The sequence below is a fragment of the Spea bombifrons genome, chromosome 4 (genome assembly GCF_027358695.1).
Source record: "Spea bombifrons isolate aSpeBom1 chromosome 4, aSpeBom1.2.pri, whole genome shotgun sequence".
Taxonomy (NCBI): Eukaryota; Metazoa; Chordata; class Amphibia; order Anura; family Pelobatidae; genus Spea; species Spea bombifrons.
Genome location: NC_071090.1, coordinates 60,502,414 through 60,646,592, shown reverse-complemented (window position 1 = coordinate 60,646,592; position 144,179 = coordinate 60,502,414). Strand labels below are relative to the sequence as shown.

General features: G+C 37.8%; 4 protein-coding genes across 4 annotated transcripts; 1 reads left to right on the top strand and 3 right to left on the bottom strand.

Annotated features, from left to right (window-relative positions):
* Positions 1-29,802: 29,802 nt before the first annotated feature.
* On the bottom strand, positions 29,803-48,750 carry LOC128490305 (chloride anion exchanger-like). The gene is made up of 21 exons (XM_053462136.1): positions 48,677-48,750; positions 48,239-48,440; positions 46,783-46,922; positions 46,269-46,379; positions 44,483-44,676; positions 44,032-44,196; positions 42,252-42,404; positions 41,782-41,864; positions 40,767-40,914; positions 40,124-40,237; positions 39,570-39,647; positions 38,774-38,869; positions 37,962-38,068; positions 36,146-36,215; positions 35,972-36,064; positions 35,794-35,889; positions 34,896-35,129; positions 31,697-31,751; positions 31,053-31,195; positions 30,889-30,954; positions 29,803-30,035 (listed from the first exon to the last, which is right to left on the bottom strand). The coding sequence occupies exons 2-21, from the start codon at positions 48,367-48,369 to the stop codon at positions 30,012-30,014; spliced, it is 2,301 nt and encodes a 766-aa protein (XP_053318111.1). The 5' UTR covers positions 48,370-48,440; positions 48,677-48,750; the 3' UTR covers positions 29,803-30,011.
* Positions 48,751-58,904: 10,154 nt separating this feature from the next.
* On the bottom strand, positions 58,905-84,763 carry LOC128490306 (chloride anion exchanger-like). The gene is made up of 21 exons (XM_053462137.1): positions 84,744-84,763; positions 83,348-83,493; positions 77,861-78,000; positions 75,948-76,058; positions 75,433-75,605; positions 75,001-75,165; positions 73,676-73,828; positions 71,843-71,925; positions 71,579-71,726; positions 71,211-71,324; positions 70,840-70,917; positions 70,194-70,289; positions 69,190-69,296; positions 67,646-67,715; positions 67,461-67,553; positions 66,289-66,384; positions 65,755-65,991; positions 65,189-65,243; positions 63,301-63,446; positions 62,109-62,174; positions 58,905-59,475 (listed from the first exon to the last, which is right to left on the bottom strand). Exons 2-21 carry the CDS (start codon positions 83,476-83,478, stop codon positions 59,452-59,454), a joined length of 2,286 nt encoding a protein of 761 aa, XP_053318112.1. The 5' UTR covers positions 83,479-83,493; positions 84,744-84,763; the 3' UTR covers positions 58,905-59,451.
* An 11,975-nt stretch (positions 84,764-96,738) lies between these two features.
* On the top strand, positions 96,739-107,168 carry DLD (dihydrolipoamide dehydrogenase). Its single transcript, XM_053462311.1, has 14 exons — positions 96,739-96,875; positions 98,116-98,194; positions 98,312-98,391; positions 98,507-98,575; positions 98,839-98,908; positions 100,720-100,820; positions 101,043-101,186; positions 102,203-102,304; positions 103,232-103,422; positions 103,807-103,977; positions 104,259-104,448; positions 104,729-104,866; positions 104,992-105,081; positions 105,169-107,168. Exons 1-14 carry the CDS (start codon positions 96,837-96,839, stop codon positions 105,232-105,234), a joined length of 1,530 nt encoding a protein of 509 aa, XP_053318286.1. The 5' UTR covers positions 96,739-96,836; the 3' UTR covers positions 105,235-107,168.
* Positions 107,169-109,206: 2,038 nt separating this feature from the next.
* On the bottom strand, positions 109,207-141,532 carry LAMB1 (laminin subunit beta 1). Its single transcript, XM_053465464.1, has 34 exons — positions 141,471-141,532; positions 141,297-141,386; positions 136,843-137,018; positions 133,962-134,097; positions 132,172-132,245; positions 131,530-131,718; positions 131,367-131,430; positions 130,912-131,114; positions 130,074-130,194; positions 129,481-129,669; positions 128,618-128,797; positions 128,396-128,508; positions 127,705-127,784; positions 127,228-127,363; positions 126,984-127,142; positions 126,435-126,562; positions 126,130-126,250; positions 125,613-125,817; positions 124,564-124,707; positions 124,082-124,313; positions 123,452-123,615; positions 122,773-122,997; positions 120,703-120,920; positions 120,506-120,602; positions 117,209-117,578; positions 116,610-116,785; positions 115,479-115,720; positions 114,794-114,997; positions 113,902-114,046; positions 113,299-113,506; positions 112,884-113,025; positions 112,079-112,255; positions 110,765-110,924; positions 109,207-110,088 (listed from the first exon to the last, which is right to left on the bottom strand). The coding sequence occupies exons 2-34, from the start codon at positions 141,328-141,330 to the stop codon at positions 109,952-109,954; spliced, it is 5,349 nt and encodes a 1,782-aa protein (XP_053321439.1). The 5' UTR covers positions 141,331-141,386; positions 141,471-141,532; the 3' UTR covers positions 109,207-109,951.
* Positions 141,533-144,179: the final 2,647 nt, after the last annotated feature.

The window sequence follows — 144,179 nt, the reverse complement described above, 5'->3', positions numbered from 1 at the left end:
TCGTGTTCTTAAAGGGCCAGGGCTGCTTACTCATTCATCCATTGCATTACATTCATGCAAAACCAATAAAATTCCTACTACTTAGTTTACAAGTTTGAGCCTGTTGAGCAAAAGAGATTTTTAACACTTAGCTGGAGTCCATAATCTGGAAATGATATGTAAGGGGGTATGTGCAAGACACTTGATTGTGTTGATTTTTTCCACCAACTGATTTCTTACCATTTTAGATTCTAATAGAATCTCTCATAATATGCTAATATTGGTCTCTCCAATTGCCTCTATTCTTCAAACTCTTACAAGAAGGCAAAAAATAAGTCCAACCTACAGATTCACTGATGCAAACTCACATATGCAAAAAAAAAAAACCCAAAAACAAAATCTCATAGCTTCCATGGCATGTACATATATTCCTGTGAACCAGCGACCCCAAGTGTTTGGAAGCTGCATTGCATGATCCAGAGATAAACTGGCTCCATAGTCATGGACAAAGGTTTTGAGAATGGCACAAGTATTGGTCTTCACAAAGTTTGCTGCTTCAGTGTTCTTAGATATTTTTGTCAGATGTTACTATGGTATACTGAAGTATAATTACAAGCATTTCATAACTGTCAAAGGTGTTCAGTGACAGTTACATTAAGTTTATGCAAAGAGTCAATAATTGAAGTGTTGACCCCTCTTTTTCAAGACCTCTGCAATCCACCCTTGAATGCTGTCAATTAACTTCTGGGCCACATCCTGACTGATGCAGTCCATTCTTGCATAATCAATGCTTGAAGTTTGTCAGAATTTTGGGGTTTTTGTTTGTCCACCCACCTCTTGAGGATTGACCAAAAGTTCTCAATGGAATTAAGGTCTGGGAGTTTCCTGGCCACTTAGTTATCACCCACATATGGTCTCAGGATGCTTTACTGTTGGCATGACACAGGATTGATGGTAGCGCTCCGGATAAGATTTTTTTCCCGGATGCCCCGAACCATCAGAAAAGGGATTCATCACAGAAAACGACTTTACCCCAGTCCTCAGCAGTCCAACCCATGTACGTTTTGTCTGTCTGTCCCTGGTGTTTTTCCTGAAGAGAAGTGGCTTCTTTGCTGCTCTTCTTGACACCAGGCCATCCTCCAAAAGTCTTTGTCTCACTGTGCGTGCAGATGCCCTTAAACCTGCCCGCTACCATACCTGAGCAATCTCTGCACTGGTGGAGCCCTGATCCGAGAGCTGAATCAACTTTAGGAGACAGTCCTAGCACTTAATGGACTTTCTTGGGTACCCTGATGCATTCTTCACAACAAATTAACCTCTCTCCTTGAAGTTCTTGATGATCCGATAAATGTTTGATTTAGGTGCAATATTACTGAAGCCCTTTTTGTGCAAAGCAATGATGACAGCATATGTTTCCTTGCAGGTAACCATGGTTAACAGAGGAAGAACAATGATGTCAAACACAACCCTCCTTTTAAAGCTTCCAGTCTGATATTCTAACTCAATCAGCATAACAGAGGTAGGAAGCCCACTTGGAAGGGCACAAGGTAGGAAGTCCACTTGGAAGGGCTGAAGTCAGGAACAATACAGGATCAGGTACAGGGCCAGAGCAAAATGGTCCTATAACTTCAATGCAAAGGTACCTAACAAACAGGGCAGATATAGGCCTGGTCATTAGGTTAGGTATGAATGACATAGGCTTTAGGTGAGGGAGGCAGGGTAATAAAGCCTGTTGTTTAGGTCTGCTGTCAGGACTCGGGTAATCAGGTCGGGTAGGAGCCCATGAGCAGGGGATACTTGGAGTTCGGTCTGTAACCCACGATGCATGATTATACAAATAAAGACACCACAAGCAGAAATCTAGGTAATGCAATGTATTGTATGTATATGACAGGACAAGCAAATAAGGGTTATACAGTCTGTAAGCAAGAACCCGGATGTATGGCAGGATGAATAAATCCCAGTAATAAGTCTTTTGGCAGGGAGCCCGCTTGGAAGGACGCGAAAGGCAGAGAGCCCACTTGGAAGGGCACAAAAGGCACGGAGCCCACTTGGAAGGGCCCAAAAGGCAGAGAGCCCACTTGGAAGGGCACGATAGGCAGAGAGCCCACTTGGAAGGGCACGATAGGCAGAGAGCCCACTTGGAAGGGCACGAAAGGCAGAGAGCCTACTTGGAAGGGCACAAAAGGCAGAGAGCCCACTTGGAAGGGCATGAAAGCCACGGAGCCCACTTGGAAGGGTACGAAAGGCACGGAGCCCACTTGGAAGGACACAAAGCAGGGAATCCACTTGATCAGGACACAAAGCAGGTGACCAGGAACGGTACAGGTGTAGAGCCACAACAGAAAGGTCCACAGACTTCAATACAAAGGCCCTGACTGAAGGGCAGAGCTGGATGAAGTAGCCAGGATTCAATCCTGGAAACCAGGCACAGCTGGATAGAATCATTAGGGCTCACCTCAGGTAATAAGGTACACCTCATCCTGGTAATTGAGTTCTGAGTGCTCCAGAGGGCGGAGGGTGGCCACTAGTGGTAGCAGATTTATATACCTATATACCTATATATTTATATATAAGTATGAAAAAGCCATGGTTCAGGCAGCAAAAAAGTGGACCCTGACATTTGCTGTGGTAATGGCATAGGCTTCATAGTATAGGCTGACATGATCACTCTCCATAACATTCTGGAGAATATGCAAATTGCCATCATCTAAACTGAGGCAGCAGACTTTGTGAAAATTAATATTTGTGCCGGTGATGGAACCCTCCATTACATACCTCCCAACATTTCAAAATGTGAAAGAGGGACACTTTTTTAAAAAAAAAATCTCACAGAACTCACCAATACAAGCAATTGCACTTCGATTGCAGTCATGTATATTAAAAATAACCAACACATTGAATTGAGTTCCCATGAGGCTCAGCCAGACATACTACTTCCATGATGCTGGATGAGCGTCATGGGAAGTATAGCGACAGCAAAGCTGCAGATGCTAGCTGTGAACTAAAATTCCCATGGTTCTCAGCCAGCCAGGTGTCCACCATAATGCTGGCTGAGCATCATTGGAAGAGATTTTTTAAAATTAAAAAAGGCTAATGTTAGCCTCCCTCCCAGGACCCTTACACACTGCCTTTATACACACATATATACACTGCCCTTACACACTCACCTGCCCATAAACACACATATACACGTACACTGCCCTTACACACACACACATACACTGCCTTTACACTCACGCACACACATATACACGTACACTGCCCTTACATATCGGCCCATACACACACAAGCTTACAAACACATACATACACATACTCTGCCCGTATACCACTTTCTCCCCGTCTCTTACCTCTTCCACCATCCTTCATCCTTCTTCCTTCTGCCTCCATCCTGTATCCTCCATCCTGTGGTGGGAGAGCGAGGCCTGTCACTTCAGACCTCGCTTTACTGCTCCCTCATCACTACGTGCCAGCTATTGCTGCAGAGCGCACGGATGACGTCATCCCTGCGCTCGGCATTATTTGGCCACGGGTAGTGATGAGGGAGAGTACGGATCTCGCCTCAGCCTTCCTCTGCCCCTGCAAAGCGGGACAGGGGAAGGGATAGGTGGGACAGCGGAACAGAGAAAATTAATTTATGTCTGTATTAAAAACCCTGTGCGTCACTCTGAATAAACAGTTCCTGTACTTCACCATGCATTAAGCTTCGGCTAGTGATTTGGGTGACTGGAGGGTCGGTGCTTTGGAGTGTGCTCGTATAAAGTTCTTGGAAGCTAGGAAGCAGCTATTGATGGAGGTTCCCAGTCAGGGTACAGGGTGTCCCGTCACAGTGTTATCTTGTGACAGCATACAACCTCAGGCGAGTGTGATCAATCAAATTAACTCTTAACTTGATTGACCACTTCACGGTTCAGTGAATAGACCAATATATTCAATATATTGTTGCCTTTATATGATGCATTATTCTCTGCACTCTATTGCAGCAATCCAAACAACAGAGATAATCAACACAAACCAGGAGAGAAGTATCTGTATAGTTTTGCTCATATGATCAAAGAAAAGAAAGAATGGAATAAAATGTGTTATATAATAATACGTATCCTCAACAGAGAAACAATTCTGTGAGACAGGTGTATGGTGAACACAACCAGCGCCAAACCATGACAAAAGCAGCACAAACAACCTCCAAAGTCCTCAGTATGATACAGTGGTGTGCTGTAGAAGAGCTAAGATGTCAACTGGACTGGAAAATGAAGTGTCTCAAGATGAATCTTCTCAAGGTGAAGATTGATTATAGACCTCTGCTAATAACTCGAGATATTCAAGGGATTGGACGTTTTATATATTGCCCTTGCACTGATTTGCACAATAGGTGGACATTAGCTAACGGGCGGCTTTTTTATTTACTTTTTACACGTATGTGAATATTTATTCTAATTTTAATGGAATACTGTTATTTATAGAGACACCTATTTTTGGGTCATATTATCTGCCTTTCCCATATTTTCTGAGGTACATTTGTTATCCATATCATACCCCTTCTACTTGTGTGACCATTTTGCCCTATAATTTTATTAGGCAGTGACACAGCCCATATCAATGAAAGAACATTATGTTGTCTGTGAATAAACAAGTACATGGTAATGATAAGACTAAACTTGTTTGAACTGTTAATTTATTATTATTCACTAACAGTAATTAAAGAAAAATATTCAGAACATAAAAGCAAGATGCTTTACAATGTTTACCAGGGGCTACAAACTATTATCTAGATCACGCAACTGGACAGGGAGCTAAGGTATGACACCACATTGTGAAATTCTGAACTCTCCAAGTACTTTTACGTCAGTGGGCGTACTTTAGGATCAATCTAAAATCATTAACAGGTAGTGCAATGTGGCAACAACATTATTTCCAAAGTAAATAAACAGTGTTTTACTAGTCATTATCTATGATTCAATTCAACAACTTGTATTTATCAACCTCTACTCAGTTCCTAACTTGCCTGTATGCTTGCAACTATATTTTGTCTACTTTAGATTTCATTTAGGTGCTTTATTTGCCTTTTTCATCTAGTGTATTCAGTGCTGAATCATATAAATGTCTGGTAAACTCTTATGGGAACCCGTTTCGCAGTCTCATGCCTTCTTTTGTTCTTCCTGTTGTGCACTTCGAATGTCTTGAATTAGGGAACTTGTTTCTGACAGACAAGAACTGACAATCTTCAAAGCCCATTATCTAGTAATATAATGGCCTAGAAAAAGGTTATGTAGTTCATGCTGATTAACTAGTCTTGTTCAATACACATTTGCCATGACAGAAAACAGAAAAAAAATGAAATTAGATCAGAATGGAAACTGTCTAAATGGTACCTGGAGTTCTCTTAACTGTCCTTGTGTAAAACAAATTAAAGATAGAAACAAGCCTGTGGCAGTTGCCAAAAATCCTCAAATCAGAGGAATCCTGGAGTGGATTGCCCATCTGCCCTTTAGCCCTCCCCTGTTGGTATGCCACCAAAAGCTATTTTGTGTCAAACTGTAATTGGTGGCTGCATTATAGTGAACTTCCTGTCACGGAGCTGGATAGTCCGACCGGCTACCTCCGCTGACTTGTGCTACCTTATCCTGGGGCAACACATTCTTTCCCAGGTTTCCCAGTCACTATCCGAGACTCAGTGTAGGGTATAAACAAAATGAAGACTACTTAATTTTTCTCACACATGGCTGAATATAGCCAAAAAAGCACACATTAACATAAATCAAGATATTGGGATACAATAAGTACACAACCGCCCCCTTAATCTGCCTCGCAGAGACAACAGGGTCAGTAAAGGGAGTGACAATACAATAAGGTCCCAACCTCCACTATCTATTACTGGCCGAAATCAATTCCAAGGTTTGGCCGGGGTAAATGTCTATAGTGGTGGAACTGGGGGGGGGATCTGACATTAAACTGAAACAATGGCGCTCACTCCCTGTTTGTATATCTTGGCTGTTTGCCAGAGATAATCCCCTCAGCAAGTAATGAGATGATACTTCTGGGGGTAGACATAGAAGTCTCTACAAAGCTAGGGCCCATAGTCAATAGGGAGGAGGCTGGCTCTCAGGCCTCTCCAGTGGCCCCAGTGATGGAGGGTTCCGTCACACTTCCTTCTAAAATAATTATGCACAATAATTCATTCCTTTTTAAAATAGACTGGATTTAAACCTACCTCAGACTCAGAACAGGTTCTTAGTGTGACTTGTTCTTCCTACTTGGAGTTCAAGTTCTTTATCTCCAGTTAATGATCTTAGCTTATATAATACACTTTCCCATATTGTCGTATTACAAATTTAAATTAAATTGCTTACAGGAAAAAAAAATTTGTTTTAAATGGTTACGCAAGTCAAATTTTATTAGTTTACTGCCTTGGTTTCATAACAGTTTTAAGTTAATGGAACATTTATGATGCTCTGGCTCTCTTTTTACTTTTATCTCGGTGTAAGGATAACACTTTGAAATACCAATATTCCACTTGATGATCTAATGGTGATCTAATGGAAATGGGATACGCTTTAAGATTAGACCAAATGTCTTTGTAGAAGATCTATGATATCCCATACAATCTGTATTTATCATAACCTGAAGAGTGACACATACAGCGAACATCAAATTATTTATTCCACAGAAAGGGTCCCTAGCATTGTGTGATATTTTTTAAACAAATGCCAGATCTATTTAAAGACACAACCTAAATAAATAGTTACAGAATTGATATGGGATCTTAATTTTGGGTAGGTTGTTAGCAACTGTATAGATACAACTTTATTCTTACATTGCATTTTGTTATGTATAGAAAATAAATAACATTAAGATGTGGTAGCAGAGACTTTTGGCTCAATTAGGTAATCTTATAATCTTTAAGTTTTTATAGTCAATATTGTCAACATTTTTAGCAGCTTCCACAATGCTTAAGTATTTTGTTTGGTTGTTTCTTATTTGGTCATTACTTTATAGTTTAGTGGGTAAAGAAAAGTTTTTTACCCAACTTTTTTATATAACTTAAGGCAATTTAGTTGCAAATGGGTCTCAAATCTGGGGCTGAATGAAACTAGCTCTATTCCCTCATGAAGCCATTCCCAACAGAAGAGGGAGAGCTCCAGGTAGCCTACTTTGGGAAGTTCACAAGTATATGTGTGTGTATATACATATAATATATACACAACTGTTTGTTGTTTTACCTACTTTGGTTTTACTTTCCCTTATCTTTTTATTGTCTTTCTGATTTATTTTATTTCATTTTTATAGCTGATAAAGAAGTAGGATGTTCATTTCATTACCTTTATCCTTTCCCACTTAGTGTTGTAGGTGTTAATGTAGATAAGTATTATCAAAATCAATTCTAATTTTCCGTTCAAAACAAATGTCACAATTGATTCAGTAATACTTGAAACCGAAATACATTTTCCATTACCTCAACATATTCAATTAAGAAATCTGTCTGACATTTATCTGTGAGCACATGCTAACAGCAATGGCTCCAGATCTTAGATACTGGTAGCAGAGCTGGCCTTAGGTGTTCTGGCGCCCTGTGCGGACTACTCCTCTGTCGCCCCCATCCCCCAAAAAAGAAAGGAAAAAAATCTTGTAACAAATAGCTTTCATTAAACAAAACAGGTAATCTGCTGTAACAAAAACGTTTTTTTAAATATTGAAAAAATTTGACCCCAGAAAGCATTTCCTTGTACCCTGCTCCACGCTCCCTAGCATGCAATCACCCCCTCTGCTACCACACCAATAAAAAAATTGCCACACTGACTGCAGATTAGGGGAAGACTGAGAATCACATGTTAACTCTGCATTAAAGGTATAGATCAAATAAACAGAATCAAACATACAAACCCTCTATTTGTAGGTATACTCAAATAATGTATGGAAACAGAGCGTACCAGATACAGATCGACAGAATAACACACACCCAGCTTTGCAGGTATAAATTAATTGAAATTCACATATAAACTCAGCATTAAAGGTATAGATAACCCCCTAAATGACAGGCATAGATCACAGGTTGCACTCCCCAAAGCCAGCCCTGGTGTCCACATTGCCCACATAGAACCTGACCAGCACACAGATTACACACATATTACAGCCCAACCTGAGCCAACTTTGTCCCCAAACAGCCCAGCATAAGACATCTTTGTCAGCAAACTATGTACCCCCACTTCTCACTATCTACCCCCTCTCCACATCTACTCCCCTCTTATCTGCCCCTTCTCACTATGTAGACCCTTCTCACAATGTACTCCCACTGCTCCTTCTCACTGCCTTCCCCCCTTTCTCACTATGTTCCCCCTTCCCCACTTCTCAATATGTACCCCCTCTACCTCTTCTCACTATCTACCCCTCCCCTACTTCTCATTATCTATCCCCTCTCACTATGTACCCCCTCTCCCCCTTCTCACTATGTAGCCCCTCTCCCCCTTTATCACTATCTATCCCCTCTGCCCCTTCTCACTGTCTCCCCCTCTGCCCCTTCTCGCTGTCTCCCCCTCTGCCCCTTCTCACTGTCTTCCCCCTCAGCCCATCTCACTGCCTTCCCCCTCTGCCCCTTCTCACTGCCTTCCCCCCTCTGCCCCTTCTCACTGCCTCCCCCCTCTGCCCCTACTCACTGCCTTCCCCCTCTGCTCCTTCTTACTGCCTCCCCCTCTGCCCCTTCTCACTAGGAGAGTGAGGGGCACTGAGCGGTTGCTGAAAACTTCATGAGCGACTGCTCGGCGCCCCTGTTTCTCCTCCGCATTAAATAAAGTTTAAAAAAAAGACTCCCAGGCAGGTGCCCCTGCTACCATGGCGCCCTGTGCAGCGTAGACTGAAGCTTTCAGGGTGTTTACTAGCCATCACTAGTTCACAGCAAATGTTGCATCATTGAACAGTGTCCCAGACTAAAAGGCTGCCAGACTGGCTTATTGAGCTCTAGACTCCACTAAGTGTGCACTTGGGGCATCGCTAGTTTCTTCTTGTCTAGTATCAACTTAGCGTTTGGAGGATGCACCTCAGTGATTACCCTCATGTATTATGAGTGACAGGAAAAGAGAAAAGGGTTGTAGGATTGATGAGTTTCATGAGAATTCCCCAATATGATTTTGCATAATGCAGGGCCAGCTCAGCCCTTCTTACCTAAGAAGCTCACTGGGATTGTTCTTTCGACATTCTAGATATAGGGAATACACCCACTGTGATGGAACCCTCCATCACTGGGGCCACTTGGGGTTTACATAGTACATTATGGGACTTTTAATCAGGGGAGGGCTGATAGCCTAAGGCCTGGGGGGGCAAGTCTAGTCAAGTGGCCTGTTGCGCCACCGAATCAGCCCACCATCCCATCTTTTCCTGATTTTCTAACGCATATTGATGTAATGTGATGGGATTGGGAGTAATCAGTACACTAAAAAAAGTCATCAAACACAGGACGCCTGAAGCCACAATTTACTGCCACTAATCCTTTTTAATAAGATACAGAGATTGAAATAGAGTGAATAACACAAAACCTTAACTTTTCCTCCCACTGATTTCTGGGCCTTGAAGGTTTTGTCTTCTGAAGTGACTACAAATTCAGGAGGGTGTTTTATCTCTGGGTAATTAAAAATTAAATTTGTTCAATGTATTCCTATAATTGACCAAATATACACCAGGATAGGCTCTGCCACACAGATGCCCAAACACACACACCAGGACAGGCTCTGCCACACTGACACCCAAACACACACATCAGTACAGGCTCTGCCACACTAACACCCAAACACACATACCAGGACAGGCTCTGCCACACAGACACCCAAACACACACACCAGGACAGGCTCTGCCACACAGACACCCAAACACACACACCAGGACAGGCTCCGCCACACCGACACACACACACACCAGGACAGGCTCTGCCACACCGACACCCAAACACACACACACCAGGACAGGCTCTGCCATACCGACACCCAAACACACACCAGGACAGGCTCTGTCACACCTACAGCCAAACACAAACACAAGGGTAGGCTCTGCAACACCGACACACCAAACACACACACCAGTAAGGCTCTGCCACACCGACACACACACCAGGACAGGCTCTGCAACACTGAGACCCAAACCCACACCAGGACAGGCTCTGCCACACTGACACCCAAACACACACACCAGGACAGGCTCTGCCACACCGACACCCAAACACACACCAAGATAGGTTCTGCAACACTGACACCCAAACACACACCAGGACAGGCTCTGCCACACCGACACACCAAACACACACCAGGACAGGCAATTCCACACCGACAGCCAAACACACACACCAAGGTAGGCTCTGCTACACCGAAACCCAAACACACACACCAGTACAGGCTCTGCCATGCTGACACCCAAACACACAAACCAGGACAGGCTCTGCCACAGCAACACCCAAACACACATGCCAGGACAGGCTCTGACACCCATACATCAGTACCAGGTAATCTACACAAAGCATAAAAAATGCTTTTCACACTGGTTTGTTTTTTGTTCGCTTCCCCCCTTGTGTATTGATGCCCCAGCCAGGACCCCCCTTTGGTTTTAAGATATTCCTCCCTCACACTTGTGTATTGCCCCATGTGCATTTGTGCCCCCAGCCAGCCCCCTTTGTGCAGTTATTCCTCAACACCCTTGTGTATAGATTTATGTGATGTCCCCAGCCAGCCCCCCCCCCTCCCTTTGTGTGTTATGTGATGCCCCAACCACCCTGTTATGTACTTATACTGCCCAGCCACCCCCTTTTTGTATTTAATTGTTGTCCCAAGGCAGCCCCCCCCTTTGAATATGGGTCTCCTTCCACCAATCACCCCAACTATTTTTTTAATACTTACTTTTTTGCTGCCTTCCCTGCAAACTGCTCTCCTCCAACGTGCTCTTCCAGACGTCACGAGGAGCTGTTCCATTTGAGCCCTTCCCCTGTAGCGGCACGTCGCGTCTTCAAAGGGGCAGGATGAAGAGCCTCACTGAGGCACTGAGAGGCATGGTGCAGGCACACTGGCCGCTTTAAAACTTGCAGCCGCATCAGCCACAATGGGATCTCGGTGTGCACCACGGGTGCTGTGGGCTTTTGCCCCGCATTAAAGACGGCTGGGCGGCCGTTTAACTTAGATTCAGAGCGGCCTGGGGGGTCACCCCTGCCCCCCAGCCCACCCTTGGTTTTAATTGAATTTGCAGGCCTTGACTTGAAGCTCACTGACTTTAAAGTAGCAGGCACAGGAAAGCAACTTGCATATTAGTGAATCAGGCATGTGTCTGAAGTAGAGATCAACCATTTAAGGACTGGATCTAAAGACAAGGGATGCCATTTAAAAAAAAATTTGAAATGTAAGGCTATTTCACCCTTAAAATGTGGCTTGTGAATTCCTGTAGAAAAATAGCTTTTCATTGGCATAGTCATAGTCATAATATTTAATAATAGAAACAATGAAAATGGTTGAAGGAAGCTCACCACACTCAGACTCAATTGGAATGAAAAACATGTTGTATGTTATTTTTTGTAGATAATTGTTTAATGAGTTAAATATAGTGAGCTTGTGTGTTACCTTACCTATTTTAAATAGGAAAAAAGATGCTGCATAGGTGGTTCAATAGTAAAGCAGTTTTCCTGTGGACAAGTTCAATATCCTTACTACAAATAACCATGACGTTAAAAAGTTCCAAGCATTGTGGTATACCATTTTAAAGGCAGTAAAGGGATTTACTAATTTTATAACTTTGTCACAATGCAATGTTCGTGTAAAAAGCCTTTCCCTGCCTGGCTATGGGTGGTAATACAGTGATGTTGCATGTTTTTTGTCATGCAACCAAGATTTTATCTAGTCCTGGATAGGTTGTATATTGCCACTGTGATTTACATTGTGTACTTTGCATGGTTTTTTTTTGGTAAGTCTGGTGTATTCTGTTTTCTTCCTATGGCTGATCATCTTGTTTTCAACCTACCTTGCCCAGATGCTCTGTGCCTGCTACAGACAAGCTCCTTGTTTTCTTTGTTCAGGTGTCTTGTTAGTTTTATGTTTTCCGACTGTGTACTTATTTCAATAAAAAAATCAATAGAGTTCATACAATCTTCTCATTGCCATTGTTATACTAGGAAATGACTAACAAAAGCACACACACAATTTAATTTAAAATGTTAAGGACATGACCCTTGCACTGCCCATACCCAGGAGGTTCCCCATCTCTCAAACCCGAAATAAGAGACAGACACCAGCAGGATTGGATTTAGAAAAGGCCGAGACATTTACCGTATTTGCTCGATTATAAGACGAGGTTTTTTCCAGAGCAAATGCTCTGAAAAATACCCCTCGTCTTATAATCGGGGTCGTCTTCTCAGACCCCCCAAAAAATGTCTGCTGGGGCCATGCTGCTTACCGGTCGCGAGCAGCGTCTCTTCTGTTAGAAGCAGGAGGACAGGAAGCTTGCAGCGTCCTCACAGAGCTCTATCTCCCCCTCCCTCCTCTGGGGGCGGGGCCAGAGAAGTTGCTCTACAGCCGGTCCCCTGCAGAAGTCTTCGAGTGAGAGATCTGCAGTTCAGGTAAGGGGGTGGGGGAGGGTTTTTGGGTAAGTATGTGTGATTAATGTGTGTTTAATGTGTGAAGTATGTGTGATTAATGGAATGAATGAGTATTTAAATGTGTTTGTGTGTGATAGCATGGATGTGTAAGGGGGGTGGGGGTTGTAGCATGGCATAGGGAGGCTGTAATCCCACTACTATCATCCCCAGGTTCCAGCATGTACTGGCTGCCTTGGCTTGATAGGAGTGTGATTGCTGTTAGCAGTTTGATATATATATATATATATATATATATATATATCAAACTGCTAACAGCAATCACACTCCTATCAAGCCAAGGCAGCCAGTACATGCTGGGTTAAAAGGCATATCATGGGGCTGAGTGGCATATAGGGGGTTAAAATGCATTTCTGGACCTCCAGAAATGCATTTTAACCCCCTATATGCCACTCAGCCCCATGATATGCCTATATACCTCCAGAAATGCATTTTAACCCCCTATATGCCACTCAGCCCCATGATATGCCTTTTAACCCCCTATATGCCAGAGTGGCATATAGGGGTATAAGGCATATCATGGGGCAGAGTGGCAAATAGGGGGGTATAAAGCATTTCTGGGGGCAGAGTGGCATAACTGGGGGGGGGCAGGTTGGCAAATAAAAGGAAATTTAAAAAATATATTTTTCTCAATCATAGCTTTTATTGAACATGAAAAAATAATTTACATGAATTAATATTTACTGGTAAAACTTTTTTCCTATAGGGTCGTCTTATATTCAGGCTTTTTGTTTTTTTCCTAAATTAATATTTTGATTTTGGGGTGTCGTCTTATAATCGGGGTCGTCTTATAATCGAGCAAATACGGTATTTAACAAATGTCTCGACATAACTTTATTTAACATCTTATAAATTATTGTAAAAACACTTTAATAATAACTTCTGTATAAATACTATACAGTCTTCTGTACACCTGTGTACAAACAGCTGAGGGTTCCTAACCTAAACACAAAACAATGGCTTCACACTACCCCTTCCGCCGGATACCACAATCGCCCAAGCGACCGCGGGTGGGATAGGGGAGCTCCACCTTAACGCTTTGGTTAATCCTGTACAGGGAGGGCATTAACTCTAACCTCTAACCAAAACCATCAACTTGCCACTCCCATTATCATTCAAACTTCTCCAGGGAACTCCTCCGCCACGGCAAAGAAAACGGATCCTGCAAAAAGAAAGAGGGAAAGGGGGAAAGAAAAACACACAAAGCCAACACAGAAACACAAAACCAAAAGACAAAAAAGGGGGAGGGCGGGCAGGAAACTGCTCCTGTGGTGTTCAGTAATTGCCCCTTGCACGTGTGCTTAGAGGGGCTTTATAGCCCTGTCCCCTTCCCCCTACAGTCACGTTCCTTGTGACTTCCCCCTCGTTCCCTGTGCATTCTCACCTCGTGCTAACCCTTGCTGAGTTAACCCTTTCCTGCCCTAATACCATGTGCACCGTCCTGTAGTGCTGGCAGGGTCATGTTCCCCCTACGCCTATGACTCCAGGGTTTCTGTATTGTTGTCGTTATAACATTATATAGGGAAAACACATCTCCATTAGAATATCAAAGTAAAGCCGTTAACAAGTGCAGTCTAGAGCTGAAATACAGGACACAACGGAACCAACAACTTGACATGTGTTCCAATCTTTATGTGCCTCATCAATGGGATTTGGTTTGTATCCCTCTAGGCACAATAAGGAATGGAAACCCACATGGCTGACTCAGTGTTTCCTGGGGCAAGGGGATTCTTTCTCTCTTCTGGTGCTATCTGGGTGAAACAACTGCTAGTACTAGGCCATGTGGGAATCTCTGTGCAGGGTCAGGTGCCCTTTCAGCATAATTTGTGGGGCTGGTAGATTCTGAAGTCTCTGATAACAGATGACTGTCTGTTGCAGCCTTAGTCCTCTTTGGGTGCCAGACAAGGCCAGTAGCATACAGCAGACTGTGATGTAGGGGCCTGGCAGACTGCATGTAGCAGCAAGAACACCTAGTAAATTTTAAAAACAGACAATAGGTGGGATAACAGACAAAATCATGGTTGGCATAGGTGAGGTTATACTCCATTGAAGGCAAGACACAGAATACGCAAAAATAATAAAAGTCCCAGTCAAAAGTCTGATTCCATGTAATCCAAATTTATCCACATCAAAGCAAAGCCAATTTATAGTATGATTTAGAGATTAACTTTATCAGTATTATTTATTGTTTTATACAGCGCCATCAAATTCCGTAGCGCTGTACAATGGGTGGATAGGACACAACAAGTAGTATGTAATATAACAATTTGACTTACAGAGACAACAGGTGAGGAGGGCCCTACTCAAACGAGTTTACAATCTAGAGGGATTTAGGGTGTATTACACAATAGGTACAAGTGTCATTGTTAGGGATAGACCAGCCACACTAGTAAAAGGATTGCAGGAGAGGGAGTAGGAATATGGGAGGGCGTTAATGTGCTATGTTGTAAGCATCCTTAAAGTAGTGGGTCTTGAGGGATATTTTGAAGGAATAAAGGCACAGAGAAAGGCAGATAGGCAGCCCTTGAGTCAAGAGTGACCCCAAGACAGCGGGCAGGAGGAGATGGGGAAATTATAGCACCATTAACATTGAGGGAAACTGATGGGGGAATCTTAGCATTGGAGGGACGGAAGATGAGGGAAGTTCGGTTTTGGAGAGATTGAGTTTCAGGAAACATGCAGACATCCAGGTAGAGACAGAGGCGAGACAGTTAGTTACACGATCTAAGACAGAAGGAGGGAGATCAGGAGAGGATAGATAGATCTGGGTGTCATCAGCATACAGGTGGTATTGAAAGCCAAAGGATGCGATCAGTTTGCCAAGTGAGGAAGCGTAGAGAGAGAACAGAAGGGGTCCTAGAACTGAGCCTTGAGGTACCCTCGCTGAGAGGGGGGGGGAGGGGAGGGGAAGTGTTACTGGAGACAGAGATGCTGAAGGTACGATCAAAGAGGTAGGAAGTGAACCAGGAGAGAGCAGTGTTACGGAGACCAAGAGCATGAAGAGTTTGAAGGAGAAGAGGGTGGTCTACAGTGTCAAAAGCAGCAGAGAGGTCCAGTAGGATTAGCATGGAGTAGTCCCCTATGGATTTGCCAGTTAGTAGGTTATTTGTAACTTTAGTAAGGGCGGTTTCAGTAGAGTGCCGAAGGCGAAAATCAGATTGAAGAGGGTCAAGTAGGGAGTTGGAGTCAAGAAACCTAGTTAATTGGGTGTAAACAATTATTTAAAGAAGCTTAGAGGTGAGAGGAAGTAGAGAGATGGGACTGTAATTGGACAGATCAGTCGAGTCAAGGGTCAGGTCAAGATTGGAGTAATGGTAGCATGCTTGAAGGAGGATGGGACAGATCCAGTAGTGATGGAGAGGTTGAAGATGTGAGCTAGAGTAGGGACAAAAGTAGATGAAAGAGACTGGATGAGATGGGAAGGGATTGGGTCAAGGGGGCATGCTGTTGGACAAGAGGAAAGAAGAAGAGAAAGTACCTCCTCTTCAGTTACAGCAGAGAATTGATGTAATGTATTGGAAAGAGAAAAGGTCAGTGGGTAGGAGGGCGCGTAGTCAGAGGGAGGGTGAGGACAGGGCGGTGACTGTACAGATATGTCATATCTGATAGTAGCGATTTTAGTATTGAAGTATGTGGCAAAGTCAGAGGGATTAAGGTTAGTGGAAGGAGTAGTAGGGATAGGTTGAAGAAAGGAATTGAAAGTGCTAAAGATTCGTTTAGGGTTGTGAGACATGGAGGAGATGAGGGAGGTGCAGGGCCAGCCTTAGGGGTGTGTGACCTGTGCGGCCGCAAAGGGCGCCATGGCAGCAGGGGCGCCTGGCCGGAACTTAAATTAAAACATCGTGGTTATTCGTGAAGTTTTCGGCAACCGCTCGGCGCCCCTCACTCTCCGTGACTCCGTCGCGGTGCCGGCATTTCATGTCGAGCGCCGGAATATGACATCATATTCCGCCGCTCAACATGAAATGCCGGCATGGCAGCAGAGCGGGAAGACTGATGCCTCCCGCTCCCACCTCACTTAGGCAACAAGGTAAGTGAGGATAATGAGAAGTAGGGAGAGGGAGTAGATAGTTAGAAGGGGCGGGGGGGTAGTGAGAAGGGGCAGAGGGGGGGTAGTGATTAGGGGCGGGGGGGTAGTGAGAAGGGGCAGAGGGGGGTAGTGAGAAGGGGGCGCCAGAACACTTAAGGCCGGCTCTGGGGAGGTGAAGCAGGTTTCTTTAGCAAGGTTGAGAGCAGAGTAGTAGGAACGTAGCATTCATTTATAGTGCAGAAAGTCAGCCATGGAATGAGACTTTCGCCAACTACACACAGCAGTGCGGGAACAACGTTGTAGGTGTCGGGTTACAGTCGTGTGCCAGGGTTGGAAATGTGAGCACCGTGAAGAGCGAGTAGTAACTAGGGCTACATACTCAAGAGCAGATGTGAGAGTGGAGTTATAGAGAGAGGTAGCGTTGTTAGGGCTCGGCATGTTAGAGATAGGAGAGGGAGCCAATTGGTTGCAAACTTCTGAAGGTTAATAGTGCTGAGGTGTCTGGTTAGGCAAGGGTTGGGTGCAGGGGAGTGAGTAGGAGGCAAGGTCAGACAGCAGGAAAGTAAGTGGTGGTCAGAGAGGGGGAAAGGAGAATTGAAGAAGTTATTGAGAGACCATATGCTAGAGAAAATAAGGTCCAAGGTGTGACCATCATAATGAGTAGAGGAGTTAATATGTTGTGTGAGATCAAAAGAGGAGGTAATAGGAAGAAATGTTGATTTCTTAATGGGGTATCAACTGGGATGTTAAAGTCCCCAAGGATAACAGAGAGATTATCAGAAGAGAGAAAGGGGGCAGCCATGAGGAGAAGTGGTCAAGAAAAATGTTAGCCGTTCCAGACGTGCAAATGGGCCAAAAATGATTTATTCTGTTTAGCAGAAAATTCTGGGGCAATTTTAATTTCAGAATGTAAGCTCTCACTCTCGTACACTCTCTCACACTCTAATTCACTCTCTCTCTCGCCTAAAGTGGTCAAAATTAAATGGGCCAAAAGCGACCCGGAAAAAATTTGTCTGAATTGGTTCTGGCCCATTTGCGCTTATTATGATAAATCAGCACTAGTGAACACAGTCAGTACAAGTGGAGAGAAGGCACAAAATTTTATGAATAACATGTGAACAGTGATTAGCCATAGGCATCATAATATTAATTATTGACATTAATTATACAATGCTATACTAATAGTTATGCACAATCATATCTCAAAAGGATTGATCCATTCAGTCACATTCCATTAGGCTGATTATAAAATAGAACTGTGTTAAGTTCAAGGTTTTCATGCCCTCATGACCTGTTTTAAATATATGCTCCTTGATCTGTATTATCTTCTTAAATTGATTGCTAGTTGCTCAGTACTTTTCCATTTAAGTGATATTTGCTAGCAAGATGGTTAACTTGAAGATTGATATTTCTCATTATTTAATAGTATCTTACAAATATACATTTAGCCATTAATGCAAAAATTTTAATGTGGCTAAAACTGGTACCAATTATGATTATTTTTCTTTAATATCATTATCAAAATTAACAATATTTGCCAGAACATGGTCCATGGAATTATAGTTGTCTGGTCATTCTCATTGGTAGGAAGATATCATACAAATGTACTTGTAGACACAAGGACATGATGTAAATATAGTTGATAAAACTGGTGATGGGAAAAAGGATCATTTCGCCTGCAAAAAATTCAGGATAATGGCATTATACTCGAAAAGGTCTAGTTACTAAATGCAAGGTGGCAGGAAATGCAATTTAGCAGTAACAACTTTTGTACACTGGCAGATTTACTAATGCCAACCCACATACTCTCGGGACAAACACCATCACCTCACAATAATGTAGGAGAATTACACTGAAAACAATTCTCCAGTTCATTATTCACAGAGCTGGGGATGGAGACATGTTAAGGCATACTGGTACAGTCAGAGAAGTGGGCAAGCTTACAATCATGCCCCCATGCAGTCATTGACAATTTTAAGATCTGTTCTCACTGGATTATTTTTTTCATCTCTATGCATACCCTCAAGGCGGCTTTTAACCTTTAGAGAAGCTGCCAATTGCTTTATGATATTTACTGCTTCCCAGGGGCGGACTGGCCTGGTGGGCGAGGAGGTAATTACTAGACTTGGGCGCCAGTCAACTCTTCGTGTTCGTCTTCATGGGGGGAAAAAATCACGTTCCTGTGTTCGGTTCGGGTGAATAGTCGTGTACATTGTTCGTGTTTGTTTTTTTATTGCCGTTTTTTGTAGAAGGGGTTATTACGGGGTTAACGTGGTACGCACTATGCAGCAGCTTTGGCGCCAGGATTTTAAATATCTGTATGAGCAACTCTACTGGTCACTGGCAGGGGCCTCCTCTGCCATCAACAAATGAAGTGCACATGGCAGACGAGCCCCCTGCTGGTGAGCAATAAAGTCGCTCGTATAGACTTTTAAAATCCTGGTGCCGCAACTTGGCTGGGAGGAGGCCCCTGTAGGAGACCATTTGTCAGGCTGCGGAGCTGCAGATCTCTGTTTTTCCCTGCCTTGCCTCAGTTCCCATGTTTTGCTCTGGTCCATTCCTGGATTTCCATATGCTCTGTTCTGTACCTCTGATTCCTGGATTCTAGTTCTGCTCTTTGCTTCACCTCCTGTTTCCTTTATAAGGTGTGCCCCACCCGTTTGGTATGTTTGTCTCAATCTGCAGTCTAAAGGTATGTCCTTGGTTTTGTGTTTCGATTCAGTGTTTGGTTTCAGCTTATTAATGATTCAGTAGGCAAGGTTTAACGTTAGGACCCACCAAATATTGGAGTACTTTGGTGTTATGGTGGGCTAAGCATACTATGGCCATATGATGTGACGGAATCTCCAATTGTTATCTTATAGTCCTAGGGTAGTCCTGTACCCATGTGTGTCTGTATTTTGTCTACCTTTGCCCTTCTACCCTGAATCATCTGAGGATTTTGGTTCCTCTCTCCTCTCCCCATGTCCCAGTTAAGTTGTCCTATCCTTGCTTAAAGGAGAAGCGTCCGAGGATTCCAACTCCTCACTCCTTCCCGTGTGTGCCTTGCCTTGTTCCCTGTCCTTTGTTGTACCCTGTATCATGTATGTCTTGTCTGGTTTTGTTCCTTGCTCGGTCCCCCTGTTCCTTGCTCTGTCCTCCTTGCTTGCTACGTTTCTGTTGATACTCTGCTTAGCTTCCGTACTCCCAGCCTGCAGCATCCTGCACATGATTCTAGTGTTATGTCTCATGCCTGCTCCAGGGTGCCTGCAGGATATCTCTAAGTTTTGTTCAGATTTCCACATCCAGCCAAGTTTAGTTTAGTTTTGTTCTGGACTGCTGCTATGTCAGGGTGCTGGTATGTGGCTGCACAACCCAAGATGCCCACCTGGGATAGTGCACTCGCCCTGCACCAGGCCCTGTCCCACTCCGCTACTGCACAATAACTCCTGAACACAATCTTTGGGCGTTCTGGGTCATTACAGTTGTCTGTATTCACCCAGTCCTTGACATATGGCTGCAGGCAAAAGGCCAGGAGTTTGCAGAGTGGAGTCTGCAGCGCTTTCAGCTTGTCTACTTCTGTGCTGTGCTGGTTCCGGTGTTTCTGGACCTGAGTCTGCAAGTGTCGGCCTCCTCATCCCTGTTCTGTTTCCCTGATTACAGTCCTGAGCCCCGGCCGAGGGGTGTCCTGTCTTGAGCCCCGGCCGAGGGGTGTCTTATCCATGTAACCTTTGTTCCTGATTCCTGTCTTGGAGGAGGTCAGTCTGCTAAGCACTGTTCCGGTCATCTGGTGGTCTCTTCTTCTGGTCTGCATGGGTTCCCCTACTATGAGAGTACCTTTGCTTGAACCTGAAAGTCCGCTAGAGACAGCATCCTCATTCCTGTCAGATATGCTGATTCCTGTTTTGGAGGAGGTTGGTCTTCTAAGCGGTAGTGCTGGTCGTCAAGTCTAGTAATTACCCTCCAGACTTGTCCAAAAGTCATGGAGGCAGGAACATGGCAAGGTCACAAGATGTTACGTGACTCCATGGTAATAATGTGTGTGTGGAAGTGTGTGTTAGCATGAGTGTGTGTTAATGTGAATATGCAAGTGTATGTTAGCATGAGTGTGTATGTTAGTGTTTATTTGTACTCATGTAATAGTATGAGTGTGTAAATGAATGTGCTAGTGTGTATGTATGATACTGTGGGGGGTGATTCAACTCTGCTTTCCTACCCTGGGTCTGATCCAGCCCTTCCCTGCTTCCACCTCAAAGGAAGGCACCATTTAAACATGAGTCTTCATCTTTAACAGAAGTCTTGCACACGTTGTTAAGCTTATGAGACTTTGTTTGGGACTCGGTAAGAGTTTGGCTGGCAGGTGGAGTCTCTATAGAAATGTTTGAGATATTAAAAAGAAACATGACCCCTGGAGTCCATTTTACCAGTCATGTACCACCTATGTGATTGGCATTAAAAAGGTTAAACATTTTACAGGGTGAGCTCTGTTCATTCCATAGGATCTTTCATTATCTTAGTGGAATAGTGATATTCATTCCGTCGATGAGGCCTGATGGGATACACCTATATTGTTAAAAGAGCTTAACGATGTATGAGAAAAAATATTAACTTATTTATTTAAACCCCTTAAGGAAAGATTTGTTTTTTTATTTTTTGTACCATTTGTTTTTTGTGGCTAAATGGACACATTTGGGAAGTGTGACATTTTCATCCTACCCCCATGTGTTATTTGGGACATCTTTAAAGCTAGCCAATTCAATTTACCCATGAACTCATATATTTTTGAAAACTAGGCACCTCAGTGTATTTCAGATTCTGGTACTTTTTCCATGCACATATTTTACCTTTGTCAAAAATTGCAGTAGTTCTGTGGGTTTTTTTGAACATACACACATTGGAATTCAGGTATGAATTTGCAGCCCCTGCAAATTCAAACAACACCCCAATATGTATTTAGCAACATCTTCTGGGTACAGGGATACCACCCATTCTTTTGTTTTGTTGGGTTGTTTAGGAGCTAAAAGACCACATTTGGGAGGTTTTTTTAAAAAATGTTGACATCTAGTCAGTCTGTGCCAATTTCTTTTTTTGGGAGAAGAAAGCGATTATAAATCACTTTCTACACCTGTTTAAACTCATGATCTGCCACGTCAAATGTCGCCAGCAAGATGTTTTTCGGAGATGTGCCTGGCATGTCAATTGTTGTTAAGGGGTTAACCAATCATTGTTAATGGGTGTAGTCCCAGAAAAGTGGAAATTAGCAGAAATGTTGTACCCATTCACAGGAAAGGTAGTAGAGAGAAATCTTACATCAGTACCGGGGAAATTAATGGAAACTATGTTAAAGGATAGAATTGTTTAAGATCTAAAATCACATGGATTTCAAGATCAGAAACAACATGGGTTTACTTCAGAGAGATCATGAAAAACGAATATTGTTGATTTTCTAATTGGGGGTGGCTAAAAAAATAGATGGAGGTGGTGCAGTAGACATTGCTTATCTAGGTTTCACTAAGGCTTTTGACACTGTCAGACATAGAAGCAGGGCCGTAGGAAGGGTGAGGCGAAAGAGGCACTCGCCTCAGGCGCAGCTGCGAGGAGGTGCACAGCCGGACTGGTTGGGGAAATTACGCATCTCCCTAACCAGCCCAACATTAAGGTAGCACAACATTAAGGTAGCATGTGTGCTCCCTATCACCGTGCGCCGGGTGCACTGCATTCACAGCGAGCAGCAAACTAGACCTCGCGTTCCAGTTCTACCTCAATAGATGAGTCACACTAACACGTCAAGATGAGGAAAGAAGGAAGGAGGAGGAGAAATCAGAAAGGAAGAAGAGAAAAGTAAGACTTGGGGAGAAAGGGGGATACAGGATAATTAGGAAATAAGTATCTGATGGGGAGAAAGCAGGGGGTATCTGATGGGGAGATGATGAGGAGGAGGAAAGGGGTGCTTTAAGTATTTAAGTATATGGATATGTTCCTGTGTGCATGGGTGTGTGTGGCCACATGTTTGACGTGTCAGGAGTCTTATATGGTTCCTTCAATACATCATAGTAGTTATTGTGGCCGTGGACAGTGGGGTCCATCATTGTTTGTAAGGTTTCTTTCTTTCTTTTTTTTTTTTTTGAGTTTCTGTGGGAATTCTCGCCCATTCATCCAGTAGAACATGTATGAGCTGAAGGGGGCATACCAAGCCATTTTGGACAATGCTATGCTTCCAAATTTGTTGGAACAGTTTGGGAAGGCCCTTTTCCACTCTAGCATGACTGTGCCCCAGTGCACAAAACAAGGTCTATAAAGACATGGTTGCAAAAATCCCCACAGGAACTGCCCAAAATCTTGTGGAAAGCCTTCCCAAAAGAGTGGAATCTGTTATAGCTGCAAATGGGAAGATCAGCTACCTATTAATGTCTATGTATTTAGAATGCAATGTCATCAAAGTCCCTGTTGGTGTAATGGTCAGGTGTCCTAGAACACTCATTGCTCACTTATAATGTGAGTGAAAGTTATCATTTTTCTTTTTTTCTCTAAGTATTCAAAAAATGGTTACATCTCTGGGGGATGAATTACCATGAAAAACACTTTAATTCTTATATTTAAAGATTGTATACAATCTTAAGAAATACAGATTAATACTTAGAGCACTTTTATTTTTGTGTACATTTGTATTTTACCTTACTTTATTTTGTATGCAAGTTGTGAAAATTGTAATTTGTCACATATAAGTTGCTCATGCTAAGTTAAATATCTTTATAAATCTGTTGTAATATTATTAATGTCTTTATGTATCTATTTTCCTCAAAACAACCTTTGTAAAAATAAGGGGGTGGCACAATTTTCTGTTCCTGCCTCAGGCGCAAAAAGAGCTAGCTATGGCTCTGCATAGAAGCCTTACCAATAAACTGCAGTCTTTGAGTTTGGAGTCTAGTATTGTTGAATGGACTAGGAAGAACAGAGGATTGCAATCAATGAAGTATATTGGGAGCAAGGTCTTGTTACCAGTTGGGTACTCAAGGGATCTGTAGTTGGACCCATTCTCTTGAATTTATTTTTAGTGATAGGTGAAGGTCTTGATGGTACGGTATGTCTCTTTGCTGGTGAGACAAAGATCCATGGGCAGAATATAGAATATTGGATACTGTCCTAACCTCAACCAAGCAAAGGGATTTAAGGGTTAATATGTCAAAGGACTTAAAGGTAGGTAGACAATGATAAACATAATAAAGCTGCAGGATATGCTAGCAGAATGCTCGGTTGTATAGGGAGAGGTATTTGCAGTAGAAAGAGAGAAGTGCTCGTGCCGTTGTACAGAGCACTGGTGAGACGTCAATTGGAGTATTGTGTACAGTACTGGAGACCGTATCTTCAGAAGGATATAGATATGTTGGAGAAAGTTCACAGAAGGGCTATTAAAATGGTTCATGCACTGCAGGATAAAATTTACCAGGAAAGGTTAAAGGGTCTTAACATTATTATCTTGGAAGAAAGACGAGGCACCGGGTATATGAAAGAAACATGTAAAAACATAAAGGGAATCACACAATAATGGAGAGTATATTTAAAGGAAGAAAAACTACCACAAGAGGAATTAAATTAGAGGGGCAAATGTTTAAAAGTATTCAGGAAATATTGCTTTACTGAGAGGGTCATGGATGCATGGAATAACCTTCCAGCAGAAGTGGTGGAGGTTAAACAGTGAAGGAGATTAAGCATGCATAGGATAGGCATAAGGTTATCCTAGATATAAAATAATGCCAGGGACTAACAAAAGTACTCAGAAATTGGGCAGACTAGATGGGCCTATTGGTTCTTATCTGGTGACATATTCTATGATATAGTTGAACTAGATCTACACCGCCACTGAGGTTGATTATTTGTACATCCATTGCACAGTGTTTATCATCATGTTTCTTATTTTCTTAAAATATTTACATAATATGTTGTTGGGTTTAACAGTTTTCAAGTTCTATGGGAGAACATGTACTTTTTATCCAACGTACACATCGTTGCGCGCAAATTAATTCTGGTCTGGTCTGTCATATTAACCCTTATTTAGTAAATACTCTTCTATTTTCCAATATGAAAAGTCATAAAACCTATATCATTTCTGCACCTTAACAACTGAGTAGGGAACCACAGTCTTAGTTTACACATTGCCATCTAGTGACAAAGATATATACTTAAGCAATTTGTATTTTATTTTGTTATTCTGTTGCTAGCTTTGTGAAATATATTAGGCTTTTCTTTTAAAAAAAAGTTATGCCATAATTTAAATTGAAACATTGAATTGGAGAAAACATGTATGCAGTTACAGAGCTGGATTTAGATTCCAGAAGTTCTCTACCCTTGGCATTGTATAAAGTAAAAAAATAAAAATATGCATTGGGCAGAGTCAACTCAGTTCTTAACGTTGTAGGGTTGATGAGTTTCATGAGAATTCCCCAATCTGCTTTTGCATAATGCAGGGCCAGCTCAGCCAGTCTTACCTAAGAAGCTCACTGGGGTTGTTCTTTCAACATTCTAGATATAGGGCATACACCCACTGTGACAGAACCCTCCATCACTGGGGCCACTGGAGAGGCCTGAGAGCCAGCCTCCTCCCTACCGCAGCAGGATATCATCTCATCACTTGCTGAGGGGATTATCTCTGGCAGACAGCCAGGATCTGCAACCAGGGAGTGACTGCCATTGTTTTAGTTTAATGTGAGACCCCCCCCACCCCATGGTGCATTAATATGTTGTATAAGTCAGGCTCCCCCCAGTTCCACCACTACAGACATTTACACTGGCCAATCCCTGGAACTGAGTTCAGCCAGTAATAGATAGTGCCCCTGTTGTTAAGGGGGCGGTTTGTATCCCAATATCTGGTTTTATGTTAATATTTGATTTGCTGGATATATCCAGCCCTGTGTGTGAAAAATAAATCAGTTTTCTTTTGGTTTCTACCCTACACTTTTCTCATTATTATCAACATGCTAGTCACCAGGTTTAATTTGCGAACCTAATTGTTTTAGGCTACAATTATTAGTCAGCATGTAATAGTGGTGGTAACATAATGTTCTGTTACACTCTAATTTGTTTTATCACCTTATAATAATTTAAATCCATGGCTGCACAGAGGCGGGTGCAAGGGGTGCACTACGTCCAGGAACCTTGAGGGCTGGTCCTGGGAGCACCTGCTGCCCAGTGAGCAGGACTGGCTAGGGAGGTCCCCGATCTAACTGGTCCAACGTTAAGGGAACTTCAAACCTCTGCTGTTGTGTTCCCTAGCACTATCCACTGGCAATGAGTGCCTTGATATGATGTCATGTCCTGGCGGTTTGTGTCTTGAAGATTCTTAATCAGATGGCTTATGATTCTCAGAGAACACTTTAAAACTTGCAATGACAACACTATTCAATCTTTTGTTGGTAGAAAAATAAGTGACTTGCGATAATGCATGATGGGAATAAAATAAATGAGCAATTAAGCTCACAAGTGCCATCTTGTGGAAATAAATATTATAGACACAGAAAACGTGAATGCAAACACAGACAGACCTCACACTTTAGGAGAAGAATAAAGAAGCATAGAAAGAAGTAGAGGAGAAAGATAAGGGGGTAGGTGATAGTTAGAAAGGGGGGATAGGTGATGGGGTGAAAGAGGAGTAGGTGATGAATATGATGGATGGGGAGTGTATATGTGTATGGACAGATGTATCTAAGGGGTGCCGTTTAATTTATTATTGAACTGTATATATTGAATGTATACAGCTAGTTATGCTTTGGCATTAATGTATTATCTAATTCTATATACTTTATATATATATATATATATATATATATAAATATATATATATATATATATATATATATATATATATATATATATATATATATATATATATATATATATATATATATATATATACGGCTAGTGACGCTTTGTATTAATTTATTATATAACTGTATATATTGGGCATATACAGCTAGTACACTTTGGTATTAATGTATTACATAATTGTATGTATTGAGTTTATATGGCTAGTAATGCTTTGACATTAATGTATATAATACATTAATGTATTATATAACTGTATAATACATTAATGTATCATATACATTAATGTATTAATGTGTATTATACATTAATGTACTATAGAGTTATATAATACATTCATGTATTATATAACTGTATATATTGAGTGTTGCACTGATATGCTGTTTGGGCACAAAGATGGCACTGTGGCAAGTGGGTAACATTTTACTTGGCGAAGACAAGGGGCCCAAAGAGGTAGAATAGTTGCCGTAGACAATGGATATGGATAAAAGAGTTATATTTGTTAAGGAGAGCGCCAAAAAAAAACTGTTAAAATCAACTTGCTGAAGGGCTTTCCAGGGTTACCTGGTAAGGTGCACGGAGCCACCCGATCTGAAGAAGCAGTCTGGAGGACGGTGAGAGAGATCGACAGGCAGCTCACCTGGGGCCCGGATCCATGGAGGAATGCGATGCGGGGGAGCTGATGACTATAAGTGGGAAGCTCGGTTATGGGACTTTGAGAGATTCCAGAAGAGGTACAGCTGGAATGGAGAGCCCTGATTCGGCTAGATCCTGCCCACCCCAGAACAGCGCTTCAGGGAGCTGGTTAAGCTTCAGCTTCGCTTGATGAGGTGGCAGCCCACCGAGGAGGAAGTAGCTGAACTGAAGCGGTTGGTGGCGAATGAACTTGAGCTCGGGGACCTATACCAAGCATTGTATTGGGCTGCAGGCCAGCAGGAATCAAAGTAAGAAAGTCACTATTCTCCGGAAGGTGGGGACTTTGGCATCCCTGGCTTAGATTGGGTGGCTTTTGTAGAAGAAGAAGACTTTGGTAGCTCAGAGAGCTATAGATTCTGGGACCTGTACAGAGACCGTGTGGAAATGCTGCCCCTTTTCCAGGATTTCACCCTGACAGCTGACCTAGAAGGACTAGTCTACAGGGAATGGTACATGGAGATGGACTACTTCTGTTTGCTGGAAGGCGGCGTCCCCATGACACTGGCTGAACCGCTGGCCTCTGCCCTGCACCTGCAACAGCCACAGGGATCCTGGGAGATGTGGCAGCCGGCCCATCTCCCCAGTGCCAGCTCACTATTTCGAGAGCAGAGTTACGGCCCCTCTCTACCAGCACTGGGGGACATGTATCCCATACAGGTGGATGAGACTGTGGGCGTCACCTGTAGTCCCCAGAAATGCTGGGCAGATGGCTCAGATCCTCAACCCTGAATTGAAGGGACCCCTGCCATCCTGTTATCTCCCCAGCGACTGAGAAGATTCAAGAGAGAAGGTGCAGTATTTTTCTGCAGAGGCAGAGGTTTGGCGGGTGAGTACTGTTCTTGGAAGGGCAGATTGTTTGGGGCACCAGTTTTGGGAGGGCATTGATGGGCCAAGTGACCTGACTATGGAGTCTACCCATTTGGGGTCTCCTCCTGGGTCAGTCCGATTCTGAAGGGGGAGAAATGTGACGGAACCTTCCGTCATTGGGGCTTTTGGAGGGGACTGACGGCTAGTCTCCTGCCTGCTGACAATGGGCCCTGACATTAGAATGGGTTCTGTTCTTGGGGAAGTGAGTACAGGGGGCCCCCCTTTTTACTGATTTCCCCTGTTACATGTTTTACCACATTTCCAACTCAGAGACTCAGAACTATAAATGCCAGCTGGACATCCTGGTGTAAGAAGAAGGCTGATTATCTGTGTTGTGAATAAATGTGTATTAATTTGTTAGGTGCTAGGTGTTAGTACTTTCCTGCCATTCACTATCTTTTGTAATGTCAGGATATATGTGTGTTTTGATTAACTTGTACCCCTTACTGCTGTGTATATAATTACCAAATACACAGCCGGCAGCTGTTAATCCCGTTCGTCATATAGGAAGGTATAGTCAAGGCCACTAGTGGGTTGAGGCACCTTCAGACATGAATGTGTGAAAGAACTCCAGAACTAGCTTGGCAATGAGTAGAACAGGGATTGAGTATAAATTATCTGTCTGTTTGGAGATTAAATTATGCGACAGAAGGCTTCTTAAGTCTCCAGGCCAAATTCAGAGAGATCCCAAGTATGCTCATACTGAATATTTGTTTCATTTTGAGTCTGTTTGATACTTTAGCTTTGTGTATATGTAATTATTTGTCGCATTGTCCATAGTTACATGTTCTGTGTAAAAATAGTAAATTGAAAACTTTCATAATTACATTGATGCATTTATGCATTGGCTACTGAGGCTTTCTTTTAAAACCATATTCTTACATGTATATTATGACCTCAGCATTAAGTGCCAATTTTACATGGATGTAATATTGTGTAAATGTGCAGTTTTTATTCTATTGGTAACTAGGATGTGCGATGACCTGCATAAGCAGAGGCCTTTGCCTAAGGCATTATTGGTGAAACATGTCTGAGTTCCTAAGCACAATTGATACAGACATAAACATTTGAAGTCACAAATATTTATTTTGCTCTAGTACAAATTTTGATAAATTAGCTTAAACAATAGCAACAACTAAATGGATTCCGCACCAGAATTACATCTTATGCAACTATGTACAGTATGTTTTCTTCATCCATCATTTAAAAGTACCTAATTAAATATGTGTGAAAATTCATAAAGAATCAAACACTATTGGTATAAAGTGGGTTTAGTATGCACCATTGCTTTTTTTTATAATATGTTAATAAACTTAAATATTCAAAGCTAGTATAGAAATTTAGATATGAATTCAGAGGCCTCCAGAGTTATAAACCTTTTCACAACAGAGGACATTTTGTGCCATCCAAAATAAATAAAAGAAACATAAATAAACCTGGGGCTCGCATTATATCACTATGATGACAATGTAAGAGGGGCAGCTACTTTCCTAGGGTCTACAAAGACTCAAATATGTATCCATGTTGTACTACTCTCTTAAATATTGTCTTTTGTGTATAAATATGGTTTCAAAATAAAAGCCTGGATTCTCTTGAAAACCCCAGTTTATAAATTTGTATGGGTATGCTAAACGAGGGAGGGTGAAATCCCAGTAGCAAAAAGGCAGAAAAATACATTGGTCTGTAAGTGTACTTAACAATAAAAAAGCCTTGATCCTTAAAGTTTTTTTTAAAAAGCAGAATAGCTGCTATATTGAGGATTGAAAACATTTGGTTGTTCATTGGCTCTCTTGCATATTATGGAAGTTCATTTATTAACTATATCTCAATCATTTGTAGTTTTCACTTAATTATTTTTTTGTTACTTTCTGAACAAAAAGCTATTGCCCATGTCCCTCCAAATAAAATAATTTTATATCTTGTCTTGTGAAAGATTTCTTGTATCACACAGGACCATAAAATTATGACCCGTAAGGTGGGGTTCGTAAGGCACATCTGGGAAATCAGTAAATTTTATAAATACATCAAAATTTTGTTTCACTTGGTATCTGAAAATAAGAGAAACATTGATTATTAGTCATCAAAACACAGCAATGTCATAAAAATGTATTCATTTTTGTTTGATTTCCTCAATAATATGAAAATCCAGAGTAGACTGGATATCTAAGTAGTATAGAAAATAGTAACTTCCATTTTGACAATATAAAAGAAATAAGAGGTGGCCTATAGAAAAAAGAGAAATATACACAATGCAGCAAGAGTATTAACAGGGCACAAAAATCAGTGAAAACAAAATACCAAAGTAACCCAGCGCAAAGTGACACTCCAAATACGTAAAAACACCCAAATGTGCTTAGGCTATAATAAAGTTTGCACTTACAGAAAATGTATCATATGGAGCTTATTTGTGAGTGAAACCATCACTATTTACTTTCTATAGTCTTTCCATACTGTTTTACACTATATACATTTTCTATGTTTTAGCATCTTCATAGGTTGATCGGAGAACGGTATTTTTTATTTTACTTTTGGAGCTAGGTCTGAACGCTTCAAATGGATGGGGCAAATGTGAGACTTTTACTGAGAACTCTTAATTCAAGATGGTTTAAATAGACATTGTTTTATTTGATCAAGTAATGCAAGGGTTAATATTTTTTGCATATTCAATTGGGGTGTGTATTGTAGAACAGTATTTTTTATTATTTTACTTCTTTCTTTAAGTGCAAAATGTATTATAATCTAAGCACATTTAGGTGTTTTTTTACATATTTAGAGTATTGCTTTGCACAGAGGTACTTAGGTATTTTACTTAAATTTGAACGCGGGTATAACTCTATTTATGTGGATCTATTTAAACTCAGACATTCCAAATCAACTAGCTATTTAAAAAAATCTACTCACAGTATGTTCCCTGCTCCTTAGGTTTCCATTTGTGCATCCATTATTATAAGTGTGACAGTTTTTTTCCTGTCATCAGAAACACTTGGTTAGACACATACATCAGGAAACAACAAATTTGTATTTAACACGCATGAAACACAAGCATTTACTGATAACACATTTACCTGTGCTGTGATTTGACCAGAATATTCACTGCCTTTTGCTGCTAGTGCAAAGAGCATAGCATCATGGACTGTGAGAAACAATATGGAGGTTTGAATTTCATCATCGAAAAATCCGCAGTTCTTCAGTTTATCCAGAAGGTCATCTGTGTATTGCAAATGCAGGAGATTTCATTATACTGTAGCTTCATATAGTGGTGTTTACATTTAGTATATATATATATATATATATATATATATATATATATATATATATATATATATATATATATATATAATATATATACTAAATATAATGTTCATGCATATAAAAAAAAAATACATGAAAAACAAAATCTCTCAAAAAATCTGTAAATAATAATGAAACCAACAATGTTAGATTTAGTAGTCTAAGTACTTTGTTTTTTGGAATATTTTAAAAACTATATTTAAATATTCAAACACTAGTAGCTATGCGCTGAATCCAGTAACAGGTTACACTAAACATCTTACTGCTTTAGCCTAATACCCTAGAGGTTAATTATAGTTGCTTTTATGGATCTTTGGAGAACAAAATGTATTATGCAACTGTATGATACATCATATTATTGACAAAACAAAAGCTAGTCATGACTATGATTTTAGATCATAAGTTAAAAGTGACTTACTGTCTATATTAGCAATGTAAACATCAACTTCAATCTTAATGAATTCCTTTAATATCTGGAAAAAAATGATTAGCAATTATTGTATTATAATTTATTAATGCTTGCAATTTCACATATTTTAAAAATGTTATCACAGTTTTTGTTTCTGGTCTGAAATCATTACTATCTCCACCAAACTCTACAGACTTAAAGTTACACAGGAGTCCAGGTTCAGTGAAAGACAATGTTTCTACATTAGGTCTTTTCTAACCTGTTGCCTGTTTTTAGGGTAGGGCCTGTAGGACCTTGCACCTGCTTCACCAAACAAATATATTTGCCGCCAAAAGCATTGAAAAATACTGCACACATATATTTACTTGTACTTCCCATTGTCACTGAATGAAAACTGCATTAGGATCCTACTGTTATCCCGAGAATAAAATTTTCACACCCTTTCTGTACCCTGTGTACATGTATTTCCTCTTCTAGTATCAGAGCCCGTCTAAATTCTAATGCTTTGTCTGTAAAGTTATTATAATAAATATCTAAGAATGCAGCAGCAAGATGGCACAGTTTTTATATAGCACAAAATAGAGCACAAATAAATAAATTGTAATTTACAATAGGATAGATATCCCTTCCCTTTATGCTACAACATTCTCAGGCGAGGGCTGGCGCCCTCTGGGGCATGTAAGGCCAAGTGCCTTTCAAACTCACACTTTAAACACAGGCAATCAATAACACACTTACATATGCTTACTCTAACACCCACACTCACTGTCACACAAAGTTACATATCTACTTCTCGAGGACCCTGAGCACCCTGAACATGGTGTGAGATACCACATTACTACCTCTTTCACTTAACATTGTATTTCATGACCCTCTTGAGCCTGTCCCCTGCCCCTGTATATTCCTACACTTTGATGAAAGCGGCGGGTGGGCAAAATGCACAAAACATTAATTGCTCTTTGTGGTATGTTAAGCAATGGAATCTCAACAGATCTTTCAGGTCGTTCTTTCTTTTCTTTCTTAGCAACAACCAGTGTCTGGTTTTGTGTATTCCTAGTTAAAAAAAAAAGAATCAATATTTTCTTGATTCAAAATTCTGCCTGGGAAGGGTTTGTATGTTCAACAGAACTAGCAGGGGCATACCTAGAGTATTTGGCACCTGGGGCGGACCCTGTATGTGGCACCCCACCCCCCCAACACTTTAAAACTGCATAGCTTCTATGGGTATATACTGGCGCAGACATTGAAGGTGGTTCAGCATTACTGTTATCGTTATATACTGAGGCAGACATTGACGGTGGTACAGCATTACACCTATCACTATATACTGAGGCCGACATTGACGGGGTACAGCATAACACCTAACACTATATACTGAGGCAGACATTGACGGTGGTACAGCATAATCCCTATCACTATACATTGAGCCAGACACTGATAATATGGCAGCATAACTCATATCACTATATACTAACCCAAACATTGATGTGGTGTAGGCCTACCACTTCATGCACTGAAATGAAAATTCTGGACTGAAACCGAAAATCCAGCATTTACCTGTCCGAAACCAAATATGACAGCCACCATAACAAAAATCTCACATGTTTATTTAAAGTAGGTAACACAGCAAAATAGCACAAAAACAATATTATAATATTATATATATATATATATATATATGATTGTTAACCGCAATCATACTCCTATCATGCCCAGGCATACCCAGATTCCAGCATGTACTAGCTGACTTGGCATGATAGGAGTGTGATTGCTGTTAGCAATGATAATATATATATATATATATATATATATATATTGTTATTATTATTGTTCACATGTGAACTCAGCACTGGAGGCATAGAATCAGACATACAAATCCCGTATTTGCAGGTATACAATAATAATGTATGGAAACATAGCAAGAGATAAAACTACAGGCATAGATCACAGGTTGCACAACGCACAGCCAGCACATACACATAGGATTTACCATCTTTGTCCCCAAACAGCCCAGCATGAGTCAACTTCGTCCCCAAACAGCCCGGCCTGTGCCATCTTTGTCCCATAAACACCCTGCCTGTGTCATCTTGGTCCCCAAGGCTCAAACATCCTACTTGTGCCATTTTTGCCTTTCCACAAATCAATTTTACATCTATCATACACACAAACACCTTAACAGTCACTCACTAATTCACACTTTCATTCACATAATTAATTCACACAATCATTTATTCTCTCTCATTCACACAAATTTACACATTCATTAATGCATTCTCACCACCTCATTAATTATCTCCCATATTCAGACAATTCAATATTATACCCCTCATCACTATCTCCCCCCTCCCCCTCACTATCTACCCTCCCTCCCTACTATCTACCCTCCCTCCCTCCCTACTATCTACCCTCCCTCCCTCCCTACTATCTACCCTCCCTCCATCCCTACTATCTACCCCCTCCCTACTATCTACCCCCTCCCTCCCTCCCTACTATCTACCCCTCCCTCCCTACTATCTACCCCCCTCTCCTCCCTCCCATCTACCCCCCTCTCCTCCCTCCCATCTACCCCCCCTCTCCTCCCTCCCTCCCCACTATCTACCCCCCTCTCCCCCTTTGTAGTTAAAGGTTTTTGTACTTACCTTCCTGCTCTGCCGCTGCTTCACTGCTGAGCGCGGCGCTCAGCATGACATGCCCGAACCGCGACAGAGTTAAAGGCCTCGCGAAGGAGACTGAGGGGCGCTGATCGGTTGCTAGGCGCCCCTCTCTCTCCTCCGTGTACAAAAAAAAGTGACGAGGCTGCCGGGGATCCGGGACATGTGTCATCTGGGGGGGGGATCCGTGGCACCCACCTGACGAGCGGCACCCGGGGCGGACCGCCCCCCCCGCCCCCTGCTAGGTACGCTACTGAGAACTAGGAATTGTGTTTCTAATGCTGCATTTTGCATGGCAGCTACAGTATAGGTACAAAACAGACTATGATGCCAAATGCATTAAAGTGCCAGGGCTGCCTCCTCATCCTGAAAAACACCTTTAAGGAGAAGGGTTGGCTTCTCTAAAAAAAAAAAAAAAAACTACCTTGCAACCAAATATCTACCAACACAAAAACGAATGCAAAGTAGAAGTAATGTTGCCAAATGAATGATATGATACCAAATGCTGTGTAGGTGTCAGTCTTTGTTTAGATATATGCCCCATAGTGTTTACTTACCGTTTTTAAACTTTTCATTCCAGTCACATCAATAAAAGAAACTGCTCCAAAATCAAGAATTAAACTGTGGATATCAACTTTGGGCACAACAATATCACTTGGCAGATCTGAGTTCCAGTCTATTTGAAATGGAAGATCGTCCTTTTTAATGGAGTTGTAAAGTTCATCTATTTTGTTATTATCCAATTCATCCTCAGACTCTACATATTCGTACGATGTACAAATAATGCCATTCTGTATGACAAAGTTTTGAAAAAAAAGATATTAGGATGAAATATTTTGAACATAAAACATGATGCATTTTCTCAGGTAGATATTTACAGATTAATGTTACCCTTTCTCTACAAGGAAAGAGAGTGGTGTCCGGAATGATACAACTACCTAAACTAAGAAAAATACATTTTGCATATTATCATACCTCCCAAGTTTTCCTCTTCAGAAGGACCAATACTTCTTTTTGTACCCAAATCCATCCAGACTATTATAGTCTATTATAATGCTTTACATTTCTAAAACTTACAATATTTTCTATATCAACTGAAAAGTTCAACCCTTCTAAGGCAATCAGATTTCTCCTTGGATCAAGAAGCTCTAAAATATTAATGTTATTCTATTTATAGCCCTAAAGTTTCTTGGTTACAATAGACTCAATGAAAAAAAAAACATGGTCCACGTGTATGACTTTATTCCCTTATCAAATAGTCTACTACTGGCACATAAGTCTGGTTCTCAGGACTCCCCCAGTAGCTATAACTAAACTATCTCACAACCTAATAGCACAGGATAGGCTCCCAGGTAGATAGTTCACCCTTGTGCTATTTTACCTGGTCTCTAAATCTAACATTAATGAATATTCATTGAGAAACTTCTCTGTCCATGGAAGCTTTTATTGACTTACCGCAGTGCCTTGAAGGACGCCTTTCTTCAATAACTTTTGGATTTTTTTCAGAGCCTTATTACGCTTACGCAACACTCTTAGTGGATTAAACCCAACCTTAAAAAAAGGTATATGCGTGAAATTAACTAGGGAAATCCATATCATACAGCTATTCAAATACTGGTAGGAGGATACTTACAGCAGCTGTTAGTTTATCTTTAAAGTACCCTGCATTAGCAAAGAATATAGGAGATGGACATCTAAATATTTTCACTCCCTTTGGTTCAAAAGCCTATCAACAGAAGAAAATTATTATACAAAATACACTATTCTTTTTATATATGATTTGTGTGGTTTTAGGACTAATACTTACATCCACATAGTCTTTTCTGTTTCTGTAAATATCAGTCCATCCAATATTAGCAATGAGAGTACATTTTGGGCTGAAAAATAAAGGATTACATTGCATCTGCAAGCGGTTTGTGAGAATACTTAGTTATATATAGATAATTATATAACATATTTTAATATGATTCGAAACCCAAACATTAACGGCAGGAGCAGAACATGGCATAATCTCTCTTTGAAATCAACACTGTATACAATATCTGGATGTAAGAAACTGGAACATGGATTGTGTGTAATTTTGTAAAATTGCTTAAAAGGCTGCCATTTTTCTACTTCATCCCTCCAAAGTGGAAAAAAATAAATAAATCAATAAAATCCAATGGGATTCGCAAATCTATTAAAAGAGCATGAGAGTTTGGTGCTAAATCCATTAACAAGCCAGGCAACAATGGCCACCTAGTGAAATGAGTAATGTGTGTCCAATCAGGAAATCTAGAGAATAAATACAGAGTATGAAGGAGATGCATACTATTTGAGAATCTGATGAATCATTGGCAAGATTTGAAACTAATCCCACAAAGGCCCCTGGCTACATTAGTTCAATGTAACAGCTTCACTTAACTAACATGGGAGGAGATATAGTAGCACTATCTGACATTTATTGAATGCATTTCTCAATGAGTTTCAACAGCCGAACAGTTTTTTTTTTTTTTTTTTTTTTTTTACAAGATTCTAGAATAAATAGAAAAGACATGGTCATCTGACATCCTATACTAGTCAGTTATCATAAAACCTGGGTGTAACAATACTTTATTATTTTGACATATAGGATCTAGTTTAAATCAGCAATCATCACTGTCATTAAATCAGTGTTCCTTGAACACTGCAAATGAACACAGTCCAAGTGAACACTTTATTGGGTGAAAGGCAAACAATTAAATGGGACTTGGGTTTATGCAGTTTACTGATGCACTTTTATGAGACTGTAAAATCATGTCCTACTGTAACAGGTTTGTTTCACTTATGCTGGAAAAATACAACATATTCATTGCCTTGTCAGTGTGCATTGTGTATTGCACATTGTGCATTGTGTAACAGAGACGTGACACCGCACATAATGTTGGCAGATCTAAATGCTAAACAGACATGAAGTAGCCAATTAGATTAAATATTCTCAGTGTCTTTTCTAAGTCATCCCTAACGGTGCACGTCTCCTCTTGAGAACATAAGTAGTTCTGTCATTAGGACTGCAGAATTATAAAAAAAATAGACTGATTGTACTGCTTATGAGGAGATATCATAAAAATACTGTTTTGTTGAAGGTACTAGACCAGTTCAAAGAAAAAATCTCATGGGATAGGGTAAGCAGATGTACACTACATTAGGGGCATTCCCTGGGTTGAGGCTTCTGCCTCCAGTTTCTATTTCTCCCCAGAATTGTACCCAAAAACTCTCTTAAATCAAAAGGTAGACATACTTCTTTAAATGGTATACAATATACCTTCCACTGTAAACATTATATGAACCATTACCAGATAAATTATGTAATAAAATATTACACTTAAATCATATATAAATGATACCGAAAAAACCAAATCTCTAAGATTTAATCCTAGATGCCCATTGTTTGGTTGAGTAATGTCAGCAGATCAAAATTATAGTAATTCCACATCTTTGAGATGGACAGAGGCAATTACATAACATAAAATTGCATTAAAATGTCTCTAGAGTTTGTTTTTTTTAATCTAGCCAGTATACGCTGGGCTATATAGAAAAACCAAACATGTTTATAATATTTGCTTTTGGCATCTTTCAGGCTTTAGATGACTCAGATTACTCACAACTGTGTACGAAACACCACAGTTAAAAGCTCAAATCCAACTCCAGCTGCCAGACCAAGATCCAGCCCAAGAATTACTGCAGAAGCAAAGGTCACCAGCCACACTAACTGCGAAAGACACATAAAGTATGTATTGCATAAAATCTACAAATATCATAGGTAATATGTATATGTAATAGCATAAATCTATTTTGGAGATTTGGAGATTTCTATACACCTTTTTTAGTCTGCAGTCTTGCAATTAAACATTTTGGAACACAAGATTGACAATTATTTTTAAATCTTGAAATGTTGTCACCTATTCTACATTATATATTTTTATCAAAATTGATACATGTGCTTCCCCTTTATAGGAGTTATGAAAGGAAACCTCTCAAGCAGACAGCATACTGACATACACTCCAGCTGCATGCACATTATGAGTTTGGAAACAAAGGAAGCTTGTTTTCATTTACTTTTCATTACGCCACGTTGGTCTCATAAATAGAACAATAAAATAATTGGCATGAGCAAAACCTGTGTTTTTATTGTGTGTATATTGTAGCTGGCATCTGAGGGGACTAAATGCCACATGAAACTTTGTTTCCATAAATTGTTTGTACAAAACAAAGCCTAGCGAAGGAAATTTCCAGTTACTCGTCCTTGGGCATAATTTGGCTGCTCTCCTGGATGCATAAGCGGAATGTGGTGATCGTGAATTTTGATTACTTCTTATGAAAACTTGGTGAACGATCTTTGACAATTTTTGTCTCTAAGACGGGCTACCTCTATATAAATAATTCATATATATATATATATATAAAATGTACTTACGCAATCATATTTATCCTTCCGCCACAAAATTGGTATTTCATTAAACTGCATGAGCATTCCTTTTAAATTAATGAGAACTAAAGCGCCAAGTACAGACTAAAGGAAAGAAGGAAAAAGGGAAAAATAGTTTTTAATCTGATTTTGTTCCCCAGCTAAATATATTAGACACATATATACAAAACTTTTCTCCTTGAGCATAAATATGTATTGAATAATGTAGCTTAACATAAACAAAAACCTGGTTTTATCTAATTTTGTTCCAATAAACTTTCTTTATCTGCAGACTTGGAGGCCGCTGTTGTCAGGCGTGATATTTCAGGTGATTTTTCCTGCTCAGGCACCACACTGAGATGATTCTTTATGACAGTGCTAATGAAGTCCACCCCTCTAGACTTTCATTAGTCAGCGTGCCAATGTCTGAGTGATTAAGACTGAGCCATTCTGTAACAGCTGACTAAAAACATTGTGCAGCTGTCTGAAAACATTATATTATGCAAAAACTAGAAATATGTTTTTTTAAAACACAGCATAACTATTTCAAACATATTTTTTCCGATAACAGAAAAAAAATTGGTATAAGTTCCACTTTATGTACTCGAAAACAGATTACATTTTAGCACCTATATAGCAGCTATAGATTGGTTCCCTTTATATTTTAATTTAGAAAAATTTAGGATGTTTTCAGACCATAATTATTTTATATGGAATAGCAGCTTATTGCAAAATATTAACATAATTCCTACTACATTAAGTAAAAATGGTAAACACAACCACATGCTGGATGTAAAATCAGTACCTTTGGTAAAGTTTTTAGAAGAAATCCAATGGCTAAGGTGACAATCATGACAATTAGAGCGGACAGCACCCCAGCAATCTGTAATAATAAAGGGCAGGAAAATAAAAGAATATTGTGATATCTGGTGATAAACAGAATACTATTACATCTGTAAACTTAACGTTTGTTCTAGCTTAGCAAAGCTCTTGGCACGCAATGTTCTTCTTAGAAACATAGAATTTGGTGGTAGATAACCATTCTGCCCATTAAGTCTGCCCAATTTTACCTCTGTAAGGGCTAAAACCTTAATCTATCCTTAGTGTCATCTTAAATTCAGGATAGTCGTATGTCTACCCCATGCATGTTTTTTGGCCATTTACTTTAAACTCAACTAAGAAGACTCATGTAAGTCTAAAGACCAAGATGGAGAAGAAGAAGATACCCCTGATCTACTGGGGCATGTAACTAGTAATTTCAGGTAGAAAGTGTCATTTATATCTAAAATGCAAAACAATGTAAAAAATCTCTGATATCCAAGAAATATAAAACGTTGCATTTTGATTTTGTCACACTACCTGAGATTTGCCTCCTGTACTTTCCTGAACAGCAGACCTAGATAGGGATGTGCTAACTGCAAATCCCCGAAAACAGCCACAGAATATGTTTCCAATTCCAAATGCTATCAGTTCCTGCAAGAGATAAAAACGAGCAGTTCTATGTGTTCAATCCATCTCTGCTGTGTAGCTATTTACTAATGATATCATTTAATAACGTATAAAGTAAAACTGGAGCATTTGGTTATAAAATCCAGTCTAGAATACTTGTACTTCATATAGCAGCAAATAAGACTCTAATCTTAAAACATGCAAACAAAGAGTAGGTTATGTTGACACTAAGAGGTGAAAAATAAAAGCTTCTTCATTCCGATTGGTCTATCTTACCCAGCCATCTGGCATACATCTGGTGTTTGTAGGTCATATCCCGTGCAAAGAATAGTACATAACCTCAGCCATATTTACAACGTTTACAACACATATTCTAAGATTAGCTTAATGTCAATCATATGAAGTGGCTATTTGTGCCCTTTCTTAACTGCAAAAAACTTCCCTGACTTTAGCCATTCATACAAATACACCTAGCAAGGAAAGGGCTACTGAACACCCTCTACCAGGTAATTTACAGCGAAACTATAACGTACAAGGATAGTATGTTATTTACCTGGTTTCCATTTATGAGATAATCATGCTTGATTGAGTATACTTTAGCAACAGAAAATCCAACTGCAAATGCAACAATTCCAATAGCAAATCCATCAGCTACACATTCTTGGAAAACTGAAACACTTGGTACTATAGGAGGCTGATATCTGAGAGTTGGAAAAGGTACATGAAACAGAAATAATCAAAGGCTGTGAAATTAACCTCTTGAGGGATTTTTTGACGGTAAGGAGAGTGTCCAATAAGCCAAGGAAGGGTATTCCAGAGAATGAGGGCATTCCTTGAGAAGTCTTGTTGTAAGAATGGATGAGGAGTATAAATCAGACCACAGGGCAAGGGAAGATCATCAGATGAGACAGACAGGGTAGGAGTGTATTTGGAGTTGTAAGTAAAAGAGGTGCTATGAAGAGCTTTCATAGTGGCTCCTAAAGCATACAGACAAATAGTAAAGAAATTGACAGTAGTATTAGAACAGCTAATAGATAAGGAAGATAAGTATAATAACAACATTTATGGCGGATTGTAATGGTGCAAGATGTGTATGAAGGAGAACTGATTGGACAGGATTACAGTATTCAAGAAACATTATACATAGTTTGTTTGTCCCTTCCCTATAATTTTTCTAGCAGGTCTTGACTTTACTTTCATATCTTCTGCACGTTACAATCCATATATATGGCTAATGATGAATTATGACCATACATAGGAACTTTCCAGCTTTGGCCTGGAAGCTCCAGGAATCAGAGATGATTGATGGGCAGCTTCTTTTCTCCGATTACTCCATGCTGCTTTTCAAGTATATTGAGACTAGCTAGCCCTACCTTCTCAATGCATCCCCACCAACTCCCACCATCTATAAGGAGCAGATGAGGTAGAGATCCCATAGAAATATTTACTATAAAACATGCAACAGTGTGGACTGCATCAACGAACCCTCATTTTTAACATTTAAAATGTTATACAAGAATTATATGAGCAATTCACAAACAAATAATTATCAAAAGCCATACACTTACCCGCTTTCTAGAACACCAATGATCTGTACATTATATCTTGAATTGAAATCAAATGCATATGATACCCCTGTTGCAATTATTGTCTGTGAAAAATGAACAGCGTTTACATGTTGTCAGATTAGTAGAATATATTATATTTTGGATTTAAAGCCCAAAATCTTATACACAGTGTATATGTGAACTGTAAGAACATATCTAAAGTGCAGATTGACATCTGTGTGTGTAGTTTTTTTTTAAATGGACCTGAATCAAAAGTGACAGAATTTTAAGTTAATGGCAGGCCTTTCCAAATATAGTCTATTGAGCCTTCAGACTTTTTTAGAAGATTATTTGCATTGTCTATGATTTTTAAACTGAAATGAAATATGTCTCATCAATAATATGCCTTAATTCACTGAGATGTTTTACATTTGCGGATGACGCATTGATCTGTGAATATACGTTCTCTTATTTGGTAGTAAATTCCTTACCATTATAAGTTCTATAGGGATCGGCACTGGTATTTTTGCCTTATATCTATCATTAACTTCTTTGACAATGAAAACCACAGCCATGATGATGATAGATGTAACAAGGTCAGCAATGTTTGTGCCGGTAATCTTTTTAAAGATGTCTTCTAAAGTCTGTTAAAAAGAAAAAACACAAACACATTCTTTTAACATTAAATATTGAATGAAATGTAGCTTGGTGAAATCAAAATGAATTTTTTATTCAGTCTTATGTTGCGGTGCCCATAGAAAGTGTACTTTGTAAGTCAAAGTACCATGCTCCAAAAAAGGGAATTTAGTTTCACAAACTAGAGGTATGTGTATCCCAGTGGATACATAACACAATGTTACTCTTATTACTTATTATTTGTTTTAGTGAAGCTACATGCACTTTATTACTTTCTAACCATTAGGTTACATTGAGAACTGTTTTGTTGGATTGAACTGTATTCACATGAAATGGCACAACACAACAGTAATGACCCTTAAAAAATGGGTATGTAAAATATCCTAATATTTTTACTATATATGTTCTAGTACTGAACAGTCCTCCTTAGCTCACCAAATTCAAAATTTCAAAATCTGCTGAATGCTTCCTGAAGGGTAGGAATTTTGCACCCAATCTACCGGAAGAGTAATTTATCAAATATCTCCAGTGTCTGGTTGTCTTCTTATTTTCTTCACATTTTCTAAACCCAGGCCTGGAATTAGGTCTGGGAACATGAGTGGCATTTTGGCTGGCCAGGCATGGATTAAGTTATGAGACATTGTGAGAGGGTAGGTTTATTCTACCTTATTTGAGGAGTTCCACAGGCTGGAGACAGAGTGTTACCTTCAATGTTTGCTGCCATCATAATCCTCCCACCCATAATTTGAGTTGGTAGATTGGGTTCTGAAGCTGGTATGCAGAAGTTAAGCAGGGGCTACCTGCCTTAGCTTGTTATATATATTTTTGTGTTGTTAGCATCTGAGTTATGTTCTCTATGGGTGTACAAAGATCAGATAGGTTGGCGGAGTTGCTGAGGGTGGGTACTGAAAGAAAGGCTTCAATAATACCCATCCACCTGGTGGTGAAGTGTTGCATCTGATGGGGCAATGCGGTATTGAGGTGTTTAAAGGTCCCCTTAGGTGGGTTTTCTGGAGTGGTTAAAGTGATTCAGACAAAAGAATAATGGGGTGTAACCTCTCGAAATTTGAGAGGCATCCTTTAAGTTGGTGAGGAGTGTTGGGTGCCATGGGAGTTACTACATTGTTTTATTGATCAGTGATTGAACTGCAGAAAAAGACAATATTGTCACAGTGTGTGTTAAATATTGGTAAATAAAGTGCAGCGGTCTTTTCACAATGTAAAGATTACTAATCTCCTGTGTTTTCACAGTGGGGACATATTTGCAGGATCTAAATTGCCTGGTCATGTAAGCATCTACCTTGATCAGATTTGTTGTATGATGGCATATATATAACAATAAATAATTCCTTCAAAATATTTTGTGGAACAGTTATAGCCTTCCTTCTTCATATTGAGGTTTGAGAATAAAGGTTGTGAACCAGCCAGCTGAATGAACCATCATATTATAATTGTAAAAAAAAGAAGGTTAGTGGTATTAGTAACTTCTAAAATTATAATTAATACAGACATATCTGTGTCAACAGTTCACATTTGGATTTTAATTAGCAGGATAGATTTTTAAACAAATCAGAAAATATTATCAAAAGCAGTAGTTATAACCACTAAAACAAAAAGATATATGTGTTTACTTACATAAAAAATTGCCAGTGGTCCACTGAAGTTCTTTATTTTAAGCCCAAGTATGAACTTTATTTGAGATACAAATACCTGAATGGCTGCAGCGGTAGTGAAGCCACTTATCAGAGGATCTGATAGATAAATCACTATAAAACCGACTTGCAGCAACCCTAAGGCCAGCTGAAAGAAACAAGATCTTTATTAGTACTTATAAGATACGTATAATTTCATTGTAATGCATGCACACATGCTTGTACCCATAGGACAATTTTAAAAAGTAAAAAACTATAGTGGTTGCTTTTGTAGTGTTGAGGATTGAACTGAAAATTCACATAAACAAGTTACACTACCATTAGACCAAATTTGCGTATTAAATTCTGTTTTATGGCTTCTGGGAAATTGGTATACGTTTCAATGCACACATAGAATTATCTTTCCCAGAATAACTATGAAGTCAAACACTAACCTGAAAAATTCCAGCCAGGACTGTAACAGAGGCGGCAACGATAACTCTTTGTTCAGCAATGGATAAACCATCTGTATGGTTTGCGTTGTTGTCCTGCGTATCACTGATAATTATTGTAGAATTGTTAGTAACAGGATCTGGTACTAATCTCAGCACAGCTGAGCCAATCATCAAACTCAGAACTGGAAAAGGGCCTGGAAAAATGGGTCAAGTTATAATAATTTTGATTGATGTAGGTAGGTAATAGTACAGTAAGTATGGCTAATTTTAAAATAGACAACTAATTGCAACAAATAAATCATCGATTTCTACCTTTCCATTGCATTGCTGAGCACAACATCTGTTTATTTTGCTCCTGCTATGACAGCACATAATCCCTGCTTACTAAATCACTGAATGTGCAGAATCCACCATACCCTTACTGCTACAGGTGAATGATTAAGGACAGTGGGTACCCCCCCAAAAAACTTCTGCTGGCAGATATGTACATGCCAAATCAGTACAGTTGACATTGCATTGGCTTTGATAAATAGGCACTATTGTTAAAAGTAGCTCACAAGTTTACTTTACACTGGTAACACTATGTGTTGCACATATGGGTATTAAATGATGTCCAGTACAAAGTACAAATTGACTGTTCCAGAACAGTTTTATTTTATTTATATTACCAAGCCATATAACATTGTTTTACATGTTTTATAGAAGGACAAAAGGGAAACAAAGACCAAAGCACAATATAGGACAAGAAAAATCATGTTTAAGATAGTTTTGGTTACAGCCAGGTATGGTTGGTAGCTCTTTACTCTATGCTACCGGCTTGTAGAGCTGTACTTCTAGAGCAGTGGTCCTAATCTTCCAAGTGGAATAGAATGTGATAATATTAAAATTACTAAAATTACTAAATCCTGCATTTTTGTATGCCTTGAAGACTGGGCTGGGAACTTCTGTTCTGGAAGCAGTGTGCTCAATCTAATAAGATTTAGTTTAAAAAAAAGCATACACAGAGATCAATAGGAAACAATGTCACATCATTTTTGCACACCTTAAATATATACATTGTAGTCATAATTGTTGTCATAATTTCTAAATGATCAAGTCTAAACTAATAAAACAAACATTAAGACAGTTTGGTATGAATAATGTACGTCACCATATTATTGCTGTATAGATATTATTGCCACATTTTACTTTTTTGAAAGGATCACCCTACCCTGCTATGGATAAAGGGATACTATCTATCAAATGTGCCATATTGACTGCCAGTCAGCACCAGTGAGGAATCTAGTGAGACCTCCATAATTGTTACATCCCTCTGTGTGTATATGTACAGTATCTGTGTAAGTGTATAGTGTTAGACTGGGAGTGTATATATATATATATATATATATATATATATAAATATATATATATATATAAATATATGTGTGTGTGTGTGTTTAAGTATATGGTGTGTATGTATGTGTAACTTTATGGTGTTAGTGCTACAGTACAGTAGGGTGTGCATGTTGGTGTATGGTGAGTGAGTTTGTGTGTTAGTATGTTCATGTATTTTAATGGGGTGAAGGAGTGCTGAAGAAAAACTACACTCACTGCCACTAACCCTAGGCTAACCCCTGAATGTTGACTTAAAATTACCATTCACTTTTGCTAAGTGTGTATGAACTTAAAGCATTTGTATGTTGTATTGAATACTGGTGAGTATGAATTTAGCATGCATCTGGTGTCTAGTTTTTGGACAGGTTGAAAAGCAATCTTCCGTTATGTTGCTATGGCTTTTATAACTTACCAACTGATATATGCTTTGATGTTCCAAGAAAAAAATACAATATTACAGGATAAAAAGCAGAATAGAGTCCATAAGCTGGAGAGACATTCACGAGTAAAGCAAATGCCAGGCCTAGAACATGAAATAAATAAATTAGTTTGACTTAGTATAGTCTAATATAATAGTTTAACACTTTGTCACTTTGTATCTAGAATATATATATATATATTTGCACACAATGTTTTATATACAACTTTTACAATTTAGACATAGTAAAAAAAAGAAGGTTTTAGAATAATCCTTGCAATAGTGGTAGCTTTTTGAAATTGTGGATTATGATATTTAATTAAAATAGTTAGTTTTGACATCTTTGACTTGCTTAACTTCTTTTTATTTGCTTTCCCCAGCTTTCCACCTAAGAATTTTATTTCAGACAGATCATGTGTTTTTTGCCTCTATTAAAACAAACAGTTTAGACAGGTCAATGAATCAAACCTTATATGCGTAAAATAATTAATACAGCTGAACCAATTACCTTGCAAAACAGCAACCATCCCAGTGCTGATTCCAGAAATCAAATCACTGAGAAGCCATTCCTTAAAGTTATACACAGGAAGCCATGATGCAATTGGTAGGAAAGAAAGGGCAATGCCCTTTGCCTTTTCAGTTGAGCACCTAAAAAGTGAATGGAAACTTTAATTTTTAAACACCACATTGTTCACATAGCACATTCAGATACTTTCAAAACAACATATTTGCTTTCTCCCCACTAACACCGCTTACATCAGCAATATCTCACCACAGCTGCCCAAGTCATCTTTTTTAAGTTTTAACAGACTTAGAGAACAAAGGGGAGCATATCAGGGCATTCAAACCACCTGCTATGGAGCAGAGTGGGGCAATTGCCCCAGGCGGCACTTTTGAAGAGGCGGTACTTTGCCGCCCCAAGAAATGCTTTTGGATGCCGCAGCCTGCACCAAGCTATTATTAGCTTGTCTGTGGACCTAATGCACGCTGTGCAGAGTGTCTTCTCCTTCGTGATTGGAGGTCAGCCAGGTTTATCCGTTTCCCCCCCTGCCTTCGTTCCTTAACCCCTTAATGGCCGATGATGGTTCAGGGCCGTCATGCAAAAACGATCTGTTAACGACCTTTGATGGTCCTGAACAGTCATTAAATTAAATAAGCTTAGAAGGTGATCAACCGACGTCAGTGTGCCGCGTCCCCCAAAGGAAGGCTCTGGGTAGCCGGAGCCCAGAAGTTCCCAGGTATGGGTTAAGGCAGCTTACAACATTGCACATTAACGCCCTCCCATATTCCTTTAGCTCACCTTTCCTAGTCCCTCTCCTGCATTACTTATAGTAGCCAGCTACTCCATCCCTACTAATGCCAATTTACTTTTGAACTATTGTGTAAAACAGCCTAACTCCCTCTGGATTGTAAGCTCATTTGAGCAGGGCCCTCCTCACCTGTTGTTTCTGTAAGTCAAATTGTTATGTTATATACTACTTGTTATGTCCTATCTACCCATTGTACAGTGCTCAGAATTTGATGGCGCTATATAAAACAATAAATAATAATAATAACAATGTCTGAAAAAAAGAAAGCATACCATGTATAAAACCATGTGGTCTGTTTTGCATACACCCCCCCCCCCTCCGATGTGATTCCCAGGAAAAATGTTAATGATCCACATGAAGACTGTTGTTTTAAAACAAGCAAATTAAATTAACCAGGCATTAAACAAGCAATCCAATCCATGCCAGATTTTAAAAAATTATCACATTTTAAATGTTCAATCACTTAAAGTGTGCAAAATATATAGTACAGTTATTTTACCAAAATCATTTTTTGTACCAGTATAAAATACAGTGTTAAAAATATACTTCTAAAAATGGATTGGCATACTCCTATAAATAAAGATTTCTTTCTATCTGTCTATCTATCTATCTATCTATCTATCTATCTATATTAAATAAAAAATGTTTACTTACCCAAAATACTGCTTGAGGTGATCCAAAGCGGTTTTATGATTTCTGGACACTTTTTCGTGATTTGCAGAAAATGCATTTTCTGAATATATAGGTCTGGCCACCATGTAATGAGTTCCTTTGTACTCAGTCATCGCTCTCAAATATTTGATGTGTGGAATTCTACTTGTTCTTCTTTAAGATATACTTTCAAGGTAGTAAGTGACTGAAATAAAGAAAACTTTATACTCATGATGGGAGGAAAATTAAATCAATGAAAGATGTATGACCATAATAGCTCCCAAAAGTCCAGGTTTTAAGGTATAATGTGTATTTTTTCCATTTGTATATTTAAAAATTACAGTTTTTCTAATTAATCTATTCATATTCTTACAATAACTATATATATTTAATTATTTATACTCGTTGAATATTTAGAGTTATATGTTTTCTGATCCTTACCTGTTTCTTGATAAACAGTTGGAGTGCAGCAAAACCCCTTGCCTTAAATGTTCTAAAAAAGAACATTGCCACCTTTTTAAGGAACATAGAATCATGTAAATATAGTTTATAATGCAGTGTAATGTAATAATTAACCTGTATTCACTTTACAAGAACATAAGGATTTGATATGTGACCTTGAACCATAAAAATCATAATCACCTGGAGTATTCATTCTTCTTTGACTTAATTGTGCAAAGAAAACAAAAAGAACTCTGACAAAAACCTATATAAAATAAAATCTATAGTATTTTAGAAGCTTATTTTCTTATACTTATGAAAATTATATTTAGATATACCGGTAATTGCGGATGCCCCATTGGTTATGTCAGTGGGAAAGCTACATTTTGCCTTATTGATAACTCAAAATATGAAGACAATATAGGATGGAAAGAGAAGTTCAAGAAAGGATGGATAATACAAAAAACTATGTACAAAAATAAAGTGAAAAATAGATATATAGAGTGAATATAAATAGCTGCCAGCACTTAACACTTAACCCCTATGTGACAGTAAAACAAACAAAAGATAAATAAAGTGCAGCGCTCCGTTTGTAATAACTCTAAATTAATAGTGTTATGCAGTTTTGTATTATGTACAATTGAACATGTCCGTCCTTACAAAATAACACCCATCGTGCATTAAAAAGAAAAAAAAAAAAAGAGAGAAAAACCACAGGTATACTTAGATTCAGATCACACATCACAGGTCATGTCTTCTATGAGACCCTCAGCAGGTTTACATGAAAAATAAAAGAAACATATCGATAATAGTATACAGAGCCGGCCTTAGGTGTTCCGGCGCCCTGTGCGAACTACTCCTCTGGCGCCCCCCCTCACTACCCCCCCTCTGCCCCTTCAAACTACCCCCCCTCTGCCCCTTCAAACTACCCCCCTGCCCCTTCAAACTATCCCCCTATGCCCCTTCAAACTACTCCCCTCTGCCCCTTCAAACTACCCCCCCTCTGCCCCTTCAAACTACTCCCCTCTCTGCCCCTTCAAACTACTCCCCTCTCTGCCCCTTCAAACTACCCCCCCTCTGCCCCTTCAAACTACCCCCCTCTGCCCCTTCAAACTACCGCCCCTCTGCCCCTTCAAACTACCCCCCCTCTGCCTCTTCCTTCAAACTATCCCCCCGCTCTCCCTACTTCTCCTTATCCTAACTTACCTTGAGGAGTCCTGCCGGCATTTCATGTTGAGCGCCGGCACCGCGACGGAGTCACAGAGAGTAAGGGGCGTCGAGCGGTTGCTGAGAACTTCACGAGCAACCGCTCGGCGCCCCTGCCCGGGACATAAATGAAAACATTGTTGGTTTTTTTTGTTGTTGGTTTTTTTAACTTTATTTAGCATCCTCCATGTTAAATAAAGTTAAAAAAAACTTTTATTAATAGTAAAAGTTAAAAAACGATATGCTTACGATAAAATGCTTACGATAAAAAACGATAAAAAACGATATGCTTGCAACAAGCAAACAGAGTTCCATGCTTTGCCTGCGTAGTTTGTGCTACTTCCAGGTGGGGAAATAAGGGGAAATAACAGTAAAGAGAGGGGGAGATCAGAAAGTAGGACAGATATAGAGATGGAGAAGGAACACCATAAATAATAATAAATGTAGTTTTTACTGCTGTAGTTTAAAACTAGGTAAGCTATATGGTCAGTACATATCAACACACTTTAGCAATAACAATTTCACAATACTACAAATTAAATACCAAAACAAACAAGATTCAGGTGTACAGCAGTCATTCCTATCCCCTTCGTGTTAGGATTGTGTTTTTTTTAATTTTTTTGTACCCTTCATGACAACAATGACTGCTTTAACATTTCTGTGGCTTTTGTGTTTAGCTATAATTTTCTACTTTCTCATTTAGTGTACCCACACAAATTACCATATTTGCTTGAATATAAGGCAAGCCTGGGGGCAGATGTGCATAACTGGGGTGCAGGCTGGCAAATCAAAGGAAATAAAAACAAGAAATGCATTTTTCTCAATACTAGTTTTTATTAAATATGGAAAAATAGTGACTAGGGAATTAATAATTAATTAAGAAAGACTTTTTCTTTTTTTCCCTAAATTAATATTCAAATTTGGGGGGTTGTGTTATAATCGAGCAACTACTGTATATATTGGTTTTTGAGAGCAACAAGGAACTTCCTTAGATATCATTATTTTGATCATATCATCTAATTTGCCATATGGGGGCAGTGACAAGAGCTGCAAATTCATACCTGAAGTACAATGTGTGTTGATCGCTTTCTAGGTTTGTTTAAAATTCCTGGCACATCAATTGTTGTCAAGGGGCTATATTGGTCTTTATACTGCTCCCTACAGATCTCTGGTCAGACCTTGTGCACAGTTCTGGAGACCCCATGTCCAGAAGTATACAGACATTCTAAAGCTCAAAGAAGACCTCATAAAACAGAGGGTAGTTTGCAGGAAAGAAATATCAGGAAAAACTAAGAGATTTCAATATGCATAGCTTGGAGGAGAGAAGAGAGGGTAAATATTATAGGAACATTTAACAACAAAATAGTACAGAAGGGAAGTTTATTTTGAAGGAGGAGACATGTCAGAGGTCATAATCTAAAATTAGATCATCAGAGGCTTAGTTGTAATGTAAGAAAGTTTTACTTTGCTGAGAAAGTGGTAGATACAGTATCTATATATATATATATATATATATATATATATATATATATATATATATATATATATATATATATATTTATATATATATATACCAGATTTATAATATATAACAGACACACATGTAGCTCACTTACCCCACCAGGCCTCAGCCTGTGTTTCATGCAGCTCGCCCGGGAAACTGCGAAGCTACCCTCTAACTTCCAGACTCCTCATGGAAGTTAGGGAGAACAGAGGTAAGTACAGTTGTCAAGTCCCCCTTTATCTGTACTCAGGGCCGGCCTTAGAGGTGTGCGGCCTGTGCAGCCGCACAGGGCGCCATGGCAGCAGGGGCGCCTGCCCGGGACATAAATGAAAACGTTTTTTTTTGTTTGTTTGTTTGTTTTTTAAACTTTATTTAACTTCCTTCATGTTAAATAAAGTTAAAAAAACCCCAATGCTTTAATTTAAGTCCCGGGCAGGGGCGCCGAGCGGTTGCTTGTGAAGTTTTCAGCAACCACTCTGTGCCCCTCACTCTCCTTGACTCCGTCGCGGTGTCCGCACCACGGCAGAGCAGGAAGACGGATACCTCCCGCTCCCACCGCAGTACGCCGGCAACAAGGTAAGTGAGGATAATGAGAAGTAGGGAGAGGGAGTAGATAGTGAGAAGGGGCAAAGGGGGGATAGTGAGAAGGGGCAAAGGGGGGATAGTGAGAAGGGGCAAAGGGGGGGATAGTGAGAAGGGGACGAGGGGGGGATAGTGAGAAGGGGCAGAGGGGGTAGTGAAAAGGGGCAGGGGGGTAGTTAGAAGGGGCAGAGGGGGTACTGAGAAGAGGCAGAGAGGGGAGGTAGTGAGAAGGGACAGAGGGGGGAGGTAGTGAGAAGGAGCGGGGGTTGTACTGAGAAGGGGGCACCAGAGGAGTAGTCCACACAGGGCGCCAGAACGCTTAAGGCCGGCTCTGTCTGTACTCCCGGAGCATGCCTCCATCTATCAGAGGAGGGGGCAATTTCCCCGATCTGCCAATTCTTCATAGTCCCCGAATCAACATCATCTGGATCCGGTTCCTTGTTATACAGTACCTCTGCGTCTATATTTAGCAAGTACCTTTCCCACAAAAAAATAATTGCATGATACATTAAGGAATGTTTTTATATATTAAATTAATGTCTCATGTTTGTCCTTGGTACACATTATTTTTGACAAATAAACACGATTAAATGTAATAAAACTTTACCTATCAATATAACTTTTATACTCATGAACTCAGGAGAATATTTGCAATATTATGTGACTTTATGTTAAAATATAGAACATTACATCTAACACTTTCTGTGTTGGCCCAATAAAAGGTATCACCTTTGACTAAAGACTTCTTTGTCGTTGTCCTTAGAGCAATATGGTTATATGCATTTTTAAACCCACAAGCAATAGTTAAAATATATTTTTTATTTCAAAACATAAAACTATACAATTACAAAACAAACGGGCAAACCTATGCATGGCTGGCATCATTGTACTCAGGAGAGGTTGCTGAACACATATTTGGGGTGTTGTTTGTCAGTGCCATATACAGGGGCTTTAAATTTAACCTATAGTACAATGTGTGTGAAAAAATACAAAATAATTACTTCCACAAACTTTGACAAAGGCTGGTGGTAGAATTAGTGCATGGAAAGTGTTAGAATACCACTATCTGAAATAAAAAATGTGTCCTTTGCGGTGAAGGAATTTTGGTTCTGGAATTTCAGCTCTAATTTAGGTATACCCGATGTGGTAAACAGGGATAGCATTAAAAATTCAAATGCAAGGAATAGCATAAAGATGCTGAATAACTACAATGCTACAACAACAACCATTTAATAATTAATCCCTGAAGGACAGATCTGTTTTTGATTTGTTTATACCCTTTGTGAAAATGTATGTTTTAACATTTCTACGCCGCTTCCGTTGAGCTGTAATTTTATTCTCTCTCATTTAGTGAACCCATATTTGTTTCCAAAAAGAGCTTTTTTAGATAATGTTATTTTAATCATATCATCTAATTTGCTATAAAACCATATAAAATATGGTGAAAAACTGAAAAAAAGCACCTTTTCTTACTTTTATTTGAAGAATCTTTTTCTCATCTACTAAATCCAAATCTGCTAAATAGAATGCACTATTTATCTTAAGTTTATAAATACCCAATGTTTTCATTCTATTTTTATCTTTTTGCAAGTTATAGTGTATTAAGTACAAGTAGGGTGTTGCTATTTCACAACCATTTTCTTCAAAACTGGTCATTCTGCCCCCATGTTCAACTTACCACCATCAAACCATATATTTTTGAAAACTAGACAACCCAGGGTATTTCAAATCCTAGTATTATAACTTTTTCCATGCAACTCTTTCCTTTCTATTTCTTCTACCAGCCTTTGTCAATCTTCGTTGTAGCGATTTGGTTTACACACAGATTGTGATTCAGATGGAAATATATAGTTCCTGCTATATGTCACTGATACCCCAGGGTATTTTAAATGCTGGCATTTTAACTCTTTCAATGCACATATTTTCCCAGCAGCCGTTATCAAACTTTGCAGTAGTACTTTAGGTATGAATTTACAACTCCTGGTATAAGTCACTGTGAAGCAACAACCCAATATGTGTTCAGCAACATCTCCTAAGTGCAATGACACCACCCAAGCATAGGCTTTTTTGGGAGCTAAAAGGTCACATTTGAAAGGTGCAAATTATAAAAAAAATTTTACATCTTGTCATTTTGTGCCTAAGCCCTGTTTGAAACATCTATGAAAGTCCAATCCTATGGTATTTGAAATGCTGGTATTTTAACTTCTGGTATTTTTGGACTTTTTTTTAATTACTTTTTGGACATATTTTCTTTGAACTGGATGATTGCACTAATGATGTCAAGGTGATATCACTGGGGTCTTTTTATTTTTACATTTTATATATATTTTTTAACTATTTGTACATTTTCATTTTCTTATATTTTTTTTATTTTTTTTTTCACTGATCACATATTGATAAGTGAGGTGGGCTCCATTGACCAGCATGGTTGGCTGCAGTACCTGTAGTCAAAGGGAGCTCAATGTTCTCAGGAGGGTCTGGAGAGAGGCACTTAAGCACTGGCTGAGCTTTCGAGGAGATCATTTATCACCTTCTAATTAGTTTTTTTAACCCACAATTGCCGACATCAACGAAAGGCAAAATAGCCTTTTAATAAGGTGAATAAGACTGCTCATAGAAGCGTCCATACAGGGCCCCTACATTTTTAAAATTGTTTTCTATGCTTGTTTAACCCCGATGACATCAATTGTCATCAAGGAGTCACATATGAGGTCTTCATTTGGAGAGGATTTCAATATGAGTTTTTTTTTTCAAATGTGAGTGTGCATCTACAGCTTCTAAATACATATTAATTTGTTATACAGGGCTATATTTTTAACTTTTGTTTGAGTTTTATATCTTTATAAAAAAACTAAAGTTGGTTCAGGAATTATATTAATATATCTACTTTAGTAACAATGTACCGAATCACCTGAGTGTGATGTGAATAGAAAGCGCAACCGATTAAGGTCAGCTAATGGCCATCAGCAATAAAAAGTAGAAGCTCTTTAGCCTGTATTGACCATTGCTAAATATACCACATTATATTAATTTGTTTCTACTATTTAACTATTCCATACATCTGGGTAATATCATTTTACTACACTACCTCTTTCACATACATTTCACAGATTTTCCTTTTAAAGGAAGTCAAAGTAAATTTGCAAAAATCTTTTTAAAATTATGTGGATTTTTCATTCTGGCTTCTAAGTAAATCATGTTTTACATATACTTTTTTAGTTTTATATTTTATTTTTATAGCATCGACACTTTACACACTGTTTACACCCTAAAGGTATGACAAAACTAGGATTGACAGGCTAAGACAAACTAATACAAGGTAAAGAGCACATTGCCTGCTAGCTTTTTTTGTAAAGTTCCTGGATTACTAGTAAAAAGGTGACGTAATTTTGTTGATTGAGTCAACATAACCGGCACTGTGTAAATCTGTGGTCTTTAGCAATCAGAAACTATTCTTTAAAAAAAATCTTTATTTATACTATAATGATGTGCATTTTCTTGTAGAAGAGTAAATGGTAGACTCTGTAACCCCAAATAAACCACCAAAAACATGTCTTTTATTGTAAGGCTGCATGAACATCTGAATTATACATGTGATTCGAGTCAAAAACACAAGGATCCCAAAAGTGCTTACAACACTGGTTTATTGAAAAAAATGTAAAAACTAAAGAAGATAGAGTAGTCTTTTTTTATTTCTATTTACCAAAGATAATGAAAGTTAATTTTATCTAACACTATGTATACATGTTCATAATGTCAATGCCAGTCAAGGACATGTTCTCTATAATGTTTGGTTACTCTTTACTAAGGTCTCTTGAGTAACAGATCATATGATAGATATGTTTTATATATTTTGTTCCTAGGTGTGTCTCATAAATTTGACATAGAGGAAACATTGTATGATGCTGACATGTGATGAAGCAGTTCCAACAATCACTTTCATTTATTTTTTTTTAAGAAATATTGTTCTGGGGCATTTTTATATCACACCAGCTCACTTGCCTTACAAGTATGTGAGTAGAGATAAAGACCTGGACCTTTAGTTTAGATATAGTGAACTGTCCTTACTTAATTATTGTATTATTTAATAATAACACTGTGTTTTTTTCTGTGTCTCAAATTGAGAGCCACCAGCCTTACTAACTTACAGCTCCTTTCTCTGTACATTTTTGTCTCTCCTTATTGCTGATTTCTCTGAACTTATGCTTACTATCAGAATATTATTTTTTTTCTTAGAATAATCAATTTATTTTCAAAAAGGTGTTAATATGTGAAGGACAGGCAATGTGTCACATTTATCAGCCACTAATCGTTTCATGTTTTTCATTTTCATTTTATGTTCACTGTTTTAGTTTTGAGGATCCCCTTTCATTTATTTCCTTAATTTCTGTTTAGGTTCTTTGCAACTAATAGAACATTGAGATACAGATCTGTTTAGCTGATCATTTATATTGTTTCCCCAACTGTATTGAGGTTACAAATAAACAGAGGCTACATAAAATGAATGACGAGTGGCTGGCTGTTTGATACAGTTTCAGTCTAGAGATAAAGATAGAAACTATGTTTTTTGTCAGATTAAGCAAGATATTCCATATGATTGTAAAGTCATACTGCCATGATATAATTTGATGATATCATGATATTTATGATCGCGTGTACACTTAGTTTAGTATGTATGCCTGCTTAGTTTAGTATGTATGCCTACAGTGAGTAACACCCCTGCAGATTGCTTAATTTTTTGTAATTCCCATCTAATCCATCAGTTAAAAGCATAAATATTTTAAGATCAGCATAAAAAGTACTAATACTCAACTTTCTCCCACCACTGAAAAGTTACAGTGACACATCTCTATATTTATCTTTTGTAATCAGTTATATGAAATGTATCTTAACTTTGAAGAATTAAGGTAGCTTAATTCTAGCCTTATGTTTTTTTTAACCTTATGTTTTTAGATAAGCTTAAGGAGAAAATGAATCCCGTATATTAGGGCCCTTTCTATTTTAGCATTATGAAGGATATATATATATATATATATATATATATATAAACATTTTTAGATTTATAAGGTATGCTTACATTTTGTTTTTCAGCGATATCATTAGGTAAGGAAATAGTTAACAGCCTAGGTTGAGATAAGTCTTCACACTCAAACATTTGGTGTTAAAGAAGGAAGTAACTATGAAACTCATTTTGTGCTGCGTACAGAGGGGGTCTACGAACAACAGTACAAAAGTATATGACCTTTGGAAACCGAAACAATAAAGCAGAACAAATATAAGATATTACTAGATTTTCACAATCTCTGGTGCAAGGTGTCTTTTTAACTATTTGACAACAGAAGATCTTGTAAAAAGCATTTGAATTTTGACTCTGGGGCCTATTCCAGAGACAACTTGTCTGCATACAGTTGTAGTTGTGAATGGTCCCTAACAATGCACCTTGTTAAAGATATTATCCAATAAAAACAATATTGTTTTGAAGAGTATCTGAAACTGGTGAATGATTTTCAGCTTCACCTCAACACTATGCAGGAGTTTTGGCTTTCTATAACTTGTGTTTAGGTGTATGTTTGGTGAGTGCTTCCCTTGTTGTATTTTTCTGTGCATTTTAAAATCTTAAGTGCACTTCAGGGCAACCCTCCCACAATTCAAAACGGCAAAAAAAATTCAGATTTCCTTATGTCCAAGCTATTTAAAATGTCGCAAAATACTGGCGAATGCGTGTAAATTCTATGTGGGAGGTGAGGGATAACCTTATGAAAAGAACTGAGACCACGCTCTGCCTCACCCCATCTAGAAAAAAAGTCCATGGTGTCAACAGACTTAAATGGGGCCCACTGCAATCGAAAGAGACTGCAATACAATTGAGGCTGCTGCTGCACAGGAGTATGTAAACACATTTAATGGGCAAGAATAGATTTTTTTTTTTTTTTTTTTGCATCAGATTTTTTTCACTTTCATCTGGCTTTTTTTCTACATATATTTTTGGATGACCAATTTCCTTGGGATTAACCCCTTCAGTCCCCTAAAGAAGTACCTGTACGTCCTTAAAATACATTCTGTAATGCCCAGGTTAAAACCTGGGCATTCCCTTCTGGGTCACGTCACTACTGATGTCACCCGGAAGGTCATCGAAGGACAGGATATCCCCTGTCTAGACCCTGCTGGGATATCCGATTGCTCCTCCTGCTTGTCTATGGAGACTTGCATGGAGATCACAGTGTGATCGGTACAGGGGGGTAGCACTCTTCCCACAAATGGAAAATATAAACAAAACAAAAAAAAGATGAAAAAAGTGTTAGGGATTTTTTTGGAACAATAAAAAAATCACTACAATAATACTATAAATGAACAAAAAAAAGTAATAAAGTGAGCTAAGCGATGTTATTGTGACCTCACTGACATAAATAACAATTTCAAGAGGTCCCTAAGAGGACCTCTAACCATAGTGCACTGATAACAGTGCAAAAAAAACAAATACGAAACATAAAAAATACCAAAAAATAAAATAAAAAATAATTATAAAAAAGATAATAAAAAACCCTTACATCCCATTGTCCTAGCACAACATCTAAAGGTATAACTCCCTGCCCTTGTTCACAACCCCAAAACCCCTTAAGACATAAGTATGAAAAATACTACCCTATAGGGTACTATTTAAGGGATGGATATGACCCTAGAAAATAAAAGAAAAAGGATGTGTTGGTGAAAAAAAGCTCATGATCTCTGCAGCCAATTTCAACAGTGATTGGCGGCCAAATATCTGCATGAAGCGTGCCCAAATACCCCTGATAGGATAGTCTGGGTTGTCTGCTTTACAGCAATATATACTTTTGTGGGTAATTTTGGTCTATTTGTTCAAAATTAGAGTTGCAGTCCCATCATACCTAATGTAAAAATTAAACGGCTTTGTAAAAACTAATGTACATTTATACATGTACTTCATACAGAAACATACATTTTTATTGTTCTTTATGAAGAAAAAAATATCCTATACAGACAAAAAGTCTAATTTTGATATAGTCTTGAAGAGTTACAAGATAATGTATATAACATTTCCAAAACAAAATAAATAAATTCAAAGCTAGCCTTTTTTGTAGGACTATGGACAAACAAAGTCTGTCATTCAAAATGTAAAATGTTTTCCTTAAGAAAAATGCATTCTATGTATTCCTTAAAAACAACAACCGACATATTAAATATTTGCTACCTTTTCAATATACATCTTAACCTTTATTTTTCAGAATAAGGAATGATAAAAAATGACAATGAGTTTTTACAATATAACAAAATATGTTGAATTAAATATACTTAAGATGTGTCTCCTTGAAACCAACTTTTATATTTTTACACATTGTATCCTTTCCACTACTGCAAAACATGTAATAAAAACTATTGAGAACCCTGCAGTTTCTGGATATGGTAAATGCATGACTCTAAGGTATATACATTTCTAGGTGATGAAAATAAAATAAATATATCCTTAGAATCTTGTTTCATTCCCAATCTGAAAAAAAATAATAAACATATGGTCAAATGCACATAATAGCATTATACAGTAGAAAAGATAAATATTTTTTAAAGTCACAAAAAGTGAATGCTACTATTTTACACACAGGCAAACAATATCCCATTTATGAGAGTGCTGACCTAGGCCTGACCCAGAGCAGCTTACACCAGACTTACCTTGCCGCAGAGGATCATTTTGCTCTGGTATATGATGTCATATTTCAGCACAACCAGGCAAAAATAAATCTATAAGTCACTTGTGGCGGAGTCCTACTCAGCATCCGCTCATACCAATTTAAGTGAGACAAGCTACTGTAACAAGTACTAAAGGGTTGGGAGTGGCTATCAATTGAAAGGAACAGAATCAAGTTGAAACACTTAGTTGTATATCCTTCAGCAAGCATAGCTTATAGATTTCACGTACTCCTGCATTGTAGCATAAAGATTCATATTTATTTCAATCCATAAAAACGATGCATATTAGACCCCATGTAATAATCAACACCATATACCTCCAGTTCAGCATACACTGATCAATTTTAGTGCCCAAAGTTCTAACCTTCCCTTAGTAGTGTATACTTAAAACATGTGATATATCATGCTACTATTCAATATTATGTACTTTATTTGAATATACAATTACTAGCTCAATTCTGCATAAGCACAGATATATGTGAGATAAACTATAAGGGACTATACATCAATTTAAGTTAATATACAATATACACAACAATCATACAAGTATATATATACAGGACCATACATACTAATTAATTAATTTCAGAGTTTTGTGGACCAATTAAGTTCTCTGTTTATTTTTAAATGTACCTAATACATTGAGTTCCAACATCCAGTGTGTTTACTATGTCTATCACCCCCTCATGACTGCACAGGTATTGCTTCCAACCCCCATGAGACAGCATGAGCATGAGACAGAGCTATGTCCTGCCTCATGAAAATGAACATCCATGGCATTCAACTTCTCTTTATCAGTCCTCTCACGAGAGAGACTTTAGAGGAAAAACAAAAGGACAACTCGGAATTAGAATGGGATATGGGGGAATTGGTACTGAAAGAGAAATATACATCTAGTTTGCAGCAAGTCTGTAATGGATTTAAACTAAGAAGAGAGAAGAAATTCTCTACAATTACAATTGGACTATAAAAATCATATGGTATATAATTGCCAATATGCACCCAGATGGAAAACATATTTCCAGTCTTAATATACTTCCTCATCAGATGAATCTGAATGGACATTATAGCAAAAAAGGACTAAACCTTTTCTACCTACAGAGATTCCATTTTCCCATTAGATGAACATAGGTAGCATAGGTAGCAACCAATAAACACACTTCAGTTCTATAAAGTTTTTCCCCCTATCATGTTAGTCCTGCAGTTACCATCTTTGAGAATTAGTTTTTTTTGTTTATGCATGCATTATATCACCCGAAAGGATAATTTAATATGTATGGTCCTGTATATATAATATGTATGGTCCTGTATATATAATGTCTATGTATGATTGCTGTGTATGTTGTCTATTAACTTAAATTGACGTGTAGTCTCTTACAGTGTATCTCATCAGGTCTCATCAGGTGTGACAGGTAGTTCACCAGTCAGTGTATGTTGAAGTGGAGCTATGTGGTGTTATAAATGCATCCTACCTGCTATGTATCCTTTTTATAGATTGAAAACAAATAGTAATCTTAGTATTACAATGGAGGAGTACACGGAATCTATGAGCTATAGTTCTTAAAGGATATACAAGTGTGCTTCGATTGTCATTTTAGTGTTACCATTATTGTGGAAACAATTATTATTATTATTATTCAGAAAGGACTTGTTCCTGTTGATACAATTTATACCCACTCCCAACCGTTTACTACTTGTTACAGAAGATAGTCTTGCACTATCCCCGCACAGTCTTAGCAGGCTCTTTTAGGACAGAAATCTGACATATAACTCCAACAATGCAGATGTGGGCAAGAATAGTTCCTCTGAGATTTTACATGACATTAAAGCCAGTCTTTTATTCAGATGTGGTGTTTTTTACGTAAATTCATCTGAAATGCAGCCACTTGGGTACATGAAAACTCCGGGCTTCCTCCATACATGGACTGTAGGTTTGTGACAAAAACAGAGTTTGTGACACAAGTATTTCATTAGGTAAGTCAGATTTGACTGGAGCAAAGCTGTCTTCCCTAATTCTATTTCTTTCCCTAACCATATAAGCCAGGTACTCAATTATGTATGGGATGGACACAAACATGGTGATGTAATATTTTTAAGGCAAAAAATGTAAGCAAAAGGCATACATGAGCACCAACTAAGGGTGGTTTCTGCTATCAGCATTTGCTTCAGATAGCATTTTAGAGTTCATGGTATCTTTATTTATCTCACTATATAACTGTGTTACTTGAAGTCCGAAACCTACAGAAACAGAGTCTTAAAAATCCTGTGTGTGAGGGATAATAAATCTCAAGCTTGACCAAGGGATATTGTAATTATTCTATTGTACATGTCTTGCATATTTTCTATATTGGGTTTTGAAATAATTGAGGTAGAGATTGTGTGTTTATTTCTAAAGTATGATTGCATTGCTGAAAATAGAAAATAAATACCACTCACTGAATGATTGTTCCTGTAGATAGTTCCATTAGTGGTTGGACTTGACAACAGAATACTGTCTGTTTCCTTTAAAAATAAGTAACAGAATAAACATACATGGGCAAGAAGAACAATTTAATGTGAAATAGCAGGTTTTTGATATATTCAGCTTTTAAACATTTAGGTATTAATACACGGGATGACAAATTTTAAAATGTACCTAGCTTCATGATGTAGACTAGATGATTGTTGGCAATGTAAGGATGATCAGTGACATATCCTGGACTAGGCCAACTAGGCCCCTCGGTACAAAAATTGGTCCGGTTACAAGGAAGATATTTGATCTCCCTAACTGACCTATTTATACACAGCACAGTCTCCATGGACTTCATTAAGGCGCAGTGCACCTGATTTCTGAAGGCCCACAGGATTCCTGTCAGGATTCGGGTGATGGAGCCATGGAGCAGGGCTCAGCACAAGAGACAAGGTTCGTAGTCCGATAAGCAAACAGAGGTCAGTAGCTGGTAATTCACTGTGGGGGCCAGAGGCAGAGGCGCAGTCCAGTAAGCTATTGGGTCCAGTAAGCAAGCTGGGCCCAATAGCTGGTAACTTACAATAGGGGGCAGAGGCAGATAGCATAGTCCAGAAAAGAAGCCAGGGTTAATATAGTAAGAAGAAAATACAAGCACTGACCTGAGGCGTAGCTAACTGGTGATGCTACCCCAGGTCGGGCTGCCCCAAAGGTGAATACACCACTGAAGATGATTAACTGGGTAACTGGGATAATGGCTGGGTGTGTAGGTGAACACGCCTCTCCTTGAACAATGGACATGAAATGTAAGGTGGATATACAAAGTCACTCATATTTTAAGCCCTCAACACTTATTAACTATTCTTTTGCAGCCATACCTAGAAACTCTCTGACCCTTAACCTTTGTCTTCGACTGTGTGTTTCCAGTAGGAAAAGGTATGGGGTCGAGTGCTTTAGAGGCAATAAAGGGTGTAATTGAGCTTCTGTTTGGTATGCCTGATGGCCACTCAGTTTTTTGTTGGACATGTTGGACATCTTGTCCTAAAAAAATTACCTACAACCTACATCCTTGCACCATAGTAGTGGTTCAAGAAGTTCATTTTTATTCTTTTACATTTTTGTAGTCAGGTCTGCTTTAGTAAGTATCAAATATATTTGCGGAGGGTAGTATTGGTTGGTTACCTTCATTTGGCCTCTCTGTGTTATGTTTTTCAAACCATTTTTTTCAAGAACATGCAGAACAGCATCATGGACAGTGATGAAAAACATAGATGTTTTTATGTCATCATCAAAAAATTTACTCCTTTTCAATTTCTCTAAAACACCACCTATAGAAGAAAAGTCACAATTAACAAAGGTATCACAATGTCAGTGTATAATTAAGAAAAAAAATAAATTCAAATTAATCATGTATAATATTCTTCTTCTTCTGATTATTGTGTTTCCTGTATGCGGCATGGTTTTAGAGGACCATTAGAGGATAACTCTGGTAATTGCTGCTGGCATACTAATGAACAACATCTATGGAATTTAAGGAAGTGGAATTGTTAGATCAAGCATCTGATCCCATCTGATAATTGACAAAGGCTGCCCCTAAACCCTTGATCACCCCCCCCACCGAGGTCCTTGCAGTATCTGTGATCTTCTCTCAGTCCTGCCTGTAGTACTATCTCTTGTGACTAGCACCGCTTCTCTTCTCACATCTGATGGCTCATCTAAGCAGGAACACTGTATTATAATGTCATATTTCAGTGCTTTTCAGAGGGAGGGTGGAAAGCGGAAAGAAGAATTAACAGGGTTTGTCACCAGACATAGTGCTACAAGTGGAGCTGATCGTTAGGGAGGATGGGAAGCAGACAGTTGGAGAAGTGGTAGAGGGTTCCACAAATATTTAGTGCTAGATTAAAATAAGCAATATTTTTAGAAATTACTTTAAAATATATTTTTTTAATCTTTGTATAACAAACTCCTGTTTACATTAGGATCAGGGGGACATTCTTCACAAAACCAACAGGAGGATTTTTTTAAAAAAACGTAATTACTTTTTATAATTCTGTTTTTTTCACCCTTAGACAGTCACAGCACAATTCAGCCTTGGAATCATATTTACTTACAAACACATTTTTACTTACAAACATACCGTATTTACAAATACACATCCATACTCACACACACACATCTATGCTCACACTCAATTGCACATCCATGCTTATACATCCCCCCGCCCTCGCTTACTTCTCACCTTCCCCTCTCTCCAGCAGCTTCCTGTCCTGATCGCTGCAACCCCTGTAGTTATGGCACTGACTCTTACCTTTCCTTTTCCAACTAGAGAGCAACATGTAACTTCAAAAGGAGCTTCCTACTGGTAGATCCTTCTACATGACAGGAAGCTGAGTCTGTCATCACTGATGCCCATAATGGAATATGTATTTTTGTTACAAATACCCATGATACAGGAGAGGGGCACCATGCACAACAAATACATACAGAAAATGTGTCTCCCAACAATCATATATGATCAACATTCCATGATTTTCAAGCTGCACACCATAAAAATCAAAACAATATATAACGCAAATTATAATTAACACTGTTTATTCATTCCAACAGCCAAACATTAGATGGCAATATAGTTCATAGTATACATACCAATAGGCAACGCAAAAAAGAAAAGCAAAACGACAGATACTGCTCGAGATCACCTTTAACATTTCAGTAGCCTCTGCAAACTTCCTATACCTTGAGAAAGGTAGAAAGGTGGTACCCAAACATCATGTGTCTCTTTCTCAACCAAGTTATTAATCCCCTTCACACAATTGTACCTGGATTGCAAGGGTGGTTAATATTGTCTAATTGGTAGCACACAGGTGTGCCTCTAAAATAATGCAAACAAACTTGTACAAAGTGTAGTAAATTAGTAATCCACCAGGGTGCATCCACATACAACTCTGACAAGGACTTGCATTTTAGACCCAAAGTTGTAAGAAAAAGTTTAATGCACACGGCATTATTTTGTACACGTGTTTGACACACATCTTTATAATATCTTTATATATTTTAGATAACTTACCATCAGCATTAGCAATGTATATATCTACTCCAATCTTTATGAATTCCTTCAAAATCTGTAAAAATATTATTATGCATCATTATCGTCAGTTTGTACATTTAATCAATATTTTGCTGGTACATGTACAGTATACAGTATATCTATCTATATAAATATATATATATATATATATATATATATATATATATATACACATACTGTATATTTTTTCTGGACTTTCATATTCAAACTAAATTTTACTGCTAGGTCGAGGATCGAAATGTAAGGTTCCGCATTTCAATTAAAGTATGTATATTTTACACCTTCCTTGAGCCATCTGTATTTCTTTCAAGATGGTGTTGTCCTAAGGGTTAGGAAAAATTTTGGAGACATTTGTGCAATAATATACACATAAAATGGAAGCCCTTTGTCAGTTATTCACTATGAGATATTTTATGTGGTATGAACTATTTTTGAAGATTATCCTGCAAATTCCTAATGCAGGTTATTATTCATTTAACTTTGTCCTACTAAGTGAACATTGATGATTTGTTTGATCTATATTTACAAGTACCAATAGTACTTACTCCTTTTAGGGCTTTCATTCCAGACATATCAATAAATGACACTGCTCCAAAATCAATAATCAAACTATGTATGTCAACTTTGGGAACACTGAGGATATCTGGTAGATCATCATTCCAGTTGATGTCAATAGGCAAATCAGCTGTGTTTGTAGGCTGATCTAATTCTTCCAACCTGTTGTTGTCTAATTCTTCATCATCAGACTCTTTGTAGTCATATGACGTGCAGATCAATCCTTTCTGGAGAGTGATAATTTAGAACACATTCTGAATATAACTGATAAAGCATCAAAGGAAAATCACTCTTACTGCTTTTTACTGAATTATTATTTTATACTAGGTGAAGTCAACTTAATAGCTAAATAGGTGTTTTGGAATCACAACTTACATCATGCTCTTCAGTTACCCTAAATGAAGATGATCATGTATATGGCTAGCTGAGCATTAAGTTGCAGATCAAAAACTGGAGAACAACGTGTTGGCTTACTACCTTGCCCCCTGCATATTGTTCATTGCATTCTTGTATTGGTTACTTACTGATGTCACATGTAGCTCTCCTTTTTTCAACAGCTTCTTAATTTTCCTCAAAGCCTTATTGCGCTTACGAAGCACCCACAGTGGATTAAAGCCAGCCTTAAATAGAATACTAAATGATAATAACTTTTACATGCGACAAATTCAAGTGGACTTAACATTCCGCCAATGATCACTTAAAAAGAAGAAATGGAAGAATATCCATGATGACTTGATTTCATTGAATATCCATTCCCACTTTTTAGTCAACCAATATACAGGGTTTAGAACCCAATAAACAAGTGTGTACAGCAGCAACATAGTATATAGTATTTAATAAGTCTAAATTTATGAATCTATTCAACTTGAAAAATTAAAGGCACACAATTGATGCGGTTTATTAAACACAACACTCTATTGCCCAAAAGTTTAGATTGTGATTTAAAAAACCCATCAGATTCACATTATTTATTGTTAGTCTGATCAGAAATGATTAGTTATTTAAATTTAGCTGGCCTCCAAATTGTTCATTGTGAGGAACTGGAAAAAGAGTGGGTTACTACAATATGGAGAGATTTGTTCATGGATCCATCTCCAATGTAGAACGGAAGAAAGGCTCTTTATAAGCAGAGTGCTTCACAGAAAATATTAAAGAATTTGGGCACCCTGGATTGACCTTATGTTGAATTTTTGAATTGAGAAATTTAATTTTTAGTGAGAGCTTGACCTTCCTTGGGATTCCCTCTTTATGTTGACCAAAAGTTCAGATCTTGGTTTAAATAGACCATCAGTGCCTATTCATATATCGGCTGTTTTATGGTAGTAATGTTTACATGGTGTATTGGCGTAGTCTGTATCTAACTATATGTGTTTTAATGTTTTAATGTGTGATATTTATATGTATTGTTGCTATATAAGCATGCCTTTCATGTGTTTTTTATATCTGTACATTTTTCATACCTTAATAAAAAAATACAATTTCACCAATAATATCTTTGAAGATCATATACATCAGGTTAGTATATAGTTAAGAAAGATAGATATTATTTTAACTGGACTCAAGCCCAACAACTGGCTTGGCCATGTCTTTAAAATGGGAAGGAGTGGACATTTTTGTCCTAGTTGACAAAGCCTTGCTGTTCTGCTGATGCACCAGTTGGCCCACCCTTCTTTAGGTTAATAGAAATATTACTTACAGCAGCTATAAGTTTTTCTTTGAAGAATTCCGAATTAGCAAAAAATATTGGTGATGGGCATCTGAAAATCTTCAGTCCACTTGGCTCATGCATCTATGTAGAATAAATGCATATAATTAATATAATATTATAAGGTAATGTAGCTCCATGGTATTGTCAGGAAGGAAAGTATACAGTACACTTACATTGTTATAGTCTTTTTTATTTTTATAGATGTCTGTTTTCAAGATGTTGGCTAGCACCACAAATCTGGGACTGTAAAATATCAGTAATACCAGGAAGTCATGTTAAGGTTAATCATTTTATTACGACACAGTGTTTCATGGGATATATAAGAACACAGTCTTCTTTTTATTATTACTTTTACTTTCTCAGACTATTTTTGGACTAAGTCATCAAATAAGTAAAGTGTATAGTTTATACTTTCCATGACAAAGATCATATTTGCAATGGTAGAAGCACTGGAATTACTGACAATGGAATTTCCCTACTCTTGGGGTCTGTAGGTTAAAACACGTAAAACGCATTTTTTTGTCCTATTTTAATTGTACATTTGCAAGTGATTTTGCTAGATCTAGAACTGTACAGAATATCTTGATGACTGGTTCATCTTAAACTTGATGGTATATAATATGTTGACATGAGTTCTCTTAACTGGCAATTAATTTGAACAATGATCTGTTGATCATCTGTTAAACAATGGAATACTTTATTTTCGCCAGCAGATCTGAATACAAAGGTCAAATATGCCTCCTGCCAATAAATATTATCATAAAATGTTTTGCTGAGGAAGGTATCACTAGTCCATAGTGTATGCAACAGTTAAATCAGTGAAAATTATTTGAGTAAATTAGCTTCCTTTAGCATTTGTGCTGGACTTGTATATTGTGTATCGTTAAAATAAGTAAATAAACATTAATATTAATAGATACAGCTATGGGTGAGATCCTGCCACATCAGTTGTGGTGGTTAATTTTTAGGGGTTTTGGGGAACAAATCTGAAAATATGGCCTAAATATTTTCTTGCTGGAAATCATTACAATTATTGTCTTTTATATTATAATTTTAATTGAAGGGCCAGCTTACCCATAAGGCAGTCTAGACCCTCTCATCTGGCAGTTTAATAGCGATGCATCATATCCTTGCATTGTGATTCATCCACTAGACTACGTTCACAAGAGCAGGGCCCACTTATCCATATGTACCAGAATTTACATTAATCAATGTTATTGTCAATTTTTGTGTATTGTTACTTTTCATATCATTGTTAACTTCTACTCTCCCCTATTGTAATAACATTTGCTAGATTGGACACAGTCAACATTTCCTCTGTGTAATTTGTATGTGTTGTCATGGGCTTCCTGTACCTAAGTGTGAGGTAAAAGAATGTGAAATTACTGCCACAGACCTTTACACAAATCCTTCCTGTCCATCATTTGAAGGATGTCATCTCCCAATGCACTACAAGTTATGCGGCTATAAGGGAGGATGCAGTTATGGAAAGGTCAGTGTTGGTGGTGGCGCAGACCTCCAGCCTATGTTGGCAGTTAAATGGCTCAAGGCACATGTACCATGGGCCCCTAAAAGAGGCCTAAGCCCAGGACAGCTACACATGTTAAAAACAGGCATGCATTCACCTCAAAACATCTGCGTATATTCATTGGTTTCATGTTTTCCATACTATAATATATATTACAACCATAGCTTAATAATACAAAGCTCTACTTACAACTGTACTCGGAAAACCACTGTTAGAAGCTCAATTCCTACACCAACTGCAAGCCCAAGATCCAGCCCAAGAATTACTGAAGCTATAAAAGTCAATATCCAAACAAGCTGTAAAGAGATAATAATTTTAATATATTGGTACTTTACAAGTATGCAAAATAACAGATATGTAAAATAGAATACAGTAATCTCTATCTCCCTCCAATCCCTCGCAACACTAACCCCACAATCTAGCAACATATTCTGAAACACACAATCACATTATCATCATACTACATATGTAGTGACACCAAAAAGTGCATGCTGACACGCTAACACTATACACTAAAACCCACATTGACATGCTGACACCAAATACTAACACACACACACTGTAACATCATATGCTGGCACACACTCACACACAAATGCATGCTAACTCCATACATCTACATGCATACACTCTAGCCTCATAAACTGACACATAATCTCGAGCAATGATGTGTGATCTCATTCAAGTCTAAAATTTGTTGAATTTGTGTTTATTATCTAAGAATTGAACCACAACTTAGCTTTTTGGTGATTTTATGTGAGTCGCTTGTACGGACCTTTAACTTCAGACGCTGAAACTAGGCCTCCAGGAGTTAAAGGTCCGTGTGAGCAATAGCGTCACAGGCAACCAATAGAGTCGCAAGCATGGACTTTAAACTCCTTGTGCCATCCTATGGATTCCCGCTCCTGTCTACACTGCGATCCTGTGTAGACAAGGCAGGCTAGAAGTGGAAGGGACCAGGGAGATTAGTTAGGAGATACTGTACTAACGAAGACGAACACAAAGATTCTTCGTGGTGTGCGTCTTTGTCTTTGTGTACGTTTTGCCGCCGCCATGTTTGTTTCCTTGGTATTCGGGCTGAACAAAGAAAACGCACCCTTCGTGTTCGTTTTCATGTTCGCCCTAATATGAATGCACAAGTTTAGTATTACCCAATTTTAAATGTAATTTATAAGAAAAGTTATTATACTTACACAATCATATTTATCTCTCTGGAACAAAACTGGAATTTCATTAAACTTCATCAGCATTCCCTTTAAATTTATTATAATGATGCCTGCTAGAACTGACTAAAATAAAGAACAATGTTAAATATATACTTGCAACCATTTAGAAACAACAAATTTGTCTTTCTTGTAGGATGTTTACTTTGAACCCCTAGACTACAATAAATATGCCCCTATACTAAAATTATGAAGCATCATTCATTGACTTTTCCTATCTGAATAACAAGATTGTTGTAAGCCATTAAGAGTTGTGGGAGCATATTGGCAGATTGGCTGCTGTCTCTTTTAACACTACTATACCCTTTTAGTTTAATGCTGAAAAGTTAGATGTTTGGAATTTTATTGCACAGGTCTCTTATTCTACCATCATATTGAGTTAAATATTTCCACTAACAATGTTCAATTGTCCACACAGAGTATAAACTCAATTGAGTAGATCCCCTCTCATCTGCTACTCCAGTTCCCTAAACTACTTGTACAATATGTTGTAACACAATGCTGCGCAATGTACTCTACCTATGTTGTTCAGACATTAAGTTTAAGTGCTTAATTTATCATATTATTACAGAAAAATAGATTTCTATACATAGTTACTAAAAGTAAGAAAACATACCTTTGGTAGAGGTTCAAGTAGGTATCCAATAGCCAAAGTCACTATCAAAACAAGTATGGCTGATATAATCCCTGCAACCTGTAGTAACATAATTTAATAGACTATGTATGTTTGCAAGAATTGGATTCCATATTGATATATCTGTTTACATAAAAAAGTAACACCAATGTTTTCAATAATAGGTTACATTTGCTCACAAGGAAAAGGGCAACAGCATCAAAATTAATCCAATAAATTACCTTGGTAGTTTCCATGTCTACAACATGAACATATCCTACTGCTAAGTGCTGTTAGCATCAAAAAGCACATTGGTGTGTACTTCATTTGGCTCATGTTTTACAGGAGCAGAATAATTACTTATGCAAAGGTACCTGTGTTTTTCCTCCTGTACTTTCTTGTACTGAGGACCTTGATAAAGAAGTGCTGGCTGCAAATCCTCTGAATGAGCCACAAAGTATGTTACTAAGCCCAAATGCTATCAATTCCTGCAGATGACAACATTTACAACATTTCAGAAACATACTCATTTTACCCCACATACACATATAACATTTTATATGATTAAAAATTAAAATAAAGTCACAGATGCTAATACCAGTAATAGGTGGTCTTAAATGGCTTATATGAACACACACACACACACATATATATATATATATATATATATATATATATATATTTGCAATGACACAACAAAGAACACAGATAATCAGCTGTGCTTAAGCATGCAATTACTTACCTGATTGCCATTAACATTATAATTATGCTTGATTGAATACACTTTAGCGACAGAAAAGGCCACAGCAAATCCAACAATAGCAATGGAGAAAGAATTGGCAATAGTGGCTTTGAAAACCGATATACTTGGTGCCATGGGAGCTTGATATCTGTACAAATAAACAACAGTTAGCCAGTATTAATAATTATTTAATTATTCCTAAATTACTGGTACATTATTTTTAAGAGGTTCATATGGTTGAAGAAACAAATACTAAATACATACCCTTTTTGAATAGGACCAACAATATTTACTTTGTATTTGTCTTGGAAATTAAATGCATATGACACTCCAGCTGCAATTATAGTCTGCAAAAATGTAAAAAAAAAAACAAAAAAAACCCCATGATAAGTGTTTTGTGTTATTTGAATACATAGACTACTTCAGAGGATAGAATTTTTGTGCAACTGTGATTTTTTTTCGATTAAGTAGCACTGCTGGTTCTTGTATAATACTTTTATTTATTATTATTTTGATGGTAGCTTTTTAATATGACACAGATAGCACTGAAAATAATTTACACACATTGGGCTGGAGATAAATATATAACAAGCAGATGTGAGCATAGGATTAGTGGCACACACTCGCTGTATCATCCTAGATTAACACATATACACACCTACAGACACAATCTGACACCACAACCCACCATACAGTAACACACACCCACATTCATTCTAGCACCGTACATTAACACACACACACTCATTCTAGCACCATACATTGACTCACGCTCACTCTAACAAAATATAATAAAAGACGCACACTCCATCAACTACCTTATGCAGATCTTATCTTGAGAGTAGCTTGCACACAGTGTTAGCCAGAGTACTACAGCTGCAAGATCATACACATTCTATGACCCTGCTAAATCCCTCATTCATAGGGGAGCCTTTATGTGATGCACCTGCCACACTAGCCTTGGCATGTCCCTGGTCACAAGTGACTAAATAACAACCTTAGATTTCTATGGAAAACAATAGATTAGAAAAATCATTCAAATAAATCTGACCCATTATCTTGTTTTTTAAATCTCATTTTTTCATTGTAGTGTAACAAAGATTGCTATTCAGTTGCTTAATAATAAAATAAATGTGATTATTTTGGCCCAAAGAAGATGGAGTAATCAGTTGAAGATTATATTGTTTTTTGTGCTGGTATAAAAAACAAGTAGAGTTGCATAAGCTTTCAGGACCTCGTGGGCTTTTCTTCTGATGGAGATATTTTAAAGAAAAGTCCTCTTAGGTCTTGTATAACTTTGTTTTTGGTGGTCAAACAAAATGTTGTTTACTTTTGACTTGCGACCTTTTAATTTCACAACTGAATCCAGTCAATTTTGAATTGTGTCTGTTTTGCTATAAACATTACCTTCTGTACTTAAGATAGTTACATATTTCTGAAATACAGAACAAATATAAAGAGGTGACATTTAAACCAAAAATATATATTGGTTTACAATGAACATTTACTACTGCCTGCTTGATATTGCTTTCTGTTATGTCCATTAAAAGTGCTCTTCCACTTAGACACTCATAGGGGTCAATTCACAAAAAAGTGCAATGATCAGTAAAATTAAGGATTATCTGACCAGACTCGACTGAGCTTGCATGCCCTTGCATGCTAACACTGTGGGGTCAGATAAATCCAGTGCCCCCAGCACATGTCACCTCTTGGTAACTAATACATTCGCTAGCACAAGCACACTCACCATAACATAAAAACACATATACACACTTAGTACAACACACTTACACATACACACATTTACACAAGCTCACACGAACACTTAAGCAGTGGGGCATTAGGTAATAAACCCATTTATGCTCTCACCCCAACCCCCAACATCAAAGGGATATGGGGTAAAATACACTAAAAGATACACCAACCTCTTGTCCTGCCCTAAGGCATGGAAGTAGCAATGCATTCTACATAAACTGAGTTTCATTATCATTGATGTATAGCTTATACTATGTATACAAAGTCCATAACTAAATAGTTAATTAATATTAATGTGCTCTATGTATTATGATAAAAATGTTAAGGCAATAGCTTGCTTACCATTATGATTTCAATAGGTATTGGTACAGGAAGCTTTGACTTGAAACGGTCATTTATTTCTTTGAAAATATATACAAAAACCATCACAATAAGAGCTATTATAAGATCAGCGACATTTGTTTTTGTTATCTGTGAAAAGAGGCTCTCCAGTGACTAAAAAAAAGAATATTTTTAACAACAAATAAATATTTATTTAAATCAGGATCAAATTCTAGTAATCAGAAAACAGTAATCATATTAATGATTGTTAGACATGGTAGCGGCAAAACGTACACAAAGACGACGACACACAACACAAAGAATCTTCGTGTTCATCTTCGTTAATATCTCCAACTAATCTCCTTGGTCCCTTTCCCCTCTAGCCTACCTTATCTACACAGCATTGCAGGGGTTAATGGGAGCAGAAATTGGTAGGATTTAAAGGTCGGTGCAAGCGACTCTATTGGTTGCCGGGAGGGAGCTCCTCTGGCATCAACCAGTGAAGGAGCTCCCTGCCGACTACCAATAGATACGGACCTTTACTTCTGGAGCAGGGATTACAATAGTCTCCCCAGGCCTAGTTTCGGCGCCAGGAGTTAAAGGTCTGTACGAACGACTCTACTGGTCGCTCGTACGGAGCTTTAACTCCTGGAGCAGGGAGACCAATGGAGCTCCTTCATTGGTTGATGCCAGTGGAACTCCCTGCCGGCGACCAATAGATTCGCTTGCACGCTCCGCCGTCTTTATTGGTTGCTCATATATACCTTTAACTCCTGGAGCAGGGAGACCAGTGGTCTCCCCAGGCTGAGGTTCACCACGCCAGGATTTTAAAAGTCTGTACGAGTGACTTTATTGGTCGCCAGCAGGCGGCTCCTCTGACATCAACCAATGAAGAGCAGCTGCACTGCATTGGTTGATGGCGGAGGAGGCCCCTGCAAGCGACCAATAGAGTTGCTTGTACGGACCTTTAAAATCCTGGTGCCAAAGCTGCTGCATACAGCGTTAACCCCGTATTAACACGAAGAATGTCAACGAATATTCGCCCGAACTGAACACAGGAAATATTTGTGGAAAACAAAGATTTTCCCCCCCACAAAGACGAACATGAAGATGAACACAAAGAGCTGGCCGGCACCCAAGTCTAATTGTGATGCTATGCATGTGAATTTAACTTAACTAATTAAAACATAAAAACATCCGAATAATGCTGCTTAACAGCTTTAGTTAAAAAAACAAACAAAAACAAAGTAACATATAGCAAAGGCCTGCTATATTCAGATTTATAGATCTATATAGATTTACATGTAAAAATGAAATGTATATTTATAAAAATAAATTTTACTTACATAAAACATAGCTAGTGGTCCACTAAATGAAGGGATCGAAATTCCAAAAACATATTTTAGCTGGGAAACCACAACTTCGATAGCTGCAGCTGTTGTGAAGCCATTAATTAATGGTTCTGACAAATATATAACAATGAAGCCAATTCTCAGAAGCCCTAAAGCCAACTAAAAACAAGATATATTTATTATTTCATTTGGAATTGTCACAAATAAATACAATTTGTAGAACACTATGAAATCTAGGAGTTGTTTTAAGTTATAAATTAAACAGGGGCAAGTCAAAGTACTAACAGTATAGGTTAGAGAAAACGATTATACAGTTAAATATGTCAATTGGTAATTTCATTGTCTCTTTCACAATCCTTCTTGATAAATAATCACAATAATATGAAGAAAAGAATAAAATACCCAGACTAAACTCAAGATACTGACCTGAATAATCCCAACAAGGAAGGTTAAAGACGCTGCTACTACTATTCTCTCTTTATTAAGTAAGTCTTCTGCAGTGGCATTGACAACAGTGGAGTTTCCACTGTCCATACTGTTTTCAGGGACAAGATTAGCCACTACAGAGCCAACCATCAGACTCACAACAGGAAAAGGACCTACAAAAGTATTTGTGAAAGTAGTAACAGGGAGAACATAAACAGAATCTACAAACATAACTGAAATCCATTGCTCCATTTAGACATAATATTGCATTATATGTTAAGCAAAAAAAAAATCTTGACATATTTGTCTTTTTTTTTAATGTTGAACCGTGTAAGAACAACACAGGCACTCTTAAGAGTGTTTGTATAATGGGCAGATTCAGCAAGAATGATGGCCGTATGCTCTAGGGCAGGAAACATATGTGAAACATATTTAATATGGCATGATACTATAAGCCTCATATTTGCATGTGCTACTGTTTTCCTACAATAATAGACAGTACGTAATGGACTTACCCGCAGATATATGTTTGGATGTCCCAAGGAAAAAATACACCACAACCGGAAAAAAAGATGTGTACAGTCCATATCCAGGAGATACATTTGCAAGTAGAGCATATGCTAAACCTAAAAAATATAAGGTAGTTGCATAAGTTTACTGTTCATCCAACACTACCGGTATAGGAAATGCAAGAGTTAAAAAAATGAAAGAATGGTTTCTGACACATGATAGACCATAATAAGGACACAGTCAGAAAATATAGTAAGGAAAAATATCTAGTCCTTTCTCCTCTGAATAGTAGAGATACACACCCTAGTTGTACAGGTCTTAACTTAACTGTGTTGGAACAAAGTGCCGTCCTACAAATGTCAACTCGACTGCACAGTCCATTGCAACTCAACTCCACTATTTGAGTTGAGGTCCATTTAATCACCATTCGGACCACATTCTAGTCAATAGAGAATAGAAAGAAATCTTCAACCACTTGGGGCTATTTTTGCATGGCACTATAGGTATCTGCTCTTCTCACCCATTGGCCATTTTAGAATACGCTGCCATAAGGCACAGAGAGAATTTTGTTTGTTCCATTCTATGGGCTGAAGATGAGGACTCAAGTGTGCTGCATGGACCCTTAAAAGATTAGTGAAAATGTATTTTTCCCCCAAGTTGAACAATGCTCTCTATCCCACAGGGAAGGGATGGGGAGGAAAGAGGCACTTAAACATTCCTACCCATGTACCCAAAGGGCTATTTATTAGACATGTGCAAGTGGGCCAAAAATGATTTGGACTCATTTTTTTGGTTCATTTTTGGCTCATTGGTTTTCATGCGACTAATTATGTTCCCTGTCTATTAGGTTCGGAAAAAATCGGAGGGGGGCATTTGGAAACTAAATCCATTGCTCTGTGCCCACATTCTCATCCACTCTCACTCACTCTTATGTGAGAACGTCACCAGAAGCGCCAACATTTTGGTAGACCAGGTTATGTTTGCGGAGATGTGGATAAATATAGAAGATAGAAAATAAAAGAAAGAGAGAAGACAGAAGATGGAGAACCAGAAGTGGAAGAGGAAGTGGTTGACAGAGAAGGTAGGGAAACAATTAGAAAGTGTGAGAGAGAGTGAGACTGAAAGGGCCTGCACATTTCTGACAAAAATTCTGAGATTTTTCTGTGGGGTTTTGGTCTCTTTTTTATGGTTTCATATGAATTTGCCAAAATTCTGTAGATTTGCAATTTGTACAAATCCGAATGCACAATTCTAGGATCGATACCTTCCCAAGGGTTTCTAACTATTTCTACCTCCTCTATCGTTGATAGAAGGTCCTGGAGATCTGTTTTTTTTTAAATTTATCATTTTATTGTTTGTAGGGACACTCACAAGTCCCTTCCCATTCCTCAGGGGATGGGAGGTGAAACTCACAATTTGCAAACATATCATGAATCATGAAGCTGCTCACTTTTTACTGTATACATCAAATCAACTCTCCTGCAGTCAAGTGTATGTTAGTACAAAAATAGGAATCGGATCAGTGAATTTGCAAGTTTTGTGTAATTTGGGTGAACTTGCTTGTTTATGGGCCCATTTGTATAACATACCTCATGGCACAAACAGAACAGGCAGTTTCTGAATGCTTTTGCAGGCATTTGTTTTCATATCATCTTACCATAAAAGGGGGGGGGGCAGCTCTACTTACAATGGCTTTCCAAAATAATTTTCAAAGGCAAGTTATAACATTGGTAGATAATTTAATAATGATGTTTGTCAGCTCCATGTCTATTTGAGGCTACTCTCACTATCAATTAAGCTGTATATAACATATAAACCAAATTTAGTTATATTGTTCCATCCATAATTAGGTAATATGTAAATATTATTTTTGTTTTACAATACAATCCATCACACGTAAGAATGTAAAAATACTCACCTTGCAGTACAGCTACAAGACCTGTTGTCACTCCAGAAATTAAATCATTAAGAATCCACTCCCTAAAACGATAAGCAGGTAGCCAAGAAGCAATGGGGAAGAACGTTAAAGCTATTTTCTTTGCCTTCTCGGGGGAACACCTATAGAATGAAGCAAGAATAATTGCTGTTTAGCTTTTGTGTAAAAAATAATAACATTTTATAAACACAATAAAAAAATTAGCTACATATGCCATGCCTAGTATAGCTAAATCATGGGTGAAGGAAAATATTTGATAATTCCAAAGGTTAAGCTACTTATATGTAAGAAAAAAACTATTAGAAAAGGTGCAAGTTGGAGCAGCTGTGTATATTAACTTAAGAGGAAGTCTACCGTAAGTAGAAATAAAGTAATGATAATATTTACTGTGTAATATAGACCCATATAGATTAACTTTAAATAAACTATGTTTCTATAAGACTTAAGCCTTTTATTTTTCTATATGGTAGATGTAGGAAAGCGGGCCCTAGTGTCAAACCTTTCATCAGCTCACCCAGCCTCACCCACCAAGCTCCATAAGTACTAGAGCATGTCTGTATAGAGGTGTTTTACCTGGATAGGCTTTGATTCATAATCATTCCTTTTGCAAGCTGACCTTTTAATATATTAGATTTATTTCTATACTAATACCAAAGCCTAGCTCGTTTTATTAAGAAGACCAGGTATTCATTTTTAACACATTTATGTTTACAAGAAAATGTGCCAGTACTTTCTTTCAAATATATATTATTAATGTTTGCAATATACAACAATAATAAAATAAGGGGATAAACAAGACTAAACAGGGGACAGAAGGGAAGGGGTACTATAGTCTCCATCCATCAAACATAAGCATTATACATATTACTGATAATACACTACAGTCATTAAATGTAATAACACAATATGTCTTAGGTATATATGTAAACATACGTATTAAAATAACACAGTTGTTTACCATGAGTACAGAAGAAAAAATAAGGAGTTAAAAGTATCCATAAGATCATCCGTGGGGGAGGGGAGAGGGAGGACGGAGGAATATATATATATATATATGTATATATATATATATATATATATATATATATATATATATATATATGTGTGTGTGTGTGTGTCCAGTTATGGGGGGGGGGGGGTTGCCAGTACTTTCTCAAAGGCTTCTTTCTAAACAAAATTATGCATTTCCATTAAATGCAATTTAAAATATACTTAAACCACTGGTGTTGATTCAATATTCAATAAGTAGTCTTTTGCAGAAAATCAAGATTACACATTAAAATTATAGGCATAACTCCAGCAAACAATATGTAATTGCTTTAATGCACACACACATTTAGAGTTAATCAAAGCCCAGTGTGTGCTGTTACTACATTCAAAGGGTAAACAGTAAGTCATAAAAAATTATTTTTTTATTCCTATAGTGTAAAACTAGGTCAGATATGTAGTGCAAATCATCAGCACTTGAGCAATAAATATTTCACAATACTACTGAATCACATATTCATTTACAGATCTCTGGCCAGACTTCACATAGATTATTGCGTACAGTTCTGGAGACATAATCTCCAGAAATATATAGGCATTCTAGAGATAGTTCAGAGAAGGTCTAATACAATTGTAAATAGTTTGTTGCATAGCAAAATATCAGGAAAGACTAAGGGATTTCAATATGTATCAGTTTGTCAATTCTAATCCTGTCATACCCCTTGAATATATGAATTGTAATAAGAACTGCATAAATCATTGAAGCAATATAAATAAAAGATAATAATAATAATAATAATAATAATAATAATAATAATAATAATAATAATAATAATGTATAGCTTGGAGGAAAGAAGAAAGGAGGAATGTAATAAAGAGATTTAAATACTTAAAAGGATTTAACAAACTACAGGAGAGATGTTGCTCAGAGGAGCAATATTAGAACAAAAGGTCATAATTTAAAACTGGAGGGTCAGAAGTTTTTATGTAATGTAAGGAAGTTTTATTTTATCGAATATAACACTAGACCAAGGACTGATTGAGGTGAAGAACAATGTGCAAACTAGATGAGTCAAGTGGTTCTTATCTGCTGTCAAATGTGTTTACCGTGTAAAATAATTAAACTGCTGGTTCAGTTTGCATGGACGTTAACTATGCTTCTAATATTGAGATGTAGTGAGAAAGGGGGTCAAAGAAAAGGAGAGATAAATAAAAGAGAAAAGGGAAAGGTTGGGAAAATGGAGAGAGAGAGAGTAGGAGCGGTAAAGAGGAAGAGATCTAAAGAGAAAGTAGAGAGGAGTTATCCAGAAAAGGGAGAAACAAGAGAAAGGTGATCAAGAGAAAGGGGGAAGATAAAGAGAACAAAGAGAGAAACGATGAAAGGGAAGATATGAAGAGAAAGGGAGGAAATATAAAAGACAAATAAAGAGAAAGAGGATGCGACATAATGAGAAGGGGGATCAAAGAGAAAAGGGAGAGATATAGAGAAAAAAGTGATAAAGAAAAAGGGGAGAGGTGAAGAGACATGGGAGAGATAGAGAGAAAATAAAAAGATAAAGGGAAAGGTGAGGAGAGATGAAAATACAAAGGTGAGCTGAGATAAAGAGAAATGGAAGACATCACTGTGGGTACAATCGGAGTGCCAAGTAAGTCCTGTGGATGCAATATGGGCAAATCTGGTGGGGGCGATCTAAATGCTGATGCAAGTCCTTATGTATATATTATAGAGTTAAAATGGGATGTCTTAAGAAGATAGACTTGGTTGCATACACTGATCAACCATAACATTATGACCACTGACAGGTGGTGGGATAAATTAGGCAGCAAGTAAACATTCCTCCAAAAGGCTAGGTTTTCGTCTTGGAGTAGAGGCTCTTTTCTCGCATGACAGTCTTTCACACCATGGTGATTTAGGACTCTCTTAATGGTTGATGTAGATATTTGGTGCCTGATGCCTCAAAACCCTTCACCATCTTCTTTGTTATTTTCTTTGGTTTCAGTTGAACCTCTCGGACCAAAGTATGTTCAGCCCTGGGAGTTAATTTGTGCCTCCATGATATAGTGTCTGCATGGCCCTATGCTTTTTATATTTGCATACAATTGTTTAAACAGTTGATCATGGTACCTGCAGTTGTTTTGAAATTACTCCTAGGGAGGAACCACACTTGTCAAAGTTCACAATCTTTTTTTTAAGGTTGCTTGGATTTTTACATTGTATTAAGGACAACAAGGTCTTGTCTCTACAGGGAGGTCCTAAAATATAGCCATGGGTACCATGTCATTCAAAATGATGACAATTGGCCAATTATTACATCAACTTCCTAATGGTGGGTGTAAATACTTTGGTACCTGATGCCTCAAACCTCCTTTACCAGACAAAAGTACGTTTAGCCCTGGGAATTGATTTGTGCCTCCTTCCTTAAGGAACCAGGCTTGTGCAAAATAATACATGAAGAGTATAGCTTTGGCGAAATACCCTGTATAGTAAGTTTTTTCCAAATTACATTTATTTATGGTCATTTTTCATTTGCAGTTATGTGAGGTATTTACTAAACATACGAGTTTATGATATATTACGAGCAGGGCCGGCCCGACAATGGAGCCGAGTGGGGCAACCGCTCCAGGCGGCACTTTTGAAGGGGCGGCACTTCGCCACCCCAAGCCCTTTTTTTTTTAATTATTTTTTAAACCGAAAGAGAGAGAAAGGGGCGCCGAGTGGTCAGTACCTGCTCGGCGACCCTCTCTCTCTCCTCTGCGGCGAGTCTCCCTGTTCGGTCTCGGTGCCGGCTTGTAATGCTGAGTGCCGGAAGATTTCCAGCGCTCAGCATTACGAGCCGGCACCGAGACCGAACAGGGAGACTCGCCGCAGGACTGCTGAAAGGTAAGTACAAGGTGGGGAGGGAGGAAGGGTAGATAATGGGGGAGGGTGGCAGGGACGGAGGGAGAGGAAGGGTAGATAGGAGGGGGGGGCGGCATTTTAAAATTCGCCCCAGGCGGCATTTTGCCTTGGGCCGGCCCTGATTACGAGTAATTTTCTCAAGATGCTCCAGATGTGTACAAATATATTTTTTTACTGTTTTTTTACTGTTTTTACTGTTTTGTGTAGTCTTGTCATTAAATTGTATTAGTTATATATAACTAAGTACTGAGTTACAAAAAAAGCCTCACTTTTTATTCCAGTGTTTTTCTGTCAATAAAGGCACAACAAATAATAATTTTAATTTCATCCACAAGGTATCCCATGGTGGTAGATCTTTACACCAAGTACAACAAAGCTGTCAAGTCCCTATGTGATATCAGTTAAATTGAACTAAATGGGATTGGCTCTAAAGCGACATTAATTTAAATATACTCAGATAACTGTAAATATTTGATGCATATCATTGGTATATATATGTATCAGTGATATATTCTCGATTGGCAACCAGCCCTAACCTTTGTTACACATGGACTAGGTCTTTGCATAGAACACCATTAACATTTTGGAAAAGTCTAGATAGCCCATATCTGCATTTCTGCATTAGTGTTTAAATAGTTTTACAGGCATAAAATCAATGATAGATAAAATGTATGTAATTACACTATTACACAAAAACATTCCTTTGAATTATAGTTATAGTATAAATAAGTTACACCCTTAACAACCAATGAAGTGCCAGGCATATCACGGAAAAACAGTCAGTTAAGGACCAATGACTTGCCTGGCGTTAAATAAACTTCACTGTCGATGTTAAGACATTCAGCAACGCCAAAATCTGAAGAAGGGGCCCTGTGTGGCCCCTCCACGAGGCATCAACATCTACATATACAATATGTCAGCTGATCTTGATTTAATAGAGATTTTGCCTCTCGCAACATGTCAAGGCCCAGACCCTGAGAACTCTGAGCTTCCACTGCAGGTTGAATACAAGTACTGCATTCAACCAAGCAAGTCAACAGAGCCCAGCAGAAAAATAAATAAATAAATAAGTAAAAAAATGTGGTAAGGGAAACCATCCAGTTCCAACAAAAATAGAGAAAAGAAAACTTTTACATTTATGAGCAACTGCTAAAATTAGTGCTGTACTTCACAAAAATCCTGGCACAGAAAGAGTTAACATACTAGCAAAAAACGATAAAAACATTGAGTATTTCTAAACTCAGGACAAATAGTACAAATAATAGTACAAATAGTACAAACAATAGTTTTCAAATACATTTTTCAAATGAAAGTGAGGAAAAGAGGATTTTATAGGAAATCAGATGGTGATGAAAAAATGGTATCTTAAGAAAGCCCTTATGTCCAGGAAAAAAAAATATAACGTGTGGGTACACTAAACGAGAGAGAAGAAACTAACAGCGCTACGGAATTTGATGGCGCTATATAAAACAATAAATAATAATAATAACAGATAAACACGAGCACCGCATGAATGATACAAATGGTACAGAAAAAAACAGCCCAGTCCTTAAGGAGTTAAGCAGCTTTAATTTTCTACTCACCCACATATCCGCTTTAGGTGATCCAATGCAGTTGTATGACGCCTCTCCACTATTTCATGGTCAGCACCAAAGGAATCTTCTGAATATATGGGTCGTGCCACCAAATACTTATTCTCCACTGGTTCAGCCATGGCATCAATATAGGCCTATTAGAAGAGGGACACTTTATTTAACTTGCCTCTTTTGAAATTATATGAAACCCATTTTCTCCACTTTGATCAATTACTTAAGTAAAATAAAAAACTCCAATGTTTGGATTTTTTCGGTAAACACGCAATGGTGAAAGGTCCGTAAAGTTATCTATATGTGTGTAAGTGCATTTAAAGAACATAATGTATTACTTTATCATATTCTTGTCAATTTCTTCATCATTTCTTTGAAACTGATTAGAATAACTACTGTTCAATGTCCGATTGCAACATCACAAAATCACTGAGCTTCTTATCTAAATCTGCAAGTAAACTTTAGTATCAATAAGGTAGCGTAGCAAGGTACATATAACGGAGTGGAACCTGTTAAAGGCTCCTCTACTTTTCTAAATGTAACACTTTAAAAACAAAAATGTACTTGATTATTTTTTAATTTTCTTTTATTCATAATGTTGCCAGGTATACCTAGTTATGAAAAAAATGACACTGATTCCTAATTGCCATAGAAACCTTTTTGTAATTAAAAGTTTCAATAAAACAATACAATTACATCTCATATGCTAAGGTTTAATTGCTTACTTCCCTAGGGAGTGTGCTTAATATTTAGTCTAAGGCGAACACTTTTATCTCATTAGTGTTAAAAAAACACACTAGTATTGTTAAATGCCGAAACCTTCCTGAGTAACAATTCTTTAGCTTCCGTTAATTTTGCTTCATTAATATTTTTTAGGGAATTCTTCTCATATGGCACATACGTGGGTACTATTAGTTGCCCTAGAATCTGAGAAGCTTCTTTATAATTTTTTTTTAAATAAATGGCAGATCTGCTAGTTTTTTTTAGCTAATTTAATGCATTGTCTATGTGGAAGAGCTTCTTTAAGCAACCCCCATCTGCTAATGAAAAAACACACTGCAGTACACTCACATTATAAAATTATGTAGCATGTCTTCAGTCCAACTTAACTACTGTTTAACTATAAGTGCTACAGAAATTCTATCACTGGAGTTTGGCTATTGTTGTTCTATATAACAGATCATTTTATAGATAAATAAGATGAGAAATGTAATGGGGGTCAATACTAATAAAATACAATATATATATATATATATATATATATATATATATATATATATTTTAAATTATTATTATTGTTTCTTTTATTCCACTAATAGCATTGTGTTTCTGGTTAATTTATACATTTTTCCTAGAGTGAAAATAAATCCCAGATGTAATTATCAAATCTTACCTTTTATCACATCCCAAGCATAGATATCCTGTGATAGTTTCTAAACCAGGTACCACAAAGCAATGTGTTTTCTTGAACTAATTGGAATTTTGTATGTTCCCATTGAAGTTGTGTTGTGCATAAGTAATGATTAACCCGCATTAACTATTTAATATACAATAAGATGTTGCATGCTCTGAACTTTGAAACTACAATCAATACAAGTGATTTGATAAGAGTGTGACGTTATATTTTAACTGTGTCTCATAAAATAACTCTTCTTGTGATGTATAAAACACATTATCAATACTATCCTGGTAGAGGAATTTATTTCAGGATGTGGTCGCTTAATTGACAAACATTCATAGCATTGATATTCATTAAATATATAATCCCCTAGAGACCAAATCATTAGACATTGCCTAAACAATATGCATTTAACTTCTACATCTTTAGTCCTGTACCAATTTACAGTGAAAATGCATATTTTTGTTCTGTATTGCCTTTTAATATAACAGGTATATTTTCGATCATGTAGTAATTTCTACACTGATGTAAGTTATTGTTTGTTGTGCCTTTATATTCAGTATTATCCATCACTAGCTCCAAGGGCAGGGAAGTCCAGTTCTGTTTAGTTATGAATAGGCACTTCCATTTGGGCCATTGATCTTTGCATTAGGTGAAAATGTTTCCTCTGGTAAGAAGAAACATCTCGAATTCTTATGATACAGAACCTTTTTAGATGGAAGGTATCTTAGTATCCATAGAGCAAGATTGCAACGTTAAACCTTTCTCTGCAAAGATAATTATTTTACTATTGTACATCTAAGAACAATAATTCAAACCCTTCTGGTCAGATAGTATGGAGAAATTGTCCATAAGTAATTGGTTACCAAAATACCATTTTACCGTATTTGCTTGATTATAAGATGGCCCTGATTATAAGACAACCTCCGCTACAGCCCGGTACTTCCGCCTGGGCTTCTCTGGTGGAGCACTGGAAGGTCATGTCACTTCCTAGGGGAAGTGTTGGGCAGCAGCGGGGGATGTCAGAGAGAAGGATCCAGGTCCCCTCTATTCAGGTCTGATTATAAGATGACCTTGAATATAAGACAAGGTATTTTTCAGAACATTTGCTCTGAAAAAAAACTTGTCTTATATTCGAGCAAATACGGTATATGTTGTGAGCATCTTAAATATCCAATCTTCCAAAGTTAAAACAGGATATCCTTGTGATATTTGCTATGAGACCTCCAAACAGGATTTCTAATTTCTATCATACACACATGTATATGGAAGGTTAAATCACAAACACAGTCTATGAACTTTTTTCATAAAAAATAAAATTTGCAGAGTCATGTTGACTTGTTAAAAGCCAATTTCATTGACGTCGTTAGTAATTTATGACAGGTTATTACTCAAAGTAATTGTTCCTGAACCGTTATTTTGAGAGAATAAAAAAATTGTAATACTGCTCTAGAAAGCTAAAGATTACTTATGTATGGCTAGAAGTGAGGCATGGTACAGATTTTCAGATAAATTGTTATAAAATGTATGTCTTCAATATGGGGAAATGTTTGGAAATAACCAGCCATTGCATATTCCTGTGAAGGTGACACAAGATTTTCTAATATTAATGGTCACAAATAAATATTATACCAAACTCACAGCCATGTTAACTGTATGTACTCACAAGCAAATCGAAATTAGACTTGTGCACGATGAGCAAAATCTAAATTTTTGTTTAATTTCTGCCACATTTTTGGCCATTTGTGTGGAGCACATTCTCAAAGGGAAAGGGGTCCCTGGCACCTTCTGGACTTAACTTTCATCTACAGTATCAGCATTTCAAGGTTTAGGAAATGATCCAGACTTGGCTTTGCACTGCTGGATCACCACCACCAGCAATAGCAGCACTGCACCTATGGATACATACATTCAGCAGCATGCTATGGGTCAATTTCTCCAAAAATCAGACCATTTTCATTAAGGAAGTTGATATGGCAACAGCAGCAGTAGTAGTAGTAGGGTACTGGGCGTAAGGATGGGCATTGAGGGGCAGGGTAGGGCACATCCAGCCACAGGACTGATGCCCCCATATTAGGAAAAAAGAATGGACCCCCAGAGTATAGCATTGAGGGCAGAGCATGATTTAGACAAATCGCTGGCAGACAGACACATCCAACCACAAGACTGACCCCTAATATTACAAACAGTGTTTGGGATCATTGTCATGCTGAAAGACCCAGCCACGTTTCATCTTCAATGGAAGGAGGTTTTCACTCAAAGTCTCACGATACATGGCCCCATTCATTCTTTCCTTTACAGGGATCAGTCGTCCTGGTCCCTTTGCAGAACAACAGTCCCAAAGCATGATGTTTCCACCCTCATGCTTCACCATAGGTATGGTGTTCTTTGGATGCAACTCAGCATTCTTTCTCCTCCAAACACGACGAGTTAAGTTTCTACCAAAAAGTTCTACCTTGGTTTCATCTGACCATATGACATTCGCCCAATCCTCTTCTGGATCATCCTAATGCTCTCTAGCAAACTTCAGATGGGCCCAGACATGTACTGGCTTAAGCAGGGGGACACGTCTGGCACTGCATGATTTGAGTCCCTGGCGGCGTAGTGTGTTACTGATGGTAGCCTTTGTTACTTTGGTCCCAGCTCTCTGCAGGTCATTCACTAGGTCCCCCCATGTGGTTCTGGGATTTTTGCTCACCGTTCTTGTGATCATTTTGACACCACAGGGTGAGATCTTGCGTGGAGCCCCAGATCGAGGGAGATTAACAATCAATTATCATTTTCGAACAGCAGCAGTAGTAGTAGTAGGGTACTGGGCGTAAGGAAGGGCATTGAGGGGCAGGGTAGGGCACATCCAGCCACAGGACTGATGCCCCCATATTAGGAAAAAAGAATGGACCTCCAGAGTATAGCATTGAGGGCAGAGCATGATATAGGCAAATCGCTGGCAGACAGACACATCCAACCACAAGACTGACCCCTAATATTACAAACAAATTGGAATTGATCCCACGGATTAAGGTAGGGCATTGAGGCACAAAGGCAGGGCAGGGTATAGGCCAGGCATTGGCAGACAGACACATATTAGAAAAAAGCAACTATAATTGATCCCCCAAAGTAAGGAAGGACTTACTAAAGAAGTAAGCAAGCCTAGTACTGGTCGATCGGCAAATCCAGCTACATGACTGAATCCCCTTAACATTAGAAAAATTAATTGATTTCCCAGAGTAAGGAGGGGCACTGAGGCATAGAGCACACCAGACACTAGCAGACTAGCAGCTAGTTGGTCCAGGACTGAATTTTCCCAGTTATGAAAAAAAATAAAGAATTGACCAATGTCAATTCATCAGCAGTAGTAGGGCATTGGGCCTTAGCAGGCAAGATGATAGGTACGTGCAGTCTCTTGGTGCAGGAACAAATTTTCCCAATATTTGAGAAATTAAAAGAGCCGATCCCCCAGAATAACAAACAATATAGAGCAGCACTAAAACCTCACTTACTTTGAATATTGAATGCTGTGTAACCTCATTTGGAAAGATTGACTTTAAACAAAGCCATCTACTGCACCACCTGTGAGGAGAGCTGTGTTCTCTGGGGCTTGAGTAAGTTGCCTGTCACAGAGAAAACCCTCTTGCTTTGAACACTGGTGGGTGAGCATGAAAGGAACTGCTGAGTCACTAAAGAGAGGCCTGGCCAGACAGCAGCTTTCTGGTCCCTATAACATAGAATGCCAGTACCAGGGGTAATGGCAGATCCTCAAGATAGGCTTTCACCATTTCATGCTACTCTGACTTTGGGGAGCTTAGGTGATACTTGTACCCACCAAGGTATCAAGGGCTGCTGCCCAAATGAGAGATTCTCTGGTGGGTCTAGTGCTGCTGCTCTGCATGAGTTCAAGGGATTGGGAATTGGACGTGTAGGTGGCACTACTACCACTGGTGTTGGGAAGTTCTTTCATCTCCCTTTCATTTAATTTTCATGCTGCATCTCAGGCTGCCTACGGGCAAGCATGTCCCTTCAAGTTTAAACATTTTTAAGGGACAGAACGGGGCAAGGAGATCTAGACTATAGATACCACACACGATAATATATTGGATATGCAAGTGGGAAGAGGTTATAAAAGAATAACCCTGTTTTGTGTTTGCAATTCTTGATATCCAGGAGAACAGAGCATTTATGTGTATTGTGTATTAAACAATAAAGATAATTTTCACAGGTGCATTTATTGACAACCCTTATCTCGTCCCTACATTAACATCATTCACTACCATGCAGTCCTCACCTCCTGTTTCTCACCCCCTTATCCACCTAGATTGGCCCTTCATTCCTCTGTTGTATCTGTATGTCAGTTGCTGTATTGTACTTGTCGTTATCTGTAACATTTTCATCTTTGTACAGCGCTGCAGAATCTGTAGGCGCTTGATAAATAAAGTATAATAATAATAATAAAATTGTAGTGTCACTTTCATAAAAGGAATTTGAAAGTATAAAAAATACAGAATTGCAACATATCAGACTATGAAAAAAATAAAATGTTCTTCCTTGTTCCTGCATCCTGTCATGTTTATTTTTCTTTATATAATGTGTGTCCTAAGATTTCAAACAAATCCAAAAAGCAGAACTGCCACTGCTATTTTAGTTTTATTGTTAGCTTCATATGAAAAAGTTATATTTTTCAAAAATATATTGCTGTTTACTGTTATTTCTAGTTTTTACATTATGTGTTCAGAAAGCTGCATATTACCATATTGGCTCGGATATAGGCCGCACCCGAATATAGGCCGCACCCTAAAAGTTAGGTGCTTTTTTAAAGAAAAAAAATTCTTAGTAAAAAAAAAAACACTTACATATACTGCCACTCTGCCCCCGCGAGATATGCTGCTACTCTGCCCTTCCCAGACATCCTGCCACTCTCTGCCCTCCCCAGATATGCTGCCACTCTGCCCCCCCGAGATATGTTGCCACTCTATCCCCCCTGAGATATGCACTCTGCCCCCGAGATGTGCCCCCCCGAGATATGCTGCCACTCTACCCCCCCGAGATATGCTGCCACTCTGCCCCCAAGAGGTCCCCCCCCCTAGACTTACCGGTGCAGACTCCCCGGCGGGGGACAGCTACGCAGTACGCGTACTCAACTTCCAGTGCTGGCACTTCCGCCGTGGGCAGTGCCGGCAAGGAAGATTGTTAGCGTACATTGCCCAGACATTCACCGGCTGCAGCGATGCAAGCGTTAACAACCTCCGGTGCTGGCACGTCTGTACGATGTGCTTTAACAATCTCCCTTGCCGGGACTCCCCCCGTGGAAATTCCCGGCAAGGGAGATTGTTAAAGCACATCGTGCAGATGTGCCGGCAGCGAGGGCTGTTTATGCACATCGCCGCTGCCGGTGCACATCTACGCAATGCGCTTAGACAATCTCCCGTGCTGGCACTCCCTCCGTGGAAAGTGCTGGCAGGGGAGGCTGTCTGAGCACATCCGAGAGCAGGATACAGGTCCCCTGCACCGCTGCGGGGGATCTGTATCCTAACCCCGTTGCCTGCCCGGCGCCCGGGACTGCTTACAATGGTAGCCTCCAGGTCTGCAGATGATGGAAGTTTTTTGCAACTAAATAAAATTAATTTTTAGAAAGATTTTCTTTAATGCTAAACAGCTTTACTATATACAGTTGTATTCCCTATTAATCATGTAAAAGTTTGCTTCATTAAAACTGTTTGGAGAAATGCGTTGTTGTTATGTGATATTGTCTTGCCGTCTGGCACAAAAGTAGACTTCAAATGAAGAGGCTATAGCTGGCAGTGGTCAGGGTGAGCAATCTCTGTCTATAGTAACACCAAGTTTTCGGTATCAAAGGGGAAATCCAGAAGCATAAACTACATCAGGCCAGGGTTGTGGCAGGCTGATTTCAAACATAGGAGACAAGATAGGTAAGGAATCTAGATACACAATGTCACATGTGTAGGGTGACCACATCAGCCATGTTTTCCAAGACACAGATAATGTTTACATTTTGCTGACCAGCCCAGATAAAGTCCTGCCCCATGTATAGACTCATGGAAGGGAACCAATTAGCCTGATATACATCCCCCATACTGCAGGGCAGCACTTTATTTGGGCCTGTTGGCAAAATGTAAAAATTATATGTGTCGTGAAAACCATGGCTCATGTGGTCACTCTCCACGTCTGCCTTTACCGAATGTGCATTTGCCACAGACGTTTTCTGTCCTGAGACATCAACAAGGGGTTGAGCCCCAAGCTGAGTGAACATGAATGCCGATGATCCCAAAAGTTAGAAGTGTCAGGTGTAGGCAGGTAGAGTTTGGCACTGAATGTATAGACCAGGCACCAACACAGACAGGAAAAACATGCGGAAGGAACTGGATGCCAAGGGTAATGTAGGATGGATGGTCAGACACAGCTGGGTCTGGTACACTATACTGGTAGTCATTCTGTTACACAGAGCGAGTAATCTACTTGGATTGTGCCAAGGCGTTTGACACAGTTCCGCACAATAGGTTAGTATTCTTTCTTGTTCTTGGGTTGAACATTGGCTTAATGATGAGTACAGAGAGTTGTCATAAATGGTACATTTTCAAGCTGGACAAAAGTGGTAAGTGGTGTTCCTGACGGTTCTGTCCTGGGACCAATTTTATTCAACATATGACCTTGCAATAGCCGTTGAAAGTCATGTTTCCGTGTTTGCAGACACTAAACTCTGTAAAGTAATGCAATGTGAGCAGGATATTACTTTGCTGCAGAGGGATTTAGATAGACTGGGAGACTGGGCACACAAATGGCAGATGGAATTCAATGTAGATAAATGCAAAGTTATGCACTTCGGGGTAGCGAATGCACAAGCAACCTACACCCTAAGCGGTAGTGAATTAGGGATAGCAACAAATGAGAAGGATTTGGGAATTGTTATAGACAACAAACCCGGAAAGAATGTGCAATGCCAGTCAGCAGTTGCTAAGGCCAGTAAGGTATTTTCATGTATAAGAAGGGGCATCAAGTCGCAGGATAAAAATATAATCTTGTTCCTTTATAAATCAATGGTAAGGCCGCACCTTGAATATGCTGTGCAATTTTGGGCATCTATTCTAAAGAAGGATATCATAGCACTGGAAAAAGTGCAGAGACGGGCTACAAAACTAATAAAAGGAATGGAACACTTTAGTTATGAAGAAAGGTTAATTCATTTAAATCTGTTTAGTTTAGAAAAACGTCGCCTCAGAGGGGATATGATAACGTTATATAAATAAATTCGGGGCCAATACAAACCATTGTGTGGAAATCTGTTCATAAACAGGACTATGCATAGGACACGTGGTCATGCATTTAGACTGGAAGAAAGGAGATTTAGTCTAAAGCAGAGGAAAGGGTTTTTTACAGTAAGGGCAATAAGGATGTGGAATTCTCTGCCTGCAGAGGTAGTTTTATCAGAGTCTGTACAGACATTTAAATAACAATTGGATGTATACTTGCAAAAACATAATATTCAGGGATATACGGTAATTTTTAAATTATGGGGAAACAGCTTATTGATCCAAGGATCGATGTGACTGCCATTCTGGGTTCAAGAAGGAATTTTTCCCTAGTTTGTGCAAAATTGGAAAGAGCCACAACTGTGATTTTTTGCCTTCTTTTGGATCAACAGCAAGAAATAAACAGATATGGAAAAGGCTGAACTTGATGGACGCATGTCTTTTTTCAGCCTATCTAACTATGTAGTCAGAGTTTAAGAGATGTGTATGTGGTAAGCATGAGTGTGTATAAGTGTCTGCATTAGATTGAGTTTCTGTGTTATATGTGGCAGAGGATGGAGGGACATTTGGCCTTACCTGCTCCTTAAACCAGAGGGAACCAGTCCTCCCTTGAGTTTGGGTATCTGTCATGCAAGAGTCAAATAGCGCTGTTTTGTGATAACAGAATCATTATTTTTGAGGACTAAAAAGGTAAGCCAGCCAATTAACAAAGTGGCATAAAATGTAAGCATTATTATCTCAAAGTGGGAGGTGTTAATGTAACTTTACAAATCCCTGGTCAGTTCTTACATATGGTATTGTTTATTTGTTTTGAAGATTGCTTGTCTAGTGCCTGGCTGTGTTATTAAATGAATATGTTAAGCATATGAAAAAATGGTGATTTTAGGTTACATGATGAAGGGAATTCAATACAGGTATATATGTATATATCAGTATAATATTGTTGAATATCAACTTTAAATTTCACGTTTTCCCCCTTGCAACTGCATGGGCAAAAAAATCAGACAACTGAGGGGCAATACGCTAAGGCTCCTGAGTTGTAGCTTATTCTAAATATAACTGCTTTTAGGTAAACTACGCAGTACTTTAATATGCATTCTTCATTAGTAGGGCTGTAAGGGGCACTTTCATATTTACATATTGTAGAATGTGGTAACAGCGGAAAATGATATGGTGACCCCTAGTGTTAACTATTAATATAACAATCAGACAAAATAGAATAATTACATTGAGTATAATATAAACTACATTTAAGGAAATTTTGTATTGAAGAATTGTATTTAGTCTTGGATTAATTACATTTTTCACTTTGCATTAATAAGTCACACACGCCAATTTAAATATCCATCCTCTAAATGTTAACTGCCACCTGTTTTCATAGTTGAATATCCTGCAAGTCATTGCATCTAGTAATGTCAATAAAAACATGTTCTCTCTGTTGTTCATGCCAATGAAAATGTCTCTGTCATACCTATTCTATACACACCACTTCTGCATCTGTGTAGTCTATTGTACAGAGAACTATTTTGCTTTTGAGATACTATATACTTTTTATATTGTCTTCAGATTTATTTTTACTGCCTTTTTGTAGAAACCCTTACAAAAAAATTACTGCAGTTTTTCTGAAGTAATACTGCTATTTTTTGGACATGAAAAAACTGCAATACTGCACTTTTACTGCAGTATTACTGCACATTTACTGCAGTTTTACTGCATTTGTACTTCACTGTACTGCAGTTGTACTGCAGTTATTTTTGTACGGAAGTACAAATGCAATAAAGCTGCAGTACATTGAAGTACAACTGTAGGTTTGCAATATAAAAAAAAAACTGCGGTAAATGTGCAGTAAAACTGCAGTACAGTGAAGTACAAATGCAGTAAAACTGCAGTAAATGTGCAGTAATACTGCAGTAAAAGTGCAGTATTGCAGTTTTTTCATGTCCAAAAAATAGCAGTATTACTTCAGAAAAACTGCAGTAATTTTTCGTAAGGGAAAATCACAAAACAATCCTTTCAGGCTATAATGATAAGAACCAAGACTGGTTCCTGAACATTACTGACCACAGCCAACTTCTATTCTGAACTGGTGTAATGTCTTTAGTCTACCTTGCACTAAAGTGGGCAATCAATGCCTATGCATTGTGTGCTAGATGCTGTTGTGTGACGAAAGGGGAAGAGGTTGTGAAATAGTATTGTGTGGGAATGGGGTTTGTAGTGTCTTGTGTGGTATGTGCCTCTGGTATAAATGGATACACACACCAAGGGCTAGAGAATAAGATGGCCCCAAATGGAGTTCATCAATAGAAACTGCAGCACTAGGCTTCAATGATGGACTGAGAACACCTAACCTAACAATCCAAAAAGAAGAAGTGTACACCCAGACAATCTCATTGAGGCGAGGGACGTAACGACCTGTGCGGCCAATGCCATATACAGGATCAGTAACCATAAACTGGAACAAGCAGGTGAAGATTTTAAACAAGGTTAAACGCTCCAGGCGAGTGCCTTCAATCTTCAGGCAGAGGAATGCCATTTGTCTCCACCCATTGCCACCAAGGTTATGCCCACTTATTTCTGCTATGACTCATCAAAGACTAACTGAGGCTAGCTGTTGAACTAGTCCTGGTGCCTTATAACACACACCCTTCCTGCTTCTGGCAGCCATCTCTGGAAAGTTCTTGAGCATGCTGGTGCCTCATTTATCCTTGACACTCATAAGAGAGCTGAAAAGTGTGTGACTGGATTTGAACCAAAATAGTCCCTGGCATTAAAAGTCCACAGATTAAATGAAAAGTTTTTTTAATGCATGTTAGAGCCCATTTTGCAACAGAACTCTTACTTAATAGTCTGATGTTTTACACCGCTATGGTTGCTGCAGATTGGAGAGGAGGCCAAAGGGGCCCTTATACACAAACAAGGAGTGTCAAGATGCCAGTGGTTAGGAGCAGCAGGGGTTCTTGAAGGCCATAACTATTCCCTGGCAGGGTTGGAATGGTTAACAGGAGGAAAAGCTGGTATACTTCATCCTCGTCAATGTCCCCACCTAGGTTCCTCTTTCCAGATGGCAGGCGAGTCAGTGAGCTGGGGCCCCTTCACTACACATCCCCAGCAGGCAACCAATTTTGGCAGACAATGATTCTTTCCTGTCTTGAAGTTTGTTCTAAGACCCACAGTTCAGCTAGCCGACAGAGTTTTTGCTAGATTCTCATGGTAGCAATCAGTCCAGGCATTAGAGGAATAGGGATAGTGAGCACAGAAGTGCTCAGGGGGGAACTGGACAGCGGAGTTGAATCCCGATCCTCTGTGGCATTGTTGAGAGGTTTCTCGATCCCCAAATCGTAACCGGAGTTGTTAGTCGCCCTCCCTCATCTGAGCAGCCCAGGGAGAGAGTTTCATGCTAGAACGTGGAAGCATCTCCAGGGATTTCTTAAGCGGCTGCGCAGGATCACAAGGCCCAGCAGACAGAACACCGTCTGGAGGAATAATACAGGGGATTTTCCAGACGATACTTAACTGGAGGGACAATACATGGGCTGGTGGGGACATGGCAGGGGCTGAAGGTGCAATACAGGGCCTGGAAGGGATAGCTCAGGGGCTAGGGTGAGGCACGGCTGTATAATGTTTTTACAAGAAAAGAAGGAGGTCTAGTCCTTTAATTCTCAAGGGGCAGATGGGTCCCTGCGATCTTGCTCCTTAGAGCTTTGCTGGGTTTGGGGACTGTTTGTCCCTTGCTTTACTCTTGACTTTCCTGCTCTCTCCTCCCCCTTGACATTTTTTTAAATTTTATGTCAACTTAATTGGATGAAGAGGTAAGCAATAGCATTGACCAGGGTCTTTCCGATGTGATTTATGCTTATGCATTTGAATACTGAGCAGTCCCTCACTAAACTAAGGCATAATAGACTCTCTGCATAAGTTCTAGCTCATCTGTCTTACACACCCTTGCAACTGGAAGGGTCCCTCAATAGACTTTCTTTATACTAAGGGTATAGGGTTGACGTAGGTATGTCTCATCACAACCATGTCTGGTCTTTAGAAAATAAACTGGGCAGATACAGATCCAACTGGGCAGTAAACTAAACAGAATATCAAAATATGCCCAACACATATTTCTTTGTAGCCATTGCTATGGTTTGGTCAGAGAATCATCCGTATCCTCTGTCCTATTTCCGCTGTTGTTATCCCTATAATGACCAATGACGTCCCAGGCATGTCACTGGAAAAAGGGGTCAGTTAAGGACCCATGACATACCTGGGATAATATCATATCCCTCTATCATTAGAAATGAGATGATAAAATCAGCCACATTCTGGTGACCTGTTAATTAATACTTTATGTAAAGAATAAGAGGTCATTCATTCAGACTTGAACATTTTTTATCTAAAGCAGTGAAAAGTGTTCTTGACAGTAGGAACAATAAAGATGTGGAATTCAATACCCATAGACATTGTGTTCTCAAATTCAATAGATGGCTATATGACTTTTAGCAAAGAATTATATACGGGGGTGTAACTGGTTATAAGAACAGGGCATTATGCACTGCAGAATAATCTCTGCATGGATGAATGAAAGAAAATAAAAAGTTACAAAAAGATCTCCAAAAACAAATATGGCTGCCGAAAACTCACACAACAGTAACGTCCCTTACGGGTTATGTGGTTTTCATTGGGAGCCACAAAAGCCCAATGAATCGCCTTTACTAATTCCATGTGCGATTGGGACTACATTTCCCGTGATCCTTTGTGCCTGCCTCGCCCCCCTTGACGCATGCGCAGCGCAGGTAGACCTTGGCGTTGAGGAGAGACTAGAACCCACGGAGGCAAAATGCAAAGCTGGAACCGAGTATACTGCGTCTTAAGTAAGGTAAAGAAAACCCTAACGCTCAACGAGCAAAGCGTGGCTGCTAAAGAAAGGCTGAGCCGAGTTGGCTACAGACGCGGCATGGATCTTCGGAGCTGCCTTGAAGGTGTCAGTGCAAATGACAGCTGAGGCCTAAACTGGGCTCTCCCATTGCTCTCCGCTCCTGCCGACAACGAATAAACTCTTGACCTTCAGCATATCCCCCATATCGTGCTGAGCTCACGGCTTATGTAGGGCGCTAACCCTAAGATGTCAAAGTTTTCAGAGGTGGTGATTGCGGACAGTAACCTTATTCGCTGCGTGTCCGAAAACAGTCTCGTTGGTGGTGACCTCACAGGTTCATACTAGTAGAAATATTGATTGTGTAGATTGTCTCCAGATCTCACCTTTCTTTCCTTGCCTAGGCAAGGTAACACACATACGCATGCATGCATGCATGCATACATACAGATATACACACACGTGTTACTGTGACAAGGGCAATTAATGTCTCCTCCTATGGATTTGGTGCAAAGCAGCCAACCAGAATTGGCTATATACATATAGTGTAGTAGATAAGTGGGACAGCCTCCTGGCAGAAGTTGTAGAGGCTGCATGCATCCTGAATGTAAGATGAGACTAAGGACTGATTATGCTCTGAGTATTTAAATCAGGGAAAACAGGTAGACGGGGGAAATGGTTTTGGTCCGCACGGAGGGGTTTTTCTTTGCTGTGCTGCAACGTAGACCTACAGTGCCTCACGTTTGCAACTCTTTGTTCATCGTTGATGCAGAGGAAGTAAAGTATTCATGATAGAAAAAGCAAGCGTTAAGAACCAACATCAGCTACTATAGAATTGATGAATGACTTTGCTATCCATAGCTTTGGGTCTCTGGATCAGGTTGTATTTTATTGAAGGCTGGGTCCCAAAGTATTTTGCTATGGACACTTTCATTTTCTGTATGCCCTTGGCAAATATTTCGGAGTACGGAAAGGTTGAGTCTGGCTTGGTTCCTGTGTTTTTGGCGTAGCAGCTGCGGTGTAAGAGATAAGACGTCTTCTTGACATTGGCAGAAGGGTTTTGTTACAAAGCTTGGAATTGTTATTCTTGAATTGTTGGTGACGTGTATTATCAATAACATAAGTTATAGTGGGTAAAGGTGATGGAAAACCCTTCCACTTAAAATTAAGGGGGTAGTAGAAGCATTATTTAATATTAAAATTTATTATCAATAAATACGTTTATTCTGTTTTACACATGTAGAAAAACCAATTCAGCAGAGTCCAGCATGGGTTGCAGAGATTATGTTCAGTGCCATTAAGAACCTACTCGGACAAACCACGTAAGTAGTTTTTTTTAGTCTATAAAACTGTAAATGCAAGATTTGGAAAAAGTGGGCAGTTCTCTTTAAATAAGTAAGTTAAGTAATGTACATTTATTTCTGTCTTGTCTCGAGAAGTGGAGGCTGACGTCACGGTCATTGGCTCTGGTCCTGGTGGTTATGTTGCTGCTATTAAAGCTGCCCAGCTGGGCTTCCAGGTAAGTTCCATGGAGTGTGATTTGGGTGTTCTTTTCGTGTGCGTGTGTTTGAACTGATTGCTTTAAAATGAATGCAATCTAAAATTGATTGTGATTTTCTATTCGTGTTTTTCAGACAGTCTGTGTCGAAAAAAATGAAACCCTTGGTGGCACCTGTTTGAATGTTGGCTGCATTCCTTCTAAGGTATATTTATTTGAATCGTTTGCCATGCATAGACCAGATTTTCTTACATTCCAGACATATTTTCAACAAAACAGCAACATTTTTTCTTCATAACTGAATAAACTGTGAAATGTGCGAAATGTTGTCTTAATATTGGGGGCGGGGGGGGGGGGGTTAAGAACTAAACCAAATAAGCATATTACATTTTTATTAAGCTGTTCTGATTATTTAATTCCATTTTTATCTGTATTTTATGTCGGGTAAAATAAACCCTTTACTTTCAGGCCTTGCTGAACAACTCTCATCTGTACCATTTAGCCCACGGAAAAGATTTTGCAAGCAGAGGAATTGAAGGTGAAGTCCCATTTAAGTCATTAAAATCCAATTTCAGTTAATTTAATTTAGACTCTTAATATGTTATGATCTGATGTTTTTTTTTTGAAAATGTGTTTAAAGTGCTCCTGCAGTTATTGAAATAACCCATTTGTGCTATCACAACATTTTATGCTGCCCTGTAGAAAGCTAGTTTTAACCATTTAAGGACAGAAGACGTAATTGTGCGTCCTCTGTTATGGTCAGCAATCGCCACTAATTGCAGCCGTGATTGGCAGCATCACTACTGCCTCTGGATGCCATGAGACTCAATCAGGTGTGCAATATCCAATAGGAAGCATTTCCTTGAATGTGATTGTTCAAGGAGCCAATCACATGCACGTTGCCAAGGGCAATGTCTGTTAACATTGCCTTTGGTGATCTCTGATCATGAGGTAGAGAGAATGCTGTAATAGTGAGTTCAGGATTATTGAATGTTATTTTTGCTGATGGATTTCTTTTTTTACTACAACTATTTTTTTATTTTTTTTTAATCTTAATGTGTATGCGTCTCCAGTTCCAGTTTTAACCTCACTATGTCCAAAGAACGTGATATGCCTTGACATTTGACATGTTTCAAAAATCAGGACAAATACATAAATACGTGTTTATATGTACATGTTTTGTGTGTGTGTATATAATGTCATTTGCACTGGCTATGTATAGTTTTTATATGGAAAACAGTAAAATTGGTTTTAGTTTATTTTCGTTATTTATATACGTATGGTTTAAAAAAAAAAAAAAAAACCCTTGTTGTCCTGAGAAAAAACAAAACAATCTATAGTAAAACTAAGTGAGAAAGGAGGAACCTGTGTGCTCTGTGAGTACTTAAATGTTTTAATGTATTTTTTTTTTTTCCTCTTTTGGAAGAACACATTTAACTGACACAAGGTTTTCAGCTGTTCTACGCAATCTTCTTCTTCCTCCATGATCTGAAATTTTCGCTCCACTGATTAGCTGCTAAGGATGTCAGTCAGTGGCACTAAAGTAATTCTATGGGAGTATTCCTGTCACTGACTGCTCAAGCAGCGAATCAGTGGCAGTAACACAATGGGGGGCACTTCTGTACTTTTGTGCACTAAACGCTGGATCTGATAGGAGGTGAGTACATTGTGTGCGGGGCAATGCATTTTGCCAATTACATCTCCTTTAGGGCATTTAGCTAGGTTGTGGGGGAAGGGGCAAATGCATTTGTGGGGAATTTGCAGAATCGCCATGCATTTGCAGAATGGACTACATGAAAATTTCAAGAGACCACGTACATATAATGCATTTAAGGGCATATGATGGCTGAAGTGTCCCTTTAAATCCTACACTTTAATGCATCTGATACCCGAGAGGTCCCTTTAAATTTGCATGATGCTCCCCTTACAATTGAATTAGGTGTTTCTCCAGAGTCTTGTCTGCCCCCCCCAGCAGTTTTCCATGCGGGAGATGTGTTCGGCAGCTCCACTAGTGCCTTGACAAAGGAGATGGGAACATTGACTTTGCCTGTCAGGCTGCCTCCTTCTTTCTTGCATTGATCTTAACGTATTAGTTCAACTACAGAAGAGAGAGATTTTCAAAGTTAAAGGGGCATTTCAGCCATCATATAAACTTTAATGCATATGAGTCAATATATAATTTTTGTGGGTAACATAAACGTGAAGAAATTATTGTTGGACAAGGTGTAGGGGGCAATCTACCCTCGGTCAAGAAGAGGTAAAGTTGAGTTTAATCCTAATGTTTATTTTATAAACAGTTTAATAATGATAGAAATTAATTTTAATACCATTTTTTGTTCCCCTTCTTAGTGACTGGTATAAATTTGAACCTTGACAAGATGATGGAGCAGAAAAGTGGAGCTGTGAAGTCCCTTACGAGTGGTATTGCTCACTTATTTAAACAGAACAAGGTTAGATGCATTGTTCTGATTTTTATTTTTTGCACATGAGCATATATATATTATTTTATACATAATCTGCACCTGCAGACCTTTTGTTTTGGCATGTCCACAGAAACCCCATTTATAATATATATAAACTGAAATAATAAATATACAATATACAAAGAAAATATACAATGACTTTTATTTGTATGCAATGTATTTTCTGAAGTTTTAAGCTTCTTGTTACAGGTAGTACATGTTCAAGGTTCTGGAAAGATCACAGGTAAAAACCAAGTAACCGCATCTAAAGCTGATGGAAGCACACAAGTCATCAACACAAAGAACATTCTCGTAGCTACAGGCTCAGAAGTTGCTCCTTTCCCAGGAATTGAGGTATTGTAATTTAGTCTTTTTGAATAACCCAGACCCAGTGTTAATATTCTCAAAAAGCATTGTGTGATATTCATGAAAATCAAATGGAACTCTTAAGCTACTTTACACACGCTGCCTACTATGACAATGCCAACTACCTAATTATAGAATACAATCCTACTTTTTACTGTTATTTTTCCATCATACAATTAAAAACGTATAGTAAAAATTACAAACAAAACAATTTTCTGAAAAGCGCCCACACCTTAGTAAATGTTTCCCAAAGATGTTACATGTGTATACATGTAGATTGCCCCCGTAGCTCATGTAGGCAACAGTACACAATATAACACGTAAGAAGGTTAAACTCCATAATCATGCTAAAACATAAAATTGGTAGAAAATAACATATGTCCATGCATATACCTACTTTTGGCTGTCTATTTTATATTGGGCAATAAATAAATGTATTTTAAAAATATATGGTCTCCCCTGCGTTACCAAAAGGGTTCCTCCACAATTGATGACACGTGGTTGGCTCCCGGGGTCTACTTTGCCAACCACGTATTGCAGTCCTGTCCTCAGAATTTCATTTTGCATTTCAATGCATGTATTTTGCATGGGCTCCAGTGCATTTTACTGCATGCATTGTTTAGTTATTGGAGTTAGGAAATGAGACCTCTGTCTCGTTTTCCTCAATCTCTGGCTGCCTTTACTGAAACAAGGCAGCCAAAATATAAGTGTTCAGATTGCATACACATGATTGACTTTTTAAATAGGAAATATTAATAATATACTAATATTCTGATATATATATAAAATTAAATGAAACAAGCCTGTAATTTTAAGTTAGCATTGTTTTCACTGAACAATTTGTGAACTTTTTTATATTAGCTCTATAGTAATTTGTAATTGTGCTGTTTATTAGTTAACCCAAATAGCAGGTCTGTGACTACATACTATTTAAGATTTGATTTATAGTTTCCGTTTTTGAAATACGAGCTTGCAATTCATAAGTCAATTCTGATCCATTACAGATTGATGAAGATACTGTTGTTTCTTCTACTGGTGCTCTGTCTCTGAAGAAAGTGCCAGAGAAGATGGTAGTCATTGGTGCTGGTGTAATTGGAGTGGAACTGGTAAATACTGGAAACAAAATGTCTTGTTTAATATGTGTGTAATCTGGCTACAGTGCCTACAAATTGGAACGATAAAATTATTTTTTTTTATCACTCTAGGATTTTATAGGCATGCATAACAGGATATGAACCTTAACACAATGCTCCACACAAAGATGATATATATACAGGGCCGGCCCAAGACACTGTGCTGCCCGGGTCCGAAAATTAAATGCTTACCCCTACCACCATGCCTGCATATCATGATTAATTGACTCACAAGCTCTCACTCACTCTCTCAGTCTTTCTACCTTCTCTACTGACTGCTTCCGTGTCTCCGTTCCATTGTGTTCTTTTGTCTTCTTTCCTTGTCCGCTTCTCCTCATATCTTCTTTGTCTGCTTCTCCGTGGACCTAGCCCCCCCCAGATCCTATATTGTCCCCTCCAGGTAACTCACATACACACTAGCACACATTTTTACACAAACACACATACTCCCTCTCTCACGCACTTATATGTATACATCCATGTTCATACAAACCAAATCATGCTCATGCTCACACACAAACCCTGGTAACTCAGATACACATTGCCCCTTATTTTTACATACATTCTCACATTTGCACAGACTTGCATATATACTCCCTGTCACACACTTACACCTCCATGGTCAACATTTACACATACATGCTCGTACACATTTGTGTGCAAAAACATACACATCCTCATCCATACCCATACATGCATGCATACAAGTGCACCAGAGGCCAGAATAATGCAGATAGATTCATGGAGAAAGAGAGGTGCAGAAATGCTTCTCTTTCTCCACAAATCTATTTGGAGGGAAAGATATATAATATTTTGATTTTTAATAATTGTGATTTATTTTTTTTTATTTTTTAGTAGTACTTTTGCTCTTGATCACACTTTTTCACTTGCTACTTTTAGGGCTCTGTATGGCAAAGATTGGGAGCAGATGTTACAGCAGTCGAATTTTTGGGCCATGTTGGTGGTTTGGGAATCGACATGGAAATTTCCAAAAATTTCCACCGCATCCTTCAAAAACAGGGTCTGAAGTTCAAACTGAACACAAAAGTTACTGGTGCAACCAAGAGACCCGATGGAAAAATTGATGTTTCGTAAGTATGAGTCCGGTGAGGTTGGAGAAATGTTGCTGCAAAAGAGGATACACTCTGATCTCCCTATTTTAATATTAATGAGAAAAGCATTCAAGGAATAAGAGAAATACTCAAACAGTAGTGTGTGAGAAGTAGTATGTGGCATGATAAAGTTTCTTGCCATGTACTAGTTTACATAAAGTATACAGCTGAAATCAGGATAACTGAACACAGCAATATGTTTAGTTTAAAGCAGCTGGTTATGTCTGTGTGTTACTCAGGACAATTACTCTATTAAACCTGTGCTATATGTGGTCCACAGTATTGAAGCTGCAGCTGGTGGTAATGTCTGTGTGTTACTCAGGACAATTACTCTATTAAACCTGTGCTATATGTGGTCCACAGTATTGAAGCTGCAGCTGGTGGTAAAGCGGAAGTAGTCAGTTGTGACGTTTTGCTTGTGTGTATTGGCCGTCGCCCCTTTACCCAGAACCTTGGCTTGCAAGAACTGGGAATTGAACTGGACAACAGGGGAAGAATACCAATCAACAGTAGATTTCAGACAAAAATCCCAAAGTAGGTATTGCATTTGATTTTGTTTAATTGTGTTTGAATTATTTAGTCTTCTGATTTAGGAAACTGCATTTCTTGAACAGAATTGGTCATTTTTGCATTGGCTAAAAACAGTATCACTTATTTCTGTGTCTAGAATGTGTTAACAATCAATGTCCTAAAGACAAGGCAACATTGGGATGTTCTACAGAGCTTCTAAGAATATGTGGATGTCCAAATTGAGACCTGATCTTTAAATTATAGGTTTATGATATACTCTCACATGATCTTTCATTTGATAATAGCATTTATGCGATCGGAGATGTGGTGGCAGGACCAATGTTGGCTCATAAAGCAGAAGACGAAGGCATCATCTGTGTTGAAGGGATGGCTGGAGGAGCAGTTCATATTGACTACAACTGTGTGCCTTCTGTGATTTATACACACCCGGAAGTGGCTTGGATTGGCAAGTCTGAAGAACAGCTGAAAGAAGAGGTGCTTGTAAACCCAAAAAACAACAAATATATATTTTTATTTTTAGTCTAGATATCCCATTGATTTACATTTACTAAGTAGCATTTAAACAACTCAAAATGTGTTAGTAAGGTGTGTCTAACAGTAACATTTGTACATCACGTGAGACAAGCCAGGACTCGGTACTTTAGTTTTCAACTTTGGTGAACACTGATTAAAATATTTTATGATGTTAGCATTACACTGCTGGTTTTAAGTGTATTAAATACGCATTGTTTCCTTTTTATTTATTTTTTTACAGGGTGTTGAGTACAAAGTTGGGAAGTTTCCATTTGCTGCCAACAGCAGAGCCAAGACAAATGCAGACACAGATGGCTTGGTGAAGATTCTTAGTCATAAATCTACGGACAGGATGCTTGGAGCTCATATACTTGGAGCGGTATGTTTACCTGACCTATTTATTAAACATTACATAATAGTTATTTATTTGTGCTGTTGAAATTTAGCATTGTGTTACTATTTCACTCGGTGCTACTATAACTTGTCTTGGGACACTGCTTGCAGGGTGCTGGAGAGATGATTAATGAAGCAGCTCTTGCCATGGAATATGGAGCATCTTGTGAAGATGTAGCCAGAGTGTGCCATGCTCATCCTGTAAGTACTGGACACTGTTTACGTACTTTTAATTTACATGTGTATATTCTTGCATTACTCACACCTTTCTCTCCTCAATCTCCACAGACTGTATCAGAAGCCTTCAGGGAAGCTAACCTGGCTGCATCATTTGGCAAAGCCATTAATTTTTAACTGGTTAAAAAAAAAAAAAGCACCGTGTGTACATAAGTTTCTCATGAGAATTGATCGACCGTGATCTGACAATAGTCTTGGACAACTTTTTTTGGCTGAATTCAGTGGACTCTTCTGTTGTGAAAACCAGCTATTTAACATTCTGGAGTGCACAAAAGCTGCAAATTTGCAAACCAAACTTTTCGAAAGCTGTTTAAACACATTTATTTTAGTACCATGCCATGAAAATGAATGTGTTGAAAATAATGCTTTATTATATATTACAGTACAATTCCAGTCTTATAAAAGAAGAATGTAGGTATCCTCACATTGTTGGTCTCTCCCTATGCATAAAATCTGGAAGTCGTCTGTGTGAATATGTATTGCGTTGACCATAACCTCTGCATTGATCTTTCAATGCACGTCAGTACAGATTCCATCCAGGTCAATTTAATAACATTTATGTCAAGTCATGTTTGCAAAATACAGAGAAAATTAAAAAAAATAATCTGAAGAATTCCCTTTGCCTTATAATTTTGTAAAACAACCCAGCGGTTTTGTGTTGGCCAGTTGTGGCTGCTGGCATTTTAAATGTGATGAACACATTTAAAGCCAGATGACTGATGTTTTATTCTTTGCATTTAGATCTAACATAAAACCAGTGGTGACAGGGCAGATAATTGCATTGTGACCTTCTTTGGTGTAGGCGGTATGAAGCCAAGAAGTTATACCACCTACCCTTACTGTACTACAATAGTAGCTATACACTGCTATGCTATATTAAATCAATTTATTTACAATATACAACCATGTTATTTACATAACTATTAAACACAATGTGTGGGCTTACTGCTACAGTGCACCAAATTATTTTAGACATAACTTGTTTTGTCTCCTCTTCTGGCATCTGTCTCACGTAATCTCTCTGCTATATACGCCAAATCTTTCTTTAAATATTGCCGAAAAGAAATTGTGGTGCCCGAAATATGGCAGATGTCCCGACATCTTTACGTGTTTGAAAACAATTTGCGTTTTTACATTAGTTATTAAATTTTGATGACCCCTCAGTGACTACAAAATATCTTGCCTTCAGAAGATTATCAGTGCTATCAATCTAACAAAAATATGAAAACAATAGCTCACAGAAAACTTTCTCCAAGAAGCACTTTATTGGTTTGGACTTTTATTGTAGTACAAATATGTTGTATGCAACCCATGGAAAACTGATTGAGATCTTCACTTTATTTGTAATCCTTTGCAGTGCTGTTCCACGACCTGTAAATATCTTTAAAGTGTTCTGGCAGTTGTTCTTGTGGCTTCACGTTCCCGTAAGAGTCTGAGATCTGGGGTAACTCCTTTCTCGATGTTAACATGTTACTAAAACAATAGTATTCTTACTTTCAAATGTGTAGTAACACTAGAGAGAGATTGATTTAATCCACTTTTATTTATCTACTTGCCTATTTAAAGGTACAGCCTAATTTTTTCACCCACTCTTGAAGAATGCATATTAAAGTACACCATGGGCACTTGTAATATAGATGTATTCTTCCAAAACTAAATAAAGCATTTACCTGACACAGAAATTGCAGTGCTGAAGCAGCAGACCTTTTCCTCCAGGGTCTGACTATTCAAGCCACCGATTGGCCGCTTGAAGCAGAAGACGGCTGTATAGCATAACCTGATGGTGGTCTATGAGAAAGCAAAACGTCTTCAAGGTTTGCAAATAACTTCAGTGTCAAGCTTGTGCAACTGGTGGATCCAGGTCCCAGGTGGAAACTAGCATGGTAGTGGGATTTAAATGTATTTTTGTTATCCTTGTACACCTCTGTATTACAGCGATGCACTGTGCAAAACTGCTTAAATAGCAAGAACCTGACAGTTGCTGTTGTTTCCCAAAATAAGGAAGACTAGTTTGCCTGGAATTATGGCAAATAAAAATGAATGAAATGCCATTGAGTTCCTGGGTTTTTAGTTCATCTATGGGAGCCCATAACCAGAGACCATGTTTGTATAAAAGTTTTTATGCAGACATAAAACTGCTCACGAGTGCTCTTCTCATAACTTTTGGAGGTGTTTAACTGGGGGATATGGAGGTTTTATGAACCACTTAGCTTTAAAACTAAAGCTAAGTGGATGTTAAATGGAATGCATTTAGGTATGTGTAGAAATAAATGGTTGGCCACAAATATGCTCCCATCTACTGGTGAAAGACAGAATGAAGAAAAAGATATAAAAGGGAATGAGAGAAGTAAAGGGAGGAGGAGCATGATGGTGAGAAGAGAGGCAGAATAAACAGCAGAGGAGAGAAAGAACAGAGGAAGCGGAGAATAGTGAGAGTACAGAAGAGATGGGGGTAAGGGTGCAAAGAGAGGTGTAACATACCTGGGCAAAGTTCATTGGGATGGCAAAATAGTGCTGGTCAAATATACACAATCACAGCCAGAAAGGAATTAGTATTGTATTTTGCTAAGAGTACTCTCATTAGGAAATCTTTTGGTACCTGATAGCTAATGAGAAAGTTGACACTTTTTCACAAGATGATCAAGGACGACCACTGCAATCAATCTCCATGTTTTTTATTTTCTATACAACTTCTTCATGATACATTAGAAGTAGACTTGTGAGCTGACCAAGTCTTCGCGTCCGTCTTTGGAGTGAAAAATAAATCTTCGTATTCTACAAACATTCGGTTGTTTCTGTGTTCATTTTGGGGCGAATATTTGTTTCCTGGCACTTTACTTTCTGTATGAATAAATTGAACTATTTAATTTTACTTATCCAGAGGTAAAACACCCTCCTGAATTTGTAGTCACCTCAGAGGAAAAAACTTTCTACGCCCAGAAATCGGTGCGAGGAACAGTAAAGGTTCTGTGTTATTTACTCTATTTCAATCTGCATATTTTATGAAAAAGGATTAATCACGGTAAATTGTGGCTTTAGATGTCACGTGTATGATTTTTTTTAAGTGTACTGATTACTCCCCATCCCATCACACTACATCAATATGCGTTAGAAAATCAGGAAAGGATGAGCATGGATGGTGGGCTGATTCTGTGGTGCAATGTTCCACTTGACTAGACTTGTTACTCAGGCCTTAGGTTGCCAAACCTTCCTAGGTAGTAGCCCTGACCTGTTCCACTGCTGTCATAAACTGTACTGCTGCGTGTAAGCTCTAAATAAACATGCCCATATGTATAGGCAGATTGGCATTTCTAGGGGGCATAAAGCATATCAGGGGGGAGAGTGGCATATCTATAAGTAAGGTGCATTATGAATTAAGGGGGGTACCTTAAAATGGCTATTGGTTTTCTGTTTTATATAACATATGCTGACTAACTGAGTAATAGATACCATAAATGTTAAAATGCATGTATTCCTGTGTTGGGTAAAATACTGTTTTACCATTCCACTTATGAGTATATTTTCTTTAAAAATATTTTTTTTTATTAAAATATCACCAAACTTTTACGATGCCACCTATAATCAGGTGCGGCTTATAATCGAGCCAATACGGTAATTGTGAGTATGACAGTGCGTGTAGATTTTCATTTCACTCATTTCCATATCACTCCTAAGTGGTGATGCCACCAATACTGATACAGGCTTTTCTTGTCTTGTGCTTAAATGTAGGCAGCATGTTCCATTCATTAGCTGTACCAATTAATTTCAAAGAATACATTTCTTCTATATAAAGATACTTGAAAATGGTTAGGCTTGTTCCACATAGCATGACTTGTGGCTGTTTTAAGTTAGGTGCTTAGGAAAGATCTGTACAACTTTTATCACTGTTAAGCAAATGTTGGTTCTTCATCCCTACAGGTGGTCAACAGAAAATACAACATTTTACCGGTCAGCAGAAAAAGCTTAATATGCCCAAATTAGATAGGTGACCAATTAGATTTTATTTCTACTCATCTGTGATTTTCCTGCTCATCAATGGTAAGCGAGCTAGTGGAAATATCTAACTCTTTGATTGCCAAAAAAAGAACCTTTGTTCATGCCAATAAAATCTTTTTTATTGAAATACTCCCTCATATGACATTTCTTGTGTTACAGCTACAGAACTATTGTATAGATGAGCTAATTACACTATGCAGCCCAATAATCATGATATTATGAAAAAATGTATCTTCCTATTAACAGGCTTTATTTAGTATATGTTGCATGGAAGTATGAGCACATCCATTGACATAACTATGCTTTATTATTATTCTTGGTAGGCATAAATTGTAATTTCTGTGCAACATTAATACGGTGTATATTAAATAAATTCTGTTACAAAACATAATTCTGTTGGGTACATCTACGCTACCGAAATGTGTATCTTCTTGCCAATGCAGCTGTGTTTTTACAAGAGGATTACAGGTTTCAATGAGAAATGTCAGCTGAGTTTCCGTTATGAGTACAATAAGCAAAATATTATATAATCACTATAGAGCATATACTACTAATGTGTGCTTCATATTACTAAAACTACACTAGTGCAAAATATTAAAAGTAGGTACAAATACAAATAGGTGATTGAGGCAATAGTGCATGCCTTGTTAAAAGGAAATATTCAAAATGGAATCATGAAAACCGTAATTGTTTGCAGTAATCAAGAGTTATCTTTTCTTTTACTAGCATTCAAATTTTATTGTAATCACAAAAATAATTTCTTCATTTGGAGGTCACACTTCATATTCAATAAATAACAACAGCGTATTTGGTCCCAATTCTGTTGCTTGAGCCGTGCTTATAAGCATGTGCTATACACAGCTGCTTTCTGACTGATCGCCTGTAGAAGAGACCGAACTGTCCCTTCTAAATCCACTAACTGTTTAGCCTTTTCTTCCAAAACCCTCTGATTATCGTCATATGTCTTTTCCAAATCTGCAGAAACACAAACAGTATTAATACCGTAGTTACAAACTATTTGCACAAGAACCATATTTGTTTACTTGTAAAGTCAAGAGTTGGCAATGGGTATGTAAAAATTACGCAGGCAAAAAACCTACAGACAGGCACATTAAATAATTATGAGGTTCTTCTACCATACTTTGGTCGGTGGAAGTTCAGATGCTACAAGAAGGCACCCTAAATGAGGTGCGATAAAAAAAAGTTTGTGTGCTCAAGCTTTGATTTTTCACTGAATTTGTGGATATTTTGGTTAAATAAATAAGTTATCTGATGGCAGGTTTTATATTAAGTGTAAAATATTTAGTAAATTTGGAAAATGAATTTCCCTTGCAACTTCCCATGGGCAAAGAGGTCCGGCATAGTCGTTCCCATTTTACACTTTCTGACCGATTTTCAGTGTGCAATTTTTCTTCACGCTTTGGATGACATTTATATTTCGTTGATTCTACCAATATTCATTAGGGTACCCAGCCATGTATGTATTCAGAAAACCAGCATTTTTCTTGTCCCATCAATCTTATGTCAATTTTATCTCTATTCATACAACACTTAATAAATAGTACCAAATAATATCATTGCAAAAGTATTCTTGTTTACACGTAAATTGTTATGTGATCCATTCAACAGATAATGATCATAAAACACCTACTTTTGAGTAAGTTCAGTTTTTTGTTTGCTTGTGTTAGCAGTGATTTGGCTTCCTTCTGAAGCTGCTCAGCTTTCTTTCTGGCCTCTGCAGAATCTTCTGCTTTCTTTGCTATCAAGTCTTCAACTTCCTTATACTTGTCATTAAGTTCACTGTCCAACACCTATAAATTAAATGATAATTAACAAAACATATGATTATTTTGTTGTTTGAATCGTATCACTTCAGAACACTTTCTCTCTTGAAGGGACAGTTTAGTGCCTCTGAAACCACCACTATACAATAATGCATATGAAAGTACTCCATGAGTACTTAATATGTACTCTTACAAATTAAAAACAAAATTAAAATCAAACCTTTTTCTGACCTAGGAGTTGCAGTCCTCATCCATGGTCTAATATTTCTTGCAACTGATTGGCTCCCATTGAAATCAAAGAGAAGACATTCCACACATGTGCAGAGGGGTCTCAGGAGACCTCCATCTGCAGCATTCCCAGATACAGTGCAGGAGCTGACTGGGGGTATATAAATCATGTGCAGGGAGATGTGTTGCTGAACACATGTCGTTCGTGGCCTTTAGCTGGGGAGTTGGGAATGTACAAATACATATGGGGACATTCTGCACAGCCCTCCAATGCATTAGCAAAACAGACAACACGGAAATTTAAAGGGACCACGAAGCTATCATATGCATTAATACAAATATCATGGCAGAATTGTACCTGGTGATATATAAATAATGATATATATACTCTGGGGAAGTTGCTTTGTGAAGGTGCAGGGCTAGCCCAGCATGGAGGCAAGGCAAGCAGTACATAGGGTTTGGGCTAGCTCCAGACCGCCTCAAGTGCGTGGGAAGCAGGTATGTACAAGAACTGCTCCTTGCCCCCCCAAAAAGAAGAAACTGAATCAGGGAAGCAGGGCTTTACCCAGTCATTCTGAGTGGAAGTTGGAGAGTTCCCAAGTATATGAATGGCATTATAAGAAGAACCTCAAGTGTTCTTCAGCATTAATTTATATGAACCTTCTATCAATTTTTAGACTTCTTATGTGTTGCAGGACATTAGTTTAACATGTTCTCTTCAGCAGGTGAAATCAAAGAATAGTTTAGAAACCAGAAAACTATTAACCACATTGTACTCCTCAAAAGACAATAAATATGTGTAATACCTTTTGTTGATCATTATATTTAGGCAACAACAACAAGATAATTACTACTTTAGTGATTCATGGTAACATTTAAAAATACAGAAAGGTACAGTCCAATAACCCACTGATTTAACTCAAGATACCCTCATACTTCTTAGAATCACATACCTTTTTGACTCCATTTGCATCCTTTTTAATTTCATCAACAGTTTTTTCAACCTTATCTGCTGCCTCAGAATTTGCAGTTGACTTTTTCAATAGATTCTCAACATTTTTTTCCAGCTGGGCAAGACGTTCTGTGGCGTTACTTATGGTTTCTTCGGAAGCTGCTGATTCTGATTCTATCTATTAGTGTAACAACAAAAGTAGATAACAACACTATCAGTATTTGTTAGAGTACTAGCTCATTATAACTTCACCTCATGAACCCAAACAAATGACAACTGCCTCATCATTTGTATTAACTTGTGAGTTAAGAGCAAAGCCTTCACAAAGTACAGTAATATGCATTACATTTCTCATATTATCTCAGTTTATTCGAAGTCAAATCTAATATCAATATACTATTTTCCATTAAATAATATCTAACCATATTTTTACTGAATTTGCTGTCAAAAAATAGAATGGGCTGGATATCTACTAACAATGCACCTACAAACAGAAGAAGGGCAAAATGTATCATTTCAACCATCATCACTGCATTCCATATTGCACAGGCTGGTATCAAACAAAACATAAATGTTTTCCATGGAGAAAAAAGAACCTACAAAAGTTCTGGAGTGCCAATAGATGGTCAGTGATGGTCCGTATAACTGCGTCAGGATAGCAGTGGTATGCACATAACATTAGGAAGTAGTAGCATGTTGGGAGATCCTGTCAGCATATAAAGTGCTTTGGAGCAGTTGATGGCCTACATTTATAAAAATCCTAAATTCTGTCCTGTTTACTTAAGGTTTTCTTTACGTTCACTTACTGAAGTAAGCAGATCATTGGTCCCTTTGATGTCATCTTCGGCTTGCTTAATGGCTTTTTCAGCTGCTTCCTGGGCTCTTCCTGCTTCTTCTAGTGCTTCCTTGACCATATCAGCAGTAGTTTTAATGTCTGATGCACTTTTACTGAAAATAATGTAACATAAAAATGCTATTGAGTATCATGATTACAACCAATGTAAACAAAGTAAGGATTATTAAACAGCTTTGCATATGAGAACTACCAGAGTAGAAGAGAATATTCTGTAATATAAACACAAAATCTCATATATTTTACAGAACATTTTCACCTGAAGGATGATGAATTTGCAGTTTTAGGTATAGGAGCGTCAGTTGGTACTTCACTACACTTTAAACGCCCCCAGAAAGTCCTAAAGATGAAAAGTTATAATTTATCACCTTGTCTTCTTTGCTTCGTCTAAGAGAGACTCTGCTCTAGCAATATCACCAGCGCTCTGCATTAGGATGGTTTCCACGTTAGACAGGCTCTGTACACGGTCACGAATATCTTCAGTCAAAGCCTGAAGCTGCTCTGGAGTAGTGGGCATTTCCATCTTCAGAACCTCACTAGCAACAGCTTCAATACTATCCAGGTCAGCCCCGTCCTCTGTGTGATTAGAAGAATAAGAACAACAGATTGTCATATTGGCCCAAGCACTGTTATTCTGTTGAATATATTGAATATAAAAATTATCCCTGGTTAACTGATGAATTAAAATCTCTTTAAAACAAGGTTGAACAACAGCACAGTATTTTTTTTTGGGGGGGGGCGTTAATAAACAACTAGTAAGCAAGTCTAGGCGAGTAAAGTCATATATATGAATGTGTGGAAACAAATCGGAGTTGTGATATTGCAGCACTGAATAAACTTGATCCAGTTTTCTGCATCAGTGACACATAAAAGCTATGTTTTTTTCTCTTCTAAAACTGGTATTCAAATTGGTATTTGCACCCTTCAGATTAAAAATGCAAGAAGTATAAATTAATTCTGCATATACATACGCATTAAAAATTCCCTGATTTGTTTGATGAGATTTCTTAGGTCTTCATTGCTTCTGTCCACTTTTTCCTTAGTTGCATTTGCTTTGTTGAGGACATCTTGGGCACTTTGCTTTGCTTCCTCTGCTCTCAACTTTGACTCTGCTACCTTTAAAAAGTGCAAAAAAAGTAAATTATTTTTATTACACATTATTTTTATTGCACATTTTCACTTTGCATGACCATAGCACAGCTAAGAATTAGACATTGGTGGAGGTACCTGAGGATGTTTGTTTAAGAAAGATGGAAGATCATAAAACATTTGAAACACATAACAAAGAATATATTTAACAAAAGTCAGAAAGTGAGGACAACTGAAGGGAGAAAAGAGGCCATAAAATAGGTTATCTTTTGTAGCTGGGATAAACACAGAACCGCATTGGCAATGTGTTCAAAACATTTAGAAAAATACAAATCTAAGGGAACCTTTACTACATTTTGGCAAATTTGTACATTATGGGATATATTTCAGAAGACAAAATGGAGCAATTGTGGTCCCAAATTTGGAGCAACCACATATTCCATTGGATTCTATAGCAATCCATAGTGATAGGCAAAGTGTCTGTTCGTGGCAAGGCTTGTGGATGTCTTGGTTCCAATTGGGCACATACTCATATGTTTACCACAAACCCTGTTGCTGCCTACCACTCACAACTATCCCCCAACTGCTCCAATTTTACTTTGATAAATATGGCTCAAATAAATAATCTTGTGAGTATCCAATCATAATAAGCAAGATAGTACTGGAAGAATGATACAACTTCTAGGCGATTGTAAAATACACATTTTTTTTGATAGGAAGGCCTTGATAATGAAATATTCCATTGGATGATTACATAAAAATTGCATTATTTACCATTTTAGAGAGTTCTTCTACTTCTGCCAATGCACTAAGAATCTCCTTGTCAAAATTCATTGATGTTTGCCATGCATTGTGCGCCACAGTAACTAAGCCATCACAACCAGATCCTCCACATTTGATCTTGCCATCCTCTGTTTTGCAGTGGAGACCTCCGCATGGTGAATCCTCACATGCCGAATCAGAAGGTGTTCCACAAGTCTGAAAATAGGGGGGGAAATCAAGCATGTTATTTTTTCTCAAAAATAAAAATAATGTTGTCCATTGCTTGGCATTGGAATGTAAATGTATTTTCCTTTCCTTTCCTCCCCACGCAGTCAACTATGTTTATACTAAACTACAGAGCTAACACAAGCATCCTAAAGCAAATGTAATTGATATGCACATACATTACGTTGGCTAGGAATATGGTTTATAAATATACTTAGATTGCAGATTCATCATATGACCGCTGCTTTGGTAAGTTTACCAGTGTGGTAGTTTTAAAGGTGGAATATACCCAGAGTACTGATTATCACATTGAAACACGACCTAGATCAAAACGGTATGCATTTCACATTGGATTAACAGCCTTGAAATATTTTAATAGTGTCAGAGTGCCCATTAACATCTTCCTTATGGATTTCTTGTTTCTTATGTGTGTCTTGAAACAGATCACATCAGGCATATACAAACACTCTACCTTTTCAGAGAGTGCTGAAAGATCTAAACTCTGCACTTTGCCAGCAAGTTCATCCAGGAGTCGAGACTGCTCCTCTTGCTCTTCCTTGAATGCAGATTCTTTTTCATCTAGCAAATCCTCTACTTCCCGTCGGGTAGTAGCTGACTGTTGGAGAATGCTATCCGGGGTTACAGTTGAGGCGTTGACCTTCTCTTCTGCCTCCAAAGACATCTGGAAATATTTGCTGATGCTGTCCATGGCTCCTACAAACACAGCATGGGACACTGTAAGCTTTCATTCCTCACTCCTAATAAAATAATGTCTTAATCTTTTCTAACTTTCACCAAAACCCTTGTAAGCTTCCATAGACATGGCCCATTAAATCTACCTTAATTTGTTCTGTTGCAAGTATATCTATGAACAGTGTATAACCGTTTTGTTTAACATTTTTCAAAATCAATCCAACATACTATAGATCATAAAGCTACTTAATGTTCAGAAACCTATATAAATATGTATTAGAAACAGAAGGCAAGTGTTACTGCTCTCCATTGAGAATTATTTATGTGTCTTAAGTAAAACAGTCTGATTAAAAATGATATACTTTATGAAACATATCTGTGGGGATTACTACGTTTGGATTTTGAAACTACTAGTACATGATTGCAAGCATCTGATAAAAGTTTCAATAGTTCTTAATGACCAAAGGGGGCATATTCTGGCATATTATTATTTTTGATGCATGGCATCACACATTTGTAGTCTCAGAAAATGTAATACAATGTTTGTTTAAAATGCAATAAAATATATGTGATGGGAGTGAACCTACTGTATACAGAGTAAGTTTTTCTAGAGTAAATGATCTAATTTCACTGAACATTCATCATTCGTTCAATACAATCGTCTTTCGTGTGAAGTGGTGCTACATATTCTAATGAGGCCCAGCTAATGCTTTGTATAACAGCATAATCACATTTCATATTGCATGTATAGCCTTTTAAATGCATACTAGCAATTTGTTAGCCTTAGCGCCTGCTACAAATCATATGTTTCTAAAAAAATAATTTTCTAATTTACCCACTTCCATATATTGGTGATCTCTTTAATATATGCCAGAAGGGCAGAATTGTGAAGACAGCAGTAGTTACCCACCTTTCACATTTGAAATCTTCATATATTCTAGCTGTTCTCCAAGTTCTTTGAGAACTTTTGAAAGACTCTCTGCGTCTTCATGGAGAATATCAAGTTGTTTTGTGTCATTGTCATTAAATTCAGATAGTTTCTTTTCCACTTCTGCAACCCTCTCTGAAACTTCAGCCTTCAATTTCCTAAAAAAAAATAATGACAAAAGGAAAGAAACACATACTTAATAAAAATCATCAATGCCAGATGTTAACTGCTCTGCAGTTTTCAAAGTAAATACTTTCATTGCAGCTGGGATCATGGGGGTGGGAAGACTGTTCTGGATATAATACATACAGAATATATTTTCATGTTGAATACATTGCATAATTGTCATAACAAAAACAAGCAGGGCTGGGCTGGTAGTACAAGTTGTACCAGCCATTCAATGCAAAATAGACATAAGCCAGGGTAAGGCCAATGCAGCAAACTGTTCATGAAAAAGTCACTTAAACTTGAGCATTAATATGCAGTGGCTGGCCTTGAGTTCCATCCATAAGGGTAACTGTGAAAAATAAAATATTTATGTTTTCCAGTAAAAGAAACACGGAAATCACTTTGTTACTTACTCTGCATCTTCAAAAAGTTGATCAATGTGTTTCAGTGGTTGTGCTGCAGGATTTTGGGAAATGATATCTTTAATTTCCTCTACTTTTTCCTGCACTTTATCGATGGTCTCTTGGTATGGTCCAATAACTCCAGTCACTTTCATGGCTGCAGCACGGTCTAGGAGTTTGTTAGTTCTGTTGGACAGCTCTTTGATGATAACATCCCATAGTGCAAAGCATGTGTGGCAAGGAACGCAATTTGGGAAAATGCCAGAATATCCACGAGCACATCTGTCACAACGGATACCTTCTACACCTTCATTGCATACACAGTGGCCTGTGGCACGATTGCACTGTGGAGTCTGAATGCCTCTGGAGTCACAGTCACAAGCTAAAGATAAACAGACAATAAAAAGATTGGTACATAATATGCTATTATTTTATTTAAAATGGCTATTAAAGATTATATGCAACATGCAGTCACTGCATCTCTTAACCCCTTAATGGCAAAGCCCATACATGTACGGGCTCAAAATGCATTGTTTTCAATGGGTTTAGGGACTGCCCATTGTCCAGGAATACTGTCGCTGTCACATGTTTACAATAACATATAATTTATTAACTTTGTAAATTGGTGTAAATGTTTTGGAGATACTTAGTTTAAGGATTCACCTAAAGGAAGCTGAGATGGATGGCAGTTTGTGGCAGATCCAGCATTATCTTTTGTATTCCCTTGTCTTATCCTCACCCACCTTTACAAAGTTGGCCAGAACTAACAATCAGCAATTTAACAACAAGGCAGATATAAAGTAATGGAGAGGAATAATGATGCAGATATATTACTGAATAAGAATAATCATCCAGATCAAAATGAGCACTCCTCACAGTTTTTAACATGTATATACAGTTGCTTATCTTAGTTTGTAAACTCAATCAGTTTATTTAGCGTATAGAATTATAATATGCAGGTTTGTGGTGGGACAGGGGATACTGATCTGCTTTAAATGCAATTTACTGACAAAAAAACAAAAGATGTTTATATTTACTAACAAAGATGAAGCACGATTATACACAAACATATAGATTATGGTTTCCAAATACAGTAGCTACTGTGCCATCATCTTACCAATAATACAACTGGAGTGACAACTAGTCATTTATTGGGAGTTGTACAATTATCAAAGAGCATGGAACTAACGTAGATTATAGCTCTTTAATTAAGTTTTTCTTCAAACAGCAAGTCTCAAAAGATCTGCACATGGCACCCAAAGTGATTAGAATCTCCTACAGTCACTTTGTATGTGGAGCATTCCATAGATCAACAACAAAGGGCCTTGTAGAATGAACTTAACTTTTTTAAGATAAGGATCAAGTCTGTGAATGAGTCGCCAAATATAATGGTCATTAAGAATGACAAAGAAAGGAATGCAAGCCAAAATTAAACAAGACCAATCTTTGATCTTTAGAAGACCCTTCAATTACCCTTGGTTATTTGTTTAAGGTAAAAGCGGTCACTTGTTGAACAGAGTAAACTCAGGACAGTGTACTTGCATGGGCAAGGAAACCATTATGGCATTTATATTGAGGCTGAAAGGATTCATTTTCATTAGTGCAGCATATGGGAATGGGGGAAGGGAATCATTTTAACTATATTTCCTAAGAAGTGAGGGGATATTAATAATAAGCTCTCTATGGAAAAAGTTTTAAACAACTTGTTTTAGTTATAAACGACAGCACCCATGCATCATTGGATGAAAGAACATAGTCTTATTAATAAATGAACAGCAAACCCTTTTTTTAGGTTTGGCATGAGGGCCTTGCTAGGAATAAGTGCCCGATGATCAGATCTTTTGTTTTTATTGTTTATTTAGTAGTGTATTGAATAGCAATCTGGATTTAAAGAAATAACAAAATGACGGCTCTTCTAATATGTATATGTATTAATGACTGCAAATAATGTTTTGTCTATGTGGAGCAGAACCTATGTTCCACATTTCTGAATCAACAAAAGACACCTTCACAAAGCTCAATTAACACAAGCGCAGAGCCTGAGAAGTGATTAATGAAAATAATCTAGTCAGACGGCAATAGAGCGATGTAAACTGGGGTCTGTAATACAAGAGCTGTTGGGGATTATTTACAAGCTTTTCTTAAACATTATACGAGTATATTGCTTCATAAAATAGAATACAAATGTATAATCATATTACATGATAGGGTAACATTGAATTTTTTATATAAAGTACCTTAATTGCAACAAATAGCTATTTGATAAATAGACATTTTAAATTGTTTTTAGTCCACCCTGATTACAGATACTAAATGTACAATATCACACAATTTAAAGCTTTTAAGAAATCATCTGCCTCAGTACAACTCTACTCAAAGTTATAATAAGTGAATTTAGTTCGATTTCTAGAAAAGACTTATAATGGGGGAAAAGAATGGAAAAGAAAAAGAGAAAAATACTAAGACTAATTAGCTTTTAATAGTCGTAACAAGACAAATGTTTACCTTACATGGCCTAACGACTCCCTGTACAACACACGTAATTCTTTTATCTTTTATCGTCACAAGCTTAGAAATACTTGAATTCCATGCACTTTTTAAAATCATTGGTAGTAAGTGTTCTAATTGAAACACACTAATCTTTTAACACTGTATTTGTATTTACTAAGCAATGTGTTATGTCTAATTGTATTGTTGTTTGGGCTTGTAAACATAAATGGTGTAATTAGTTCTATCATAAGGTTAACATATAGAAAAAGTGATGGATGTATAACACAGTCTTTAAGCAAAGTCATAAAAAGTGTTGCCATATTTCCAAGGGGAAGCCCACAGGTTGTTTCTCCATTTATCCTTAGCCAGGATTTAACTTCAAATTGGGGGAGAGGGTCTTATATCATTATTATTGTGTATACTATTTTTCAAATAACATTTCCCATGACAGTCAATTGTTTAGCAATTCTATAGTTAAAATTGTTTAATCATATAAGAGTACGCATATAAACTATAATACAATATCCAAATTTCTCCATCAATGCTATGTCTTACACTAATCCCTTGTATGTTTAATGAAGTGGCATTCAAAAGATTAAAAGGATGCTAGTACATGCATGTACCATTATTGTGACATTAACGGAATCAGTAAAAACAACGGGTATATAAAACAGACTATTGCATCAACTGACATTTGTTTTTCCTCTCCTGTCATAATGAATCTAAATAGATCAGGCTGCCCAGCTCATTATATATTATTTTCCCAGGCCCAAGTTAAATGTAAGTGAAGGACAAAATAATAATAAATAATTCTTTTACCTTGGCATTCAACATCCGGATTACCCCAGAAAAGCTCCTGGCATTCACTGCAGTTCCGCCCACCAAAACCAGGCATGCACTGACATTGACCAGTGAACTGTAAAAATAATCCATGGGAACCGTTACGTACTGTGGTTTTGAAAGACATAATTATACTATATGCTTGAATGCTGCCTGATTGAAGCTCATATATTTACCTCATTACAAGATGGTCCTAGAGAGCGGACTGTATCACATCCACAAAGTTCACAGCCTGTTCCACTTGCCAGGTTCCAGGTATTTGGAGCACAGCTATCACAGCTCTGCCCAATCACATTGGGCAGACATGGGCACTGGCCCGTTGTCCTGTTACAGTGGCACGCTAGGCCATCTTTGCACATATTCTGTTCTGTTCCCAGGTAATTGCAGATACATGCTGAAAAGAAGATATTTATCTGTTACCGTACAAGAAGAAATATAGATTATAGCAATCATTTTCATTTGCATGGTTCCACAGAGGAGGAATGGCTTCACGAGAATGGAAAACCATGCACATCTATGGCCCCTTTAGCTGCATACCGGTACACTGATTATATTTTTTGGTATCTTTGAGCTCGTTTCTGGATTTCAAGCTTGTGAGAAGCGCACTCTTTAATCTTTTCTTATATATGGGTCTGCCACTGGCTGTGATGTTTTCATATTCCATTCAATATATAAAATCACTTGTAAATTGTTGGTGCTGTATAATTGAATAAATACAAATAAATTGCAGTTTTTTTGAGGAGATTTTAGAGGGTCTGCTTTTAAGATTCTGGATAAATGAAATACTGCCATTAATCGTTATTGCGCAGTCATGCGGTGCTTGTATTTATAATGGTCAAACCAATTAACATCTGGTTAATTATTAAACCAAATAGTTATTCATTTGGCAAACTCTTTCAATTCCTGTTATATCCAGCTAGACAAATTCAGCAATGTCAAATTGTATCTTTTCACCACCTGGAGGGTGAATGCATTTGTTTATTTTAGAATGCATTGACGTCTATCTAGGTAGAATTCCTAATTTCTAAAAAAAAAAATGCCGGTAAATGCAGCATTATCTTTTCGTTAAATTACAAAGACCTGTAGTTCTTTCATCTTGAACTTTGTTAGAATAATTAATGCATATTTTGTTTTGTTAGTCTAATCAATGTTGTTATGGATTTTAAATGTTCAATTACTTTTGCTCAAATATAACCAGGATTATTGGAAGATGAAGAGAATATTACATTTTAATAAGATCCAGGAAGACACATGGTCTATATGATGGTGCTGGGGGATTAAAGTTTTTTTTCTTAAACAATTAAATGGATACACATAAAATCAGAATGTGGTTTATTGCCTGCACTTTGAGTATGTATTCCTTAACTGCAGCTCATATTGAAGATCTAACACAAAACCATGCTGTAAAGAATGAGACTCCAAGAAAACCACTAATGTCAACACAAAGTCAAAAACTAGCTAAGCCTTTCATCCTTGGTTTTGGAATGCATAGCTTCAAAGGTTAACTTCATATTAAAGAGAAAGAAAAATAATTACATAACTATCATGCAAAGACAGTGGGAATTATAAGGGGGCATTATAAGGAGGGAATTTAAAGAAATTGGTTTGGTTTAAAGCCTTCAAATATGTATACATTCAAGTAATTCTTCTACATTGGGGGCAGCTTTAGGACTCATGGTTAAACCGTTCTATATCTACAGATAATTTATGGAATGACCAGAAATGTATCTACTGCTTTTAAATGACTGAAATGTGGAGAAGCCTGGTAACTCACAATGGGCTGGATACATGTATCTAATGGATTATCTTTAATTTATCTAAATGATTATAACAAGAGAAAAAATATGTTTCAATGGAATTTGTAGGAATCTAAAATGGTAACTTTTTCCAAGTGGGGGCCCCCAAGCTCCTTCTACACACATACAGTAACATACTTGCACACAAACTAACACACTGTAACATACATACACACATAGTAACCTTTACACATACTACCGCACAGAGTAACATACGTACACAAACAGTAATATACATTAAACACAATAGCATGCTAACATACTTACAAACAGTTACATAACTATACAGACACTTAGACACACACTTAAATACTAACATATTTACACAGTTACACACAACCTTTTGAACTATATAAAGTGGACATTACACATATGCTAACATTTTGTTACGACAAAACAGTAAAATGCAATATAATAATTACAAAATGCACATAACGGCACATGGCTTACATCTGCAAGTCTGATGAAGGGCATTTCCATAGTACCCCAATTGACACTGATGACAGCTCTCTCCTTCTGTATGATGAAGACATTTAAGGCATTTTCCTGAATGTTTATCACAAGCAAGTGGGTCAGACATGTCTATATTATTGTTACACTTGCATGTCTGACAGACTCCTCCATTTTCTTCAGGGTTCCCAAAATAGCCAGATGCACATTCATCACATCTGACTCCTGAAACAGTCACAATTAAGTAAATTCAAACAGGGTATTCTGGTGTAGATTATATACACAAAGTAGGTATTAAATAGAGCAAACTGCCTTGCGTTAGGCATCTTAACTAAAAGGTGAATTGATTCACACTTGAAAGACCACATAGAAAAAAACACATTTGTGATCTCTTACTCTTCTTGGTATCAGTCCAAAGCTACCTACTACATATTATTATTATTATTACTACATAGTACCAACATTAGCATGGAATTAGTTTACGTCAGTTTCTCTTTCACTATTTGAATTTAAAGAAAACATTTTCAACCGACGCTTACTTGCATTTATACAAAAAAAAAATCACACATGTATTAAACTCAGAAATGGTTGCACACAGACATATATGAGTAACATACAGCAAAAATAAATAAATGAAATAAATAAATGCTTTATTCCGATTTAAAAACAGAGGCTTTACCTGTATATCCGACATTACAAGAACAAACAACCTGTAAGGTTGAGGGGTCTTTGTAACAACCACTGGCAAACTGTCGTTCACTTCCTGGACCATCGGGACAAGGACAAGGTCTGCAATGGTCTCCTGAGCCAAGTCTAGCATCTCCATAATAACCAGAGAGGCATCTGTAAAATTAAGTGTTTAATACATTTATTGTTAAAACACTATTGCATTTTGGCATATGGTTTTTATCCATACAGTCTTGTGCCCCTTCGAATTACTAGGGTTTATTGGCAACTGTTGCCCATTTAGTTAGTTCACTATAAAGATTAATGCTAAAATTATAAAAGATTAATAATACAAGCAATGATCTACATGATCAGAGTATTTATGTGTGCCTTAAGCATGATAGTGGGTCAGTGTCCCATATGGGAAGCATCATTAAAAGTTCCACAGAAGAGAAAGAATTGGGAGAACGCTATCCCAGCTTTTACCAAAACTAACATAATTAATTAAAACTGCAGAGTTTAAAATGCTCATGGAAACTAAGATCTATGACAATATATATATTTTTTTAATTTTAAGAACGGTATGAAAGTCTTAAATCTTAAAGCGCTGTATAATGTAGAACCCACTAGTGGTAGAATATACCTTTCACAGTTGTGACCTTCAGTGTGATCTTTACAGTTAAGGCACTCTCCTGTAAGTGTATCGCAATCTTCAGCATGTCCATTACATTGGCACTGTTGACATCTAGGGAATCCCCAATATCCAGGCAGACACCCATCGCATTGACGTCCGTATGCTCCATGAATGCAAGGGCACTGACCCGTTTCGGGGTGGCAGAAGGAATGATAAGATCCTTTCACATCACACTCACAAGCTGAAGGGACAGAAAGGCAATATTAAGACCCTAGTAACTATGCATAAAGAAAAAAAAACATCAAAAAACACAGAGGCTATACAAACAAATTAACAACCCTTTCATTACTATGTTACATAGAAACAGAAACAACTCATAACGGGGAAACTATTACTATTAACTACTCACTTCTCTGTCAGTATGTTTTGTGCTGCTTGAACAACACAACGAACACGTGTAAAGTCAATAATTAGTAAACTTAATGACTTACGTTTGCATCCACTGGGTCCAAAACCATATGTCTCAGGAGCACATCTGTCGCAGTTCTTACCAACCACATTTGGCCGACATTGGCACTGGCCACCATTAGGGTCACATACAGTGCTCAAGGATCCTTGAGGATTGCACTTACATTCTGAAAAATTACGTTAAAATGGCAAACCAATGTTATTAAAACATTACACTCATCTTTCCAACTAGATAAAAGCCATTTCAGTTTAGTTTAGCTTTGAATAAACTTAAGCAACACCTTCCAGATGTTGGACTGTGCGTACACTGACAACAGCAATTTCCAAAGCTTTTAAAGTAGTTGTTATATGTATCTAGGTTATATATAACAATGTATTAATTCCTCTGAATTAAAATGAAAGGCAAAAGTTTGAGTTCTCTCGGAAGACAATGCTGTTACAAAAATAGAGCCGAGTGGGGCAACTGCTCCAGGCGGCACTTTTGAAGGGGCGGCACTTTGCCACCCCAAGCCCTTTTTTTTTAAAGCGGAGTAGAGAGAGTGGTTTTCGCTTACCAAGTTGTCAGTACCTGCTCGGCGCCCCTCTCTCTCCTCTGCGAGCCCTCTAGCTCGGTCTCGGTGCCGGCTTGTAATGCTGAGCGCCGGAAGATGACGTCATTTCCGGCGCTCAGCATTACATGCCGGCACCGAGACCGAGCAGGGAGACTTGCCGCAGGACTGCTGAAAGTACAAGGGGGGGGGGTAGATAACGGGGGGGCGGCAGGGAGGGAGAGGAAGGGTAGATAATGGGGGGGCGGCAGGGAGGTAGAGGAAGGGTAGATAATGGGGGGGACGGCATTTTAAACTTCGCCCCATGCGGCATTTTGTCTTGGGCCGGCCCTGGTTACAAGGAAAACCATACTTTCCATTTTCAAGTCCAGTTTTATATCCAAGGTAACATTAGACACAAATGTTTCACAACATACCCTGTATTTTAATATGTTTTAAATTGGGTCTGTAAAAATCACTAAAACAATACACAAAAAATATACATTGAAATATTTATAGTATGAAATCTACATAGGCAAACTTACCAAGGGCGCCCTCATGTAAAAGTGCAGAGATACTGAATAGGAAGTTCTTGCAGACGTCAGTAAGTGGAGTTTTTACAACGCTCTGGCTGTTCTCAATGCATCGGTATCTTTGGAATGTTTGCCAGGCGTTGTTGGTTACCAAGTCATTGCCTGAACCTCCCATGCTGAATATATCAAGGGACTTGATATGAGGCAGTAAGACGATCTGCCGAAAACATGAGAAAGAGATGCTTCATATAATAATAGTATTAGGAGACAGGAATCCATTGTTTTTGTATTAGCTGATGTGTGCAAATGCAGGAATTTTAATTGTGTCTCCCCATTCAACTCTATGTTGCAGAGTACACCACTATGGAATATGATGGTGCTATATCAATCAATAAATAATGATGTAAGAGAATGTTACTGTTAAAAGCAACTTTGCAACACGTGTTTTTTACTTGGGTATACTTTTTTTTAATACAATAATAATTCAAAAACACTGATTTTAACAACTTCACTTCAAAAGTCTACTTACAGAATCAATTAACGTATATGGGTTTTGCACATTGGAATGAGGTGAATAGCGTGGTAGTTCCAGCCGTATGGTATAATTTAATCCCTTTTCAAAGCATACAGGACGAGGAAGGACAATATACCTGTTGAAGAAACACACAAGGCTGGGTTGTTAGAAATGGGATCTGGGATGGGAACTTGTTGACATTAACACCCCTCCCTGATTGAAACACAGTGGCTCCAAGACATGACAATATGTTCTCTAGGTCCAAATTTAGGAAATGACTGATTTCATGCAAAATAAATTTGGATTATATTCTCACTAACCGGGATCCAGGGGGTAATGCCACAACTTGATTATCATCACTGGGAATAGTGTTGCCACATCGGCTGCTTGTGGGAATTTTGCCAGGACGTATAACTGTTATAACTGCCTCTTCCCACTGCTCTGGTAGCTGGAGACAAAAAAAGATGATGCTTAAAGTAATGCATAGGACAATTCTATGTACATTTCACTCTAAAAATTGTTCTCCAAGAATAAAATATTTTCCTTAGGTACTAGAATGGTCTGGGTATATGCTTCTTAATAACATGTCATGTAGGAGTGTAAAACTCTTCATTATTTGTGCAAAGGTGCATTATCTACAAAAACGATGTATACTTTTACTGACTGATAATGTGCTCTTCAGAACTTGTGTTATTTGTAAAGAATGTTGTTTTACATGAAAGTATTTTTATGTTTCTGTAAAATACTGCTAAAAAAGCTGTCGAATAAAAATATAACTTGACTACAAAAAAGGGTGCAAATATGTAAAGAAGTAAATTGCCACGCAAACAAAGTACAAAGAAAGAATGTAGGAAGAAGAAATGACTCACTTGAGGTTCATATCGAATCAAAAGGTCATATTCCATGGAAGATGGAATGTTATTAATGTGGAATTCCAAATACGCTCCTTCTGGGACCCTAGCAAATCCAGGTCCTGTCCAAGAAGGAGTGCGATCATGAGGATACTGCCTCTCAACCAGACTTACGTCCTGTCAACAGAAGACAATTTGCAACTATCAGAGGTTTTGCCACAAGAAGTGTACTTAATATATGTTATAATAGAGAAACACTTACAGGCCCGAAATTGGCATCCTCTGCCTCATAGGTGTAATGATCTAAAGAGATAAAATAGAATCCAGATTCCACTTCGTTGCACTGGCGACCAATCATGTGTGGTCTGCAATTACACTGGCCTGATTCTGGTGAACAGCTGAACGAAAAAACAGTGAGAAAAAGCAACTAATTTAATCAAAGGTCACAAACCCATCAAACAGTTAAAACAATAAAAAGGCACGTATTGCACAGCTTTGTCCCACTAGTCCACCAAGTAGCACAGAATATGCAAAGCCTACAGTCTGAAAAATGTAGACTGCAGGGCTGCATCATAATCAGTGCTGCCCTATATTGTGTGTTTTATATGTATCCTCAGTAATGGTGCTACCTCTTTCCATGATGGGGAATAACTTGGTGGTTTTGGCTTCAAGCAAAATGTTCTTCACTGCTTATTTATGTATAAAAAATGACACAGGCAGAAATTAAAGTTCAGCTTACTTATTGTCCAGTGATCCACCGCGGTCACAGTCACAAGCCCGACATCCATCCAAATCATTACTCAAACCCCAGAATTCTGGCTGCAAAAAAAAGTTCCTTAAAATTTTTCCCACATTGATTATTGTTAATAATGTTTTAAAAAAAAATACTTGATAGTGGATGAAATTTACATGGGTGCTATTTTGTAAAATACCCTTTTGTAAACAATTTGAAAAGCCATTTTTTTGACTGACTGGTGCTTAGTTTGATGTATAGTTTGCAATGTTTTCATATTTAGCTATATATATGATATTATCAGAGAATAATGTTTTAGAAATTCTAAGATGAATCACTTGCATGCAAAATATAACATTCTTCCTATGCTAGAAGCGATATGTGGCTTCCCCAGCTGACCTCATTTGAACCATTTTTTTGACATATTAATTCTAAAATTGCTGGTCGTAAAAGTGACTGGTGGAGGGAGACCCTATACATTTTTGTTATATAGATCTAAATAACTTTTATTTTATGACATATGTAAAAAGTATGTAAGTGCCTGGTTTGCAATATATATATATATATATATGAAATTTAAATAAAAATGCCATACTCTTCCATCCTTTCCTTATTTGGTTATACAAATATACTACAAGTATTGTTTTTGACTGATTAGCGCTACACAGATAAACTGAACTATAAAATGGATTATTACCATGCACTTATCACATTTCCTTCCGGTGACATAACGTTTGCAATAGCAACTTCCATCCTGTTGGTCACAAGAATTTCCCCCAGGAATAGTTCCTAGAGGGTTGCATCCGCATTCTGCAAAAAAAGGAGAAAAGAAACACAAAAACAGGTTGTTATGTAATTTAACGCAGTGTGTAAAACGTTTCTGGCGTACATGGTAGGATATTTTCTATATGGTACTCACGTTGGCATCCATCTGGATTTTGGTCATTCAAGTCATAGAATCCTTCCTTGCATTGATCACAACGTTCCCCTTCAACATTTGCCTTACAACGACACTGTCCAGCAATAAGGCCCACAGAGAAGTCAGAATAGCGGTCGCAGATTCCACCATTCTGGGAGCCAGCTGGATCACAATTGCAGGCTAAAAACAACAATTAATACTACATTTAGTATCAAAGATTTTGTGGTTATAAATCATATAATAAATTATTATGATTACATTATATTATAAATACATATATATCAAAGAATTACAGAAACTTTGAAGTAAAAAAAAACATCATATAATACATTAATTAGGTTTAGATGATTCTGTTAATATGAGCAACAAAACAAGTCTACATGTAAAAAACAAAAAACAACAACTTTTTCTTTGGGGAAACCACAAGAGGCAAATAGTGCCTTAATGGTAGTCATGGCCACACCATCAGTTTTACCCTTACTTTGTCGACTTCAGGATCCTTGTTTTCCATGTCTTGTCAATTGTATGCCTGTATAGTCATTTTAAAATTTCTAATTTTTAAGTGTTCTCCAGTGATTTCTGTCTTTCTACAGTAACTTGTAAGTTAATGCTGGCAGTCTTACATTCATATAAAGTTTGAAATAAAGTACTAATCATCTTTGATATATTATTCTGAAAGCAACCTAAATATAATAAAAATATATTGTTATAATAAGTTTCTAAGGAATTCATAAAATGTGTAACTTTTCACCATCTCCCCTCTTAAATGTGAAGAACAACTAAAGCTCAATCAAATGTTGCTGTGAGAGACAAACCACAGGCAATGAAGCTTAAGTACGATTTAGCTAATCTGTGTTACTTACGCTGACATATGTTTGGGTCACGTATATCTTTATCTGGGTGCTGATAAAAAAATGGTTTGCATTGTTCGCAGTTTCGCCCCATTGTATTATGCTGGCAATCATCACACACTCCACCACTTGAATTTCCAGTTGATATATAAACAGCCATATCAAAATGACACTTTGTGGAATGCTCATTACAATTACATTCTGCAATGAAATAATACAGACATGATTTGTCAGATTCAAGATGTAAGGAGACAAACGTTCCAGTTTTTTTTTTGCTGTATTCACAGAAGATAATAATATATCATAATCACAGTATTATATATATATAGTATTAAGTATCTATGAATGTTGCTGTGTATCACAATTAGCATATGATCACACAAATGTCTTGCAATGGTCATAACGTGGGCTAATACTTGAATGTCTGCCATCTCTAGCCAATAACACGCCCAACAAGATTAACAAGGCCTTTAACATGCTTGGTGTCCCTTTGGTCAATTTAAATTTCCATGATTTAAATGCTTCACATGTGTAAATGCCAGCATTAATGTCATCCTTTCGATTTACTATTCACAAACTTGCCAATGGTTAATCTGTTAACATACTTTTACAAGCATTGCTGCTGCGGCCTTCAGCTGGTCTCCAAGGCAAATCGTGGTGGAAGTCTAAGCATTGCTCACAATTCAAACCTTTAGTGTTATGTCTGCAAACACAGCGCCCGTGTACCTTAGAAAAAAAAAGAAACAGAAGAAAAATGAACAACATGAGTACAGATTTCCTTTTTGCATCTTTAAAAAAAGAAAATTAAAAAATGAATTCTGTTCTTTTGCAGATTAGATTGTAGATACACTATGCGGTATAATAAAGTAAATATCGTTTTAAGCACCCTTTTAAGAAACCAAAGTTCAGCAAATATTTGTAGAGATTATTTCCCAATAAAATAGATTTATAGGAGAGGCATAAGAATATCATGGGTGCATCATAAGCAGAACATAGAACTCAGCTCAATGAAAATTGGTGGAACTGGAGTAGGTTTGGCAACAGATGAATCTTACCAAGTTGCCTTCTCTAGTGTTGTTTAAAACTTGGGACAATAGGCACCTGCCCAATATATCTAGTGGAAAATCCTGCCTTGGTGATCCAGGCATTTTACTATTGGACTATGAAGTTACAGGTGGCATGGGAAATGTCCATATTTCTGAGGGGTCATGTTTTTTTAATAGTATGGATGTATCTTTTTGATGTGGATAACGCTGTTCCTAGAGGAACTAGCAATAACCAATAATGTGATAAAAGAACTATAAATAAGGAGCTAGGTATACTCAACACAAGCTTTAGTTTTAAGAGTGATGTCATAGATTTATTATACATGACTAATAATACACTGTGTTTGCTTATTTTGTTTAACTTACGTACAAACTACAGAAAAGCAGATATAGTTACCATTCCTTCCACATTGTCAGGATAGCCTTTCACGGGTGCACATTCGCTAGCATGTCCATAACAGAAACAGTTGCCACGAACCACCATGTCATAAATTGCATAGTAGTATTTTTCTTTTATTTCCACTCTTGAATCCAACAAGTTGTCCCCCAAAGTATGCAGCTTCAAGAACTTCACTCTTAAATTGGTAATTCTCAACAAATCTTAAACAAAAACAAAAAGTTAATTAAATAAAAATAATAATATTGTAAAACTACAAACAGTTGTGTTAATATTTAACATTTATTAATATATGATAATAATCTCCTGCTGAACTGAATGTATTAAACCTATTTTTTACTATGAAGGTTACTGATGGTCTAATGGACTGATGCAATTAACATACTTTATTTTGTTTTTGGTCACCTTTAAAGATAAAAACTCATGAATGTTTTTTCCTATTAAGTCATGCTTACTTTTAATCCTTGGACTGTATGGGTCATCGATACGAAAAGCTGGATCTAAGACACGATAAATAATCTATAACATAAGATAAAGACATAATAAAATTACAATTACATTCCATGGAAAGCAACCAATCAGAATCATCTACATGATTTAAAAATCAAATAAAAATACCTCTCCCTCTGTTGAAGGTTCAATGTCCGAATACCGGGAGTCGCAGATGATGTCATCAACTTTTTTCATTGGCCCAGTGGCAATACCAGGGAATGAGGATTCACAGTCATGAGCAAAGTATCTATATACTTGCCATGTCTTACCAAAATCTGCAGATCTTTCAATTAACATGGCAGACGGGCGGAAAGTCTAGGGTGATCAGAATGTTTTTTTTAAAATAACATAATAAAAACAAATATTTAAATGTGTACTAACAACATTATTTGACAAGAACATTATGAATCAACCTGTCAAAAAAATACGATTTTCAGTCCATCTCAGTGGAACAATTACTATACATTATACACCATATGTTATTCCTACACATCTGTTGATTACGTGCCACTGCCAAAAATGTGTACCAAAAATGCCTAGTACATGTTTAATTTCAAATAGAATGTAACTTTTAATTAAGCTACTATTATTAATTCAGAGCTTACAATACAGACAAACTACAAAATATATCATAACATTTATGTTGTCAGCTAAGTTTGCATCAACATGTTTAATATATACAGTAGAGTCACTGCAATGCCCCCTTGTTCAACTGAGCTGTACACATGCAGTTATTGGAGCTTGAACATGATGTTACGCATTCCTTACCTTAAAGGTCATAATGAGATGAGTGAAATGGAATTCTGCTTCAAGATCTAACTGGATTGTGACATTTTCTTTTCCTTTTGGAACAAAAAGTCAGTATTTAAGTAATAGTATACTTCCACTAACGAACAAGTAAGAAGACCAGATAATCTTGTGTATCGCTACAGAATACTTTGTGGTGTTCAGGATCTGAGACAGGCACCTGTCGTAACTCCAAATACAAAAGACACATGCCTAGAGCACCATTTTTTCTTTTTGCCATAGTAGTCAAACTATGAGGACTTGTAGAACCCTTCTCACTTCTGTTTATGCTTCCAGTACCAATGATCTGTACATTTCGTACATTGGCGTCCATTGCTATGTGTATTAGCCTGCACTGCAGAGTAAGCATTGAGTACTTGTTGTGCTGGGGATTTGTGAGATCAGGTGGGGGCCCACTTGGCGCAGGGGCCCCTTTCATGTGACATGGGTATTTGCAGAAACACAGACAGACTCCATTATGGGCATCAGTGACAGCAGAGTCAGCTTCCTACATCCTGCCATGTGCATACCTGGAAACTTTTGGGCTCTGGCTACCCAGAGTCTACCCTAGCGGGATGCAGCCAGGACTGCCCACTGATGTTGGTAGGCGTTCCCGCTGACATTGGTCGGCGTTCTCACTGATGTCAGGAGGCGTTCCAGCTGACATTGCGTGAAACACCCCCATTTACATGGGCGAAATGGAGGAGAAGCAGGGCCTGTCAAGACCCCGCAACCCGGAGGATTTGGGTGTTGACCCGGAGAACTGGTGCTTCTCCTGGAGTTCCCAGGTATGGCCATGTGACAGGATCTACCAGTAAGAAGCTCTTTCTATGGTTTTTGTTACAATCAGTAAGGGTGGAGGGTGCATTTCTCTCTGCTTCTAAGGAAAAGGTAATGGTCAGAGTTAATGTGTTAAGATCCCAAGCCATTAACCTGCAGCAAGTAGATGCTTATGCAAGCAGGAGGCCTTTGATGAAGCGCTAGGTGTAGCATGACACACGTATTTTCATCCCCCTATCCTTGGGGGGGAGCCTCTGTGCTGTAATTTGAAAAAATGCTGATACACAATAAATGAAACAATTATAATCGTTGGGTGTTTGGATTTAAAATTCTATGCCTTTACATAGAGTTGCCTACTCCCTGTGTTTAGTTTTTTTCTTCTTATTATTATCTTTTATTTTTTAACAATTTACTTAGCTCTTCTTACAGTACATGCATTCATGTTACAGTGTGGTGTATGGTGTGTGTCCCATTTAGAGTAGTGAAGGTTTGCTTGTCAATGTCCTCATTGTTTTATTCTTTGATTATGGCAGTCAACAAGTATAAAGGTGTGTTTATGCATTTATGTGGGGAATACCTCTGTATTATTAAGCAGACTTGTGTATCTGTGTGTATGTGCTTTATGGCTTTGTGTGTTTATGTATATTAGCACAGCAAAAGGATAAAAGCAGCTTCCATATTTAAATATGTCCTTTTATGCTGCCTTATCTGATGGGTAATTGGTTATGTGTGGACATTCAGTTAGCTTTCATGCAGTTTTGTGGGATCAAAACCTTGTTCTCTATGATGACCATTTTATCATTTCTGTGCATGATACTGTGTGGAGCTTTCCAATCCCAGGCTGAATTGTATGTCTAAACTGCTATGCTAACTAAGAAGTAAGTTCCTTAAACTATTAACAATCTGGTAAGGGTCACTACAACATTGGAATACCAAATTCATCAATGCAGTATATAGTGGATGATCAGGAAAAGTGCACTGAAGCAACTTACCATTTTCTGACTGCCACCACAAATTATGACGGTTGGGTGCAAAACTAGTGACAACATTTTCAATACGATGACTTTCCTGATTGGTAAATTCATCATACAGCTTGCTTGAATCGCAAATGAAACATTTTTTTTCTTCCTGAAATGGCAGTGGCAAAGATCATGTAAGTCTAAGGAGATGCGTTAGCCCAGGGTCGTACACACTCTAGAACCGTATTATAAAATGTTTTAGTTGTTACCCACAATTCCCCTAATAAAATCCCCCTATAATTTTCAAGTTGAAGTGTAAGAGTCTAGAATAAAAGTGCACTTTAGTAAATATATGGGCTGAAAATAACAACTGGTCAGATGTCTTTGAGCTATTCATTTTTTTTCCTTCTTGTATATCTTCATACGTTCCCTCAATGAATTAACATGAGTGTAGAAAAAACAAAATCACAGTATACAGGAAATTGTCCAGACATCTCTCTGTAAATCTGAGAAACAACGTACTCTGGAATTCAGTGCAGAACAGTATGCTATGCTCGGCATGTTTTGCTGAGTTTTTAGCTTTGTAGTACCGGTATTTACTTCTCTTCCATGTTTTTGTTCTACCCGTCTGCTCCAAAAATTACCTTTTATTCTTTTTACAAAAAGGTGGTGTTCTGACTGAACCAAGCATCTGACCACAAGTACCCCCTGTTACATTCTATTAAACACCATAATAACATTATTTAGATGTTTAACCCCTTAAGGACAATGGGCGGTCCCAAAACCCATTGAAAACAATGTATTTTGGTATATTTTGTCATAAAGGGGTTAAATGCATATAGAGAATAAATAGTACTGAATAACTATGTTCTATACAAGACAAACAAGGAATGCATCATGATGTCTGCACTGCACTGCACTGTGATGTCACAGTGATTGCATCATCCACACAGCATTAAGCTGCTCTGCTTATCTTGATCAGTGACAGATGCACATTTCATTCTATCCAAACCAGAAGGATCTCTTCTTTGAGGATGTTTTACCACATTCTGTTCTATTTCCTTGTGGTCTTTGACCCTACAGCTTTGTGCTGTCTGAGATGTGACAAGGAATCAGAGAAAAGGCTAAGAAATCTCAGAGGTTTTTTGGCTGACCAGTATGAGGATTTGCAAGAATATGCAAAGACTAATGCTCATTTGTCAAGGCTGTTCGAGGCTGCACTGGAACCTTTTTCTAACCGTAAAATAGATAAACTTGCTATTTTACAAATGGCTGGAGAATTCAAAAAGACTGTGGATTCGCTTGAGAACTCGGGCGTTCTAGGCCACCTGCTCGTCCGTACACTCGATCTCAGATTTGAAAAACTAAAGACAAAATTCGGTGACATTTTAGCACAGTTTTTGTCAGAAAGGTTCTGCCCTAACACCATCGGCAGTAACACATGTGGGCTTATGGAGCAAACCCTAATAGACTGCGAAAGCTGCGACACGGAAAAACTATCGTGCGTAGGAGGTCATGGCCAGTGCAAAGAAAAGGTTACCAAGTGCCCATTATGTATATGTTCTCAAGAACATACCAAATGCCAAGATATACAAAAAGGTAAATCTTGCACACCTTGCGAAGGGTACACATCATGCTTGAGTGAGGTGTTACATTGTGGAGTGCGACAGACAGAAGCTGTTCAAGATGAAGACCTGATGTTTGACTGCCATTTACCTTGGCATGCAAAAGTGGAGGAAACGCTTGAATATGTTTTTAAGAGGGTTGGACGGACCAGAAGCAAAATCCTGAAGGTCACAGAAGACCCCTTGCTGATGAAAAAGAACATGGACTACAGCGATGCTGGGAACTATTCATGCACAGCACAATTAAAGAGCAGCATTCCCGTCAGCACCATACTGTATACAGTAAACGTTGTACCGAGGCAGGGAGGAGAACCGCACAGGACTCGTCCAACACTCCCACCCCTATCACACATCGTGGCGCCCACCGCCCCAGTTTATACTGGCAAAGAGGACCACCTTATACTTGCTGCTATAATTACTGCGAGTGTTTGTGGCGCTTTGATTATAATAATAATCGCCTGTTTGTGTGTCAGAAAACTGAGAAAGAGAAGACCAGAGGGAGTCGCATGAAAAGACATGAGCATTTCACGCTATTGAAATGATAACCATCTGAACCCCTTAAAGATGGCATGTACAGCCTTTGGAGTGAAGGGGTTAAAATACACAACTAAGTGTATGAACTGTATATTAGTTAATAAGTTTAGTTGATAAGTTTAGTTGATAAGTTTAGTTGATAAGCTAATAAACATAGATAGTTATAAAAAAAAGCCAAAAATGTTTGTTACCTTTTTTGTTTTATATATATATATATATATATATATATATATATATATATATATATACTGAATCTTATTCTTTTATTTCATCCGATTAAAAATATATTGTATTAACAAATTCAATGTAATATTATCAAATAATATTTTTCTTGAATATGTACAGTATTTTATTGCCAGCAGGGTAGTGGAACAAATATAAGCAAACAAAACGAAAAAATGTTATAAAAGTTGCACTTTACATTGTCATCCATTTGTGTCTTGCATCTAACCAGTTAAATTGTATGCTAGGCTTTCCAGTTTAGAGACAATGTAAACAAGGGCCGGAAATACTATACAGATGCAACTGCTCAAACAATGCATATGTGTGTGAATATTCACATTACAGTTCTGCCTCCTGCCAGATGTTTTCTGTTTAATGGGGAATGTTGTGGGGGAGTTTCATCCGTGCCTGGGAAAGACTGCAGATCCATCCCCCATAGGAGTTGGTGTGTTCATTCTTTCTGGCTCATGTATCATGAGAAAATACAGGCATTAGAGTAATGAGAGCAAATGTAAATCGGATGTATGCATTACCTGAAGATGGCTAACAATGCAGAATGACTCTGGTTTCTTGGTGCCGCATGTGGATGAAGCAGACAGCTGCTCTGACCGCCCAATCAACAAGTCTCCTGTGGCAGGATAGCAGCTGCCTTCACCGCAGCCATGGCTGAAGTCTGGATGCTGAGTATGGGCCGCACCCCATAACATTACTGAAACAAAAGGCAACAAATTTACAACAAAAACAAGATTTTTCCTGCCCAGGCCTGAAAATTATATATATATAAATATATAATATATATATATATATATAAATAAATATATGTATTTATTTATATATACACATACTTTATGTCGATACATTAAATTGACATAATATAAAATATTTGATCTTTCTAAAGGCTTAATGGTTATATATATATATATATATATATATATATATATAACCATTAAGCCTTTTATATCAATAAACGCCTTAAAAGTTTGTCAAAATAAAGATTTTCCCAGTCCTCCAACTAAAATCAATGGACTTTTTGATGTCTAGCATTTTTTAAAAACTAGTAAATGTAAATAATCCTACACATCTGGTCAGGACACTAGGTCCTCAGCTGTCTAAAAATTCAGTTGTCCTTGCAAGCAATGAATACTTAATTTGTTACAGGGGTATGGAGTCTGACGTTATTACTCTCTGTGGGTAACGGATGGGTCCACCTGGCCAACATTATCACAGACAGTGATGTGGTGGGAAAACCACAACTGATCATTCCAAAATTGTTTAGTCAGTCCTCTTAAAGTGAATGCTTAAGTAATGTATGTGTGTGTAAGAAAGAAGCTTTTGCATGAATTTGAGTATATGTCTATTCATAGTGACTTGGAACTTGGCATAATTATCCAACTAATATGCAAACTGCACCAATAAAACCTACAATTATTTTAAGATACTTGAAGCATGATTCTGTATTTGTGACATATAGTTCAACTCACTCTACAAATACGGGTGTTAATTATACCAAACGTGTGTAATATACCGTACTTCAGGTTTGACAATAATCAAAAAGCCAGCAAAACTAGAATAGTGTTCTAGCTTTAGCTGTCCAATTTCAAGCACAAGTAGTTAACAATTAAGTGTGTGTATAGGAGGATGGGGAAGAAGATTCTTAGAAACAGACAATCTGTCTGGTTAAAGCTTTAAAATGCGCATCCTAATTACAATGCCTGCGGTGAAGAACAGAGTATACCTAAGAGCAGCTATTGACACCTTAAATTGCTGGGTGCCCTAACACAAAGATCAAGTAAACTAATGTCTCCAAGGCATGAAAAACTTCGGAAGTGTTTAGCACAATTTACTGCACAGACAGAAAGGAGTTATAAAAGTTCAAACTAAAAAGAGGGTGAAACAACTGGTCATTAACCTGAAACGTCTAAATAATTAATGTATAGAGCTGTACTGTGCTAGCCATTGAAGAAGAAAGAGTGAGTTTGGTAAAGATTCAGTTAGCCAATAAAGGTATCATCTTTACCAAATTTGCTTTAAATAATACAGGCCGTTATTGGATGAATTCATGCTCTTCTAGTTGTTTTTTTCTGTTGATTAATATATCTTTAATATCTATATTATACTCATTTATGATTTATATTTTGTTAATGGAAAACAATCTCAGCCAACACCCAACCTTCTGTGCGCAGCATTTCAGAATTTTCAGAAAAGCCATGTTGTCACCTGTAAGACTGATGCATGGAAAACGCATAAAAACTGGCTGATTATGAAAACCATACAGTCAACTGATGTCCCTTCTTTCATCTTCTTTCATTAGCCAGTCTGACAAGTGATCTCACACTAGCTCATGTATTATATTTGCTAATTTAACTTTTCATACTCCAATGTTCTAGCTACATTTTCTATTATACTGTAAACTGTTAGGATTTTTTTGCGTGGTCAAGATAGAAAAAAAAATGTGAGCCTTGCACTTTGAATAGGTTTGAACTAAAAGGTTTACAGGAAACTCTTGACACTAATCAGATAACCACACAACATTCCACAACTCTGTATGACTTCCAACACTGAGTAAACACTAGGAATCTGTTCTCATCCATCCTTAATTTGAGCAGGAAGTCAGAATGTCTGAATTATCTCTCCAGTTTTTATGAAAAAAGCAGTGTTAGCAAAACTATATGCCAATAGTTTTGGACCAATAAGACTCCAGTCTGTATCTTTTTGTTTTAACTCATTGACAGTAATTGTTCTTTGTAGGGTCTATATATATAGACCCATTACAACTTAACAGTAAGCGTCATCTAAGTCTGAATGCATCAACTTTTTTTTTACTGGGTTACAAAACCCATAGGTATTTGAAGATCCCTTCCTGCATATTGCCTTAAAGCCTTAACGTGTTTACAAGTTTTACCGAACAAACATGTTAAAAATGGTAAAGGAATCAAATACGGGTCACCCATTGCCAGTTACTTTTAACCTTAGACTGATTGATACTTTAAAGACTGAAATACAAATAAAGCAAGACACTTATGTACAAGCCTTAAAAGACTTCTTTCTTTGTAATTACAAGCTGCAAGGGGTCAAGGAGGGAGTGGCATTAAGTCAAAGGAATGCCAAAGTGTAGAAAAGAATCCCAGACCCTTAATAGATAGGGTTGGAATTTTACTACTTTAATAACAGACCCTCATGAGGGAGATGCACATTAATGCTTTTGTTTAACCAATACAGACGTTTAGTCTATGTTTTATTTATTTTTTAAAGATTATGACAATATGTGGAAATCCTAATCTCAATTATAGTATTTTGAGCCAACCAATTTAGTTCTTCCTTGGTGTTGGGACTGCATAGTATATAGTAAAGAGGGTTGAAATGTTGAGCTCTCCATGGTTAGCAAGTAAGCTTAGGTTAACTATGTCCACCATCTCTCTCTGTTGGCATAAACTACTTTACAACAGGAGGAAGAGGAAAGTCCTTATGAAAAGATGGAAAATCCTTATCACAAATTAGTAATGTAGCTATATCAATGGACATCTGCAGAAAGGGACAATGGAATTTTGCCACTAGCCAATTCTGTGAGTCATGCCAACGATCCATTACATATAGTCTACTTATAGCAAATGATGATATCCAATACTTTTAAGCAACTAGACTTCTCAATTATTCTGATAACAATTTAACATCATATGGTATAGATTGCAATTGTTTATAAAGGGTGATTAGACTCACAAATAATATATTGAACAATGTTCTTTGGCCTATGACCTAATCGAATTATTATATAATTTTAAATAACATGTAAAATATATCTAGAAATCTTAGCAGGATTAACCAATTCTAAAGCAATTTTATCCTTCAGGGAAACCTTTCATTGGTCTGCTTAATTGGAATTTGCCCCGATTATACTCTGCTAACTTAGCAGTGTAAATAAGTAACCAAAAGGTGAACTGCTAGTCTAACAAAGACAGATGTTGGAGCGTTTACATTTTCGGTGCTTTAAAGAAATGTAAAGATTCATTCAGTTATGAGCTTAAAGGTACCCTGATAATACAAGTGCTGGACATTTAATAAAAGAAAAAAAAAAAAAAAAAAAAAAAAGAAAAGTCCACATCTTGCAAGCACCATTTGTCTATTGTGATACTGTTCCTACTTTCCTCTACAAAGGAAACTTGATGAATCTTAAATCTTTGTTTAGACAAATACAATGATATATAAACAGATATGTACATACACCCAGGTACATGTTCAACTTTTTAGGGCTTGTAAAACAACATATGACTATTTCATTGTTGCTTATTCAGGAAATTAAAAACGTTTATTAGTACAAATGAATTAGTAATTTAAAGAATTCATAGTAAAGTTTCATAACGTAGCTATAAAGTGTAGAAATAAAGTTTCTTTAATGTAGCTATATAACTATATATATATATATATATATATAATAAAAATCCATATGAACTGAAATCCTTCATCATCCAGATACTACCAAAAACAACAATATATTAACATAAACAATTGTAATAAATATAATTCATGTTAGTGTAGCAAGCAAGCCCCCGGGACACTACAAGCAGCAGATAGCATGGGCTATTCATTAGGCATTGCACAATACTAGGGGCCATTTATCCTAAATCCAGTACAGTTCCTGGGAAGAGACACTGGCACACCCTTCAGGGACACTTTTAACTAGCACTCCACAAATGTTCTCCTTGGGGCAAAGTTAATAAGACAGAATTCACATTCTGCATATTTTAATAATAAATAAGTGATGTTAATCACAGGACGTTCTTACTCTGTGCGGCACTTAAGTGGTTAATAAGGAGCTGTATAAAACAATGCACGGTAGAGATCCACGTCTAACCCTAATGTGGAGGTCGTCAAGGGCATTTTGTTCCGTTCCGGCGCGTTCGTGGTTAAATCAGTGATAAGTAATAAGTAATAAGTCATATTATTACTTAGAGTTATCGTGCAGTCGGAACTTGCAAAAAGATTTATTTACCTATAATGAGTCCAGTCACCTGGAGCAACCCCATTGTCCTCCTTAATTGGGGTACAGGTTCGGAATAAAAGCTGTTTGTTCGCGTATCCCCTGTAAATAAATGAAAGTCTCAGTTAAAATGAATTCAGAGCTGTGTATTTTTCTTTAACCCGGTGAGGTAAGTTGCAAACTTGCCTTGAGCTGCGTTCCCTCTTGCGCCCCTTACTTAACTGAGGAATTTCTCTCTTTCCGGACCCAAAAAGTTAATGCATGGGAATTCCGTGCGCATGCGCAGAATGTCCTGGATGGCCCCCACCGCCTGCGCTTCTTTGTGTGTGAAAGTCAGGACCCGGAGTACAGAGTAGGGGCAGGCAACCACTGGGTTTCCAGCTGCTGCCGACTACAACTCTCAGCATGCTCATCCAGTCCCTGGATCGCTTAGCACAGCAGGGGTAGCTGTTCACTAATCCATCAAACTCAATGCTCAATATGGCTTGCTTTTCACAAAACTGATTTTTTGGAAAAATGTAAATTGGTTAAAACTTTAGTACCCCTATTCAAAAGCAAATAGATATGTGTGGATATAGGTGCCCACCACTAACACCAATTAATGGAAATTATAGGCAACCACAATACATATATATACAAGTGTTATGTGTTAAAGTAATGCAGTACATCTGCCACACTCACATAGGTCTCTATTTCTTTATCTTTTGTTATTGTGTAGAAACTGCTTATATGGTAACATTATTATTATTATTATTATTATTATTATTGTTGCTGTTGTTATTTATTGATTCATGTACTGTCATCATATTCTACAGTGCTTTTTCAATGGATAACTGTCCTTAAATGTACAGGACCTAAAGTTCAGTCATCTGCCACACTCACATAGGTCTCTTCCTCTTTATCTTTGGTTATTGTGTAGAAACTTCTTATATGGTAACATTATTATTATTATTATTATTATTACTGTTGATGTTATTTATTGATTCATGTAATGTCATCATATTCTACAGTGCTTCTCAATGGATAACTGTCCTTAAATGTACAGGACCTAAAGTTCAGTCATCTGCCACACACATATAGGTCTCTTCCTCTTTTTGTTATTTTGTAGAAACTGCTTATATGGTAACATTATTATTATTATCATTACTATTATTATTATGCATTAAACATATTCTGCAGTGCTGTACACTTTAAATATTTAATGGTTAACATTTACAAGAAAATGTTATATCATTAAGGGAATAAGCATGCCAAAATGTTACATGTAAAATTTTGGCATGTCTGAAGCCCCTCCGGTTTACCTGTACCAAAAAGGTGTTTCTATGACAACACATATGTTTTCTAGGTAAACCCCACGTAAACTCCCCAGCCCATATAGCGGGGTAGAATGAAGTAAGGGCATTTTTCACATTAAAGGACATAGCTTCAGGCATTCTCCTGCCTAGACAAAATATAAAGAAATGGACTATGCTAAGCGGGTCCTTGGTTTTGTTCTTTTCTAGCTGTTTTAAAACATGAACATAACAAACTTGATGTATTGTATCTATAAAGAACCAACAGAGGAGCACAGTTGGATGAGGTTACACATAATATTTAAACTCAGAGTGCGTAGAGGTTCTTGCACCGTCATAAAACTGTTTATGCTGCTATGGCAACAAAGCGTGTTCACTTATACTTGACACATGATCGCAACTCAGAAAGTAAGTGTTCGCTGAGAGAATACAAAGTGGGCACAGTTTGACATTAGACTTGTAGAAAGTGCGCTATTCAACTCTGTTTGCACATATGCTTTTAGACCAGGTGTTATTTAACAATGTTTGATGGGGAAATGCAAGCCAGTAGGCATCTCTTTCTGTTTGTGCCCCCAATTTAAGGACCACTTCACTTGTATATTTAAGTAGAATGCATATTGGAATCCATATTCATACAAAATGAAAGCATGCAAACTGGTTTATGGCAGAATTTAGGATTTAACCCTTCAGAGCCAGAACAGAAAGAGTGAACTAGAGCTCCAGTTGAAGTCAATGGGATCTGTACTCTGTTTTGAGTTGTGCAGCAGCAAGTTTGAAAGTTAAGCTCCCAATTTTCCTTAATTTGTTATGCAAATAAGATTTTTTCCATTTTGTTTAATGAAAATTAAATACATAACCCACAAAAAAATCTACTCTCATTTGCATTCTGAAAGGCATTTTTAATATGTTGTTTAAACCCATAGGCACAAATATTTTGGAAGCTATTGATTGACTGTGTTTGAACCCTTATAAGCTACTGCCTTTTTGCCTGAGCTGTTAAGTACATGGAATGTAAACCTTAAATCCAGTGACATTTTAGGATTAAGACTCCAACTCATGAGGGGAATGAGCCATTGTTTCAAACACAAGACACAAATCTTGCTGCTCATACATTCTGAAGGGTCCTTACATTACTTTATGTTTATAAATGAAAGATAACTCACTTGGAACCTCAAAACCCAAGGGTAGAATATAATTTATAGCTACCATGCCATCAGTGACAATAGAGGAAAGGGTCCGGCAAGCAACTATTTCTGGGGACAGACAATCTAACATGGCAGTGAAAATTGCAGGGTGCTGGTTTGTATAGCTGGAGGCATTAGTAGCCAGAAGAGGAAGCTGGTCGGTCATCACCTAGAGTATACTTTGCAGTACTAGAGATCCTATCTCCAGAAATATTGATATAGCTAATTTACCCTGGTTGACAAGCCAAGAAAAGCAGCCCTAAAGTACAGCCCATTATGTAGATGCCAATGCCCATTATCTTGTTCTGTCCAGCCCATTAACCAAATAGGCCAAAACAGAAAGCTCATAGAGGAGCAAGAATAGATCCAGACATGGTGTAGATTCTTCCTGTCCCGACACCTCTGTGGCTACACCTAGC

Bases quoted from the DNA above. Each gene is read 5' to 3' on its own strand.
- LOC128490306 (XM_053462137.1), bottom strand. From the start codon at position 83,478: ATGGCTGAACCAGTGGAGAATAAGTATTTGGTGGCACGACCCATATAT. The intron at 69,297-70,193 runs GTAAGTATAATA...ATCTCTTTACAG, and splicing joins AGAGAGATAAATATGATTGT to CTTGTTTGGATATTGACTTT. The intron at 66,385-67,460 runs GTAAGTAATATT...ATTCTATTTAAG, and splicing joins AAGAAAAACTTATAGCTGCT to GCTGGCTTTAATCCACTGTG.
- DLD (XM_053462311.1), top strand. From the start codon at position 96,837: ATGCAAAGCTGGAACCGAGTATACTGCGTCTTAAGTAAG. The intron at 96,876-98,115 runs GTAAAGAAAACC...TTACACATGTAG, and splicing joins TATACTGCGTCTTAAGTAAG to AAAAACCAATTCAGCAGAGT. The intron at 102,305-103,231 runs GTAAATACTGGA...TGCTACTTTTAG, and splicing joins GTGTAATTGGAGTGGAACTG to GGCTCTGTATGGCAAAGATT.
- LAMB1 (XM_053465464.1), bottom strand. From the start codon at position 141,330: ATGGGGTTGCTCCAGGTGACTGGACTCATTATAG. The intron at 134,098-136,842 runs GTAATGCATACA...CTGCCATTTCAG, and splicing joins GCATTGTTAGCCATCTTCAG to GAAGAAAAAAAATGTTTCAT. The intron at 127,143-127,227 runs GTAAGTGTTTCT...TTCTGTTGACAG, and splicing joins AGGATGCCAATTTCGGGCCT to GACGTAAGTCTGGTTGAGAG.
- LOC128490305 (XM_053462136.1), bottom strand. From the start codon at position 48,369: ATGACTGAGTACAAAGGAACTCATTACATGGTGGCCAGACCTATATAT. The intron at 38,870-39,569 runs GTACTGATTTTA...TCTTTCCTTTAG, and splicing joins TTCTAAAAACTTTACCAAAG to TCTGTACTTGGCGCTTTAGT. The intron at 38,069-38,773 runs GTAAGTACATTT...TGTCTTTCGCAG, and splicing joins GGAAGGATAAATATGATTGC to TTAGTGTGGCTGGTGACCTT.